Here is a 144,179-nt window from a genome sequence, read left to right as displayed (position 1 = left end):
TATATATGTAAACATTTTCACCTTATTACAATGGATTAAGGTGATGAAATGTATACATGTTTATGAACGCGATTGTATATGTAGCAGCAAGGCTTCTCCTAAGGCACATATGAAAATAATATAGGGGAAATATTCGCTGCCGAAGGATACGTTAGTAGAACGGCGGACTGATTTCCTGGAGTCACCAGTTTAAGTATCGCCTGAAGTAGTGAATTTCCCATTCCCCCTTTATTGCGAACGGTGTGGTATCGTGAGGGACAGAGAATACGCAATGCGACAAAATTAAAAACACGCTTTAATATTCCTGACAACCGAAAACAACCTACAAACCCGCCCCACCTCCGCGCCGCGGCGTTTGAGACCGCCTGTTGTTACTTGTCTATTTTTTTCAACTTTATGGTGCACAATAAAGAATATTTACTTACTTACTTACTACGTAATTTAGTCGGGTTCATTGTTGCTAACCAAGCATTGGTATATATATTTCGTTTTGAATTGGCACTTGACTTTTTAGAAGTACACAGAAATGAAAAGTGAGACTGACAAACAATAACAGCGCTTTCTCTTGCTATCCCTACTGAAAGCTCCATAACATCGCGTTCGGCTATATCCCCCCCTCCCCTTTTTTACCTTTGTTGTTTCTCTGAGATTAAAAATAACTTTTTATCGCCAAATATTCTTCGACTCTTACCTTTCTTCCAGAAATTCACACCTTTCGGATCCGTTTCAACTTTCGAATAAAACTCAACTTATAACGGTAATGTGACAACAAATAGACATTTGGAATATCACAGTCTAACACCAAAAAATACATACACTTTGGTAGAGTCAGACCAAGAAAAGTCTGCAACGATTTTGATAGCACACGCATCAGCAAGTGTTATTTTAAACGTCAAACTTCTATGAAATTATGACGTGTAAATAACACTTGCACTGCGTATGCTATCAAAATCGTTGCAGACTTTTCTTGGTCTGACTCTACGGAATATAAGCGAGTAGGCACCATTTGGCATATTTCCAATACAAATAAGAGGTAAACATTTCGTTGGTAACTCACTCAGTGTACCTATCCATACTTCCATACTAATATTATAAATGCGAAAGTCTCTCTGTCTGTCTGTCTTTCTGTGTGTTCCCTCTTCACGCTTAAACCGCTGAACCGATTTAGATGAAATTGGCATAGAGATAGGTTGAGTCCCTGAGAAGGACATAGGATAGTTTTTATCCCGAAAATCATCCCTTAAGAAAGTAAAAAGCGGGGTGGAATTGAGATAATTAACGAAGTGCCTGCTAATTTGTGTGCATAATATGCTGAAATGTAGATTGCTATAAGAATTTTTCCAGGCGCTATTCTTACTCTAGCTGCGGTTACTAAGTCCACGCAGACGAAGTCGCGGGCAAAAGCTAGTACTAAATAGGTTTAAAATATACAAAATTAGTAAACTGAAGTGAGGCTAAAGGCAGGGCGGACACGCTATACATATTAAAAAATCACTTGCGTTTCTATGTGTGAACGGCACGTCTGTACACGCGTCATGCGTCATTTTGTAAGTTGCAAAATAGTACTGAGTGACCGGCAAACGGCCGTCAATCTGCTGTCGCGGGGCGAGGTAATTCGAGTCGGGGCGGGGCGGTGCGTAGCCGTTCTGCATGATAATACTATTACTTATTCTGTGCTAAAGGTATAAGCCACTGCAGTTATTTCAATGTGTTCACTTTATTAAAGTAAGGACGCTAATCACAAAGAATTTAGCTCAAAGACCTGTGCAAGCGGGGTAGCATATAATATATAACTATGCCCGTGCGATAGAGATAGGAAATGGCGGGTCAATACGAAATTATTTGAGCTTGGTATCACATTCGTCACTAACATGTAGCAAAAAATTTTGCGTTTGTCGATGTACGATTGTTAACTTGGATTGGCTTGGTTAATTAAGGGCCACTTGCACCATCCCACTAACCCGGAGTTTACCGGTTAAACCTGAAGTTACCATGGTTACCAGTACAATTTGACACTGGGTTAACGGTTTAACCGCTTAACTTCGGGTTAGTGGGATGGTGCAAGGGGCGCTAAGAAAGTTATAATCCTGATGAATCGGATGTCATTAATCGTCGGCTGAGAATACGTCTGTCATATAAATTTTTGAGCAAATCGTTTTTTAATGATTCCTAAAATAACAAAAAATATGATATAATTGACACTAATCGGTTTTTGAAACTGTTCATTTTTCGAGTGTTGTGCCATATCCGCATTTTACTATAGGATTTTTCACTATGTTAACAGAAAATTATCAAAAAAAATTGTGGCATATCCATAACTTTGTGTCATGTCATACACTGTACAATAAGTACGGTTATATAAATACTCATCAAAAACGGATATGGCAATAATAAAAATGCTTGTATTTCTGTGATTACTACTATATTCAATATATTTGAATGGTAAACAAGTTGAATATTTCCTAAATATATCTTTACGAAAATATTTTTTTTTGTTTATTTTCGCTCTCCTGCAAACCAATACTGGCGTATGGCACAAACGTAGTCTCATCCGACGAAATGCTAAATGTCAATTACTTCATTAGATTTAATCTGAGTTGAACCTAATTAAACATGAGGTCAATTTCGTTAGTTAACCTACTGATATATATAATTACCTGAGTACAGCAGTATACTTAGGGACTTTCGTTTACTTACCATAATACTTTTTAATTGATATGTAAGTGTTCGCTAAAATAAATGCTTCACAGCAATGTTTCAATCAATTCAATAAACTGTCAAAAAAATTCTACTTGCAAAATACCGCAGTCAGCAAATTAAAGCTTAAAGCTGCCTTGTAGGTTCTGTATTTTATCCATGCGCATCGGTGCCGGCTTACTATCTAGTCGAAGAAAACTGCAGTTGTAACCAAGACCACGGACATAAAAGTGGCACTACGGTAAATTCAAACCGTTCACCGACAGTTCCATTCAATTTTGCAGTCCGTTTTATCACTGGCCGAAAAATCTAGATTATCTCCCTTAGGCTCCGCATAGTCTATATTATGCTTATAGAGGATGGTTTAAGTTAGGCGGAGTATGTCACATTCTTAGGAGGTCAGTTTCGAGTTAGGTCACGTTCTGAGGACGTCACTTTCTGAGTACGTCAGATTCTGAGTTCGTTACTTTCTGAGTTCGACCCATTCACTAAGAACGTCACATTATCAGTTCGTAACTTTTTGAGTAGGTACGTCAGTTTTTAGCATAGTAAGATTTAAGCGTATACCTGCATGAACAATGGATACCAGCAATCTTTAGGAGCGCTTATTCTTGAGCGTGAGTTCGTAGAGATGTTTAACATAGCATTGGTATGTTATCTAGCAGCGAAGTGATCTTGTTAAAAAAGGGACGCAAAATATATCCACTTGATTGAATTGAATGAACGAACGAAGATACCGAGGAAAGTGTTTTAGTAATACGCGTAGCATGGTCGAGATTCTGGCATCATTTTCTTTTTATATCAAAAAGATGTCAGCCAAAGGAAAACTCGGAGGCATTTATACAGTCATATTTATTTACCCTTTACGGAATTTGTTGGGTTGGGCTAAATAGGGATGTAAGAGTTGGGTCACTTTGCGAGATAGGTAGAATTTATTGTAACAATCTTTACTGTATTTAGATAACGAGCGTAAAAAGGAGTAGGGTTGTCTTTACTGCAAGTTTTTCAATGCAAATAAGTATTATTCTAATATTATAAAATAATATTAAAAACACTAATACTGTACGTAGTAATAGATGTTAAGGTATTAATTGAAAGATTTATTTACCCCTGTCTTATTTGCATGTTTTAATGTACGTGTAATTGCAATACCCTTTTAGGGTAACATGTTGTAATGGAACTATTGATCCTAGAGTAAGACCTGTACACCAACATGAGAGCAATAAATATATTCTATTATTTATTAAAGTGTGTGAATTCCATCATAATGGTCAATGCTTAATATTTTTATAATTTAAAAACCAGAAGTAGGGTTGTATGCTTAGAAACATACTTGTCATAGGCAACGCAACGCATTACAAGTATGTTTCTAAGCATACAAATTTCAGGGTCCAGATTTCATAATGCATTGCATACGTTGCATTGCGTGGGCTTAGTTTGTCCCTACCTTTAAGGCCGTTCCATCGGTTTGCCGCTGTCTCTGTCACATTTCGCAAGAAAGAACGGGAAAGATCATGCGCGCCAAGTGTCAATTTTGATCCAATTTTGTTGATTTTTATTTATTTTAAAAACGTTACCCTACAATATCGAAATTCGAAAGCTATGAAAATATTATTTAAGTTAAGATTGTTTTTTCTTCTTTTTTTGTTTATAGTATCACATAATAAATAACCAAGTAAAGTTGGATTAAAAATCCGAGTTAGAGGTTTCTTTGGGAATTAATTGTATCGAGCGAAGTGTCATAATTCGTGTATCGGAAGCTATGATATCAAAGATAATATAGTCAAGAACTACATATATTTTTTCCACGTCTATGAATATCAACGCCACTTAGAAAAACAGGATCATATAAGGAGATTTTTCGCCTTCTGGCTCAGGGAACCGCCTTAAGTTCTATGCTTGCTTATTATTCGGTGACTCTGAATTCCCAAGTATAGTCTCGGCGAGAAATAAATATTGTATCTAATATTTCCGTCAATCTTCCTGCATGGGTATTTTCTCACTGATTTTCCCGCTTTCATTCCAGTTATTCCTCAGGTAAGGTATTTGCTCTTTCATATTCAATGGAAATGTCTTTTATTGAAATGTGAGCATTTTTATTTGACATTTTTCTGATATGGAAACGATATGCTCGTATCATTCGCTTGGCTATGCTATGGCGTCGTGCCAAGCGATGAATTATTTTCCGAAAAGATATTATTGGATGGAGTAAGCAGTTTTCAATATTACTTGTTTTCAAGGAAGATTCTAATGATAAAACTTAGGTACCTAACTTTGTTTAAAAAAACGACGAATTTTCCTTAATAACTTCTTAATATATGGGATATTATATTGTCGCTGACAAATAATAGGAATACTACTTTGTCGTTTCGTCGGTTAGCACATACCCATATTACGAGTACGTATATATATTTAATGTAACGTCAAAACCCATTATTATTTGTAACCAGTAGTAATTACTCAGTTTATTTTGACAAAAAAAATATAAATTCGTTATCTGTCGAAGCTTAATTTAGAACTAGATTAGTATGTTTTTGCGTTTTTTTTTTTGTAAGTAACAGAATTGTTTCAAAGCAATATTTAAAAATAGCTACTTGTACTTAAAATGATGTATCTAGAGAATTATCGATTTTTGTATTTTTTTTAAACTGCTGCTTGCTTAATACCTTTAGCTTATTATAATTAAACCCAATCGCATATACATTATACACATAAATTACCACCTTCCAAATTACGATTTGATTTGCTTAGATCGTAACCTAAATTCTGCATAAAAATTAATCGAGGACACCCACTCAACAACTTACTTTCTAAAGTCCAATTTAAGACTATTGTTACATAAAAGGGCCTCTAATTTTGTCTTAAGGGGCCCACTGACTATCGGCCTGACGCCGGACGATGACTGATAGTCAGTGGGCCCCTTTAGGGAAACGTAAAATCACCAGACCGGTAGGGCAATTGTTATAATATAAAGCGTAGGTGGATTCTTTGTAAGGGCTTTTGCCTTAATAATAGTATATTTTATATCTTTACAGTACATATGGTGCTACTTTACCGCAATAGTGCGATAATTAGCACATTACGTGACTATGTCGAAAATTTAAAGGGCCATATGTACTGTATGATACGATACATTGTGCGAACAGGTAATTCGCAACTCGTGTCGATTTAAAACACCTTCGGTCGCGTATTTATTTATCGCCACTCGTTGCGAATTTCCTAATTTTTCGTACTTGTAGGTATCGTAATGTACTAATATCGACATTACAAGATTTCTTTATAAAAGCACCTATGCAAAGCCAATTTAATCTTAAGTATAGGTACTTATTAACCTAAAAGCTAGTTAACATTTGACTTGCACTTTTCCTGTTCATTAATCGCCAAGCCGGCCTATTCAAGCTTTTTCATGTAACATAAACGTTTAATTACCTTCCCTAAAGTGCCAACCCTAATAATGCCTATTAGACAATCACACCTACATCTTTTCCGTAATAATCAGCATCTCGCTCACGCAGATATGCTGTTGCTTAACAGAAAAAGACGGAAAACTCCTAAACTCAATTAACTGTATTCGTAGTAACAGCTTTTACGACCACCCTACATCGGCCAAGTAATCTGTCCCAGTTGGGACTAGGGTTGTCCGAAGGAAATGAATGAATCAGAGATTTTCGAGACATATTGAAGAAGATTCAAGAGCTGTGATAGTAACTAAAATGTTTATTTATATTGGAAACTTGTGTGAAGTCCAGGGCCAAGAATATAAGTATAATATATATGTATTTGAAAATTTTAAAGATGAATCGGCATTGATTTTTAATTTGGTATCGGTAGGTAAGTACGGTTTTTGTCCCTTTTAGGTTTAAGCTTTAATTTGGCAAAAACATGGAAAGTAGTGAATTCAAGTTTCTTTGGATCTCAATAGTGCTAATGGTTCTCTTTAAAAAAAACCGGCCAAGTGCAAGTCGGACTCAGCCACCGAGGGTTCCGTACAAATTTACCTTTTTTTATTATAATTTTTTTATTGTTTGCAAATTAATAGTTTTCAGATTTTTTCCTGTACTTCGATATTGTATATGTGTAAGACGATATTCCTTGCTAAATTTTATAGTTCTAGGTCAACACGAAGTACCCTATAAGTTTGGTTCCCTTGAGAGTGACGAAATATACGTTTTTTTTGCGGCATATACGGCCGTATCTTTTTTTTAACTTTAACTTAGATTTTTTCACAGCTTCAAGGGGCTGTAGACCTGAGTATGGTTTTAATTTCAACTAGACACCTCCATGCGTTTCTGAGAAAAAGGGTCTTGACAGATAGACGGGTGGACGGACGGACAACAAAGTGATCCTATAAGGGTTCCATTTTTTTTTCTTTTTTAGGTACGGAACCCTGAAAAAAGGAAAAGGACGGTCAAAGGTATTGGTGCTTTTGTGTCCCGTTACCAATGTAATAACTACTTAGATCGGTAATACGGGATGTAATGGGTTATGTGGGTATAGGAGTGGCGGGTTTGTGTGACTTAAGGCCGTAAGTAGTTGTTGTTCTCCATCACCGTTGTATGAAATTGAAGTCAGTAAACAAAGACCGCCCCGATAATCACAGATCTACAATGTAATTTATATTGCCCGTCAAATATCAAGTGCGGCCAAAATCGGATTGATGTCAAGTGTCACTGGAAGTATTGAATTCATCTGCTTTTGTAGGCGCAGTTTTAGACTAGCGTAATTTTCTACGCGTAAATATACGGTCGTTTCGGCGTTACCAGCTTACGCGCGCGTTACTTTTTCCTACATTTGACCTTTACGCGCTTACACGCGCGTACGTGTACGCTCGTGTAAAACTCTAGTCTGATATTCCAATCAGTATATTCCAAGATATAATCGTCCAACGGATCACCTGAATAAGTGAATACAGCTTTTCGTATGTTCCAGTCCGCTAACATTACGTTTGGTCACTTTTGGACTAGTTTTGGTACATTCAAGAGGCTGTTAGTGGCCGCTATGAATCTCAAAAATGGTCACGTTTTTCCTTTGTTGTCTGCCTCTTTCGCACTGTAGTTCATGCAATGAAATGTTCATACACGTGATAGCTTCCCTTGTGCACGCCTCAATTATCTATAGCGTAAGCTTCATTCTGGAACTGTAGAAGTATTTATTTAGATAAATCTAAGGGTCAATGTAACAATAAAATGACAAAAACCAAAAAAGTCCGAATTAAAAACTGAAAGTGTGTGACGTAATAGTGTCGTAACTAAATTGTATTGTAGCTAAATAGGCACATCACTAGATACGAGTTTATTTGATCAAGTGCCTATCTGAGCAGGGACGTATCAATCGTTTTTACAAGCGGGTTAGTAGATTGAATGAGATTCAATTTGCCGTGCTCCAAATTTTATAGTACTTTTTTTGCTTCGGGAAAAACAAGATTTCGGGGAAACCGATGTTTACGATTAGGTAGGCATTGATAATTTAATGGAGAATGAATTCGTAGAAAAATATTAAATAATTCCTTTTGAAATCATTTTGGTTTATTTACCAATTTATTGACGAAATTTTCGATTTTATACCATTGAATATTATAAAAAACCTGAATTGAGTTAAAAAAAAAATGGCACAACAGTAATGCAGCTGCAGTTGCCATCATAACGTCACCTTAAGAGAGTTTTCACATAATGGTCCGTTAGTAGAATACAACATTTCTTTTAATAAACTGTACTATTATGTACTTGTTCCTTAGACAACGCGGCGAAAGAATGAATGAATGAAAATCTTTATTTCAGGCAACTACAGACCCATAAACAGATACCTTAAAACTAGCATACATATTATAAAAATATATAATAAATTGATCCACCCAAAAACATAAAATAAATTCAGCTAACATAATAAAAACGCGACCATTAAATCCATTTAACCATTTTACTGTGCAAATATACCCTGAGAATCGCCGGAACGACAAATAAAATGTGCAAATATTGTTCATGCGTAACCACGATCCGTACGAGTATGTTAGGTTTATTTTATATTTTATTTGTCTCTTTATGGGCACCGTTACGACTAGAGCCCCATTTTGTTTTGATGAGTCATTATTGGCTCTGGTTTAATCTTAAGCGATAAGATTAGTGTCAATTGGTAGATAAATGAAAGCTGTTATTAAAGTCTGCTACTAATCACTACTAATCAGTGCTTGAAAATGTAGTGTCAAAGTAGTGACAGTTTATGAATATAAGCTAGTGTCAAGTTGTAGTAAAATATTTGCTACAAAATGTTATCGCCAACTATACTTTTTATGGAGTAATTTTTTATATTTTTCAAAATATAAGACTGAATTTTTATCTCTGTGTTGTTTGAAAATATCGAAAGAATGACATTATTTCCGAAAAATATTCTTCAATTAAAAAAAAAAGTTTTTTTTTATATATAAAAAATGTTTATTCATCAAATAACGTCAATTATTCTTTTGTACCTTTCGCCTTCGAGACAACGGGGTCTGACGCCATAGCGTTTATTATGGAGGTGGGACATAGGATTTATTTATTATTATTTATTTATTTAATAAAATACAGAGTATTCATACAATAATCATAGCCCCGCAAAACAAAAGGATAGGGCTTCCATTCCATTCCTTGCGTAATTACGTAATAACGTAATTCCGTATAACTATTGAACTTTAAATAATTACGCAATTAAAAGGTAATTACAATATTTTATTTATCTTTGTAGTTTGTTGATTAATTTAGACACTTTTAAGTAATTTTTTCTTATGATTATATATACCATACCATTAACTTTACGTTATTTGCAAAATTTATTAAAATTCGTAATTATTCTAATGATTACCCAAAAGCCTCCGATTTATAGCTTTAATACTTTACATAATCCGATTCATATGCGTAATATAATTATTCCAAATTTTTATCAAATATGTTTATAACGTTTGTATAGCTTTGATATCCAACTGGTATTTTTTTTTTATTTCATGTAAATAACATTCCTATATGCAAAGAAAAATTGTTTAAAAATCAATACATGTTCGAGCCAAAACGGCAGCCGCAATTCGTGTGACTTTGTGACGTCATCATAGCAATGCAGTAACAAAGAAACGTCAAATGTGAATTACAAATTCAACACTTGGTTTTGCTATAGTACGTCAGTAGAAAAAAAAAATTGCGGGCGGCGTTTGCGGTAACGTGACATACCGATAATAAAAATTCGATTTTAATTTTTAAATTAAAAATAAATCTCATATTTTTATACAAAATAGTATTAAACTCGTATTTCTTATGGTTGGAACCATATAAATAACATACTTTCATGATTTAATTTTAATAGATGAAACTACCGTATTGTGTATGTAGGTATGCAAGTTATTATTGCGATTAATTAATTAAGTATTTAAGTATAAATTGTATAATTACCATTGTATAAATCCAATTAGCATAAGTTTTAAATGAATAAATATCACAAGTATACGGCCACCATATAGGGTTCGGCAACCCGGTATACATCAGGATTTCCCCTGTCATGTCAAGATTTTCAGTCCTTTGTCAGGATTGAGAGGGACTAGGCGAGTTTTAGGCTTTATTGAAACCTCACCTAACCACTAGAAGCTCGGTTAAAGTTTACAAATACAAATAATTTATTGAAAAGCATTTTACTGATATTATACTTATTAGTTGTTGCTCTTAAAAACTGAGAATTGTTATTAGAGAAAATTGTTTTACAAATGCCTGTACTAGGATTTTCCTGTATTTCAGACAGCAAACGACAATATTAATTAATATTTAATTATTTACTTAATTATAAATTATAAGTAGTACACAATAAAAGTCTTATCACCTTAACAAAAGTATTCTTAAGTATTATAGTTTGGAGTTGGGCAGAGGAAAGGAAGGTTATGCTGTAGCAATCGCATAATAATATGGCGGCGAGTTAAGGGGCTACGAAAGGTTTGGTATAAGGGATTTAATGGGCGCTTATGAGATGTTGGAGCAATGACCGTCCGACATTTTCTTTTCAGGATTTTAAGGGTGATGTACGGACTATCTTGTACCATATCAACTACATTAATATCCCTAAGTGGATACATTAATGTCCATTTGACATGAATGTACATGTGTCTAGCCTCAAGTCGTTGAAAACTGACTAAGTATTTCCAATAATATATTAGGTATATTTGCAACGTATACATTTATATTTGCTACTTATAGCAAAGTTAGGTCATATTTATTAAAAAGGAACTGCCTGCCGAGAAAAATGTTTCGGAAGTTAGCTTGGCTTGGAGTTCTGTAGAAATATTGCATATCGTGAGGCCGCAACTCCAATACTTTTAACCTTGATTCTAAAATGGCGTATTTGAATACCAAGTTCCAGCCACTCAACTTCTTGCGGGCTAATAACAGAATATCTACGTGTTGAAAATATTTTTTATGGCAGAATCTTGTAACTTTGAAAAGCTCATAAATACTTTTTCAACTACATTGCGATTTATGTTTTAGAGGCTTGGCTTAAGGTTCAATTTTAAATGGCATTGATAATGTAAAGATGTTTCGTATTCTGGAAGGTGTTCGCTTAAATTTACGATTTACTCGCAATTTGAAGTTGTTTGGACTTAGGTGTTTATATCAGTATTTAAATTACAGTAGATCTACATACATATTGCTGTACATCACTTTGATAAATACAACAAAGCCGGCGCACGTAATAATGTTTGAATTAGGATTAGGTATTTAACTAATAACTAAAGCTATCATAATATCTTCCTTTGGTGGTAGGTGGATTAAACGGTGATTAATAAATGGAATGAACTATTCGCCGAAATTTCATTAAGGGACTAGTGTATAAAGTTCTTTCTGAGACTGACATAGGCACTAGTTGTTACGAAAGCCACTGCCATGTGATCATCCAACTCACAGGGAAAACTAGGCCTTATTGAGATTAACCCGGTTTCTTCACGTTGTTTTCCTCCACAAGCGACTGGTAAATATTATATTATATGTAGTACGCCTACGTATTAAATTCCCAAAAACTCGATGGAAAAAGCCGGGGTTTGAACTGGCGGCCTACGGATTGAAAGTCGCAAGCTGTTACCGCTAGGCTACCAAATCATTGTTTTATTCTTCAGATATTAAAATTATTTAAAATGTTTAAGAATTTAGAATGGCATAAAAATAATATGATCTTTTCCGTACCTACCGTAAAACGAACGAATTTGTATTATAGTTAAATACAATGCCCTGCTAAATGCGTGCTGCAATTTATACAGCTGACGCAGTTGGGGTAAAACTTCATCGTTCATACTTGGTGTCTTCTAACTACTTGCAACTGGTTATTGTAGGTCTTTAACTGAGACCGCTGGCTCCTACACTACTCTGCAATTTGTCTTGCGGAGCGGAGTCTACAATATAAATAATATCAATGGGTCTTAATGAATTTGCTGTAAAATTGTTAAATTAAATAATAGTACACGGTACAAAAGTATTTGTACCTATTTTTTTGGTACAAAAACAAAGGTTTATATATAAAAAAGAAAAACTATGGAGATAAAATTTAATAAAAAATAACCTTGTTCGCTAGTTTATCCGAAGAAAACTATTCCTTAACAAGCGCCTAAAATCTCCGCAAAACTTTTGCGAAACAACGTTCAAATGGACCATGAAATTCGTTGGCAGAATACTTGTGATTCTGTACCAAATTTTCATGCAAAATATTCCAAGTTCTACAGTGTTCCAATGTCTTTATTGGACTAAACGCTGAGACCGAAACACAAATAGACGGCTCTTTGTTATAAATTATGCCCATCAAAAGCCTTTTGGGTGTTATGGTTTGTTCGGTATTAAGTAGAAACTCATTTAAATTCAGTTTCGTGTTGCTCTTGCTATCATGGCTTAGTAAACAAAAGATTAGAAATTTCATAAGTTTTTGTATAACGTAGCAACATGAATAGGCTAGAACGAGGCGATTATTCTTTTTTATAAAATTTACTTTACATATAATACGATTTAAGAATTAATTATAATACTAAATAGAACGCAAACGTATCTTTAACTCCTCCTGTTAATTTTTCACAACTACACTACTGTTTTTTTCTTAAGTAAAAGTTTGTACTATAAACTGCAATATATGTCATATATTAAATAAAAAGTCACTGGAAGGTGACGGCCGGATTCGAAATTCGAACCGGCGTCTTTAGCAATCCGGGCTAACGCCTTGAACCCCTAGGCCACCCCGCCACAAATATTTAATAAAATAATTTAATTTGTTCCCAAAGTTGTTTGTCCTATAATTAGATATAAATTACTTTATTTTTGGAAAATCTGTGTTAGAGAATAATTGCTGAGTTAAATTATTTTCAAAAGTGGTTGTTGTTAAGCTTTTAGAATTTGAATATTTATAAAGAATGTTTTGTTTTTGATTAAAACAGGCTTTACATTGCGAAAAACTACTAAGATCATATGAAAAAGATAAAATATACTATGATACTGATATAAAAACATATTTAAGTTACAAACAGACTATACATATATATAACTACATACTTATAATAACAATTACAAACTAACAACTAAAATAGCATGAAATTTGACATGAAAATTCAAGTAACATACTGTACATCTAATGTTGAATTTTACCACAAGACGAATTTTTTGCGCAGTAGCGCTGGAATACTTCCATGGCTTTGGTGGCACTTATTGTCAAAAAACAGGCGAACCCCTAAAAGCTATATAGCGGAGCATGCGATACCCACATTACATTTTATTACACAGGTAAACAACGTTTTATGGCCGCCCATAAATAAAATTGGAAGATATAATACACCTAAAGGATCGGCAGAACTACCTATCTTTATTTGTGTCGCTTTTAGAATCGTGTCATAAACGATATTTAAGACACGATACGATTATAAGTCGCTCGAGAAATTTAGTTTTCGCATTTTAAGAAGAGGCAAATATAATGAATAAATAATATAGCTTTATCATTTTTATCAGACATTGAAGTTGTTTTTCAGGACATTCGAACTTAAAACTCACTCAAGGCTAATCTGAAGAAGCTTTGGCTTTCCAATCAGCGTGATCTGGTTAAGTACTAACCTTTATTTTTATTTTCTTACACTTGTGATATTTATATATATTATAATATATATTTAGTATTGTATGTATGTATGCTAGTATGTATTTTATGTATTTTAATCTTTAGTGTTATTTCTTTTTTTAAATATTAATTTGTACATCCTGTAAGTTTGTCTATCTGACCTGGCTAGAAGAGATCCCTTATAGGGATAAGTTCGCCGTTGTACTTCCATTACTATAATTTATTTTTGTAAACCTGTGTTGTGTACAATAAAGTGATTACTACTACTACTACTAAAACCAAACTTAGCTCAAGTAATTAAGTACATGACTATTGAGTTATGTCGCTGACTCAAAAGAAACGTGTACCTACCGATTTCGTACCACCAAGTGAGGAAGCGGCTTGAAGGATGCAGCCGATGGACTGAATCAGAATCAGAATCAGAATCATCGCATTTATTCGTGATAAACTATGACATACAAAAGTATAAAAGAACAAAGAAATATAAACATAAAAATAAATAGTTTACCACGAAATGGTCCCGCCTCAGCATAATGCTAACCCAAAAGTCAGCGCTGATCTTCCGGCGAAACCATTTTGAGGGCCACGAACGAACGCAGCTGTACGACACGGCCCTATTTTAAAACACAGAACGCGACTTTGCGGCGGCGAATGGGCGGCGATCAGCGCCATCTAATCTGCCGGTGAGATGTCATGATGACATAGAGGGCCATGTCGTCATTTATATAAAAAAATAATATATAACACTAGTATTTGGTACAAGCAAAAGAAAATCAACCTGAAGAGCATGTTTGGGGCATTCCAGTAAAGTGTCGGGTGTGTGCACTATTTTTTTTTAACACTCCCGATAAAGCTAAGACGCCGATATTTGGCACGATAACATTTGATAACAGCTTTAAATTTATCGGTATATACCGCGTGTGGCCTGTAACAGGAGCAAAAAATTAAACTGTAGGCTGTACTTAAACTGACGAACATTTTGTTCAGCGACTTTAAAAAAACCGTGTTTTGATTTTTAGTACACTTTAAAGATTATTCTAAGACGCAATGCATTGCGAATTTTGTTATGTTTAAGGCATGCCAAGACTGACAAGCAATGTCAATTTTAATGATAATGGCGTACATTGAAGATACTTTTTATTTAATTAAGCGTTTGAGGAGTTACAATCTATGTTTTAAATATTTGCTCGTGTTGGCCACACCCGGTATTTACCTAATGCAGATTTCTGCAAGTTATTAAGGTAGCTGCCATACGAGTCACGTCCCCGACAAAGCAGACCTTTTTATGGAATGCCCCCATTTGATACCTAATTATATTTGAAAAGCTTGTTGTTTAAAATGACCTCACTTCCCCACCCTCTACATGACTCAAAAATTCCACTTCAGCCATATTTCTCATAACACATAAAACAGTGAAAATCCAGTACAATTGGGAATACCGCCGGCCCCTAATGAGACCTCGCGGATGAGAAATGATCGCCGAAGCATTTTGGTGTATCCCTTGTTCTTATTACCGTAAATAACAGCGGCGACAGCAGGGGCCCGTAGGGAGGAAATTTAAGGGCCGAGGGCCTAGGGTCCGATAAATGAAGGAAAATTTTGTTACAGGACAACGTTATATGAAGATATGTTTGTTTTTGGCTAAACTACGAAGTACGCGTATGATGTATAAAAACTTATTAAGTATTTTTTTGACTTATTAAGTATAGTTTTATGATGTAAAAAAACTTATTAAGTATCTTTTTATGAAGTAAAAAAATATTGTGAAAGATAAGACTTCTAATATACCTATTGCTAATTCTGGGGTACGAGGTAAACTATTATGGCGTTATTCATAAGCGCCTGTCAAACCCTTGATAATCGTTTGTCCTTATCTGTCATAATGACAATCATGTTTGTTAGAAAGGGACATAGTTTAACAAAGCTATGCAAAGTTTTATGAATGATGAGTTTAAAACGATAGTGGAGGACCCACGCGAAATCGCCTTTTCATACAAACGTAGTCCTCATTTTCCTCTTTGGATATTAACATTATTGAAAATATTTTGAGACAAGTTTTTGCATATCAACCACAGCAATGCCTCTACGTTATCATTATGAGTTAGAAGCATTCAAAAATTTGTATGAAATCTGATTTTCGCTCCTAATTTTTACCATAATGAAGAAATCTTAAAAAGTCAAACGTAGGGGCATAGCTATGGTTAATATACATCCAATTAATGTAAACATAAAATATTTTTTACCAATAAATAAACTGAACTGAACTGAAAAAAAAAGTAAACATATTCCCCATGATGTCAATATCCAGAGAGGAAAATGGGGATTACGTTTGTATGGAGTCACCTTTTTTTCTAAATAAAGTGTAATTAGTTATTACCTACTCGGAACCATGTCAGTCAATTTTCAAGTTTATAAGCGGCTAAATATCGTAAGCAGCAATGGTGAAAGTTTAAGTACATAAACAATCTGTAACTATTAGTTACCAAATAACATGTTACGTCTTCCCATACGATACGAAACCGTTTCCTTTAGTGTTTATTTTATGAGAAAAGTTTTTTAGTCCTTGTCAAGGTCTTATGTATAATAACACTGAAATAACGCCGTTACAACGACAATAAATATGTCTGGAGCAAATACACAGTAGGTACCTAAATAAAATATAGCATGAAATCGCTCGCTATAAAACAAAGTGACTGATGTAAGTGTATCTGGGTATTTATCTGTAATATTTCAGTCGTCACTCTCGACATATTACGTCTGTAACGATGTCTGTCTGTAAAATAAAATATTTACGGTAGCCGCATTCAAACTTTCAAAATCTGAACTTGATTTGACATTACTCGCAACAAAACATACATAAAGTGTACAAACGGAGAGAGTGCACTGCGAGTAATATTAAATGAAGGTGATATTTTTAGGGTTCCGTACCCAAAGGGTAAAAACGGGACCCTATTACTAAGACTCCGCTGTCTGTCTGTCTGTCTGTCCGTCTGTCACCTAAAATACTAAAAACAGAATAAAATAAAATATTTAGGTGGGTCTCCCATACAACAAACGTTTTTTTTTGCTGTTTTTCGCGTAATGGTACGGAACCCTTCGTGCGCGAGTCCGACTCGCATTTGGCTGGTTTTTTAAGTTAAAGGCGGACCCAGGACAGAAAATCTTAATTTGGAAATGTATATAGGTACCGTAACTTTCCTTAAAGTGCTTCATCATCTTCCTCGCGTTGTCCTAGCTGTTTGCCACGGCCCATGGGAGCCTGGGGTCCGCTTGGCGACTAAACCCAAGAATTGGCGTAGGCACTAGTTTTTACGGAGGCGACTGCCATCTGATCTTTCAACCCAGAGGGGAAACTAGACCCGATTGGGATTAGTCCGGTTTCCTCACGATGTTTATTTACCGAAAAGCGAAGCTTAAGTTCCGAAAAACTCATTGAAAAATGTGATTGAAGCGCCAAGCTGTAGTCACCTACCTAATTAATAATAATGAGAGAAAGGCGACTTTTATTGAAAACTTGAATAATACTTCTGTTTTGTCGATACTAAAAATAAATAAATTAAAGGAACAATGGATCACCAACGCACTTACACTTTCGTGGTATAAACAGCCCTGAATCATCATAAATTTTCTATCCAACGCCAAAACAAAACAGTCACAACGTAATCCATTCTGAAAATATGACGAGTGAAAAAAAAAACAAGCTTAGTTTTGATATAAATCGCGAACGGAATGGGCCATTGAGTCGTGCCGTTATATTGTTGTACAAAGTTGGACTAACTCAAGGGCTACTTGCCTCAAACAGACTCCACATTATGTAGGTGCTTGCGTAAAGACGAGATCACTGTGGATGTTTTCATTTGCAGACTACATCAACGCGGATCGCCCCACTGTAAAAAAATTTGAACAATTCGAAAAATTAAAAGTTTTGCTAGGCATATTTATACTAGAATTACTTTACACATTAGTGTGGGAAAATCAATTTTCCACCCGGCTATTAGTCTACGAAAGGTGAACTTTCCGAACTGGAGAGATGAAAAATAATTTATTTTAAATACATTCAAATACCCTATTGAATGTTTTTCTCAGGCGTGATAGGGTGAATTTTATAATTTTATTTGTTCATTGTGAGTAGGTAGAAGGACGAGAAGGTAAGTGATCTGTGGTTAAGGTACATTATTATTCAACAGGATTTGAGTTAAGCCGCAGTGCGTAAGTGAGATAGGAATAATTTTGCACTCGGTAAAGACGTACACTTACAGGGTCCATAAATATAGTTGTTTTTTTTTTCAAAACAACCTTACGAACTAGTTGCTAGGAAATAATATGTGAAATATTATTTTCCCCTCACTAGCTCGGAAAGTTGTCTTTTATCCTTCAATACAAGCGGGGAAAAACGCGTTTTATCCACTAGTGGGGAAAGTAATTTGACCTTGGATGGAGCGTGTTTAAGTAGCTTGACAGATAACAAAACGTAAATCGTTTATGATAAATGATTCGTTCGATATAAATTATCATTAAATAAATGGTTTGAGAATCTAATGAAAAATACCAAATTTAGCTTTATTTAATGATTTTAAGTCATAAACCTTAAAATTCCATAAGAAACGTTTGTTTTTTTATAATGATGTTAAATATAATTCTGAACGCACAAGTTGAGTCGATGCAATTTCAAAACGCATCGTTGACATTTCTTACGTCAGAGATGTCAACATTGTCAACAATTTTTTTACTAAAAAATTTTTCTCACCGACTCGCGTAAAAATACACAACTTCCAGAGTTTTCTGTTATAATATCGTAAAGAAATGAGTGATTCCAGTGATGAAGATGATCTAACGCCTGTGGATGTTGCATTTTCCTCGCTATAGTGAGGTGAAAAGTTTTGTGTTATACACGGGCGCAAATGTATTTTACTTCTCGTGTGTTGAAACACTCGCTACGCTCAGGATTCTATTTTAGAACCACTCGCTTCGCTCGTGGTTCACCTATAGACTCGTGTTTCAATTATACACTCGCGGGTAAAATACAACTTTGCACCCTTGTATAACAAATAACTATTACAGTACATATGGTGCTACATTCTCGCACTAGTGCGTAAAGTGCACTTTTTGTGCATATGTTGAAAGTTTAAAGGGCCATATGTACTGTAAAACGTAGTTCGATACACGTGCGAATAGGTAATTCGCAACTCGTATCGATTTAAAACACTCCCTGCGGTCGTGTTTTAATTTATCGCCACTCGTTTCGAATTTCCTCTTTTCCGCACTTGTATCAAAAATAACTATTAATACATGCCACTTTATGCCCGGGAAAGATACATATCATCGGCAGCGAAAAAATCAATGGAAATAAAATATAGCTAATACCTTCCATTAAGATGAAATTTTCTTATTAGCTTTTAGTAAGATTTTTGCCTGAACTGCTTTGACAAAAAGCCTTTCCACAGGTTAACTCATCAACTGTAATTGTTTCTTTTCTTTATAGTTGCGCGAGCTTTTGTTTTTATCACATTCCCCATCTTCAATGTACATTATATCCATAAGACACAATGTATTAGCTTGTTACGTTATCTTTTACTACTTTATACTTCTTATAAAAAAGAAGTGTTTTATACATCGTAATTCGTATCCGATAACGTTACCTACTCTTTATATTCAAGATGATTATTACGTGATAACTTTTAGCATGTCACAATTCTGCCAAAACGGCCCGCCTACGTTGGTCCCAGCTTAACGAGAGCAGACTCAATTATGAAGTCCATTATTAAAATGACATCTCCTGCTAACCACATAATTTACATGATTGATGTGAGCCAACCCTAAAGCTTCATAAGTATATTACAATATAGTATATAGGGCGTTTACACATTGGCGTTTTTACAGGCGCAGCGATCAATTGGTCCAGTTAAGACCTTACCTTTATAATTTCTTCAATTTAATATAGTACAACCATTTTACCGAATAGAATAAGAAAAGTTTTAGAACGAGATTTTTGATATTGCGCATTTCGGGCTTTGTCTTTAAGCTAAGGTTACAATGTAAGTATAAGGATATTTACTCTACTAATATATTAGTACATTATTGCAGATGAGCGATTTTTAGACTAATTCAGGAATAGCTTTTCCTGCCGAGGAAAATATGGTCCTTTTCTCCAAACGTTCGAGGAAATCAGGTAACATAATTAAGCATCACTCGAATCCTAACATTGAAATGTCAAGAATTATCTCCCCTTCTTAATATTTTTAAAGGAAATAATAAGAGTATAATAAAAGTGGAACTCAAATAAGGCAATGAGGGCTATCGTTTTTTTGCTCACCAGTTGGCGCCTCTGTTGATGGTGGTCCAAAAGACTAAAGAACAGCTGCTGTCAGTCATTGAAGTGACAAGTGACATGTGACATTTCGAACTATGGAAAAGACCACCATCTACACTAGCGCCCCTAGCGGCGAATTCATACGCGTTAGCCCTCATTTTAAGTATAAACGGTGTTTTTGCACACCTGTCAACATAAAAAAAAGTTGTATAGTTTTTGATTAAGAAGTGTTCGCACGATCGTCCACAACGGTCCTTCAAGCTGTAGGATAGACATATATAAGATCACTGATCCGTCTATCTCGCTCTATCTTATAGATTGATATGATGGCAGTGCCGGGCCGTACGGATGAGGCTTTAGCAATTGTTTGTTTGCATTGATCTTTCTTAGTCGAAACACGTTAGGTATTTAAAGGTAAAAACATTTTGGCAAAAAAATAATTTTTGGTGCAAGCTTTTATCGCTGACTGTACATTTTCATAAAAAAATCGTCTACATCGGTTCAGCGGAGTGAAGAGGTAACAGACAGACAGAGTTACTTTTGCATTTCTAATAAGTATTAGCGAAGATTCCGTGTATAACAAGCTTTAGGCCATTCTAGTTTCCGACAGACGGAACAGTGCCCGGAACAGACCGCAACGTTGTTTAGGCCATACAGTTTATGATAATAGGCCTCTTTGGGCGCCAGATCTGATAAGCAGACCATTGGATTTGCATTACTCTGTATATTGTGCAAATGGTGTTGTCGTGTTAATTACTCATGCAAAAACAGGTTCATTTGTCACCAAGCTACTTCGTAGATAATCAAGAAATCCCTTTTATGCTCGTAAATCAATGTTTCCTTTTCTCTTTTGCAAATCAGTTTAAATGCTGTCTAAGTTGGATCTAATAGAAATTGAAAATACATAGGTAGGCTCATATTTTAGATTCACACATTCGTTGTAACTGAATATTTAAATTTTATTTTGACAGTAACAAGTAATTTATTATTTGGATAAGGTTATTACTAGCTTGATTATGTCCACTTGCGTAGACGTATTCTGCGAAATAAATATATTCTACATAATAACTGTATTCGTATTAGGTACTTAGGTACATATCATTTGAACTACCGAAGCAATTTCAGTAGATTTTAGTATTCAGCCACTATCACCCCAATGCCTTTGACAACATACCTATAATGTCTGCGTAACCACAATATAAATTCCGAGCGAACCCGCCCGCCTTAATGGCTTTCCTATACACTTAACTGCGTAATATCTCTGGAATTAAACGAATGCCCACTACGATTAATAAAATGTTAATCTAGTCTGGGAACTTTCAATTATTGGAAGGGTAAAACTATTTATTGACGGTGAATTATATAGCAGGAAATTTACAATGCATTTACAAATAATATAGGCACGTTCAGAATTTCAATGAAGTTTAGAAAAAGGGATGGCGACTGGCGATTTTTGCCCTGGATTGTACCAGGTCCGTCATATCTCCTTGGCAATTCAATGGGGCAACGCTGCCAGTGTCATGGGGACGTTTGGGCCAGCTACGGTCCGGGGTGGCACCATAACCTAGTTTAATTTAGTTGATTGACAAAACCCGTTGCAGATTACATCATTTGTTAGAAGGTGACGAAGCCGAAGGTTTTGCTTCTTGTTCACTTGACCAAGCCTGCGGTGTTGATCACAAACTATGGATTGACGACTTGTTTCTACTTATTTATATTTGATACCTGAATAAAATTCAATAACAATTATGTTGTGGTACTGGTGGAAATATATGAGGGCTGTAGACTCAAGTCAACCGGAGGCTGCCGTCATCAGTTTAGTGATGACCCACAAGGTGAGCGGACGCGTGAAATGTTACGTATGTACGTAACTCACTTACATACATATACATTTTTGTAGGTATTTATTGTGATTATACAAATTTTGAAGAAACAATTTTTTTTAAGTTACAAATTTTTTCTACTAAATTATAGTTATTTTTCTTCAGTCTGAATACCAAAATAAACAATTATGATACACTCAACTGATTTCACTAATTATTGTATTTATGTAGATGTCACGTTATAGGGTGCCTACTCGTATGGGCATATAAGTGTCATTCTAGATCTGTGGGACACATAACATATGCTCTTATAACCGTACGTGAATATGTAGTGTGGTATGTGGATACACTTTCTTATACATATAACCTACTCTTATGGTAAGTATCAGTAGGATCGTTTTTCAAAGTCAAAAATCGACTGAGTGAGTGCATCGTCTATATTATCTTCAAATGAAGTGACTCATATAAATTCGATCAAACTTCACTTCAAGAACTTCGTTTGATCATCAAATATTCCATCGCTGTTTAATACTACAAAAAAGTATATAAAAATGATTTAGTTTCGTTGTCCCAATGTTTCAAGGTAGTTACTTAAAAATTGGCATGCGCTGATTGCGCTCTTCAAACTGAGCAATATTCCCATGAATATAGATAGCCTTGTTATTCGTTCAATACGCAATTTCGATGACAGCGTGCAATGGTATTGTGCAATGAGGGCAATATGGTAAAAATTGTTAACGTGTGTTACTCTCACCGCTCTGTACATATGGATTTTTGCACGTTTCAGATTTAATCGCTCTTATCCTCTGTCCATTAGTGCAATAACTAAGATAAATGTAAAAAGTGAATACTAACTTATGTGCACACCTGATTCAAACGTAATTTAAACTTGTCTAAAATGTGCATAATGTAGTACCAACTGCCCGTAGCAAGAGTTGAGCAAATGTTTAGTCCACAAACACACTAAGCGTTCGTTGAGCTGTATGAGCAGAATAAATTTAAATATTGAGTTGTGCTCAGTGCTCAGCCAAAACATGGAGGAAAAATTTTCGGGCTCTGCAAAAACAAGTGAAGCAAGTGTTTTTACGGAGCCTCAATTTTGAATGTAAAATTTAATGTTGTTACCTAGATCATATATTTAAAAAAAAAACATGGTTTGTTTGGACCCATGTAACATTTAAAATTGCCCGTGACCGTGCCCGCCAAATGAAATATTTACTTTATTTAAAAGTAAATATTTCATTTTAAACTTTATTTAAAAGTAAATTTATGATATTATGGCATGTATACGAATGAATAAATCACAAATATTGGGGATACATATTTTAATCTCTCTCATGGTCTCATGGTTATTTGTCACAGTTTTCTTCATCTGTTTTTCAAAATTTGATACCCTTGTTTGTTTTTTACGTTTTGCATCCAGGGACCGGACAACCCTTTCCGCGATAAAACGCTTTCAATGGGCGACACTTAAACACGGCTAACACATTGAAAGACTTTCCCTTTTGAACTGCAAGCCCATTCATACCCTTACCTTTGACTAACCCTTACCGAAAAACTAACCAAAAATAAGGCTAGCTCTTAATAAGGGTTACCCTTATCTTTAAGCGCTTTTTATAAAGGTTTCCCTTTGCGTGAAAGAGACAGGATTAGTATATATCTACGGTAGTGTATGATAAGGAAAGAAAATACGTGCCTAGTCAAAGAACGCCGCCATCGCCGCCGACGATCGCTCGGATTCGAAGTAATGTGTGCTTTATGAACAAGATAGATGACTTAAATTAGCACGCTTATATGCTAAAAGGGAAGCCCTTTATAAGGCTAACCCTTATAAAGCAATATGCAAGGTGTTGGTGAGCGGATGATAAGGGTTTTGTAAGGGTATTTGGGCTACCGATTACTCAAATGTGGTAGCTTTATATAAGGGTTTTTAAAAGCAAAACAAAGGGTTTCGTCTGGCAAAGGGCATGGTGAGTTAAGCCTTATGCAATACCCTTATAAAACTCCGATAAGGGATAGCGGGCCGGTCCCTGTTTGCATCACGCACATGATGCAAAATCCGAGAGTCCTGGTATTAACAAAGTTAAATTTGTACTTGCCTTATACAAAATAGCACTGCCTTATTTATGCAAGGAAAAATTTAGCATTTAGGTATAAACTGCATTTAAATATCACAGTGACTACACTGTGTTGTGTACACAACATATACCTACTCTTCTTACTCTTCTTCACAAGGACAATCCTGCGTCACATCACACTTTTGGGGGGTATCTCTTCTTCTTCTCTTTTTTTATGGTTTGAAGCCAGGTTCATCACTCTTTTGGTCATATGGTAAGCATGCTTCATCACATTTCCATACCAGCGCATACGTTTTACGGTACCTACCAAGGTATCATAGTGGTACAAATGAGTAGCAAATTGTTAACAAGAACGGAATGCACAAGGCAACGCTTAATGAGCACCACCGGCGGTTTGCAGTTACAGTAAATTCTGCTTGTCTCAGCAAAGCACTTAGAGTAAGTAGTTGTCTACTCGTTTTCAGACACTTAATTGTAATGTAGCGAAAATAAAAATGAATTAAAGTGACGAAGCCTGTTGCGGATATCATCATTGGTATTTTTGGGACGAAGCATGTTGCTGATTTGTATTTGTGGCCACCTGACGAAGCCTGCGTTGCGGATTTTTTACATGTAACTATATTATTTTTTAAGATTTTCTCAAATTCTGTATTTTATTTTTAATGTAGTGTGCAAATTAAATAAATTAAACTGACATTAAAACTCTGGATGAAACTCGTTAATTTTAATGAGGAATAATCAAACAGTATCAAATATCCTAAATATTGACTCTGTTATTATTACAATACCTGGAATTTAGGAATTAGAAATAAATAATAACTTGCCAAACTAAGACGGTAACATGAATATAACATCGTAATGACACAAATGATTAGCAAATAGCATAGCAATGTATCAGTAGAAAAGCCGCTAAATTCTATATTACAAGGCTCTCAAAAATTCGTGCCTACATTGCAAATTGCAAATAAGCTAATTGCTTAAGAGGCCGTAGTCGATTTTGGAGCAAAAATGTAAAATTGATAGATTTAGTCGTTGAAATTATACACGTTTTGTTACGTAATATCTAAATAACAAGTATTGATTTCTATTAGCACGTCTTCTCATCTTGCCTTTTAATAATGAGGTCGCGAGCGTGCGTCACCGGTAATGCATGAAGAGAAGGGGCAGTTTTTAAAAATTCATCAAAAAATCATGGTGGTAAATTATACAAATTGATGTATAAGTATAGTTTCAGCAAATGTTGTAGATTGTTTAAGTATCAAAATTACGTTGAAATTAAGTAGATTTTCAGAGAAATTGTCACTTGTTTTGAAGTAATTTCTGGAGAAAATTGATTTCGTCTAACTTTCATTTACACTACTTCAAAGTCATAATAATAAAAATGTAGTCTGATAAACGTCAAGTACAGGATATGTGTAATACAAAATTACCATGTTTAGCAGTCCAAACTTTACGAAATTTACAAATAAGAGCGACAAAATCAGTGCTTTACGCGCGTTTACCTAAACGTCCATCAGAAAAGCAAACATTACTAATTTAGTGAGTCTGTTTTCTAAAAACTGATCTGATAAAAGGTAAGATAACAAGACGTGCTAATAGAAACCAGTACTTGTTATTTCAATTAGGTAACAAAAGGTGTAAAATTTCACGGACTAAATCTATCAATTTTACATTTTTGCGACTAAAATCGACACCGGCCTCTTAAATACAAGTAAGAGTAGGTACCAAATGCACAACATCATACATTGGATAAGGCAACGATTAATGAGCACCACCGGCAATTTGCAGTCGTTGTAAATTCTGCTTGTCTCAGCAAAGCAGAGACGATTCAACGGAGGCACGCCGTTCTGTTGCCAAAACGTATATTAGTATATTAAGGTATTTGTAAAACGAGCCTTAAAATAAATACCTACATAAAATTGTAAGTTTAAAATTAGCTTACTTATTCTACTGACACATTGTATGCTTATAGGCAGTGTTGGCCGAAACGTAATAAATTGAACCGTAAACTGTAACCGTACGTTACGGTTTACGGTTCAATTTGTAATGCTTTTTTTTATGAAATAGGAGGCAAACGAGCAGACGGATCACCTGATGGTAAGCGATTACCGCCGCCCATGGACACCCACAACACCAGAGGGGTTGTAAGTGCGTTGCCGGCTCTTTTCTTGAAGGTTTGAAGGTCATATCGGTCCGGAAATACCGCAGGCGACAGTTCATTCCACAGTTCAGCAGTGCGAGGCAGGAGGCTGTGTGTGGTTAATGGTTAATTGCAATTAACGTTCGGCCAACACTGCTTATAGGTACAACATGTTACAATTACTAGACCATTGTTGACTAGGTTGTTTATGTTTAGTTTCGTATCTTTGATTATTAATCTTGTAGCAATTTCGTGGCAGTAGTTGAATTGAAGGAATCAGTACATACCATAATTACCATATTAAGGTAGGCCACTTAAACGTAATTAAAGTTTAATAATTTTAAGTCAAATGGCTGTACGATTTACTTAATTCAACATAGCTGGCTCGATTCGATATCGTGAACGTTAGTATACTGATCATTCACTACTGATAGGAAACTGACTTAAGCCTGAAGTTGATTAAAGCGCCGAGACGTTATGTAGGTAGGTACCTAAGTAGATGCAACGCGTATAATTGAATTGGCAAACTTACCATGAAAGTCAATAAACTTGAACCAGTTCTAGTTAAGTAAATAATTGAATTGGCGCCTGTAGTTTTCACCTAAAATAGACTGACCACGCTAACTAAACTACGCTTGCAGTAACTTTGCAGTAAGAATGCATATACTCGTCCTATAGGTAAGCTCCATACTTCACGTAGCATTTGGCATGAAAACTAAGCGTGGTCCGACTAGTGAAATAACGAGCTTTAGCAGTGAACGTCATATTCATTGCCAACCAATATTTTAATATAATAAAACTATAAATAAAAAATTCTAGCCTAACACAAAAACAAAAGTAAAAGTAACAAAAAAATTAGTTTCTAGGGTGATAATCTAATAACAAATAAAATTACTTTCTTATGAAAATATTTTAATTTGTGTTTTTTGTGTTGTTTGAGGGGGCGCCACAAGCCCTTGGAAATTGTCATATACTTGGAACCCATGCCAACGAGCCCGGGTGGCCGAGCGGTTGAGGCATCTGTTTCGTAAACGGAGGACGCTGGTTCGATTCCAGCCCTGGGCGCTGGAGGCCTTGATTATTTTTTTCTTTGTGTATGATATTTATTTCGTTTAGGGTGATACTACAAGATTAATATGAAAGCCGACCCTCAGCCAAACTATAACAACATCTTCCTTCTTTACAGAAGGCAACCTACTATGACGTGAACGCACCACAAAATCAAAATGGCGTGCTCGTTTCGACGAGCGTCCTCGCAGCACCAGTTCGCCAACGGCGGCTCCGGGGGCAAGAAGCCGGAGTTCAGGTCCAGGCAGTCCTCGATACACCATCCAGGGAATGGTGAGGATGAGGAGAGGAACACGCTGACGCTGAAGCATCTCAGTGAGGCGCTGCAATTGCTCACTGCGCCTTCGGTAAGTGTCTTTTTACCTTAGGACGTACCTAAAAGAGTTTTATTTTAACGATAACATTCTTTCTATATATTTATAGTTCATATTTTAATTTCAAAGGATTCTTTGGTAACATTCGATCTCTGTTATAAGATCAGCTTAATGTATTGAAGGATTATTCTGATTTTAAAAACAGGTTGTAATTTGATCTGGATTCCTTATGAATATGATATGTCAGCTGTGAAAAGTAACATTTCCGAATGAAGAAAAGTGACAATTCAAAAAATATAATTGTTGACAACTGACTGATCGTATCCATAACAAATCCAGATCAAATTCATAACCTGTTATTATAATCAGAATACGTCTCCTAGTTTAACGAGCCTAACTTTTCATTGTTACTTAAGGTTTGATTGTACTTAGGTACGTACAATTTTTTGCTCTATATAAATCCAAGAAGTTGATCAAATTCCACTTGCAAGATTTGATTACTTAGACTGACACCGACCAAAAAATCCGTCAAGTCTCGTCAAAAAGACTGGCGAGGTATCTCTCCATTACATCCATGACTGTGTTTTACTCCTTAAGTTAATAAAGTAGCTACCCCACTTGTACAAGTGTAAAAATATGGGTGTACTCTTCATACTCAAAAATATATCCCATCTATGGGACATATTTTTGAGTAAGTTGTATGCACCCATATTTTTACACTTGACTACCTACAATTTTGAACTTGTCTTCTCTTGTCGTCGGGTCGGGCGTAAACATGCTAGAAGGCATACGGCATACCACTGTTGGCGGAAATTTTCTTGGGAACTCGAAATTGAAATACTTCGCGCCGAATATGCGCAATTGTTATAATACCTATATACGCTAAGTAATCTAAATTTTGCGAAATATCAACATTTTTATTTTACTTTTGGGAAAAAGGTTTAACTGACAATACTGACATTCATAACAAATTAATGTCATTATTATATTAAAACTAACGTTTGTAATGTTTAATTTAAAGCACAATTCGGGTCTAAAACGTTTTTCATATGCGTTAAGGTTATGAGACTTTCCTGTGGACATCATACAGTAAATAGAGTTGAAAGGCAAGTTTTCTTGCCGGACCATCAGGCACCAGGCATCTTTCAACAACTTTAAAAGCTGTATGACTAAAACCTCAGTAAAATGTACCCAAAACGTTAACTTTCTTATTGTCCAAGTGTCCGAACGTATTTGACCCATTCACTTTTCATTTCCCGTCGGCTGTATAATTAATCCACAAACTAATAATTTTTGCACTAATCCATTTTATACTTAATCCAGCGAAAATAATTATTTTACAAACCACAACTACAAATTTGCAATCATCAATCACAATCGAGAACATTATAATGATCTTAGACGTCTTTATTACAAACGATCCATTGTTATTCTATTTGGGTGGCCAAAATTAATGAACGAATACTTGAGCGAGTTAAGCGCGTAATAACGATCGTCAAAATTATACGTGACTGGCCCACGAATGTGTAGTTATGTGCTTAGTAACGCAGTAAAACTAGAATCAAATAAAAAAAGAAATCAAATAGTCGTATAATATGGCAGTATAACTTCCAAGAGTAGTGTTGTGCCTCGGGAAAAACAATGTTCTCAGGGATTTTTCCCATGATAATAATTTATTATAGAACAACCTTAACTTCTAACTATGGGTGGAATTCAAATATTTTTATTAGTGAAATGCTTTTTTTATTACTTAATCAAGCAAAGTAGATACATAAGTAAGTAGCAAAATTATAGTGAATATATAATAATTATTGTGATTACTTGTTTGTAGGAATGTGCAACCAACCCAAGACAATTTTACTGTCTAACCAGAAAAATATTTTTGTGATATTACGGCGTAAAGCTTGCACAACCTCTTCACATAGACGCAAAACTAGTAAGGGTGCACAAAGTTCTAATCTTGGGATAGTCGTTGCCTTCAAAGGCGTGACTTTTGTTTTAGCGCACAAGTCGAACCGTACAATTTCTTAACTCATCTACTCACTGATCTTAAATAAATGCATCCTGCATAGTTAAGCCTTTAATGAGGCATCCGAAAATGCATGGATTTGAATTTCAACCCCAGTCCAAAGCCTCAATAAAAACCAGATTAAAAAAACGCATCGAGTAACGAATATTAGGGCAATCTAAATCCAAATTTAATGTTACCTTACAAGTGGTATTAATGGAACAGCTACGATTTCCATACGCAAATTTCACGTTCGTTTCGGCCTTGAGTGTGTGAGTCACCAACGAAGCTCTTTATTTAGAATGAAAACGATGAGTCATTTAAGAAAACTATCTGACGTGACTCACAAGCTCATTGTTTTGGTCCTGTCACCGCCAAGGTCGCTTCTTTCATTAGCGTTTTTTCAGTAGGCTCATTTGAAAATGTGGATCCTTAACTGTTGCCTGGTGAAAAAAAAGAAAGGAAGTTCAAATAGGTTTTGGGAATCGGGCGTCTTTCTAATCGACAAAGTTAACGATTTAGGCATATTTTTAAGTTTTTAAGAAATAGAACGTTTGAATATGCTCTTAAGGGTCCAGCAAGAAAATGAGGCTTAAAACTATTTTTTTAATGACGTTCACAGAAAATACTCATACTAAAAAAAATTGACCCAGGAAAAAAATTAGTTATCTAATACTTTCAAATGAAAGTTTTTTCTGCACATCATATAATCTTGCCGTTTCTAAGAGGCTAAAGTGGTAGGTACGTTATAACTCGTACTATCATTGTCAAGAAGGTGTATACCGCTCGCGATGAATGATGGTTTCTATGACAGTTCCTTGTTGGGATTAATTCAAAAAATAATTGAAGAACTTACTAGTTCACTTACTGGTTAGTTAACTTAGTAGTTTAGTTTTTACTGTATTTTTATTAGGTAATTAAATGTTACGTTTCTAAATAAATGCTAAACTTCCAAAATATTTCTACAAACATTTTACGTCACGGACGTCTCACGGTACTCCATATAAAATGAACTGTCATAGGGATCCTTCTTACGAAAACTCTGTTCTAAAATGGCCTCTTTCCTTTTAAAACTCACATATTTACCATGCGGTTCTAGGTCCGCAATTAAACGATAAAGGGGCCCACTGTCAGTTGTTCAGAACTGTCAAATCTTTGTTTGATATCGTCCGGCGGACTGATAATCAGTGGGCCCCTTAAGTAACAATTGGGTGCGTCGGTGGCCTTTAATTAGGCCTTCATTCAAAGGGTTGCCGCACCCTAACTTTGTTATCGTACCGCAAATTAAGTTGGCCGTCTCTATAGTGTAGAACAAGAGGTGTATTGGGAGCCTATTTTCTACCTGTGAATTAAGTTTAAATTAAGCGTTTTTGAATAAAGCATCTTCTATTCTATTCAGCGTATTACGTAGGCGAACGCGAAGCGAAGCGATGCTGCGCGGGGTGAATCAATACTTTGATACCTATAGAAGACTTCTATAGGTAGACAGTGTCTTACGTGGTCGATATCGTTGCGAATGTGAACGCCGTAGGCCCGCCGCACCGCGCCGCGCCGCGCAGCTCCGCTTCGCATTCGCGAGTTGTTCGCTTACGTAACGCGTGACCACCTTACCACAAACAGTAAAGTGTTACTATGGCTTCCAAAGAAAACTACTCCCCAGGCGTATACCGTCCAGTAAATCAACCATCACACACACGCGATATTGCGTTGCGAACGTTGAGGATCTGCAAAATTTATTATTTACACCAAGGCGCGTGGAGAATAGCAAATGATAAATGCTTGATCGTTTTTTGTCGCAATTTTATGCTAGTTGCGAAATTGAGAATATTATCTGGAAGTACCTGGAACCCTTTCCGGTAGTGAAATGTCAACTCGCTTATATTTCGAGGGAAGTACACTTACAATAGGCAGTGTTGACAACTTTCACTAGATAGTTCCCTCATGGTTATCTTCACCTTTTAATGCGTATTCGCACACCGCTCCGGTCAACGCTCATACACCGGAGCGGCGTGCGAACCGGAATCAATGTGATAAACCTCGTAAGTTTGTGCAATTGATTATGAACAAAGTAAGCCGAGTTTGGACTTCAGGTTGGTTCCAATCATACTGGGTAAAATAGGTAAGTATTTACGTCAGTTTATTACTACAAAATAATCTCACGAATTTGACCTCATGGATATTGCTAAATCAAATTAATCTTAGGACCTATTATTTAACAGATAATTTGAAAGGCAGTCAAGAATCTTACTAAAGACGTCCTGTCCCGCCCTTACGATAAAATCTGATAAAGCAGTAAAATTACCTATTATCTTAACGCTTTTCTTGTGTTATTTAAATTTTATTTAGATGAAGCCAAGTATGATGCTTTGGAATGATAAAGTAAGGTAAGGTAGGTAGAGAAGATACCTAAAAGGCGAAAATAAGGTAACATGAAAAACTACCGAACTTATAAGTATAAAACTGGTTTAAATATTTTTCAAGTACCTATAGTTATAAAATCACTATTGTTTTGAACCCTTAAAGGGTCCTACTGCTGGGCAAAAAGGCCTCCCCTAGACTTTCAATCTTTCCAATTAAGTGCAATAGGTATGTAGAGGTACGTACGTAGGTCTAGCGCCTAGGTCTACGTTTGTGGCACCCACTCCGTGGCTAGTTTAGGCCACCTTTGTGGGTGCAGACGTAGTACTTGGCCTGCTTAGTTCCAATTTAGCATTTTGGTTTTGACCCCAAAATCACTATACTATTTTAGTAATTTATTTGGTATTTAGATGATTCCCTATTAATTCCATCCTGTAATAAACTCGTTTAGCGCTGGTTGTGGCTCTAATCGGCTCGTTAAGATTATATTCATTAACCTTTCACAGCTAATTAAGCTGTTTCGTTGTTCAACCGATTGTTAAATTAAAATTAATCAAAGCTGGAAAGAATGTTTTTTTTACTCAAGTACAAGAAGCGTTATGATATGCATTCTATGTACATATTTATATGTATATCCCACCAAAAACATTTTCATGTAAAATGTTGCCAAGACGAGACCATATGGCTCGCACTGTCAAAAAGTTATCAAATCTCATGTAGAGCCAAGCTTCTAACTCTTCTACACGCCCTATTTAGAAACAAACCCTAACTTCACAAACTACACCTTAGTCACATATATGGCTTGCCCGTTCCGCTATTACAAAAACTATTGAATATCAGAAAAGTAATGAACCAGTGAATACATTTTTCACCTTACGCCCATATGACGGTAGCGAAACGGCCTAGGCACATATTTTGACTAAGGTGTACAGTTTTCAAACATAGTGTGATTGTCATTTAGCAAGGGTATATTTTCACCAAAAAAAACTATTTAATATATAAGCTGCCTTGTCGCATCGTAAGATCAAATTAACAAGAAAAAAAGAAATAAGTACCTAGTACGTAATATCTGTCTATTACTCTTAAGACGTGATAAATCGATGTTTTTTTTACACTTTGTATTCATGATTAAGGTAAGTATTTATTACGTAAAAAGGAAACATTTATCAAAAGCAAATTATCAATATTACGAGACATGATCACCTAATGAAAGTATTCAATGAAATAAAATCTATTTATAGCAAGCACTCGATTAGCCAAAACCACCTTTAGTACATCGATATAAAGTCCACCACGCCAGTACGAAATTGAGTAAACACGCACTGGGGTTTCCGCGAACATTATATACGTACCTACTTGAAACTAAAAGACGTACAATTTTAGGAAATTCAAGACGCTTAGGTCATTTTGTCTCACAAAGACCAGTTAATAATCTTATGAGCTCAAAACTTTGCCTTTGAAGTTACATAATTATTTTGATGTACTGTAATCATTCTGATGTAGTTTAAGCTCATTAATTACACATGGTGAAGCATATAATTAAGTTCCATCAAACTTGTTGGTTATTGTTATAGTGTTAGTTAGTCTGAAGTAATTAGACGGGTAAGTCATGAGCAGAGGTCTTGAATTAATTATGTTTGATCAAGTTAAGGATATGGGGATGTATTCTGTTTTTAATATCGTTAAATATTAGGTTAGGTATAGCAAATGCATGCAAATACTTTACGGGTACTTATTAGAAGACAGACTACATACTGGTATTTTTTGTTCAATTTATGGAACAATCGTTATATATTTACTGTAATTCCAAGAAAATATAATAATATTTTCTCAGTTGAATACAACTGCATGCAAAATAAATGGATACTTAACGTGAATGTTAACAAGCTATCTGCGCATCCCATAAAAACCCTATAAAGATTCCAAAGCACCTTATAGTGTAAGTCTGTCTCGATTTCACTTCAATCTTCAAGCAGGATTATTCGCCGAATGTATGGGGAAATATTCGTAGTAGGTAACGATAGTACTTACACTACTTGAGTTTTTTTTGTATTTTCATGAGGTATATTTAAAGTTTAGAATAGAATAGAATAGAATACATTTATTAACGTCACATGGTAGGTTACATAAGAGCGTGTAAAAAAAAGGAGCGGACGAAAAAAGGACCCCCACTCAGCTTAATGCCACGGCTAGCCGCAGCGTAATGCCACGGCTAGCCGTAGCGTAATGCCACGGCTAGCCGCAGCGTAATGCCACGGCTGCCCGCAGCGCTGATTTTTGATAGGGACCTAAAAGTTTAATTTCTACGCCTTTTGAGCATCAACAGTTTTTCTTTAGGGTTTATAATATGTGGTATTTTCTATAAAAAGGGACCTTATTGTCGATGGCGCTTACGCCATTATTAACGATGCTCCGATATAAATACAATGCCGCGCGACGCTGTGCGGCGTAAGCGCCATCGGCAATAAGGTCCCTTTTCATAGAAAATGTCCCATATTATGTAATCTGTGTAGTTTTTGTCTTGATGGGCCTCACTAAAGCAAAGCATGTCCTGACTTAAGATTATCGTCACGCAAATGGGCAATAACAATACAATATAATGCCCGTTTTGATCGCTCTAATTTGGTTTGGTTTGCTCTAATTTGGTGAAAACGCTCTAACGGTGGAAGATGGGGAAAATGCAGTTCTTTGAATTAGGGTGATTTAATTTGTAAATGACTTGCTTTTAGGATTCCGTGCGAGAAGGGAAAGGGACTAAAACCATCCCGTTTTCGCCCAACAAAAACAGTAAATATTTACTCTTGTTTGGGTCTGTTATATATTTTTTTATTTTATTTTATTCAATTATTCTTTGCTGTATTAATTGTTGGTCTTATTATAATCTACTTACCTATATAATATTCCGTTGGGTCCGATCTCCGTTATTATTTTAGTTGTAATTTCATTGTTTTACGAAGTCCGCCGTTTGAACATTTTTATTTGATTATGCGATAAAGTTAAATAGTTAGATAAATAAAATATTCCAATTCCGTTTTTCAACAAAGGTCCAGTCTCATTGAAAACTGCCGTCCTGCTTCTTTATCGAATAAGTTCTCAATTTCAGACATCATATGACTGCCGCTCCAATGTACATTTTGTAGCCTGTAGAGATGTGCTAGTTATACTATCGATATATTTTTTATTTGCGAGCCTAGAGTGTGCCAACGCTGAGCAAAGGGAGGCCTTTACATTTTTTCACGTATCGCGATCATGAGCAATTTCCAACCGCTTATGCTCCGTAGCGAACGAAACGCAACTGCCCCTGTTGCACTAATATGGAAGATTTGGAAGAGTGATAGATAGACAAAACATTTCGTTGTCGTAGCGCAAGCGATTGTCACCTTGGCTAGGCCAGCAGTATTAGTCAAAGACGTCAAGCTCGACGTCGTATATTTTTAATTTTTATGTAATGTACCTAATCGGCGGGTAAACATGAACTCTGTCACTATTTTGCAACCTAAATAGTTTTTTCATGCATATATGTACTTACTACGTATACCGATTGTTTAATAACAGAATAAATAAATATTTTGAGACTAATATTTTCTTTGGTTACTTATGTTAGTTAATCATGAAATAAAACTATGAAAACGGATTATATAGCGTATATTGAATTTATAATACATCCCGACGTTTCGAACCCTTTACAGCGTTCGTGGTCAACGGATGACTGAGGAAAAACTACAAAGTGCAAAAACAATGTATACGATATAATCCGTTTTCATAGTTTTATATTATTTTGAGACTCAAATAAAATTAGTATTATATAATGGATATGAGACGATATAACAAATAGGTGCTACTAGGCCACCGCATCATCAAATATAATCTTTATCGATAAAAGGGATTTCTCACGAACATACCCCATCGTTTTGGCTGCAGTCGTCATATGGCCGCATGTCACATGAATTTTCTCCCTTTGTGTTGAATTCAATTCAAGCTGCATTTTGAAGGCACGAACATGGATAAATTTCGAATATTACTCTGTCGATATTGCTTCAATGTACCTTTACATTGTATATAATAAAAATAAATGATTTAGAGATATTTAGATGCATGCAAGCATAATCTACTAAAAAGAACCGATGTTATTTCGCAGCTTTTATGCAACAAAGTGCCGTAGGTATATAAAAATGATGTAGGTATCTAATCAAATTAGGTTAATTAAATTAGGCCTTCTTTTAAATCGGCGTAAGTAACTTGTCGCGAAATCAATTTGATTTTTTTAAGTATAAATTATTTACAAAGTTCAAAGTTTAAATATAGTTTATTCATGTAAGCCTAGCAACAAGCACTTATGAATGGTGAATATTTCTTGGTGAAATTAAACATTTACAAAGTCTACAATAATTAGATAAGCTTATACGAGACATCTTCAAAGAATTCAAGTTATAATAAACGTAGTGTAACTAATCCTTATTTTCCTCATTATTTTCTCCTTACAATTGTTTTTCTTTCGCTCTCTTTTCTTTTCAAAGGAAATCTTGAAAGTAATTAAGATTTGACTCGGAAGATAGGTATTCAAACGAACTTGGGCAATTTCCGACAGTTTACCTTCATGTTATGAAATAATTAAATGTAGCTTTTTGTTTTTTATTATCAAAATGGACGTACAATATACTCAAAACTAGAAAAATAACTGTTTTCTACTAACAAAAACTTAAAATACTTATAACCTAACTAACAATGTTACCGAAACAAAGTAAGTAAAAAACAAAAGGAGCTGAAGAGAAAGGAAAAATCTCACAAATTGAATCTATGACTAATTCTGCTAAAACTACATTGTTTACAAGTTTGCGAACCCGTGTAAATATCGCGACGGATGTCAGAAACCGAGCGTTGACAATCTAGAAAATAAACAAAAAATACGAACAAAGCTCTGCCAACAATATCTAACCAAAGACAGAATCTAGACCGGAGATTGAGGGAACGGTTAATGTTGACTTGATTTATTTGCTAACAAAGTACCCTATAAGGAAAATAAATATTTATTTGTTCGTATTTTTATTTTCTCTGTATTCAACTACCGTAGGCTCAAAGGGCTTAAGGGACAACGGTAAGGGAAAATGCGATGTTACAGGAGAGTCATCAAAACCACTTTTATTTTGAGAAAATAAATTGTAACTTTTTAGTTTTTATCAATAAACTGATGCCTGTTGATATGATGGCTTGTTCTTAAATTTCTGAGCTCTTTCTAACTGATTGGTAGAATTTATAATAACAAAGCTTATTTACGAAAATAGAATGTCCGTTACCCCAAAACACGTGTTTTTTAAGAAGGGCGTCACTTGCGCCCCATTTGCAAAATGTCATAATGAACAAAAAATTAAATATTTTCAGTATTTCCTTTAAATATTGGTAACAATGGTAACTTGCATTTAAGAAACACTTTTTTGGGTGCCTAGCTTTTTTTCTGGGAGAAGTAACTGCCAGAAGTTTCTTGTAAATTTGTTTTCTATAGGTACTATAAACTTTTTATACTTTACCAATGGTTAGACATTTGGATGTTAGTTAATTAATTACATATGAAGGGGTTAAACAAATCTGCGTAAATTTTGAATAAATACGAATAGTTCGTATCCTGAACAAATAGAATAATTTCTCGGCGGCAATCATGCCTTCAAGCGGTAAAAGTTAGTTCAGGTTCCTAAAAAGGGGTAAAAGTTAGTTTGGGTTCCCTAAAGGAAGGGAAAATGGAGGGGACTTCTATGCGATTGAAATCAAATGGGCGGTAAAATATATTTAAAACAAATTTAAAATAGACTACACTGCAGTTACTTTGCCTTGAAAAAATACCAGCACTATTGTTCTAATAACAGTTCATCAAGTTGTAATAAAAATATTGAAGTATCAAAAAAACTTTACCCACCCTTAATATAATTAAAACTTTAAACGTACTTACCCTTAATGACTACTGACACGGAGAATCACGCACAGAATATTCCGGTCAAACGTAAAAACCGTATTGTTGTATAGTGCGAGACCATGTCTCGCACTGCGAGACATGGAAGGTCACAAAAGACATCTCGCGCCAGCTACAAGTCTGCATTAATCGTTGCCTCCGCCGCATTCTCGGTATAATACTGGCCCGAGAAAATATCTAATGCAAACCTGTGTAAATTTTGCAATGCGACCCCGATCGACCATCAGATCAATAACACTCCGAAGGGATCCTGACCACATACCGAGGCAAGCCCTAGACTGGAATCCCCAAGGAAAGAGGAAATGTTGCCGTCCAAAGCAGACCTGGCGCCGGCCTATTATTGCAGAGGTGAAGGCTATTAGAACGAACTCAAGCACGAAGCTCAAGACCGATCCAGATGGCGGTTCACTGTGGACAGTGTGGACTGTGGAGCGGACTCCATAGGGAACATCACTACATAGTATAAAACAAAGTCGCTTTCCGCTGTCTGTCTGCCCCTATGTATGCTTAGATCTGCAGTGAGTCGGACTTAATTATTTAGTTTTTGATCCGACCCCTACGGATTTTTTAAAGAGATTTTAATCACGTCTCAAATAAGCAAATACATTGTTAAAATTGTGTAATGTACGGAACCCTTGGAACGCGAGTCCGACTCGCACTTGGCCGGTTTTATTTACAGGAATAAGATAAATTATAATAGCAGAGCAACTGGAGATCTGAGCCCCGGATTGATTGATCCAAATTATCAGTTACTGGTCGAGAATAATATTTCATTTGTTTGCTCAGTTTTGCGAAATTTCCTTGGGTTTAATTAATATAATACGAGGATATTGATGAAGTATAAATTAATTTAGATAGCAGTTCTAATCAACGGTTACTAGGGAAGTAATTTTGGTTCGTATATATGTTACTCGGTGGGAGTTTGGTTTGGTGTATTTAAATTAAAATGGATTAAGGCTTCTGTAAATACTGTGGTGGCGCGAATTATTAAGTAAACGTACAATGTGTGTACATATTGAAATCCGAATTGATTCCGTAATCCGTAGTCAACTAGGAACCCTTATAGTTTCGCCATATCCGTCTGTCAGTCCGAGGCTTAGCTCCGTGATTGTTAGTGCTAGAAAGCTGCAATTTAGCATGGATATCATCGTTTAAATGAAATGAAAAACTTTATTTCAGACACATTAGGTATCCATAACATTGGTTAGTAACAAATAAAAAAACAAAAACAAAACAATAAGTATAATGTTAATATTACTTAAGTTACAATTACTTTACTATAACTTAATATGACACTTAATGTACGCATTTCCTTAATCTGACGATCACAAATTTCGACGCCCGATTTTCACATTGTAACCGTCAGATTGAGGAAATGCGTACAAATAATTGTCAGATTTAGTAATAGCACAATTATTGCACAATCTGCTTAACGATTTGTTGAACACCCCACCAAGCAACGGCTCAATATAGACGGCTAAAAGTGGTAAAGGTAGACTCCACGGGATAGCTAGATATCGCTCATATCTTAATCTGACGCGCTCGAGTAACTACAAAAATCCCCTCTTGGGCTCCCCAAACATTTATTTAGATATAAAAATACATTACAATTTTCTTGTTTCGAATGCATAATTATGGAGAAAAGACGTATTACGCGTATATAAATTCAATGAATTTTGAAACTTTACAACCATTGAAACCATTTTAATTTATTATTGAAGAAAATTGAAATAAATAGAATTCTAAAATATAATTTCACAAATTATATTTGGTCGTGTGAAATATAGTAATTAATGAATAAGTTAAGATTTCTTTTGGCATTTATAATATAAGTATTCTGACAAAAAACACAACAAAGCTTTAAGAAAATTTTATACGAGAATATGTTTCAAGACTCGTTAAATAATCGTAGGTAATCATTACACTTTTCCAATATTGCGAGTCGGAAATAGCCAACATTTGAAATAATTTTACCGGTGCCCCAGAATCGTGAAATCGCAGAATACTAGAAAAAGGTGCTAAGTAACATTTTGAATTAATGGAATTTGATCTCTATTTGGTCATGCACAGTTGGTATTAGTAGTGACCTTTAATATAAAAATTACAATTAATTTTAAATATACAAAGCCCATTTAATTTTAAATTACGGTTGGCTTTCTCATGTTATTTTCATGCTTCTGATTTAACATGTGTTTGTATGTTTTTTCTTACCGCAAATAAATAATGGAGACGCCAGGTGTGAATAATGTATCACTGTAAATATTAATCAGCCACGAATAAATGCTTTTAGTAAATTTATTCGACGCTGGAAGCGTCAACCACCATGTTGCTTCTCAGTTTTCACGTCTGTTTTCATTGGAGGGGTTTTCTTGAGACGAAATCTTAAGAGGAAGCGTTGTTGTCAGACGTCTGTTTATTAAAATGAACTGAGACGAACTGCTGCTTTCAAATGCCGAGGTCATGGACTCGAATCCGTCGTATAATGACGTGGCTTAACTGCAATCGTTTGTGTAATCTTTTTAAGGTTTGAATTGTAATATTTGTATCCATCTATCTTAGCCCTTTTTGATCTTAGAGAAGTGGGCCTCCTTCAATTCTTGCCATTCTGTTCTAGTTTGCGCTCTTTGTACCCATTTCGATCCTGCGGGCTTAGCACGGTGGCATTTTTATCGCCTGTCCCATGCCTGTCACGTTCTAACAAGTATGCAAGTGCGAAAGTGACAGGCATAGTGACAGGTGATAAAAATTCGACCGTGCTAAGCCCGCAGCTGTTTTTTTGATATCGTCATACATTTTTCGTCGTTTCATTTATCGTCGGCATTTTTGGCTTTCCTGCTTAGCGTGACTCCTCCCAAGGTTTCCACTCTACCAGCCTCTTGCACCATGAGCCGTCTTTACATTAATTATGGTCTCGTATTAATAAGTTATTATATTTCCCGAATTCCTTCTTCGCAATAAGGTTTACTATTTGTAGCTGATATCCCACGCTATAACCTTACACGAATATTTAAGAGGGTAATTTAAAACCTTGAAATGGCAACACTACTATTATTCAACAACGACGGGACTTAATCGCGTAAAATAAGTTTTAAATTTACCTCCGACGTTTCGAGGACGGCGTTGTCCCCGTGGTCTCGGAGAAAACTGGCTAAAGTTGACATCAACATCTTCTAGGCGCGCGAGTTTTTCGAACTACCCGAGCTTGGCTCGAAACGTCGGAGGTAAATTTAAAACTTATTTTACGCGATTAAGTCCCGTCGTTGTTGAATAATAATGAGTAAAAATCGTGAAAGTTTAAATCAGTGTTTGGCAACACTACCTTCACCACCATCCTCCGGCGGTCCGCCGCCCTCATACAATTTTTCCGTGTATATAGCCTTAACACGTATCGAATATTCAAAGGTACTCAGGATGGCGCATATTAGGAAGAGAAAAAGTAATTTGGATTAATCGGAAGAAGAAATACGAGGAAAAATCAGAAACAAACTAGAATGGTTAATACATTATACGAGGTTATATTATCATCTGCCCATATTTTAAATTTCTTGAACCCGCTACTATAAAACTAGGTACAATCGGTAAAAATTTATCCCACAGTCAAAACAAAACATGGAATGTAGTTAAAACCTACTAGAAATCTGCAAAATAAATGGAAAAGTTCGTAAATAAGTATGTAAATAAGTAAATAAAAATTCAAAGCCCACCTGCTGCCGCGAGCAGCACACATTCCAACTATTCCAATAGAACATTCCTGTGGGAACTTTACAAACTCGTGCCTTCAACCCATATATCATTCGTTTCCACTAGATACAGCATATAAAAATATACATACATGTTCGAATTTAATCGAATTTAAACTGTTGTGAGACATACTAACATTAAATCATTTTACGGTTTAGACTCACTTGTTTTAGTCACTCGCGCGACATGTTTCGGAGAGCCTAGGTCTCCTTTCTCAAGCACTAATAGTGCGAGCAGCGTTCACGACGACCGTGTATTGCGTACTGCCGCTACACACACATGTTACATACATGTTGTAAATACATTTGACTGATAAAATTATGATCTCTCGTTACCCGTCGCTTTAAAGGGCTCGGAACGTCGTCGTACGTCGTGGATGAATTTTATATGCATATGTAGTCAATGAATTTAATCTCCGACCCATTTCGTACCTTGTCACAGTTACAATCAATATGAAAATCGCTAGAGACCTCATACTCTATTGTCACTGTGAGTTGTGACAAAGTAATTTTACTTACAAAGGAAATTAAATTTTGACTGTATATTATACGCGATGTAACCTGTTTATTTTTGTTCATGCATATAAGTATTGCGATAATCAAAGACAATGTCATAATTAAGTATGTTGTTCGGCAGAAGCAGGACAATTGATGGAAGAATAAGGAAAGGCAACCGAATAAAAAAAATATCGCTCAATAATTTTATAAATATACTTGTCCCACTATTTAATCAACTCAAAGATCTTTCATCTGTTGATTAAATTGCTTAAAGAAAGAATATTTTTTTGCTTTGATGATAAGAAATCATTGACATAAGTAACCTATTTAATGTCTACCTTAAGCTAGGTTTAGACGAAGCCAGTGCTGGCTGCCAGTTCCAAGTAACACAGTTACTGTGCTAATACAGCTACTGTAGCTGTATAGCAGCCGAATAATGTCTGGGGTAACTGATTATCTCTTAGCCAGTCATTATTCGGCTGCTATACAGCTATCTGTGCTACTTGGTAGTTTGTCTGGCAGCCAGCGCTGGCTAGTTATTGGCCTCGTATAAACAGTTTTTCAAGGCAAGCCAGCGGCTGGCTGCCAGTACTGGCGGGAATAGAGCGCTTGTCTATTCGCGCCAGTGCTGGCTTCTCTGAGGACTGGCGCCAGCATTACTGGCTTCGTCTAAACCTAGTTTAACGCCGTTAACAAGAAGAAAATGATGGAAATATTTGTCGGACACCAGTAAAATTCAGTAGCTTTGTTACACGATTTGTAGGTGTGATCGGAGCTGTTCAAGTGTTAAAATGTTTTAATAATAATATTTTGTTAAGTACTAGTAGTTAAATAGCTCTTTTTGTTATCGCATCGTTCATTTGCATCATATTTAACACATTTTTACGCACGCGCACGCATGGATCGTAATTGTAAACATATGTTACTGGAAGGCAAGCTTCAAAGCGCTTTGTAAGTAAAAATACGAGATCTTGTAGGATGTAATCTTAGTTTTAAGTGCGAAACATTTTAGGGCCGCGTGTGTAGGGAAAATGCATGTCAGTTCTAAAAGTTTTGCAGTTAATTTGAGTGTTGTTTAGTTCATAAATAAGTGGAATTACTCATAGTCGTAAAAACTTACAGTTATGTATGTAAGGATAAAAATAAAGATTTTAAATTAGTACTTAACAAGATAATGATACATAACATTAATAGAACCAATGTATTTTCAGCTACCGAAAACCTTGAGCCCTAGCATTATTTTTGTGTGCCTTAGTTTTGAGATAGATTTTTTTTTGTAGAAACCAAACAGTCATTTAAACATATTAAATATGCAATGTACAACAGATGTACGGCAGTGAAATGAAAGCATTTATTTCAGATACAAATAATCCACATTATGTTGGTAGTAACTTATATTAGGTGTTTTAATAACAAAACTTCCGTGAGACACAGACATATTAAATATATTAATAACGGGTCACTCACGTCTGATGACGCTCCTCGGTACGGAGTGAAACATGTCGAGCGTTTTCGACTTAAAACACGTGAGTGACCCGTTATTAATATATATATATATATATATATATATAATATATTGGGTGTGTTAGTAGAAAGTATAATAATTATAATTACAATTGACATGCACGGACATCCAGTGAGCGAGGATAGGGCTGTCCATCCTCTCAGCGATCACCTTCAGGAGAGTGTTGGTACTGCCCCGCACGCGTTCGCCCAGGGACGCCACCCGCCTGCGCAGCACGGCTTGAAAACCGTCGGTTCTCCACGCGGCGAACATTCCTGGCGCGCTGCAGCGCCAGGGCAGCCCCAACAACCCCCTGAAGGCGTTATTGTACTGGACGCGCAGAGCACTGTAGGCTTTTTTGGTGTAGTCACTCCACAGGTTGCACGTGTATAGGTTTTGACAATATACGTTTTGAACAGGGTTATTTTCACCTCAGTAGAACAACGCAAGTAATAAAAGAAAAATACAACAAAAAGCGGAGGTTCATAATTATAAATTATGTTAACTGAAGTAAATATATAAATAGGTGGCTAATGCATAAATGTATCAGAAAGGAAAAATAAACTGCTTTATTTTTGTTTATGTGTTAACACAATGTATTAAAGATGATCATATGTAAGTATGGTGGTTTCGCTTCGGCCTGTTGTTCTAACGAGATTACGCTACGCTGCTCTGAAAATGTATTTGAAAAAGATAAATCGATTTGTGTGCATCACGAAATGGACCCAACTCAGCATAATGCTAGCTAGCATTATGCGGAGCAGCGCTGGCTTTATAGCTCCATGCTCTTCCGTAGGGCCCATTCGATGATGCCACGACAGTTTAACACATAAATATACATATAACATATAAAAACAATACAAAAATACAAAAAAGGAATAATTAAGAAAATAAACAAAAAAAATATACAAAAAAAATTGACAACAAACAACCGAAAACAAATTTTGTTAAGTGTTCAACCCCTTTGTAGTAATTTAATTAAAACCGCAGCCACTAGCTATTTACTTTTTTTCGTCCGTTATTATAAACAAACAAATCGTCCCCTGCCTGCTATAAGGCCACATCTTAAAATTTATGATCATTGGAGATTCAATCTTAATTAAAAATAATAAAATTTCCAATAATTATAAATTCTGAGATGTGGCCGTGTAAATAGCAGGCAGGGGACGAAATAGGTATTATTTTATTGGTGCTGGGTACCTAGCTATTTTATACGATGATTGGCTTATAATTGAGTCACTAGCGAAGGTTCTTTCTGTGCTTTCGGCTAAAAGTGACGTTCGGATGGAAAGTACATTTGCATTACTGTGGCGACATTATTTCTACGGCCTTGACGCTTGTACTGTCAATGTCAAATTCCGTGATCGAGAATGAGTGACGGATTGAGCGTTCTAATCGCGGCAGTAATGCAGCTACGAAAGTCACTCATATTTTCAAGGAAATTGACAGTCACAGCGCAGCAATAATGCAGCAGCAGTAACCATCCAAACGTCAACTTAATAAGGACTTCGGATCTAGTAAATAAAATAAATAAATAAATATTAGGAGACCTTACATGGATCAACGTAGCCCCAAACTAAGCAAAACTTGTACTATGGGTGGTAGTGTATATAACTTGAGAAATTTTCATTGATTCAGATGTCACCTTTCAAGTAGAACTAAATGTTCCATGTTCATTTCGTCGTGTTCGTGTCGTAGAATTAATTAAATGTTTTAAAACCCCTTTAACCCGCTTGGACGTTGAATGAAAAAAAATGTGTTTTGCAACGTTTAGTAAATGTAGGTACCTATCTTTCAAACGTTTGGGCTGTGCAATGTCTGTCAGCACCTAAGTACTTAGGCTCCGTCACAGTGACGCGGTAGCGGAACCGACGCGGATTGCGCGCGAGCGCAACTAGGAATGCACAAAACGTTATGCGCTATGCCACATTACCGAAACGCGGCATCGCATTCAATCCGCCCTCGATACGCCAACCGAATGCGAAACCGACGCGGGGCAGAGGAGGCGCGGTCGCGGTCACTCGCCCGTCACATTGAACGCGGATCGGAGGCGGAGCGGTAACTGTTGTGTGAAACGAAGTAAATAACAATATTGTTTGCAAAGGAGGATGTTACTGAGAAACTGATTGAATGTGTTAGACAATATTCATGTCTATATGATTTAGACACAAATATTACAGAACGCCCGCCTAGGCATAGGTAACTTACAACGCGGTTGCAACGCGGGTCCGCGATCAAAACGCTTTGAATCCGCCGACCGCGCTCAATGTGACATCTCCACCTTGCTACCGCCCCGCTCCGCAACCGCTCTGGAACAGATCTGCGTCAATGTGACGGAGCCTTAACAGATAAAGATAGGTCTGACGACAATTTCTTGGTCACGTCTCACCTAAATTGCGATTCAGAACAGCAACCACAGCCTTACAGGGGAATCAGGAATATTACGGATTTTTCAGCTTTTTTGCCTTTAACAAGGCTTAATGAGATCTCATTTGAATATTCGACAAAGCTTTTGGCGATTTGGCCTCTCCTGTGGGGATTAACTACAAAAGAACTTTGTTTTTCTTGGAAGTTTCTTTTTCGTAAAACAATTGCTGATTTTAAATTGTTCATTCAATTGTTTAGTAACCAGGTGTTTTTAGAATGTTAACTTTTTGTTTTTCTACTTAACTAACCTCCTAATAAATAATCCAAAACCTAATAATTAATATATGTATGAAATATGGAACATACACACATGAAAATTGCACGCCTAGCCTACCCTAAGGCTTCATTTTTCTCGGTAATAAGCTAGTAGTATTTAACTCGCGCCACATTTATTAACTTATTATATGTACTGTATGTATATGTTATTGACCATTAAAAAACAACACATTTCATTCAAATGAAATGTAATTATTATTTTTTATTCAATAATTAAGCTGAAAATCAATGTGTTGCTCTTGTATGAATAAATTAGTGTCGATAGGCAGGTAAGTACGAGTAAACGGGCACTTATCAGAACTATTTAACTCGTTGAGCACGTTCAATAACGTTTCAGAAATTGTCTCAAACGTTTTTTTTTTCCTTTCAACGTACAAGTATTTCACCAAGAAATGTTCTATTGCGATACATTGTTAAGAAATAAGCAACTGTTTTTCGTTAAATTGTTAAGAAATATGCCCCTTAGGCCCACTTGCGCCATTCCATTAACCCGGGTTAACCGGTTAAACCTGGAGTTACCATGGTTACCAGTACAATTTGACACTGGGTTAACGTTTTAAACGCTTAACCCCGGGTTGGTGAAATGGTGCTAGTGGGCCATAATAATCCCGCCATCTTAAAGCGATTACTGAGAAAGTGTCTGTCATCAAATTGAAGTGTCACTGGCCAATTCGAACGTCCACTGACATCAAATCGATATTAGACTGATATTGGAATCTTATCAGTTAACTGTCATTCGCGCGGGCGTCTCGCTCGCACTAATACTTGTGTGGACAAGTCTGAGCGAAATGAACTCGCGGATGACATCTAACTGATGAATCCAATATCATTCTAATATCGGTTTGATGTCAGTGCACGTTCTAATGTGCATGTCAGTCTCGGACGAACTATCGCCTAATAGAGCCCCTCAAACAGAAATGTTCGAGTCTAGAATAATATGAAGGTGAAATAAATTGAATCTATTGAATAAGTCTTCAGTAAAATAATTAATAAAAGTACACAGTTCGAAAGGCTTAAGTGGGATTAAATCGGGTAGGTCTAAAGTTGCGTTAAATTCGATTTTCTATGGGCGTACTCTACATAATTGTGTTATTAAGTTATTATGTTAACCTTTTAATAACAAAACTTCCGTGTGAGATACAGACATATTAAATATATTAATAACGGGTCACTCACGTATCAGCCGTGGTCAGTGTGAACGAACCATTAGCGAATGACGTAGTGAGTGTTGTGTGCAACCCATCATTTGACAATAATGCCGTAAACGAGGATAGTTTGCCCTTATATAGTTTTGTTTCTTTAAAAAAATAAAACAATGTTTCTTTTAAGTGAAATTTGCTTACTTAAGGTTGTAGGGTACTTTCCCTGCAGGGCCCATTAATTTTTCCACACTATAGTTCGCATAGAAAATAGAGTCAAATATTTAACTTATCAGCATCGGGCCACCTCACTTTATCCTACATATACATATTTAAACAAAATTTTGGAGTAGTGCTTAATACTATATAGAAGGTAATAATATGGAGTAATAATTAGGCGTAATTTAAGAGCTTCAACCCAAAGGGCTCCAACGCTATTATTTAACTTTCACCCGACCCGTCAGTTTATCTGTCAGATATTTAAAGGGTCGCATCTTTTGAAGATCAAAAGGAAATGCCCTTTTGAACCATAAAAAATAACTCCGTAAATTTTTGTAGAATGTGCTTTTGAATTTTTAAAGCATTCATCATCATCAGCCTTTTATCGCCCACTGTTGAGCGCAGGCCTCTCTTCGAGTACGCCTTACAAATAACAAATTTACAGTATTGTACGAATCACAAAGAATTAATTAAAGGAAAATGCTTACATATTAGTAAGTATGACACTGATGTATCCTCATCATCAATATTAAGAGGGCCCGACCCACTGTCGCTGCAGCATTTTCCATTCCAGCCTATTCTGGGCTTTTTGTTTTCACTTCCTGATATGAAGGGATATGTATCCTGTAACAGCCTAAAGGCCCACTTATTACCAGTCCGCGTGCAGTCTCTGGTCCTATCCTATCGGACGGCCTGCCGTCTCAGCCCAATAACGTCAACAGCCTCAACACACATAAACGATTATTGCCTACCGGCAATAGCCTACTGCAATCTTTGCAGCTACACACTAGCAGTAGAGAATCGTCAGTTTTCGCCCCAAGACCACGGATTGTCCGGACGATATCTGTCTACGCTCAAAAGGTCACACATTCTCTCAGTTCGTAGTTCGTATTAGTCGTCAGGCCGAAGTCTGAAATGAAACTGTTAGTGCGTGACCTTTTGCGATTAACTGACAGACTAATATCATCAGGCAAACTGGTAATATGTGGGCCCCTACACTTAGTACTTAATTCAAAGCATCACCAAGGGCAAAAATATCCTGATAAGTACTTAGTACGTATGCGAAAATAATTAGTGAATGTTTCCACTCAACTGTTTTAAAACAAGCTACAATTAAATCATTTGCTATCTGACCTAATTAAGTCTATTATAATTGCTAAATTGCAACCGCCAAGCTTTATCTCATTAGTTTGTTATCCAGCCGTTTTCATTTTCTGCTATTCTGACTTGATAGTAAACTTTTAGTAAATTAAGTTAAATGCACCTCGGGGAGATGTAGAGATAACAGTCAGTGGCTCCTGGATTGGTGAGCTAATGTTGTTACCAATTGGAGTTTATACGGTTAAGTTATGAGTTGCATTTCTGACAGAGTTAGGCATTCATTGTTTGAATCTTTGTTACTATGTCAGGTTTCTTTGCCTGTGTGCCTCATTATTACCATACGTTTCTATGTTAGAGCCACAGACCTGTCAGTTTTACGCTTACAGTGGTTAGAGCGCAAGCTTGATTGACATAACGTCGGGTGATAATACGTTTGTGCCATACGCCACTTACATTAGTTTGCAGGAGTAAGTTTTATATTTAGGAAATATTCAACTTATTTATCATTTAGGCACATATTATGTTTTACGCTACTGTTTGACGATCTGTCTAGCGACGTTTAGGTATACTTATCTATTAAAAAGGGGATGAAAAATTTTACCATATTTACTAAACATATAACAAGTAATACAAATCTCTCAAAATGTGAATGAGTCAAAAGAAACAAATCAAAACGTAATAAAATTGTGTGCGCGATCCCAGCTTAAATCCTAAAGAGAAACAAGATTCTGAACTGGAACATACGATTATCATAATACGAGGAAAAATATATCATCGTGCATACCTATAATAAATGTTGTTCGATATCTTTAACACCTCATGATATAATATCTCCCATGCAGTAAACACAATTCCTATCCTAGATTCGTATTATACGGGGAATCATACCTTTTAAATAAATGCCTTAAAATAAAATGAAATAAAAATAAAGAATATTATAATATCTAATTATTAATATGACTGACTATCATAATCTAGTGTGGCAAGGCCACCATCCGTGACTTTGCCCAAACTTAGATAGCAATTTTTTGGAAGTATTTTTAAGGTAACTTATTTATGCACTATGGAATGTTGTTTTTTAGTATTTTTAAGTGTTCTTAATAAACATTAATTAAAGGTTGGTAAAGATGTTCTTGTTTTCGTCAATCGTCTACGATAACGATATACGTTATTTTAGTCCAATCCACAAACTCGTACGTACCATGTAAATTGTTTATTATTAATTATCAAGGTCAGAGTATCGCAGCTGTCCGGGCCGTCTGCAGTGCAAAGCCTCGCAAATTGCTCTGAGCCGGACTGATTAAGCATAGCTCAGCTGGAGAGGATTAATTTATTACGGATAGCACTAGTGATTAAAATAGCAACGATTCTAGTTTTATTTACCAGATCAATACTGCAATTACCTTATCACTTCTCATGCTGGACATAAACTTGCTTATTATGTTCAAGAGCATAAAATAAATTATCTATTACGACCCTTAGGTATATACTTAGCAAAAAAGTTCAAAATCTGCTAAATATAGGTACAAACTTACAGCCCAGCCGGCGCGCCCCGACCGGCCCGAGTACAATTTTCTTTAGTCTTCAATAAACACGGTAAAATAACCTATAATATTGAAATTTTTTGTAAATTTTACAATCAAATGAAAATTTGAGTGTATACAGTCATGTCCATTTTTGAGTGTATACAAAACTCAGGCATAAATGTCCATTTTTACCCTCGACCATATAATGTTACATTATATTACATTTTTTTTATAATTTATGCGTGTTTTCGGTTTAAATAAAAATTCCATATTATGATATATTATCTTTTTAACTGTCGGAAAGACTGTTTAACCGTTGCGAGAGCTGAACCATCTTTTAAATTAAATTTTTGACCTAATAAAACGATAACCATATAAAGCTATCCGATGGATATCCATTTTTAGTGTTCCGTGCAAAACTTTGTTTTGACAAACGGAACACTTATTTGACTTGTTGTGTTATTTCACTTATTTATCATTATCTTATTATTAATTTAATAATTGTTTTGTTCTTCCAATTGTAAATAATTTTTGAATATGACGTTGTAAGTACAATTATTACAAATAAAATATATTCTATTCTATTCTATTTGCCATAAGTAAGGGATTAGTCCTGTCCTGTTTGCCTACAAAATTAGCAGATAGTCCGTACGTCGCAAACGGGATTCGGATTCACGGTAATTATTACACACGTTATTGGCCAGATGTTACCTCAATGTTTGTATTGGATTGCCACAGACCGTCTAAGTTAGGTAACAGCTGCTGCTTATATCTAATTTGGGATATGATGGATAACGATAAATATGTGTTTGATTTGTTTCTTATATAGCGTGGGCATTCTGTACCTACAAAATCTTGGTAAGTATCAAAAATATTAATGTGTGTACCTGTGGAGTCAGCCCAAGAAAATTTAGAACACGTTTCTGTCCACCATTCAGTGACATTCATCGAATCTGAATTTGCATTCTTGCAATTTTTCTTGAGGTCATGTGATTCTATTTTTTTGCAATTAAATATCTCTACTGTTTTGCATACGGTTCATACCTACCCCTTTGAGCGCTAAAAACGTCAACTGACGCGCGCGGCTCAGTACAATATCAATAATCTTCGTGCATTTCGACAAGGTGATGATAGCTAACGCGCCGCAGCGCGACAAGGGTTCAATATGCTGTTGTATAATATTGAAACTGCGTTAAACTACATACTATTCGTTTTATTATCGGCTGAGAATACGTTTGTGTCATATCCATTTTCGAGCAAAATCGTTTAATAGTGATTCCTAAAATAACAAAAAATATGCTATAATTAACACTACTTAATCGGTAAAAAAAAAACATATTTTCCAATAATGTGCCATATCCGCATTTGACTAAGATAATTTACACTGTTAACAACAAAATATCACAAAAATTGTGACATATCCACAGCTTTGTGTCATGTCATACATTTGACGTTTAACATTTACTCATCAAAAATGGATATGGTAATAATAAAATGCTTTTATTTCATGATTACCACTATTACTATATTAAAAATATGGTACTATTAAGGTTTAACGATATGGAGGGTGGTTATTGGCCAAATCATGATATATCTAGGAATTTCATGATTTTGCGGAATTTACGATCGGTCGCCGACACATATGGGGCTGTAAAGTCAGCTAAGTGCACATATGGGGGGGGGGGGGGGCACCTATGGCAAATAAGAGGTTAAAGGCACTTTCACTGTTTTTTTTATACTGGAAATTGCGAACTCTACCTTACCTGTAACGATGTTATTAATAAATAATTTCTTTTCTTTTCTGTGTTAAATTTAATTTATTTAAATACTTACTTATTCTTCGTCTAGTCTCTGCATTTTCCTATCTTTATTCAGCTGCTCTCAGTCCTATTTGCACGACTTTGAGATGTTAATATCCTGCCTGGACATACTTGGTAATTATACGAGATAGGGAAACTACTACGCTAATACCACAGTGAATACCAAGTACCTACCCTACCCAGTATGAATTTCTATATAAGTAGTTATATCGAAATAAATATATAACTACTGTTGATCTTTACTAAACGAATTTATATAATAAAACAACATTAAACACAAAATTACCTATTTTATATTAATGGGTACCTAAACGGATTACTTTGACTTGACATAGCTTTGTCTCCGAAGGAATGCAAAATATAGGTAACAGAATAAATACCTACAAACATTTTTATACAGTATATAGGTAGATATACATAACACTATGCTGTATAAAAATTATGATGTGCGTGGGTTTTTGTTTTTAGTTGGCGCTAATACCAATTGCCTTTAGCTCCGGTAAGGTTAAAGATGGCTACAAATCAGATATATTTTTTTAAACTTATAATTTTTACTTAACACAAATTCACATATTTTATAGTGTATTTTCTAATCAATTTTCAATCTGTTAAAGACCCATCTTGTAAACATTTCTATTGACGGCTAACAAAACAATAACGGCTCGTCCATTAGACACCCGACACTCGCGAAATCGTTCCATTTACCGAACTTCGTCATTTCACTTAAGGTGTCCGTTACCCTCCGGATATTTAACGTTTCGTTTTGGGCGTGATAAGGTAAAAAAACTGTAATAGATGTCATATATTAAAGAAAAAGTGACGAAGCCCTCCAGTGGTGAAGGCCGGATTCGAACCGGCGTCTTTAGCTATCGCGGCTAACGCCATGAACCCCTAGGCCACCCCGCCACGGCGGTGCCCGTCCGAATTTCTCGACTATATGTCATCTTAGTAAGACTAGGCGTCTTTGACCAGCTCTAAGGGCAAGCAGTGCGCGCTTGCACCTCCTAAACGAACTCCTTACGGATTTACGTTGTAGCGAGAGAGACTGGTGCTGCCATCTATGAACAAGTTTGGGAACAAATCAAATTATTTTATTAAATATTTTGATTTGTGTTTTTTTAAGTAGTCACACTACTATATATAAATTAAAAACTGTAATAGATGTCATATATTAAAGAAAAAGTGACGAAGCCCTCCAGTGGTGAAGGCCGGATTCGAACCGGCGTCTTTAGCTATCGCGGCTAACGCCATGAACCCCTAGGCCACCCCGCCACGGCGGTGCCCGTCCGAATTTCTCGACTATATGTCATCTTAGTAAGACTAGGCGTCTTTGACCAGCTCTAAGGGCAAGCAGTGCGCGCTTGCACCTCCTAAACGAACTCCTTACGGATTTACGTTGTAGCGAGAGAGACTGGTGCTGCCATCTATGAACAAGTTTGGGAACAAATCAAATTATTTTATTAAATATTTTGATTTGTGTTTTTTAAGTAGTCACACTACTATATATAAATTAAAAACTGTAATAGATGTCATATATTAAAGAAAAAGTGACGAAGCCCTCCAGTGGTGAAGGCCGGATTCGAACCGGCGTCTTTAGCTATCGCGGCTAACGCCATGAACCCCTAGGCCACCCCGCCACGGCGGTGCCCGTCCGAATTTCTCGACTATATGTCATCTTAGTAAGACTAGGCGTCTTTGACCAGCTCTAAGGGCAAGCAGTGCGCGCTTGCACCTCCTAAACGAACTCCTTACGGATTTACGTTGTAGCGAGAGAGACTGGTGCTGCCATCTATGAACAAGTTTGGGAACAAATCAAATTATTTTATTAAATATTTTGATTTGTGTTTTTTAAGTAGTCACACTACTATATATAAATTAAAAACTGTAATAGATGTCATATATTAAAGAAAAAGTGACGAAGCCCTCCAGTGGTGAAGGCCGGATTCGAACCGGCGTCTTTAGCTGTCGCGGCTAACGCCATGAACCCCTAGGCCACCCCGCCACGGCGGTGCCCGTCCGAATTTCTCGACTATATGTCATCTTAGTAAGACTAGGCGTCTTTGACCAGCTCTAAGGGCAAGCAGTGCGCGCTTGCACCTCCTAAACGAACTCCTTACGGATTTACGTTGTAGCGAGAGAGACTGGTGCTGCCATCTATGAACAAGTTTGGGAACAAATCAAATTATTTTATTAAATATTTTGATTTGTGTTTTTTAAGTAGTCACACTACTATATATAAATTAAAAACTGTAATAGATGTCATATATTAAAGAAAAAGTGACGAAGCCCTCCAGTGGTGAAGGCCGGATTCGAACCGGCGTCTTTAGTTATCGCGGCTAACGCCATGAACCCCTAGGCCACCCCGCCACGGCGGTGCCCGTCCGAATTTCTCGACTATATGTCATCTTAGTAAGACTAGGCGTCTTTGACCAGCTCTAAGGGCAAGCAGTGCGCGCTTGCACCTCCTAAACGAACTCCTTACGGATTTACGTTGTAGCGAGAGAGACTGGTGCTGCCATCTATGAACAAGTTTGGGAACAAATCAAATTATTTTATTAAATATTTTGATTTGTGTTTTTTAAGTAGTCACACTACTATATATAAATTAAAAACTGTAATAGATGTCATATATTAAAGAAAAAGTGACGAAGCCCTCCAGTGGTGAAGGCCGGATTCGAACCGGCGTCTTTAGCTATCGCGGCTAACGCCATGAACCCCTAGGCCACCCCGCCACGGCGGTGCCCGTCCGAATTTCTCGACTATATGTCATCTTAGTAAGACTAGGCGTCTTTGACCAGCTCTAAGGGCAAGCAGTGCGCGCTTGCACCTCCTAAACGAACTCCTTACGGATTTACGTTGTAGCGAGAGAGACTGGTGCTGCCATCTATGAACAAGTTTGGGAACAAATCAAATTATTTTATTAAATGTTTTGATTTGTGTTTTTTAAGTAGTCACACTACTATATATAAATTAAAAACTGTAATAGATGTCATATATTAAAGAAAAAGTGACGAAGCCCTCCAGTGGTGAAGGCCGGATTCGAACCGGCGTCTTTAGCTATCGCGGCTAACGCCATGAACCCCTAGGCCACCCCGCCACGGCGGTGCCCGTCCGAATTTCTCGACTATATGTCATCTTAGTAAGACTAGGCGTCTTTGACCAGCTCTAAGGGCAAGCAGTGCGCGCTTGCACCTCCTAAACGAACTCCTTACGGATTTACGTTGTAGCGAGAGAGACTGGTGCTGCCATCTATGAACAAGTTTGGGAACAAATCAAATTATTTTATTAAATATTTTGATTTGTGTTTTTTAAGTAGTCACACTACTATATATAAATTAAAAACTGTAATAGATGTCATATATTAAAGAAAAAGTGACGAAGCCCTCCAGTGGTGAAGGCCGGATTCGAACCGGCGTCTTTAGCTGTCGCGGCTAACGCCATGAACCCCTAGGCCACCCCGCCACGGCGGTGCCCGTCCGAATTTCTCGACTATATGTCATCTTAGTAAGACTAGGCGTCTTTGACCAGCTCTAAGGGCAAGCAGTGCGCGCTTGCACCTCCTAAACGAACTCCTTACGGATTTACGTTGTAGCGAGAGAGACTGGTGCTGCCATCTATGAACAAGTTTGGGAACAAATCAAATTATTTTATTAAATATTTTGATTTGTGTTTTTTAAGTAGTCACACTACTATATATAAATTAAAAACTGTAATAGATGTCATATATTAAAGAAAAAGTGACGAAGCCCTCCAGTGGTGAAGGCCGGATTCGAACCGGCGTCTTTAGTTATCGCGGCTAACGCCATGAACCCCTAGGCCACCCCGCCACGGCGGTGCCCGTCCGAATTTCTCGACTATATGTCATCTTAGTAAGACTAGGCGTCTTTGACCAGCTCTAAGGGCAAGCAGTGCGCGCTTGCACCTCCTAAACGAACTCCTTACGGATTTACGTTGTAGCGAGAGAGACTGGTGCTGCCATCTATGAACAAGTTTGGGAACAAATCAAATTATTTTATTAAATATTTTGATTTGTGTTTTTTAAGTAGTCACACTACTATATATAAATTAAAAACTGTAATAGATGTCATATATTAAAGAAAAAGTGACGAAGCCCTCCAGTGGTGAAGGCCGGATTCGAACCGGCGTCTTTAGCTATCGCGGCTAACGCCATGAACCCCTAGGCCACCCCGCCACGGCGGTGCCCGTCCGAATTTCTCGACTATATGTCATCTTAGTAAGACTAGGCGTCTTTGACCAGCTCTAAGGGCAAGCAGTGCGCGCTTGCACCTCCTAAACGAACTCCTTACGGATTTACGTTGTAGCGAGAGAGACTGGTGCTGCCATCTATGAACAAGTTTGGGAACAAATCAAATTATTTTATTAAATGTTTTGATTTGTGTTTTTTAAGTAGTCACACTACTATATATAAATTAAAAACTGTAATAGATGTCATATATTAAAGAAAAAGTGACGAAGCCCTCCAGTGGTGAAGGCCGGATTCGAACCGGCGTCTTTAGCTATCGCGGCTAACGCCATGAACCCCTAGGCCACCCCGCCACGGCGGTGCCCGTCCGAATTTCTCGACTATATGTCATCTTAGTAAGACTAGGCGTCTTTGACCAGCTCTAAGGGCAAGCAGTGCGCGCTTGCACCTCCTAAACGAACTCCTTACGGATTTACGTTGTAGCGAGAGAGACTGGTGCTGCCATCTATGAACAAGTTTGGGAACAAATCAAATTATTTTATTAAATATTTTGATTTGTGTTTTTTAAGTAGTCACACTACTATATATAAATTAAAAACTGTAATAGATGTCATATATTAAAGAAAAAGTGACGAAGCCCTCCAGTGGTGAAGGCCGGATTCGAACCGGCGTCTTTAGCTATCGCGGCTAACGCCATGAACCCCTAGGCCACCCCGCCACGGCGGTGCCCGTCCGAATTTCTCGACTATATGTCATCTTAGTAAGACTAGGCGTCTTTGACCAGCTCTAAGGGCAAGCAGTGCGCGCTTGCACCTCCTAAACGAACTCCTTACGGATTTACGTTGTAGCGAGAGAGACTGGTGCTGCCATCTATGAACAAGTTTGGGAACAAATCAAATTATTTTATTAAATATTTTGATTTGTGTTTTTTAAGTAGTCACACTACTATATATAAATTAAAAACTGTAATAGATGTCATATATTAAAGAAAAAGTGACGAAGCCCTCCAGTGGTGAAGGCCGGATTCGAACCGGCGTCTTTAGCTATCGCGGCTAACGCCATGAACCCCTAGGCCACCCCGCCACGGCGGTGCCCGTCCGAATTTCTCGACTATATGTCATCTTAGTAAGACTAGGCGTCTTTGACCAGCTCTAAGGGCAAGCAGTGCGCGCTTGCACCTCCTAAACGAACTCCTTACGGATTTACGTTGTAGCGAGAGAGACTGGTGCTGCCATCTATGAACAAGTTTGGGAACAAATCAAATTATTTTATTAAATATTTTGATTTGTGTTTTTTAAGTAGTCACACTACTATATATAAATTAAAAACTGTAATAGATGTCATATATTAAAGAAAAAGTGACGAAGCCCTCCAGTGGTGAAGGCCGGATTCGAACCGGCGTCTTTAGCTATCGTGGCTAACGCCATGAACCCCTAGGCCACCCCGCCACGGCGGTGCCCGTCCGAATTTCTCGACTATATGTCATCTTAGTAAGACTAGGCGTCTTTGACCAGCTCTAAGGGCAAGCAGTGCGCGCTTGCACCTCCTAAACGAACTCCTTACGGATTTACGTTGTAGCGAGAGAGACTGGTGCTGCCATCTATGAACAAGTTTGGGAACAAATCAAATTATTTTATTAAATATTTTGATTTGTGTTTTTTAAGTAGTCACACTACTATATATAAATTAAAAACTGTAATAGATGTCATATATTAAAGAAAAAGTGACGAAGCCCTCCAGTGGTGAAGGCCGGATTCGAACCGGCGTCTTTAGCTATCGCGGCTAACGCCATGAACCCCTAGGCCACCCCGCCACGGCGGTGCCCGTCCGAATTTCTCGACTATATGTCATCTTAGTAAGACTAGGCGTCTTTGACCAGCTCTAAGGGCAAGCAGTGCGCGCTTGCACCTCCTAAACGAACTCCTTACGGATTTACGTTGTAGCGAGAGAGACTGGTGCTGCCATCTATGAACAAGTTTGGGAACAAATCAAATTATTTTATTAAATATTTTGATTTGTGTTTTTTAAGTAGTCACACTACTATATATAAATTAAAAACTGTAATAGATGTCATATATTAAAGAAAAAGTGACGAAGCCCTCCAGTGGTGAAGGCCGGATTCGAACCGGCGTCTTTAGCTATCGCGGCTAACGCCATGAACCCCTAGGCCACCCCGCCACGGCGGTGCCCGTCCGAATTTCTCGACTATATGTCATCTTAGTAAGACTAGGCGTCTTTGACCAGCTCTAAGGGCAAGCAGTGCGCGCTTGCACCTCCTAAACGAACTCCTTACGGATTTACGTTGTAGCGAGAGAGACTGGTGCTGCCATCTATGAACAAGTTTGGGAACAAATCAAATTATTTTATTAAATATTTTGATTTGTGTTTTTTAAGTAGTCACACTACTATATATAAATTAAAAACTGTAATAGATGTCATATATTAAAGAAAAAGTGACGAAGCCCTCCAGTGGTGAAGGCCGGATTCGAACCGGCGTCTTTAGCTATCGCGGCTAACGCCATGAACCCCTAGGCCACCCCGCCACGGCGGTGCCCGTCCGAATTTCTCGACTATATGTCATCTTAGTAAGACTAGGCGTCTTTGACCAGCTCTAAGGGCAAGCAGTGCGCGCTTGCACCTCCTAAACGAACTCCTTACGGATTTACGTTGTAGCGAGAGAGACTGGTGCTGCCATCTATGAACAAGTTTGGGAACAAATCAAATTATTTTATTAAATATTTTGATTTGTGTTTTTTAAGTAGTCACACTACTATATATAAATTAAAAACTGTAATAGATGTCATATATTAAAGAAAAAGTGACGAAGCCCTCCAGTGGTGAAGGCCGGATTCGAACCGGCGTCTTTAGCTATCGCGGCTAACGCCATGAACCCCTAGGCCACCCCGCCACGGCGGTGCCCGTCCGAATTTCTCGACTATATGTCATCTTAGTAAGACTAGGCGTCTTTGACCAGCTCTAAGGGCAAGCAGTGCGCGCTTGCACCTCCTAAACGAACTCCTTACGGATTTACGTTGTAGCGAGAGAGACTGGTGCTGCCATCTATGAACAAGTTTGGGAACAAATCAAATTATTTTATTAAATATTTTGATTTGTGTTTTTTAAGTAGTCACACTACTATATATAAATTAAAAACTGTAATAGATGTCATATATTAAAGAAAAAGTGACGAAGCCCTCCAGTGGTGAAGGCCGGATTCGAACCGGCGTCTTTAGCTATCGCGGCTAACGCCATGAACCCCTAGGCCACCCCGCCACGGCGGTGCCCGTCCGAATTTCTCGACTATATGTCATCTTAGTAAGACTAGGCGTCTTTGACCAGCTCTAAGGGCAAGCAGTGCGCGCTTGCACCTCCTAAACGAACTCCTTACGGATTTACGTTGTAGCGAGAGAGACTGGTGCTGCCATCTATGAACAAGTTTGGGAACAAATCAAATTATTTTATTAAATATTTTGATTTGTGTTTTTTAAGTAGTCACACTACTATATATAAATTAAAAACTGTAATAGATGTCATATATTAAAGAAAAAGTGACGAAGCCCTCCAGTGGTGAAGGCCGGATTCGAACCGGCGTCTTTAGCTATCGCGGCTAACGCCATGAACCCCTAGGCCACCCCGCCACGGCGGTGCCCGTCCGAATTTCTCGACTATATGTCATCTTAGTAAGACTAGGCGTCTTTGACCAGCTCTAAGGGCAAGCAGTGCGCGCTTGCACCTCCTAAACGAACTCCTTACGGATTTACGTTGTAGCGAGAGAGACTGGTGCTGCCATCTATGAACAAGTTTGGGAACAAATCAAATTATTTTATTAAATATTTTGATTTGTGTTTTTTAAGTAGTCACACTACTATATATAAATTAAAAACTGTAATAGATGTCATATATTAAAGAAAAAGTGACGAAGCCCTCCAGTGGTGAAGGCCGGATTCGAACCGGCGTCTTTAGCTATCGCGGCTAACGCCATGAACCCCTAGGCCACCCCGCCACGGCGGTGCCCGTCCGAATTTCTCGACTATATGTCATCTTAGTAAGACTAGGCGTCTTTGACCAGCTCTAAGGGCAAGCAGTGCGCGCTTGCACCTCCTAAACGAACTCCTTACGGATTTACGTTGTAGCGAGAGAGACTGGTGCTGCCATCTATGAACAAGTTTGGGAACAAATCAAATTATTTTATTAAATATTTTGATTTGTGTTTTTTAAGTAGTCACACTACTATATATAAATTAAAAACTGTAATAGATGTCATATATTAAAGAAAAAAAGTTTTTAATTTATTAATTTATATATAGTAGTAGTTATATATAGTAGTGTGACTACTTAAAAAACACAAATCAAAATATTTAATAAAATAATTTGATTTGTTCCCAAACTTGTTCATAGATGGCAGCACCAGTCTCTCTCGCTACAACGTAAATCCGTAAGGAGTTCGTTTAGGAGGTGCAAGCGCGCACTGCTTGCCCTTAGAGCTGGTCAAAGACGCCTAGTCTTACTAAGATGACATATAGTCGAGAAATTCGGACGGGCACCGCCGTGGCGGGGTGGCCTAGGGGTTCATGGCGTTAGCCGCGATAGCTAAAGACGCCGGTTCGAATCCGGCCTTCACCACTGGAGGGCTTCGTCACTTTTTCTTTAATATATGACATCTATTACAGTTTTTAATTTATATATAGTAGTGTGACTACTTAAAAAACACAAATCAAAATATTTAATAAAATAATTTGATTTGTTCCCAAACTTGTTCATAGATGGCAGCACCAGTCTCTCTCGCTACAACGTAAATCCGTAAGGAGTTCGTTTAGGAGGTGCAAGCGCGCACTGCTTGCCCTTAGAGCTGGTCAAAGACGCCTAGTCTTACTAAGATGACATATAGTCGAGAAATTCGGACGGGCACCGCCGTGGCGGGGTGGCCTAGGGGTTCATGGCGTTAGCCGCGATAGCTAAAGACGCCGGTTCGAATCCGGCCTTCACCACTGGAGGGCTTCGTCACTTTTTCTTTAATATATGACATCTATTACAGTTTTTAATTTATATATAGTAGTGTGACTACTTAAAAAACACAAATCAAAATATTTAATAAAATAATTTGATTTGTTCCCAAACTTGTTCATAGATGGCAGCACCAGTCTCTCTCGCTACAACGTAAATCCGTAAGGAGTTCGTTTAGGAGGTGCAAGCGCGCACTGCTTGCCCTTAGAGCTGGTCAAAGACGCCTAGTCTTACTAAGATGACATATAGTCGAGAAATTCGGACGGGCACCGCCGTGGCGGGGTGGCCTAGGGGTTCATGGCGTTAGCCGCGATAGCTAAAGACGCCGGTTCGAATCCGGCCTTCACCACTGGAGGGCTTCGTCACTTTTTCTTTAATATATGACATCTATTACAGTTTTTAATTTATATATAGTAGTGTGACTACTTAAAAAACACAAATCAAAATATTTAATAAAATAATTTGATTTGTTCCCAAACTTGTTCATAGATGGCAGCACCAGTCTCTCTCGCTACAACGTAAATCCGTAAGGAGTTCGTTTAGGAGGTGCAAGCGCGCACTGCTTGCCCTTAGAGCTGGTCAAAGACGCCTAGTCTTACTAAGATGACATATAGTCGAGAAATTCGGACGGGCACCGCCGTGGCGGGGTGGCCTAGGGGTTCATGGCGTTAGCCGCGATAGCTAAAGACGCCGGTTCGAATCCGGCCTTCACCACTGGAGGGCTTCGTCACTTTTTCTTTAATATATGACATCTATTACAGTTTTTAATTTATATATAGTAGTGTGACTACTTAAAAAACACAAATCAAAATATTTAATAAAATAATTTGATTTGTTCCCAAACTTGTTCATAGATGGCAGCACCAGTCTCTCTCGCTACAACGTAAATCCGTAAGGAGTTCGTTTAGGAGGTGCAAGCGCGCACTGCTTGCCCTTAGAGCTGGTCAAAGACGCCTAGTCTTACTAAGATGACATATAGTCGAGAAATTCGGACGGGCACCGCCGTGGCGGGGTGGCCTAGGGGTTCATGGCGTTAGCCGCGATAGCTAAAGACGCCGGTTCGAATCCGGCCTTCACCACTGGAGGGCTTCGTCACTTTTTCTTTAATATATGACATCTATTACAGTTTTTAATTTATATATAGTAGTGTGACTACTTAAAAAACACAAATCAAAATATTTAATAAAATAATTTGATTTGTTCCCAAACTTGTTCATAGATGGCAGCACCAGTCTCTCTCGCTACAACGTAAATCCGTAAGGAGTTCGTTTAGGAGGTGCAAGCGCGCACTGCTTGCCCTTAGAGCTGGTCAAAGACGCCTAGTCTTACTAAGATGACATATAGTCGAGAAATTCGGACGGGCACCGCCGTGGCGGGGTGGCCTAGGGGTTCATGGCGTTAGCCGCGATAGCTAAAGACGCCGGTTCGAATCCGGCCTTCACCACTGGAGGGCTTCGTCACTTTTTCTTTAATATATGACATCTATTACAGTTTTTAATTTATATATAGTAGTGTGACTACTTAAAAAACACAAATCAAAATATTTAATAAAATAATTTGATTTGTTCCCAAACTTGTTCGTGATAAGGTAAATTAAAACTTATTTAATCACATATTGTTTGAAAAAACTGGCCAAATGCGTGTCGGATCCTGCATAATGAAGGGTTTCGTACCTTCTATACTACAAAAAACAATTCAATCAAAAGGGCATATATTTACATACATATTATTGTATATCGATGCCTCCCCTAAAAATATATTTTTATAAAATTTAACTTTCAAACTAAGTAATGGCTCACAAAACACATCTATATATTTCCGAGTAAAATGGTTGTGATATACAGACGGACAGACACGAAACTTTAAGTTCCGTTTATGTCATTTTGCCTACGGAACCCTAAAAAGCGCGGGCGATTGAGAGGTAATTTTCAGGATAGTCACACCGAAAACTGGATCTACATCCAGGAGAGCTGATGCTAACATCATCCGGAGACCATTTCTCCGATACTCACCCGTGTTTATTGTGTGTGAAATCATGTCAAAATGTTCGAAGGATTCAGAGGGCTCACCGCGAACACCGAATCTTTCTGTCACTGCAATTACGCCTAAATTGGAGTAAAAGAGAAAAATGCCCGCGATTTGCGGAGTTCGGTGTTCGCGGTAAACCCTCAGATGCCATGCCCAGCGCGACGGCTCTTGTAGCCTTGAGGCGGTGTTTTCAAAGATTTGCTATATTATTCAATGTCGGATAGAAAACACTGAAACCTAAGCTTCCGAAATGTATGAAATAGCAAAATGTTTACACAATTTTGGGATAGTTCTTAAAAGGCTGTTTAGTATTGACTTAATAATTATTCACTTTTGGAGCAATTTCCAGAAGTGGGAAAAACTTGATGTATTGACGAAACTAAAATATGTAACTATATAGGGATCAAATCAAATTATTTTTTATTTTTTTTATTTGTGTTTTTAAGTAGTCACCCTACTATATATAAATTATAAACTGAATTAGTCTTTCAAATTTTTCACCACTAGACCAAAGATAGCATACTTTTTCATATAGCTTTTCAAAGATAGCATACACCAGAGAATTTGGGACGGGTAACGGCGAGTGGTCAGGACGTTAGCCGCGTACCTAAGCTGAAAATGCGCGTTCGATTCCCGCCTCGGCCACCGGTGGACTTGGTCACTTTTTATTTAGTGTAAGTATGTTATCTATTTCAGTTTATAAAAGTATGTACTTAGGTAGTTACAAAAGTAGGGCAGACAGTGTCATGTTTCAAGTTACTTTAATTTCCACGTCGGTAAGCGTGATCAATATTGAGGATGACAGTGCAAAGTGTCGTGTGTAAGGCTTCTCTGATCTGACCTTCGCCTAAGCTTATGTAACGTAAGGCTCTGGTCTTTACGATATATGGCTTGGGGCATTTTACCTAGACAGCGGAGTTTATAGCAAAAAAAAGAGCAGCATTTTCATAAAAATAAAAATAATAAACGGAAGGACCTTAAATCTCCTAAACGGATAACAATACGAATATCACTTTGAGCATAGATGGATATATATACCTTAATACAAAAAAAAAAACAGTCAACATAAAAGCACAATAACAAGTAATCAAATAACCCACCCCGGGTCATTCCAGGCGCAAAAGTTCCTTAATACAATATTAAAATTATATTATTACATTATATACTTGTATGTAAACATACCTTTTAGTTAAGTCCGTTTATTTTAAGTATGTTTTAGTGAGAGCGTTTAAGGAAGTAAGTGTCATCTCAATCATATATGTACCTAACAATGTAACCTATTATCCTGTCCCATACCTCTGTTGTTTCTCCAATAAATAAAAATAAAAAATATATATAAGAAAATATACCAATTTCGTAAAATAATCGAGACAAATTAAAGTTGACATACCTGTTACTAACTCCAGATTCCTGCCTTTAACCACTTGTCTCTACGAAACTACCACACTGGTCATGATGGTTCCCTACGGTGGTTAGCTTGATACTTACCTAATATTTTGCCCCAGTTATGATCTAAATATAATTTTCTGTGTGTGAGTGAGACGCAATACCGCGGATGTACAGGTTACAGAGAAAATATCCTTGGACAAACTTCGTGCGTGAATATTGCCGTACAAAATTTATATATGATACATGCAACGTACATCTTAAAAGGTTTTGTTTATGTTATTATATAGCATGATATTTTGTTAACATAAATTGGTGCAAAATATAAAGAACCAAAACTAGGAGAGCGATGCATTTGGACAAGACAGGTTACAGAAAAAGTGGTACTCTTTATATTTTTTATATATGTATTGAATTTTAATAAAACAATACAGCATCGATAAACATGAAAAAGAGAAAATAAGCATACATTCAATTCAAAAAATCGATGACAGGTATCGGATATTGCCACGTTATTGAGAATTACACTCTAAACTAATTAAGTTTTAAAGTTTTGGAGCAAGAACAGATCATCGTAAGGAAGTCGATCAAAAACCGTCGACGATTCGTAAATCAATAACGTGATAAATTACTCCGGCATCAATTAATCAATCTGCCCGTTGTTCACACGCTATGTAATCAATCACATTTCATAAATTATAAATCAATTTTTTTTTTTTTTTACGTAGTAAGAACACATTTATTTACATACAAGATATATACAGTGGTACTACGTAAACGAAATTAATAACTAGCTTAAATCTAAAATAGGCCCTTGAGGCATTGTACCAAGGATGCTGGCGGCATTTCCCCGCTGTATCGCAATGCTGATACGTTGTGCGAGAAAGCCGCCAGCTCTTCGGTCACCAGTTACGTCAACCAGACGCTTCGCGATTTCTGCAAACAACTTATGCGCGCTGGGACCCCATGGACCTAGAGTTTCAACTCCAAATGGAACGAAATGATACTCTCTACCGAGGCTCTTATATTTATTACGTTTTAAAATTTCGGCGCTTTCCGCCGCTCCGCCCGCTTTTACATTAGTCCGTTGGAGGTGGGACGGTGCCAGTGTGTCTACGCAGGTAGCATCCCACACCAACATCCGTCCCAAGCTCCAAGGAACCAAGGACATCCCATCGGGCCTCTTGCCATCATCTCTGATAATGCCAGTCGGCTCAAGAAGAGCGGGTACATTGATGGTGGCAAGAGACCGACGGATTATGTCATTAAGCGACGCATGTCTTGAAAAACGGCCGGCACTTTTTTGACAAGATAATCCATGGTGTCCCAGTCGGTCCACGTCCGTGCCACAAGAGCATATGTGTGGCGTACACACCGAAACCCCGAGTCGCAAACCAGTCGCCAGTCTAAGGGAGGCCGGATCCAAGAAAGTACCAGTATTAGGCGAAGGATGGGCATGTAGCCAGTAACCCGCTTCCCGGGCTCCGACCGCCAAAAGCCTCGCGCGGTCTGGACCTGTACAGTTGTTTAGGAGAATATTGTAAGTTAAATCACAGTAAACATTATCCCAACTCCTTTGTGAATTTGGGTTGTCTGGAAATTGTTTTCCCGGGCAAGCAATTTTAAAAGCATTTTTGGCGTCCTCAAAGCCCGCAATCTCACAGTTTGTGGGCAAAGCCCTTAAAATATTTCCTATGAGACCAGACGTGCTATGAGTGGACGCCAAAAAGGCTGGGGAAGCCACACTGGAAATTTTGCGAATTCCTAAACCTCCAAACCGAATAGGGAGGGACGCTTGAGACCAGGAAGGCTCACTTAGCTGAATGTTTAGAATAGTCTCTAAACTAATTTTGATCAAATCATCTAAAGGCGACAATAAATTTTGATGTTTCCAAAAAGGACAGCAGCGGAGCACATATGTAAATTTAGGGACAAAAAGACAAAATTTAAGAATCACAAGAGCATAATGAGGGCTAATTTCGAGTAAGCGATTCGTGTGACTTTTGAATTTAGTTATAAATTAATTGAGATAAATCCACCCAAAACATAAGTGTAGTGTCGTTTAAAATAGGTGGATTATGGTAAAAAAAAATTATACCACGTCGGTGGCAATCAATTAATCAATCTGCCCGTTGTTCACACGCTATGTAATCAATCACATTTCATAAATTATAAATTAATTGAGATAAATCCACCCAAAACATAAGTGTAGTGTCGTTTAAAATAGGTGGATTATGGTAAAAAAAAATTATACCACGTCGGTGGCAATCAAGCAAACGGCCCGCCTGATGGTAATCAGTTACCGTAGCCTATGGACGCCTGCAACACCGGAGGTATTACACGCGCGTTGCCGACCCTTTAAAAACCTGTACACTCCTTTTTTGAAGAACCCCATACTGTAGCCCCTCGGGAAAACCTCGGCAGGGAGCTCATTCCACAGCCGAAGCGTACGCGGGAGGAAATTTTGATATTTTTGGTATAATAACATTAATAACGCACGCCGTGACATACGAGCGTACGATTTACATGATGGGCGCTTGTAAATCCAGATTTAAAACATATTTTAAGCTGGTAATTATTATACCAAAATTCTAATATTGTTATTGTTTATTATTAAGTTGTCTTCCACATTTAAGTGGTTGTTCCTTTCGCATTTCCTCAAAGGTTAGCTGGAAGAGATCCCTTTTAGGGATAAGTTCGCCTTTGTACTTTTGATATCTTATTCTTTGTTTTGTGTTTTCTGTGTATACTTGTGTATGTGCAATAAAGTATATAACATACATGCATAATGCTCACCAAAACCCTGTAAATTTAGAAATCCTCTTTTGTTGGACTGCGTTTTATACAGAACGAAACTAAATCCAAACTGGTTCATCAAAATTAAGAGTACGGTATGCGGAGTAACGACTACCTATTTCAGATGACTAACACAGTACTGACATGGAATTCAAATATGGGATGTCAACTTGTGTATAGGTACAGTCGCCATCAGATATATCGGAGCGGCCGAGATGCTCAGAAATATCTGAACATGCACTCTAGCGCCTTGACAATAGTGGCGTGTTCAGATATTTGTGAGCACCTCGGCCGCTCCGATATATGTGATGGCGACTGTACTTACTTTATCGTCGACTAGGGAAGTGTTTTTTTTTTATGTTTCTAAGCTACAAAGTTGCCAGCTGTTTTAACTTCCACTTATCTTTAACTTTCATTGCCGACTTTGGAACTGAGAAAGTGTCAAACTATCGACAAAGAATAGAGATTATTCAAAGATTAGGTCATTCGGAAATATAATAGTCCAAAGTCCATTTGGTTCTTATTTACATGGACGTGATCTTACAATTGTTATGAATATTGATATGAATGATGATAATCTAGGGTTTAGTAAACAATGGATTCTGTGATTGATGAACGTAATGGTAGTAAGAAATGAATATTAATCGTTGAATTTAATGGTGCCACAAACTAATGAAATACGGCCAGCATTGCCTAGTAACAAAGTGACCGTGGCTTAGGAATAATACCACCTAATTTCGCATTAATCAACAAGGATTGAGAGACAATCAGGGTCCCAGGAATATAAGATAAATCTGGCTATTCGAGTCCTTACCTACTGTTACTGCTACATTTAACTTACACAATTTTGATACTTTTCAGTAGAAAAAACTTAGCTTGTGAATCGCTAAGTGTAAGACTCCAGCCTAACATATTTGTGCTACACGTTCAACGTAACGACATTTTCTGAAAACACATTGTCTATCTTTCTTTAGGTTTTCCGTGCGTGTCACGTAGCAAAGACGCGTAAATGACCTTGGTTTTTTATGCAAAACTTCAACACTATTTCTATCTCTGTCTCATCAAAGCGATATTCCCAGTTGTATCCACAGCTACTCCCACAAGTAAAAGTTTTAGGATACTTTTGTCATAACTATTCTCCGCGCCGGTATAAGGCGAGGAAAATGCTTCAATTTCGTATTGAGAAATCTTCATATACGTCACGCGACACTGACAGAAATTGCCCTCGTGATAAAATTATGTAATTAAGACCTCTATATACCTATAGATTCGAATAGCGCAAAAAATAGAAGCACAGGACAAGATCCTCTAATGTTTATACTTTTAAATAATAAGCAAATACAATCGACAAATTTAGTCAATTACCATCTACGTAACAGGTCTAAATTGTTTATTTTACGAATAATTTCTTAATCAAAGCATCCATCCCAGTAGAAATCTCAATTTCACAATATTGTATTTCAATTCTTCCATTAAGGAATTAGCAATTTCAGAAGGAAAAAAAAGAAACCTTTGAACGTCTTTAAAATTGTCGACAGGCATTCATTTCTTTATCAAAACATATATATTTCAGTAGAAAGCTCATTCGAATGATACCGTATTTTAATTCTCTTTGCTATGTCATAATTTTATTATCGATATTATTTAAAAGGTAAAAAGCGACTACTATAGTTTGTTACTAGTGACGTCCAACGTTATATATTAATTAAGAGCACTTATTTTATTTTATTGATTAAAAAAATTACACAGCATTACAGTAGGTACTAACGCACTACAAATTTAGGACAGAAAGTAATACATACAAACAAGGTACAGTATACAATCTGGGACTAGGTATGACATATTTTTTTTACACAAATTCAAAGAAACGAGTTACGTTACTGGAATTAAAATATACGAGTAACAATCACATTCCCGGAAGTATTAAGTCGATGGATGGGGTTCAACTTATGTAGATATTATAACAAAAGATTGGCTGCTTTGTAAAAGTTATTAGGTACGATTTAATTTAATTTGGCTATTTGATCATATTATATTATTTAGTTCAGTGAAATGCTTATCGCAGTGACAACGGTAAGATAGAGGAATAGTTACTTTTTAACACCCCCATATAGGCCATCGCTGTATGAGACACACACAGATGACACAGCTTTGTCACTATCTCCCGATATAGCCTAACTGCCATGTTATTTTTTATAACCAAATTAGGCAAAATCGCGGTTGGCTCCAAGGAAAAATTCACGTCACAGGTGAAATTAACATCCCACAGAAAAGCTACAAAAAGCCCGTATATACTAAAAGCATACTTACTCTTCAGTATATAGGTCAAATAAGTAAGATTATTTTTCTGGTGTCTGTAATTTTGGCTTAAACGCGATGTGACAGCAACGTCAGAAGAATATTACGTTACATATTATATGTTATTCACATAAATAATAATAGAATTTTCTTTTTTGCGACATTTTATCCATTAGCTTATTAATGTTTTTCACGAAGTACAAATAAATATTATTATTAAGTAATATATTTCTAAGAGTACCTAAATCCACATAACTATGTCGCTATTAGGAGTAATTTGAAAAATACCTGTTTACTGTAAATAAAAGTAGGTACAACTATTTATCTGTAGGTATTTAATGTTAGAGAGTGATTAACTATAACGACGTATATCTATGATGAATCTAGCTCTTACACCTTTCTAAACAAAGTCCCATAACGAGGCGCCTACCTAACCTAAGGGTCTTGCTTAATTTGTTTACACTATTGCAAAACGAGGTCAACACCTGCGAACGAATCTGTGCCGAGTAATTATGAGGCTAAAGTCGTAACTTCTTTGTCCACAGAACGAGTCCCTCCACGCAGCTGTGACGTCATTAACGAAGAATCAAGCGGAGCACTATGACAGATATAACTGTCTGTAAGTATACAAAATTACTACTTGGAAAGACAAAGACGTAAAATCGGGTCATTATACTTTTCAAGTTATAAAACAGCAGTAAAATAATATTATCAAGAAACATATTGTGTAAAAGAAAACTATGGTCAAGAGCCCTTTATCAGTCTCCAAACTTCCCGTATAAAATAGCACTACGTTATTATTGTGTCCATTTAAATGTTATAGATTATAAGTTGACGATTTGGAGAAGATTGCGTTAGATAAGGGTCGTCGTGGAGACCCTCAAGGGAGGCCTTTACCGACAATGAAACGCAGCCTCACAAATTAGACATCAATTGATATGGAAATCGTGTTACATTAAATAGTACTTAATGAATTTACGATTCTGAATGCGGCCCCGATTTGCCACTGCAGTGAATTTTATCCGACAAATCAGCGAAATTTAACCAATTCAGCGGACAGTTAGGCTATTCACTAAATGTTGATGGTTATCTACTCGTACACGCTCGCCTCAGTATTATTTTATTTGACTGCCATTTTCAATACATTTTTTCAGACCAGATTGTATGTGCCGATTTTGATAGGTGGCCAAAGAACTTGACTCTAAGGTGTACGACCAACGTGGGCGTCCAGCGTATGTTAGTGTACTCGATCTGAGAAAACGCTTGAGCGGAGCGTGCAGCGAAACGTGATGTCAAGCGTTCTTGTTAGTATAGGACCTAAGGAAACGCACGAGCGGGGCGTGCAGCGAGGCGGGGTATGGAGCATTAATGTTAATTGATTGTAAATCCGTGCAGCCTATCGGCAGGGTATTCATCCTCACACCCTAGCACCTAAATGGTCGCGTACTGTGCGGTTTAAGAGGAATTTCTACCGCGGACGCTTCGGCTGTGGAATGAGCTCCCTGCCGAGGTTTTCCCGAGGGGCTACAGTATGGGGTTCTTCAAAAAAGGAGTGTACAGGTTTTTAAAGGGTCGGCAACGCGCGTGTAATATCTCTGGTGTTGCAGGCGTCCATAATATAATAATAATAATAATAATATAGCCTTTTATTCAGATCCACTTAACCTAGTAACATTAGACTGATTTTAACAAAAGATAAACATAAAAACTTATTCTAGTATTTGCTGCTTGCTTATTTTTTGTAGATCTGTTTGCCAATCGGCAAAGGCCTCCTCCAACCTTTTCCATTCCGATCTTTCCCGAGCGACTCTGTTCCACGTCGCTCCTGCCACCTGTCTAATATCATCATCCCATCTTTTTCGTGGTGTACCACTCTTCCTTTTGCTGTTCCTGGGGTACCATCCTGTCACTTTCTTACTCCATTTATCATGACCTCTAATCATGTGCCCTGCCCATTTCCATTTGAGTCTCCTCATTTTCCGTGTTACATCTATGGTTTTTGTTTTATTTCTGATGACATGGTTTCTCAGTCTGTCTGATTTCTTGACATTTATCATACTCCTTTCCATAGCGTATTGACAGGATGCGAGTTTTCTGGTCATTTTCTGATTTAAATTCCATGATTGGCAGCCATATATAAGGACGGGTAGTACACACGTGTTAAATAGGCGTCCATAGGCTACGGTAACTGCTTACCATCAGGCAGGCCGTATGCTTGATTGCCACCGACGTGGTATATTAAAAAAAAAGCCTGTACGTGCATGCTGTAAAGAACATTTTTCCGCTTGTTGCCACGCTACTCGCCTCGCTGAACGATCCGCTGATAGTGAATGCATTACTAAGTGATGTCATTCTTATTGATAGTGTCTAGACAGCATTACGTTACAGTTGTTGGAACGCTCGCTAAACGTTTGGAATACAGGACCTGAAACTATTAACGTTTCAGTTCAATACGAACTAACGATCATTCGATGTCAGTGATACATGTAGGTAGATTGTACAATCAGGGACATTCCCGGTGAACCACTTCAGAAAAAAATTACTTCGATCCTTACGAGCGAGCTAAACTCCGCCTCCCATAGAGATAACCAATTACGATGCATTTAGGATTCTTTACCTTAACAATGAAAAAGGTAAAAACAGGTCATGAGACAAACAATAGGTAGTAAGGACAGCTTATAGTTGTTATTGTTTAGGCTAAGCTTCGCCTCCACATAAAGATAACCAATAAGAATGCATTTTGGATTCCTTATCTTAGTTTGCAAATGCTGGCCATCACAAAGACAATGGACGGCAATAAACTTTACCTGATCTAACCTTTTTTTTCAAGACTTACATTTTTAAGTGTCATCACTTTTATGATATCGTCTGCAAGACGTTTAAACGATTTTTGCCCTTAACACAAAATGAATGCGCCAGTTTAATGGTAAGTAATCACAAGGAACTCGATAGCCTTAACGTTAAATGAATTGAATGATTAACATTTTAGATGGACAAAAGGAATAAGATACCTACTTAAATACGTAATGAACTTTGTGAACCATCGTTTTATTACTGATGAAATTTAAAAAAATGTTTCCTAATCAGCAGCTAAAAATTCCTTAAATGTTTGTAATTTTTTTAAGGGTCGATGTGAATGGACAACGATCACCGGGGTCATTGGCCTCTATGGGTGTACCGCAGGGATCAATATTGGGGCCGTTCCTGTTCCTTATCTACATTAATGACCTGCCATACCTTGTAAAGACCCACCATGATATAGTATTGTTTGCAGACGATACCTCACTTATTTTCAAAGTCAAATGACAGCAACAAGCTTACAGTAATGTAAACGATGCTATTTCAGAAGTAGTAAATTGGTTCAATGTTAATAACTTATTGTTAAATGAGAAAAAGACTAAATGCATTAAGTTTGTCACTAGTAGTAACGTAAGGCATGTGCAAACAAGTGTCACTGTGAAGGACGAGGAATTGGAATTGGTTGATAGTACAGTTTTTCTTGGTATAACTTTAGATTCTAAACTCCAATGGGGTCCCCATATTGATACTCTTTAGAATAGACTGAGTTCTGCAGCTTTCCAAGTGAGCAAAATCCGTCAGTTAACTGATGTGAAAACAGCTCGATTAGTATATTTTAGTTACTTCCATAGCGTTATGTCATACGGTATTTTACTGTGGGGTGGTGCTTCAGAGATAAATACCAGTTTTGTTCTGCAGAAGAGGGCTATTCCAGCAATATATAAAATGAACCATAGAGACTCACTTAGAGATAAATTTAAGGAAATTGACATAATGACAGTGCACTGTCAATATATTTATGAGAATATTCTTATTATTAAGTTTGACATATCTATAATAATTCAATGTTTTTAAGAATAATAATAACTGCATCAATAAATTGCTCTGATATTTAGATTAAGGTAATATTTAAAACTTGACAATTTAAAAGTGCTTGTTGCTAGGCCTATTTGAATAAAGAATATATTGACTATTGAGTATTAAACAGTAGGAAAAGGGCTTAGGGACAGTGATATAATTATTATGAAGCCGTCGTCGGCCGCGACTGTCCGCCTGCGATAAACTCGAGTAGTCGAGAAGCACAGAATGTGGTTTTCACGAGCGTGTAGCTTTACTCTAGAAGGTAATTTATAGGTATGATTTATGCAAGTATTTTGTAAAGATGTGTGTTATTAATAGATTAATGAATTTTGCACAATAAACCTATGATGATGGATGGTGATGGAGCATATTGTATAGGTACAAAATATTTTCTTTGTAATGCTTTAAAATAATTTAATACAAATATAGTATAAGATTGATTTTAATGCATTTTCTTGCATCGAAGTTCTAAATTCCGTCTAAATGATGTTTGCATCCACTTGACCGGGGACAATGTACGGGAGTGGGAATGTACCTAGGTACTCATATTTTAATTATATGCGAACGATTCGCGGGCAAAAGCAAGTTCACTGTAAACTTTACACGTTATTTTTGTTTACAGAAGAAGATTACCAGACGACATCAGGACATGCAGAAATTATGCGTATTTACAAGAAATATATGATGCGGTACGAGCGACTGATAGTAAGTGTACTTTCCACACAAAATAAGCTAATAAAACCATAATTAGTATTCAGATTTTGAAATCCACCAAGTTTTGTTATTTATACGACACAATCGGTCGTGTTCATTGGCGTGAGAGATGTCTAGTCGTGTCCAGGAACCCAACTAACAATTTGTTATGGTGGTGTTCAGAACTAACAATTTGTTATGGTTTTGATACGACCGTGATGATCATCTTGGTGATTAACGCGCATCTTACGCACGACTATTGAGCATGAAACAATCAGCGTGAACGATCTTCAAACTCGTGTCAAAACCAGTTAAAATGTTAAATCTGAATAGGGCTCTTTGTCGATAAACTAAAAAAATAGGTATTAGCTTCTAGTGATTTACGGATGATTCCAGTACCCGTACCGTGAGTCACTGACAGCGTCAAAAATGACATAGGTAGGTATACGTTAACGTCTATACTATACGTAATTTACTTTGTACCTATACACCTAGCTCGCACTAATATGCGAGTATGAGCGAGATGCATGGAAAGTAAGTTACGTTCTCGATAGCGTTTATGTCAGTGCCAAACTAGTGGTAGCCCCACTAAGGCTTAAGTAGCCCCAGTAAGTACTATTAGGCTCAACCAAAAGGTCCTAAACATGGAATCTAATCAGAATCAGTACAATTAAACTTTGCCAATTCACGTAGGAGTTAAATCCAGAGTTCGACTGAAAAAGGGATTAGATCCTGGTGTTCTACTGCCTTATAAGCCCTTTGTTGTTTCAGTCTAGCGTTGTTTATCCAGATTAATATTAGCATGAGTAACATTTACACAATGTCCTAAATTTTGATTAATGTTTTTTGTTTTAAAGCCAAATCAGTAAGTATCCGCCTTGTAATACTAAATAAAGTATTACTTACATGATGGAAATCAGGTGAACTGTAATCTTGCGAAAAGTCTTCCATAAAGCGAGCTTTAGAGGCTGATAATTACCGAGAACCTTGAGATATTGGACTTATCTGGTGTCTTTTCGGTAGCTAGCTGCTTTTCATTCTACGAAAATATCGTGACAAAACCGGACTAATTCCAAACTGGCCCCGTATCCAATCCAAAGGTAGACGGTCAGATGACAGTCATTTTCGTAAAACTATCGCATTATTAAGTTCGCATTATAGAGAAAATCCGCAAAGTAACATCTGGTACTGTAAGTTATAGCAGTCACCAGTTTTTGTGATTAGATTGCCAAATCAGAGGGTCTATTGCAAACACCGAAATTCGTAAATTGCGAGCATCTCACTTTTACTCCAATTATGTAAGGCGTAATTGGGGTGACAGAGAAAGATGCTCGCTATTTGTTCGCGGTAGGCCCTCAGACCCCGGGCTCCTTCAGGATGCAAACAGGAAACAGCAAAGGAAAACGGAAAGATAAGGACGAATTACGTGTCTTCAGATGTTTTTGAGGTCTGAATTATTTAAGAAGCAGAGTGGATCTGACGTCCAACTTTCACTTTTCAAATCCTGGGTCTTAATACCTTACCATATCTCGAGATCGTGGGGTCCCGGATCTTTGGAAGGCGTGCGTGGGTCTGAAGCCAACAGCGCAGAGGGCCTGTGAGGCCCAGTGCAACACACGGCTGTGATGGGAAGTAAGGATATAGGCTATAGATTTTTTATATTCAATAATTTCAATGCCGTCAGTACTTACTATGTTTAAGCAGTGAGCTATCCAATTATTATTTTATTTGACCGACAAAGCCGTCATGTGAAAATCATGAATCGAAACCAATTAAAGCTTTAGTAAAATCCTATTTAAAATCTGTGCAACCGATCACGGCTCGCCACATTCCAATTATGCCGAGGGGGATTAACGCCATTTCATCAGATTACATGACATATCAATAGAAAGTGGACGACCACTTCTCCTCCTTTTCCTCTTTGATTATCTGACATAGCTGTGGTTATTCTCTTTTATTAGGTAGGTAATAGGTAAATTAATACACAGACGAAAATGGGTACTGGATAAGTGGTCATCAACTTTCCTCTTATTGTAGGAAAATAGCGATGACAATAGCGCACCCGAATAGCGATAGCGATCCCCGTTTTAGAGAAAGATTTTATCATCATACGATATCGTCGTCGACTGTTGCCCATATACCCATTACGAGCACAGTGTATGCATTAGAAGATATTTCGAGTGTCTGCAGCTATGTATTAAGATATTATTATTTTTAGTCTGGTTTTTATTGAGGCTTTGGACACTAGGTGAACATGTCAGCCTCATGAAGTACCTGATATATATTTACAATTTTAGATACTTACCTACACCTGCCCTATACAAATTATACAATGCATTCGCTTGTTAACATCACTAGTACGTAGGTGCGGTGCCGGTGTCCCCTCAATGTTTACGTGTACTGCGAGCTGCCAAATTGCATGGACATATTATGAATGAATTTATTCATAAAGTAGCCATGCGATTTTACGGCTGGGTGTACTTATCTTTATCTTTATTAAAAATATGTCCTTAACTTTCTTGCAAAATACTTGTCCTTCTCTGAACACAGCTCGCTGAGCACTGAGCGGACGGCCGTGCGTGTCAGGGACCGCGGTTATCAGTTATTGAATTGTTATTTTTCAACAAAAAAAGTAATAGATCAGTTCGATCAAAAATAAATTAACGATTTTGTGTTACAATAGTTACTAAATTTAACAATGGTGTGTTTTAGACCTATGTCCGTGATTCTTTTCTATCGAGCGAAAGTTGTTAAATAACGTTTTCAAAAACTGTGCTGGCTGAAGGCACTGCAACTTAAGGCCAAAGCATACCGCTTGCGTACATATTGATGATGTGCGTTATGGTTCGTCACATTTTCAATATGTTTATACTTACCTACCAGCATAATATTGCAGTAATTTAGTAGATTTCTTTCGTTATAACCAAAGAGGATATAATAGGATAGAGCGGTACTGTCATAGAAAATTTTGTAACCACAGTAAATTCACTGCCATCTCTCGACACACTTTAAAACTAAAAATGAAGATTTATAAAAATACGATAAAATGTAATATTGTCTTCGGTTACCGCGATAGTTACTCATGAAATAAAACTATGAAAACGGATTATATCGCGTATATTGAATTTATAATACATCCCGACGTTTCGAACTCTTTACAGCGTTCGTGGTCAACGGGTGAAACGTTGGGATGTATTATAAATTCAATATACGCGATATAATCCGTTTTCATAGTTTTATTTCACGATAAAATGTATTTAAATATGGATAAATTATTTTTTTATTTGCATTAATTATTTTTATATGGTTTTGACCCATGTTCTTTCACTGATATGCGTTAAAATTGTTAAATAACAAACGAAATCGTCAACGCCCTCTATACGAGAGCAGGCCAAAGGTAGTGGCCCCATCTAATCGAGAATCAAATTTTCGTGATTTTCGAGGCACGTTTTTTCCTTAGACTGTATCCATCCATTACGGAGTTATATCTATCTTTGGTTACAACACACTAGGTCAGTTCGAAACCACTGGGTTTTATTTGCAAAGAACTGAACTTAAACTTTTGCTCAAGAGCAGCGACCTTTTACTTAATACAAATTAACTTAAATACTCGTGTTCTTCCTTATTAAGTCAATTTACAGTTTACTTGGCAGGAAGTTTCCTAATGGATAAGGATGGCTTAGGACCGTAACTCAATAGCATATAAGATGTTTTCCATTTAAGGCTTCGCGATGAAACGAAAAGTTTTCCGTAACTTACATTTTAGGGTATTTTTAGAACGATAAAGTCAAATTTGAAGACAATAACAACAATTAACTTCAAAAAGTTTCCGTTATATTTTTACTTGATTTAATTTCGTGGATAGTGCGATGTGAAATGGGTTCTATATCAGGTTCTAGGTCAGTGTTTTCTATTATATAACGGAGATGGATCAAATCTATCGTGGCGGTTATTTGCGATGGAACAAGTACAAATATCAAAGACTATTAAAATAGCAAATAACTAGGTACTATGAAGCGGCCGTTCGTATAACAATTAACAAGATTTTGATACATATCACTACCCCAACTGGTACTAATGGTACTAATTATTTATTGCTTGTTACAGGTGTAAGCACGGAAGACTTCATGGCGAAACTAGGGGAATATCTAATACTAACAGCGTTCTCCCATAATTGTCGAATAGAGCGCGCGTATAAATGTCTAGGCACCAACCTCATCGAATTTCTGCACACACTCGACAGTGTACATGACGTTCTACATGACCAGGTGAGATAGGTTTACTTACTTAACCTTTTGGACGCCAATGACCGATATATACGCACCGTAGGTTTAACGTCAAAGACCGATTAATCGAGAGCACGATATACCTACATGCATATGCATAAAGATTAATTTCAGTTTTGACACTTCGGTGACGTGGCGTCTGGATGAAAGCTTTTATGTTTGACACGGCGTCGAAAAGGTTAAGATCATTAACAGACATCGGATTTCAGAGGGGAACATTTAATGATAGACAGGGTTCCTATAAAGATAAACTCAACGATTGATACTTTTCCTATGTACCTAAAGTAAGTGCCCCAGTGCTAAAGTACCCATGTTGCTGTATAGAAAAGTGGATACTTAAGTTGGGGCACCGACTGTACGCAGTTCACGCTCAGCGATTGTTGAGCCATTTAGGGTTAAGTTTAATTGGTTGTTCAATACTTAAGTTATGGAATGTTTAAATAAGCTAAAACCGTAAATAATGAACTAGTGATCGCGAAGTTTTGCTTGTTACATTATAATTCTATTAATAGTATGATAATTAAACTAAATAAAAAAAATGTTTTCTTCTATATTTATGCGGCTACACAATAACAAATTTGAACGTCATCGACCTATCAAAACATTTGAGAGAACTGGAATGCGACATCAATCAGACGATACCGAGAACAAAGGCACAAGGAAACTTTCCAGTTCTTATACATATTTTTCCTTTATTGCCTGCACAGACAAAAACATAATAAACTCGGAAAACACGAAGAAAAGTGGCGCCTTATGGCAAGATTTAGAGGCGATAGAGCTTTTAGTTCTTAACACCAAAGTTTGAAAGCGTTTAATAAAATATGAGACATAAATCTTATTCCGTATTTTTCTTCTTGAACTTTTGTAACAGCTCGGCTAATATAAAGTAGCATAATTATCTTTCCTGTCATACAAAGTGAAACTGAATAAAAGCTGTGCTCGTAGTTTCATCCTACGCTTTTAAAGTTTTAATACGACTTAACTTTGTGGACGTTATACGTTAATAATAAGCTAAAAACATTTCTAAACTGCTCGCGTTTTCTATGATGTATTCGTGTTGATTGCATTGAAACAATGATAATTAAAATGGTAACAAAAAATTTATATATAAGCCTCTTGTGAGCACATACTACTTGTAGCAAGTTACCTACAATTTGCCCACAGAGGACATGATTTTTAGTATATTAAATTATCCAAAATATAATTATTATGATAGTTCATGTTATGATCAAAATTCAATGTCAAATGTAACAGTTGGTCAGCAGCGCCCCAACATAGTGGCAAGACAAGTAAAGGTAGCAGGTTTAATGGCATTCGAAAATTGATCGTTGTATTATATCCTGGTGAAAGCCTATGTCCAGTAGTGGACGTAAATATTATGACGTATTTCTAAGTTTTATACAATGATGATTATTGATTACTATAGTTCAAAATTTTGTTATACGCTATACTATCTATACAATAAACGCTATAATTAAACGCTTAGAGAATTGGAGATAGGGAGGGAAATTTACACGGAGCGCAGGCATAATAAAAAGTAACATTCATTAATAAGTAGGTACATGTTTTTGATCGTCATTTGTAGCAGTGTTTACGACGCTGACTCCACTTAATAATGACGTAAAATTTAAATTTTAATTTCCGTCTCTTTTACGATGCACCAGCAAAAAGCTTCGTGGCTCAAAGTAACAGTATTATGCATTAAATTTGGAACGCTATTAAAACTACACAGTAACTGAAATATGCATACCAATTCCTAAAATGTTTAAGCTTTTTGGTGATCTGAGCATTTTTATATTTAGTTATTTTTTAACCAGGTACTCTGTTAACTTGTTTTTGCTTGAACTCTAAGGCAAAATTCGTCTAGTTATGTTTACGAATAAGTTGTTCTTACCTAGAAAAAATATTTGACAGTGCGGCAAGGTTGCTTTATATTATCGCAACGTTTCTTGTCAGCAGGGAAAAGTATCAACAATGGGCCATTTTGTATGGAAATATATTGTATATTTTTACAACTCCTTTTCATTGCCCACTACACAGTCGCATATGATACTGCGAGGTTTCAGAGAAATTAACTTCTGCAAATATAGCTGAGAAAATACTTTAACTAGCTCGAGACTAAACTAGATCTATGCTATATTTCAAGAAAACTTGTATAAGGTTAGCATGTTTATCGTAGTAAAAAAAAATGCAATATGGCCGTGCGCGACGTGCAGTGTTGGTTTCTTTTGTTTTATCGGCGGTTGGAGCAGAGCATAATCTAACATAATACGGACTCTTGCGTTTGAACTCCAAGTTTTTTACTTTTTTGTGATTGTTCTTTATTACATATTCTATTTATTTTTCAGGACGACGCGCAAAAAGACGATTCTCAAGATTACGAGGCCGCCTTCGTCTGCACAACATCGAAAGAAGACAAGATCGAGCTACACCTGACGACGGAAAGCGAACCGGTGGCGTACCTCCTCGTGGGGAGTCTGAGGACAATTGCCAGGAGGCTATATGATACACAGACCGATATAAGACTGACCAGTTATACTAATGATCCTAGAAGATTTAGGTGAGACTTTTCTCGATTTATTTGTTGATCAGTTTTATAGAAATTCAACATTAGTCATCGCTGCCACACTTTGCCATTGCAAATGGCATACAAAATTAGCTTGGTCCGACTCTCACGAAATTAAGAGGGCATCGTCTATCCAGCCGCGCCTTCATTAGGGAGATTGTGTATTCTAATAAATCAATCCGTTTCTGTATAATCCAGTAAGTATATTGATGTTGTAGTCCTACTGGTTCCTCAACTTTTGTTTTTTTGTTACATAGTTTTATTTCGCTTTTTTTTTGCTTTATCCCCTTAACGGCAAATGGTGGCCACTTTTTTCTGTTTAGGTGATGAAGTCAAAAGCAAGTAGGAATACAAAACTATATCACATAGGTCAAAAATTGGGGAATAAGTAGGACAATAACTTTAATATTATTCTTACTGAATTATACAGAAATGAATTGGTTTATTAGAAAACACAATAACGGTTGATAGTCTTAACATTAACCAAAAATAAATACATGTTCCTTTCCCAATCAAAAATAACCTTCCAGATATGAAATTAACGCCGTACCCGTGTGTCAGAAGTCAAAAGTGGACAGCTCCGAAGCGTTGAACGAGGCTGGAGCTGTGGCTAATTCAAGCAAAGTGACAGATCTAAGGATCGGCGTGGCAAGTTTCTGCAAAGCATTTCCATGGCATTTCGTGACTGACAGACGTTTGGAGCTTGTGCAGCTTGGTAAGTGCTCTAATTGTACTAGTTTATTGGAGCCACGCGGTTGTTGTTGTTGTCCTAAGGCACCTCAGCGACCCTTGCCTCGCTCCAGTTCAATCTGACTGCTCGTAGCTCACTCTCAAAGGATCGTAACGTTGCCAAGACTAATAGGACGCCCGGAGCCCACGTGACTGTAATTTAGCGAAGGTTCCTGGCGCAGTAGCTTGCTTTAACAACATGATATTTCGCTGGACTTGCTCCGTAAGTTTCTGCAAAGTTTTAGTTGCCAATGCACTTAGCTTCGTCCTTAACAGACATCTCGAGATCGTGCATTTTTCCAAGTGCACTAGATGTACCTACTATTTTCCAAGCCCACAGTTACAGACATGTAACCAGTACGGACATGATGGTGCTCGTATAAAGACTGTACACGATGAAACCCGGCCATGCATAATCTGTTATATATTTTTACCGAATGCACATATTCAAGCAGTTCTTTTATTTTAATAATCTGTAATTATTGTAATTTATAATAAAAGCACAATCACGAGTTTTCGCCGAATATATTCCAACATACCTTAAATTATTGTCCAGTGTTTTTTGATACTTTTCACTCGCTTCGTAGGCACTACAATGCCACAACTGTATATATGTTCATAAGCTGTTTTATGCTCAATAGAATATTATCTTACCAAAAACATAGTTTTTGAAACTTTTCTACTTGAGGTAGTCAGGAAAACTTGCTACTCCAAGCACTGAAAGCTGTTTTTATATGGGAGGCATTTTTATTGTCAAAAAGTCAAATTCACAGTTAAAATACCTCAGAACTATCTCAATCTGGACACAATCAGAAAAAAATTGGTTACTATGAAAAGAGAATGTAATAAAGTATAATTTTGTTGTTTTATATTAAAAAATAACAAAATATTTTTACTGGAAAAATTTGGAAAAGACTGTCAGAAGACCGTGGACAAAAAATATAGGTACTGTGGAATATATAACGCTCAAAGTCACAGGCAACCTAACTTTATATTATGTTTCTAATTTTATTATATAGTTCGATAACCACAATTTATTAATTGAAAAATGCTGCTTGGAAATGTACATTCATTAAAACGATTTACCATATCATGCGTGGCCGGGTTTCATCGTGAACTTTCTTTACGAGAATGCGTGATAATGACGTATATTTTTTAAACGCGCGGTTCTAAAAAGTGATTGTTATTTTATTACGTTGATAACGTCTGCTATCAGACGCCACTGGTGAATGTTGCTGGCATAGTTGCTCCAACAAAGTGACAGATCTGGGTATCAGTGTCCGGTCATTTTCCACAAAGCGTTCAACTGGCACTTCGTGGTTGAACGACGTATGGAGCTCGTGCAACAATACACGTGGCACACGTAAAATTGGCTTAAACCGATCACATTTCACCGTTTCACCGTTCGGATATCTCAGTGTTCGTTGACATACGGACGCTAAGCCGTTTAGGTTCCATCGAATTGCGGGCTTAATGCCGTGACGTGATTTCGGAATAAAATACATTCATTATTCCATCATAAATCACTTAACTACAAAGGTCAATTATTACTAACTGACAATTTATTTAATTGTATGAAGCGCAAAATAAATTTTATAAATAATTAATTTACAAGAATGTTTCTTAAATCAGCCGTTACATTCATAAATTTATTATTAGCCCATAAGCACGTTATGAATGGTATGTGAGTGTGTCTAAATTTAATTTCTGAAAATAAGTTTCAACTTGGTAGATATAGGTTTGATATATATTGGGGTTCTTCAAAAAAGGAGTGTACAGGTTTTTAAAGGGTCGGCAACGCGCGTGCAATATCTCTGGTGTTGCAGGCGTTCATAGGCTACGGTAACTGCTTACCATCAGGCGGGCCGTATGCTTGATTGCCACCGACGTGGTATAAAAAAAAAAAATATATATATAGGTTTAAAACAATGTTGGCATTTATTTTCAACAATATTGAGGTACCTACGTTATAATTTTTGAGCTGTAAGTAATAATTGCCTCAGTTGACCGAGCAAGCGCAAAGCATCTCTGTTTCAGCCGGGGCAAAAATGCATTATGTCCGACTGTTCTCCTCTGCAGGTCACATCCAACCGATTCTTGTAAAATTTAGTGAGCAGGTTCGATATTTATATACATTTTATTTGTCAATTCAGTTTTTTCATCATAGCGAAGTATACCACGACTTAAGAAAAAAAGAAAAGAAAAGAAAATAACTTTATTTTGCATGAAATATGGTACAAAAGGTGGTAAAACACCACGGTTTGTCTGCAGGTTTAGTACTTCCATTGTACCACGCTATTTAATATAAATAACATTGAAATAGTAATAAAACTATGAAAACGGATTATATCGCGTATATTGAATTTATAATTCATCCCGACGTTTCGAACTCTTTACAGCGTTCGTGGTCAACTAACTATGAGTAACTATCGCGGTAATTGAAATAGTAATTAAAGCTACAACCATTTCATTAAAATATTTTCTGACGCATCATTGAACCTCAGTCGTATTTAGACTGAATTAGTTGGAGGTTTTTGTATTTTGTAAACTGAAAGTTCAAAGTTACGTAAAACAACAAATAAGATCGAATGCTATTTTTCCCCTCAAGGTCCATCGATAATGGCTCGGGTAAAATTGACATCATTTCTCCAAAGCCACTGTTAAAACTTCAATCCATCAAGATTATCTAAATTTGCAGCTCTCGCTATCTCAGCATTGCAGTCAGACTGACCTAGATCAGGTCTTTATATAGATCTGTTTGTTATATGAATGTACTAGACGGCACCTAAAACGAAAATTGGGCTTTTTGAACATCTGCAATAGTTCAATAAAAATATTGAACGAATCGAATTGTATTATACTATTTTTTATAGTGTTTTTAATTTTAATTTAAGGAGTAATACTAACATAGGTATACAAAACGATTCTGTAAGTTAGACATTAGAGACAACGCACCGCCTAGCGCTTAAACCTTATAATTTCAAACACATTAATATTCTTCATATACTCGTATGATGTAGAGCTCACACAAACCTATGCGCCGCCGTACTATCGAAGTTACACTCTCATTTTGAAACGACCTGCTGAAATGAGATGAAACTTCGCATGAACATTCCAGTAACATATGTATATAGATGTCTTTTACTAGTTTTAATTGCTAGGATTTGTAAAACAAAGAAAATAGAGGCAGACTCTTGAGTTTGCTTTAAGGATATGAGAATATATCTGAAATTTTAACGACTTCTACGCGGTACACAAGACACAAACTACATAGATTGCTCAAGATTTATACTTACCTACTCGAAAAATTGGGATTAATGTCACCGTGACGGGGTGGCCTAGGAGTTATGGCGCCAGTCTAGAATACTGAATACTCCAGTACTAATTTGACCTTGAGCCCGATTCAGATCTCACAACTTGTTACGGTTTTGATCTAATTTTGATACGACCTTGAAGATCTTTTACGCTGATTAGTGCATGCGAAATGAAGCGACAGTGGTGCGTGAGTGATGCGCGCCAATCACAAAGACGGTGGTCAAGGTCATATCAGTTCAAAACCATAACAAATTATTAAATGAGAATCGACCTTCTTTAGGGTTCTTGGTCACTTTTTTAGGGTTCCGTACCCAAAGGGTAAAAACGGGACCCTATTGCTAAGACTCCTCTGTCCGTCTGTCTGTCGGTCTGTCTGTCTGTCTGTCTGTCCGTATGTCTGTCTGTCTGTCTGTCCGTCTGTCTGTCTGTCTGTCACAAAGCCGTATCTCATAAACCGTGAAAGCTAGACAGTTGAAATTTTCACAGATGATGTATTTCTGTTGCCGCTATAGCAATAAATACTAAAAACAGAATAAAATAAATATTTAAGTAGGGCTCCCATACAACAAACGTGATATTTTTGCCGTTTTTGCGTAATGGTACGGAACCCTTCATGCGCGAGTCCGACTCTCACTTGGCCGGTTTTTTATACATATATCAACAACAATATTTACATTTTTGTCCAATTGAGTTTCTTTGTGATAATAATTTATTGATGCTGTTTGTTATTAGGGTTGTTATTTATTTGAACTTGGGAGTTTCTGCCGAGGTTGGTCGAAGAAAATAATATGGAGGTCAAAGTAGGCAAACATCGTAAACCATTCGGAAAAAGTATCCCTAGTTCCCAATATAAAACTGTGCTTAATTTTACGAGGGTAGTAAATGAGAAACGTGATGAATAAAATAGTGATGAAGGTTGGAGATGAAATAATTTATTTGAAGATTACAGGTTTCTTTCTTTAGGTATGTATTGCGTAATGCAGTGAATACTGAAAAACTCAATTTTGTTTGGTTTTACAAAATATTTTCTACAAATTCAACGAGTAAAGTGCGAACAAGATATTTAACAACTCTTTCACGTTGTGGGTTGTCTATACATCGTCTCAGTGAACAACTTCATACCTACTTTTAACATATATCGTATCTCGGATTTTCTCACTAGGGCTGCAATGGTACGATATTATAAAAAATAAAATATACCGTAAAATGGTCCTACTCCTCCTAAATTAAGGAAATTATAAATAGTTTAAGTATATCCCTAAGTAAACTATTCATAACGACTACATATACATAAAATAGAAATGTAAACAAGCTTAGAATAAATTTAAAAGTGGAAAAATTACTGCCTTGGGTGAGACTTGAACTCACGGCCTCTGGATCGATACTCCAGCGCTGCCAACTGAGCCACCAAGACCAAGCTCCAGAGCCGTGAGTTCAAGTCTCACCCAAGGCAATAATATTTCCACTTGAATTTATTCTAAGCTTGATAGCATCGTTCGCAGACGTTTCTGCTTATTAAGAATTAATTTAGAAATATATATAACACAGGTTTATATTTGAATATATTAAACACAGAATTGGAGCATAATTCCCCACAGGGGAGCAAATCCCGTATGACCATTTTGCGGTATAGGAAAACGTAACGCATTACGCACTTAATATTTTTTAGTCAGGTCCTAGATCTAACTACATCATAATTTCTCCATGCAATTTCGAACTTCACTGTACCTACTGAATCCCAGAAGCAATTGTTTTGTTTTTGAATTTGGATTATTGTCTTGTGTAAGAAACAGTTTAGTGCCGGACCAAGCTAACTCTGCATGCCATTTGCAAGGACAAAGTGTGGCAATATCATTATTTAATAATGACGCTTTTCACTTTGCTCCGTTCAAGTCGAGACAAAATTTGCTAAATGGACTCTATTGTTGTTTATTTCCCAAACTATTCGTTTTAATACATAAAGATAAATTGGTAGGTACAGATAAATCCGATGAGAACGATCCAAACGAAACGATACTACATTTATTGCCGCATCCTGGTTTTGCGCAATTAATTTTATGTATTCCCTATCCGTTTTGGGTTATTTATGTCTCATCTATTTTACGCTGCATTATCTAGTCTTATTTTTTAAAGCTCACGTAACAGTTATGTTGTATATTTGAATTTGAGCGTTTAGTTATTAGGATGTGAGATTGATTTTGAAACATTACATTAAACAAGAGTGAATAGGCTGTTGCTACTGAACCGGTGAGCTCCATCTTAGGCCCTGTCTTCACTTTCCATCAGGTGTCCACTTCACTAGGGCCAATCGCCGATCAGTTAATAATAAATAAAAAAAATACACAGCGCGAGATACGAGGTTGGAAAAGGCTAAAGGTACGTGAGTACGTACATCATCTGTGAAATGGCCCCCTTAACGGCGTGTTTAGGTAAACTATAATTATTACTCTAACATATTATTGTTCGTAAAAAAGAGGCTAAATAGGTGCGTATTTCGCCTAACCAATTTTGCCTACCACAAACGTGAAAAACGCAATAAAAATTGCTTACATTTTTAATTTAACGACCAATGGGATACGAATGACCCAGCGATGAAATTTAGGCTAACTCATGTTATTAAGACCTTTAGCTTTATTTTTGTAACACACCCTTACGTGTTACAAAAATAAAGGGCAGGGCAATCCATCATGTAGCTTCCGATAAAAAAGAGGTTAAAAGGGTTATTTTTAAATTAGCCTAGTTAATTAGGTGAATTAAAAACAGAGGGGAGCGAATAATAACTTTTATATTCTCCAGCATTTTTCAGAAAAGGTTTACTAAAAAGTGTTCTTTATCCAGTTGCTGGTAAAGTTATTTTGTAAATGGATTTGCTTTCGTTTCACTTAGATTTATGGTATAATCTAGCCAATGTCTGTTAAATGCAAGTGACCACATAAATTAAAACTAAAAACTGTATAATTATATCAACGTATCAGTTGAACAATCTAGCGAGAAAATGATGCCAGCGTCTTCGGTACTATGCCGCAGGGGCTATTTTTAGATTGATTTTAGTTTTGTTTAAGATTTAAATGAGTCATGTTTTAGTTTTAGTTTACTTATAATTTTTATTATTAATTTTAATCATATTTTTGTTAAATGAATAAAGTTAATAGGTACACCTACACTGTCAATGTAACCATAATAAAAGTAGGTAGATGGACTAACAATTGAACATCGGACAAGACGAGGGTGAATATTTGCTGTGTTATACAGATTTTCAAACGTAAAATTAATTCTGTTTAACTTGTTATTAGTGTTGTCAATATAAGTTATATTAGTAAAAAACACCTATATATTTGTTTAGATTCTCAGAAGAGTACGGAAGGTACCTTGGATGTTGACTAGCTGCTGTAACCCTTGCACACAACTTTCACTTTATTGACTTTATGACTCCCAAAACATTTTTCACTTTTTTATTTGGTTACAGTATTAAATTTAAACTTGCCTAGAACTGAATTCAAAATTTACAATTTGTTAAAGTTTACAGCGAGATAATTATAGTTACCTATAGTTAAGTTCCTACCAAATAGTTCCTGTTCAGTTCGATGAAATTTAAATCCTATTGAATTGGAACAGTCACTTTTGCTTTGTTTCGTTCAATTTTCCAACAACGCAAAATCAACTCTATTTCCTACATTATAGGTTCAAATTTCAGTGGCAAATTATAAAAAAAATTCATTTCTATAGCTGGGCCTTAGGAGGCTATAATTTCGCGCGCACCAATCAGCGAGAGCGAGAGCAATCATGTCAAAAGATTTAAAAAACCGGCCAAGTGCGAGTCCGTACCATAACGAAAAAAAAACAGCAAAATAATAACGTTTGTTGTATGGGAGCCCCATTTAAATATTTATATTATTCTGTTTTTAGTATTTGTTGTTATAGCGGCAACAGAAATACATCATCTGTGAAAATTTCAACTGTCTAGCTATCACAGTTCATGAGATACAGCCTGGTGACAGACAGACAGACGGACAGACGGACAGCGAAGTCTTATTAATAGGGTCCCGTTTTTACCCTTTCGGTACGGAACCCTAAAATATTTGAATTCCGCTACTGCTTAATTTATTTCAAAGCTACGTTATTAAAAACTATATTGTAACGTTAAACTAGACAACTAGAGGTACATTTCAGACAACATTCAGTCGTTGCATTCATTTTGCGCCAATGAGGAACACAAAATAGCAGTATATGTATCACTTTAGTCAGATGTCCTATTTCATTGTTAGAGACATTCGACCTTTAGGTTCTGGGAAAGTTATAGGCAAGTACTAATGAGACCTCTTTGTGCAGGGTCATGGAAATGTTTTGATATTAGCCACGACTGAATGGAGATACAGTTGTACAAACTAGCAAATAAAATAGAAGCAGAAAAATAATGATATGCAGTGTTCAGTTTTAATCACGTTATAGGTTTTTAATAAAATGTGTTTGTATTATAAAAAGAGCTAATATTATAATCAGATTGAAGAATAAATAAGATACTATAGTATTAAGTGGCTCAGAAATGACAGCATCTCAGCTGAGGCTGATTAGATGAGCTTAATAGGGACAATTGAAAATTCTGTTTTATTTATTTACAACACCGGATAACCATAGCTTATTTTCGTCACTTCATATTCTGTATAACAATCTAAGTCTTTAATCTTTATACGTCACTTACGTCCACATACGTACTTACTTTTAACCAATTATCAAATTTTATTCAAAAGGTATTAGTTTTTTCTGCTCTATACAATACAACCGAGGTTTGAAACCATGATGTTTGACCCCCACCACACACATATATTTTTTTGCGTATGGCTTTTTGTGTTACTCTACTACAGATTTACAATTTTTAAGTACTGTATCGCTTCTTTGGTTAAGGACACATATTTATGAAAGGTCCATTATTAACTGCTCGCTTTCATCCACAGGCTCAGGATTCATGCGTCTATTTGGCACGGAGCTCGCGTCGCGTGGATCCAGTCTAAACACATACTTCAGGCTGCTGCGGCCCCGTGGAGTTCCCCTAGACTTCCGCGAGATTCTGAAGCGAGTGAATACTCCGTTCATGTTCGCGATCAACATTCCTGGCGCGGTGACTGCTGCTGAGGTAAGTGCTATCCTGACTTCATTTTACTGCCGGTTGCCTGAATACTGTAAGCTTGTGGAGCTCATCTTCCTTCACATCCTTCAAGTTCGAGATTAACTTCTTAATGTCGTCTCTGCTACTGCAGCTTTAGTATACGTTCCTTCTACAAGACAGGTTACCTAATTTCTAAGGTTAGCATATTTTATCGTGTCGCGCTTCAGATATCAAATCGCGACAGTCTATCTTTCTTGCCCGCAAAATGTGTCGTACTGTTACTGTTAACGCGTATTCTGAAGTACAGTAATACGCCTTTCATATGCGCGATTACAACTTCTAGTGCATTGTCTGATGCGTCCTATCACAGTCTTACGGGAGACTAATTTAATGATGGCGTGGCGTTTAATGATTTTATGTCGTTTATTTAAAATATTGTACTATACGATTTAGTGGTGTAAATCGCGGATTATACTTGAAGTTTAAGGAGTTTCGTGGGTAGTCGCAACTTTTTGTTAACGCATCAAACATAGCTGTAACGCACCTAAATGAGGCTTCGTTTTTAAGTGTGTTAATCTATGTTTTAATCAACATTTCCTTCCCACCGCACTGTTTATACACCACAACCTATAGCCTGAATAGCTATCGCTGCCTCGACTTCAAAACAGGAAAACAACTTCGTGCTCTACTAGTTATTAAACGTTTATTGGATTTAACTTTGACTAAAACAGAACAATATTCAAGCGAAAGTAATTTGACTAACAGTGAACCGAATTATTTTTTTAATTAATTTCGCAGTAGGTAAACAAAAATTATGTTAGAAAAAAAAAACCTAAAAAAACATAAGTGATAAATAAAAACTTCAGTTTATTATTTATCAAAAAAATATGAACATATTTATGAGGTACTTACTACTTAGCTAGTCGCATTTTATTAGGCAGCGTTCGAGAAGCTAACGTAATAATATCTTCTCTTCCAAAATACGAAGGATTGTAACAAGTAAAAGTGACAAGCGTCGTGGTTCTCACAATAGGCATCAAAACTATTAACTTTTGCTTGAATGGTAATTGGTAACTCTTAAGGTACTCTGTCATTGGCATTCGTTAGACCAGACCCATAATACTTAAAGCTACTATTTCCTCGATCCAATTAAGAGAAGTGGTTACAACTTAAACGACATTAAGCTACACATAGCCTTTGCGGCTGAATGTTGAAGTGGCTGGATTACACTGAATCTCCTTAAGGGTCTATAATAAGGAGAGCTGCAGACTACGAGTATTTGTATCTTTGGGTTTACCTACAAATAATGATTGCAAATAGTTATATATTATACATCCTCTCCCGCATGAGGGCTATACGGCCACGAACGAACGAATGTAAATGTCGTTACCAGGATGCTGCCTATGAAAAGGCCTATTACTGCTACATACCATTATGCTATGTATTCTAAGGAAAATAATCATTGTCTAAGTCTGGTGAGAAAGAGGGGAGCTGTTTCCACTTGCAGTGGGTCACTTTGAGGCGAATAAAAGAAAGCCTGTGTTGGACCACGCTCTGGGGGGTATCGCACCATCAAACCATATAATATTGTCTTCGGTTACCGCGATAGTTACTTATGAAATAAAACTATAAAAACGGATTATATCGCCTATATTGAATTTATAATACATCCCGACGTTTCGAACCCTTTACAGCGTTCGTGGTCAACGGGTGACTGACCCGGATGGGTCACCCGTTGACCACGAATCCTGTAAACGGTTCGAAACGTCGGGATGTATTAAAATTCAATATACGCGATATAATCCGTTTTCATCGTTTTATTTCATCAAACCATATATTAAAAGTAAGAAAAAGTACACAGAATAGAGTGCTTCATGCTTACATTCTTTCATTGAAGAGTTTTTGCTTCAAAACTGTCCTACAATTGATGAACTTTAAATTTTTTTTTTTTTAATAAAATCCCAGATAGTTTAACCTACTTTAGTACATTGAATTGATTAATAATGAGGGTCCTTAAAACAACTTCGACACAACATTGAATATGGACGGAATAATTTGATGCAAATAGTTCATTTAGACATTTTCCAAAATATTTAAAAGCTAGATTCAATTGTCATACCATTTACGAATAAAATATCAAATCAACCGTTTCGGCTTTACACAGTTTACACACCACCCTTTCGGCGAATATCTAATAAATAAGATTTCCATAAAATTAACGTCGAATCAGACCAACAGAAATTATCGCATAACAGGATTCACGACATGTTCTTCGTGACAAATAGATAATACCGTTGACAAAGATTGCATTTATAATAAGTATTAGGGCAGATTTACCACATTTAAAGAAACACGAAAATTTTTCAACACGGAGCGGTGAGACGCGTTAACGCAGTCTGTCACAATGTGATTGTCGAGTATTTTAAAACTGTGTGAAAGGTTCTTATAAAATTTTCGTGACCTCTGGCACTGGGAAATTATACCTTATTTAAATAATTAAATTTGTATTATATGACACGGAATTTTAAAAGAAAATATGAACGAAAATAGGTGTAGGGATGTATATAAGGTACAACATTCTGTTTGCACCTTAAAGGTTAGTATTTTCTTCAAAACTTGCTAAGCAAGATTTTGTTTTCTGTGCGCTAACGATAATGAGGCAAAAATAAACGTTAAGGTGAAACACGCTCGGGTGGTTTTGGTGGTTGGTGATAACTAGCCACGTTCGTTTAAGAAGATCAAATCAAATAATGCCACTTCGTCCTAGGCATACCTTAACTTTAAATGTAAAAAAAATAAACCACGTGCTTAACGCGCGAACTGTGGCACTAGTCTTTACGTATGCTATAAGTTCGGAACGCGTGTTTTTCGTGGTGTATCTTCTTGTGTAATCTGTGGAAAGGGTCCGAATCGAGATGAGCTCGTTACACGAGATTTGTTGGGGAATGTAAATAAATAGTGAGCCGGTAATATTTGCCAGTCTCTTAACTATGTTTGGGCAAGGCATTGAGGTTCAGGCCAAAAGGTTGGATCAGGTTTAAGCAGAATTTAGTTACGAGTGGGTAAATAGCGTTAGGTAACGTTGGCTTTTATAGACAGTTGCTTATACATGTGGATGGTAAATATGTGGGCACTTGAGGTGTATAATGTGTTGTGGAATACCTACTTATTCCTTCTCTAGAGCTTAAGGGTCTTGTATTGTATTCCTTAAAGAGGCTTGGCCCTCGCTATCGAAGGTACACGTATCTACACAAATTAAATTTTCACATTACCTATTCGATAAAGGGCTTTTTCTTCCCCGCTAGGAGGGATCAAAGTGGCACTTTTCTGTTCTAGGACATGTTTTTTTTTTCTTGCATATATTTTTTTTAGGTTAAATAATATTTTGGAACATAACAATTTCCTCATAGGTGACATGAAAAACAGTATGTGTCACATGGTAGCAAAATTATTTCCACCTTGGGCGTTAACACTTGAACCCCTCACTACGCTCAGGATTCTATTTTAGAATCCCTCGCTACGCTCAGGATTCAATTATAGAATCCTTCGCTTCGTTCAAGATTCAATAGACGCCCTCGCCGTTAATATGTCATTTTGCTCCCTTGTGACACAATCTACCTATCTATCTATCTATTTCTATCTTTTCTCGAGAGGAGTGAAACAATAGTTATTTGTGCAACAAGAGAGGAAAGTTGGTTTTTCTTGCGAGTGTTGATTTTAAGTCCCGAAAAAGCGAAAGATTCTATAATTGAATCACGAGCGAAGCGAGTTAAAGCTAAGTTAGAACCTTGAGCGTAGCGAGGGACTCAAAAACACGAGATGTAAAATAAGTTTTCCCCTCACTAGCTCGGAAAGTTGTCTTATATCCTTTAAAACAAGCGGGGAAAAACGCATTTTATCCACTAGTGGGGAAAGTAATTTGACCTTGGATGGAGCGTGTTTAAGTAGCTTGACAGATAACAAAACGTAAAACGCTCATAACAATGGTTCGTTTGATACTAATTATCATTAAACAAATGGTTTGAGAATCTAATAAAAAACACCAAATTTAGCTTTATTTAATGATTTTATGTCATAAACCTTAAAGTTACATAAGAAACGTTTGTTTTTAATAATGATGTTAAATATAATTCTGAACGCACAAGTTACTTAAAAACTTCTCACGTAAAAATACAGAATTTTCAGAGTTTTTTTGTTATAATATCGTAAAGAGTGATTCCAGTGATGAAGATGTCCTAACGCCTGTGGATGTTGCACTTTCCTCGCTATAGTGAGGTAAAAAGTTTTGTGTTACACACGGGTGCAAATGTATTTTACTTCTCGTGTGTTGAACACTCGCGGGCAAAATACAACTTTGCACCCTTGTATAACAAATAACTATTGCTCTCGTGTGACACATATAATTTTTCACCTCAGTAGTGCGAACATATTAAAGATTAAAATGTATTTCGAATTTGTAATAGACTCCGAAGTATTAAGTGGCAGTTCATGGCCTTGACTTAATTAAAAAGCTACGTTGTTTCACTCCCTGTCGCACTTTCGTCACTCCCTGGTGTGAGAAAAGTCGCACTTTCTTGACTCCAGAGAGTGACGAAAGTAGGCTTTATCGAGCTGCTGAGGTGAAAATGAAATTGACACTAGGGGTACCTACAGACAATTATTGTTTTTCTATCTATGATCACCCTTTGAAAATTGACCAAACGACCTAAGAAAACCTATAATAGGGTCAATTTTATTAATCCCTAGTATACCTGTAGATATTTCTTCCATTGGAACCCTAGAATGTTCATTAACGTGTTGTTATTGTTACTTGTTATGAAAACAGTGCAAAGCCTAAACAAAAGGCCTCGCGAGCCCTCAGCGTCACAGACTACAAAGAAAGGGAAGGAAGGGGTAGAAAATGCCGTTATAAAAGAAACTGTCCATGTCCCATTTGTGAGAGGAGATATGAGCGGTTTTTCTGGCTATACTATTGGGGTAAAGGGTTCTTAAGTTGGCTTTGATTAATATTTGATTGGTGTTCCTAGCTATAGGTTTTAAAAAAGCGGTTAATAACAGAACATGAAGAAGGATTGAAATTAACTTAGGTACTAGAATCATCCAAAAAAAGGGTAAATGTTAGAATTATTAAAACCGTCATAAAAAATTAGGTACACTTCAATGTTTAAGGTACATTACATTGCAGCAGTATGTAGCGATCACGTTTCATGTAAATTATTTGACAGATGCAACTTATAAATTTAATAGCCATCTCTGTCCAAATCCCTCCTAATTATTTACAAAACTTGCCCTTTTTACATTACTCCAGAGTCCAGACCCATTTAAAATTTTAAGCCAAACAAAAGGATCCTGGTAAGTGACACGCCTTATTCAGGCTCCGTGAAACTTTCTTGAGGCAGGTGTCCGACCTGGAGGCGTACTCTTATTGTAATAACAGGTTATGGATTGATAGTGTTCAACCAGCAACAACCGGATCAAATTCATAACCTGAAATTACAATCAGAATACGACTGGCATTCGGCGAAAAGTGATCAGCGAGTTTTTTTGCGAGCGAGAGCTTTTTTCATTGAGAAATTCCTCACTGATATATTTACGGCCAGTATTTACGATTAAATAAGTACAAACCTTTTAATAATCGCAGGAAGTTTCAATAAGAGATAAGTACCTAGTACTTATCTCTTATCGAAACTTATCTCTCTCTGTGGTCGCTCCCTCATGACTGAGGATCGTGATCATCGGTGGATATGGATGCTTCAAACCTGGTTTTTGTAATCTGCCTCCATCGGTGCCTGTTCATCGCGTCTCTGACGACCGAGCAGAAGTTGGTTGAGGATGGGGCCAAAACTTATCTATCGTTTCTATATGATTGAAGTGGATAAACGTGTTAAGTTTTCTTTGTTACCGAATCATAAGCTTTAAGTATCTGAGCTATACCTTGAAAGCGGGATGATTAAAATCACTAATGCCTACTAAACTTCAAGCACTTCATACTTTGGCAACACTTATACCTAGGGGAGACCGAGGTGAGTCGTGACAGAGGAGAGTTGTGGCATTGACGTTTTTTTGGAACCTATTATTTGTTAGCGAGCTCGCAAAAGTGCGCGTTTGTTAGCTAATAACTTGAACTAACAAACGCGCGCTATTGTGAGTTCGTTAATTATTAGTTAATAGATTCCAAAAAAATCGACGATGTCACAACTCTCTTCTGTCACAACTCACCTCGGTCTCCCCTACAACTGCAACGTTTACCATGGCAACTTTGCTTACTGTTGCCAAAGTAGAAAGTACTTCTAGTCTCGTAGATGTTTGCAATTTTCAAAATTAACCCGCATTCGAAGTTATCCCATAACTACTCACTTATTTATTTTCGTGACGCCTCAAGTTTTAATCTTGCTAACTTACAAATTTTGATACATACTATACATATATAGGTAGTATGTTTTAGTTTTACTAGCTTGTACGCTTACTTCATATGGCCTTAAATCTTTTTACAAAATTCATTACTTATTTCACTTGAGTGCAAGGACTAGCGAATTGGCGAAGAAACGTGACCGAAATTTATAAAATAAAAGTTGATACAATAATGCCGAAATGTAAGAGGATTCGTAATAAGAATGTAACACATACAAGTTTGATGAGTTGAAATATACATGTATTAACTGTACCCCTAAAATATACGTTTAGGATGAATTGATTATAGTTAAATATGGCGACGGCAGTTGTCATCTGAGACTGGTAAGCTTTTCATACCTACAAAGAAATTGGTAATCGGCCAAGTTTCACAAAAAATATGTGTTTTGTTAAAATTAAAAAGTTTATAAATCTGAAGCCCTTCCTTTTTGACTTTGCCGTAGTTGGGTAAAAAAGAAACAATAAAGCAACGCGAGCGACGTGGCCCACAAGTGTGTAATTGTGTACAAATCAATCTTAGTGACTAGGTATATATTCGGTACTCTGTCTGTCTGTTTGTCAGGTGTGTAAGCCGTGTAACAAGATAAATCTAATTATCTTCACGACAGTAAGTTCATACACAGTATTTACACATAAAGTAGCAATTATTATTGTTTGTTTCGTTTGCGTTATAATATTGCATTTACTATACATTACATAATAGTATATTTTATTAGATACAAAAATAATCCGCAAAGTAACAAATTTTCGAGTATCGTGATTCATTTTAAATATATCTTTCGATCTTTAATATGACTTCAATATTGAAGTGACTGTAGGTTAATATTTAACCCAACGTGAAATTTTTCAGCAGCAGATTTTATTAAATGACTGAAGTTTTTTTACCTAAAATTTCCACGTATGGTCACATAATATCCATTTCCATAAGTAGTCAAGCATCGTCTAAATTGACAATCAACATACGTATGAAAAATTATATTATACCTACTTCGTCGATTTTTGCGATTTTTGACTTTCTTATTTGCATATCTATGCATTAATATCTATCTGTTTAAATATTATTCAAAGTTAGATTCTGATAAAACAATTAGGTACTGTGTCTAACAGTGCATTCATATGTAGATATGATATTGATCTATGTGCTCAACACTTAAGGTCCATTGTTAGTGCCGGTTCAAGAATATTGTCTGAAATAACAGATGGCGTAATACCTAGTGTGTTATTGCAGTGAAAAGTATGCATAGAATATAGAGAGAAAGGAAATCAGGTCATAGCGCTACTATTAAATCAGCCGAGAATGATGTTAACTGGCATTAGAAAAATGCTCCGCTTACTATAAGACACGCCGTTAGCTTATTTGCCACCAGTTTGGTACAAGAAATTGTTTTCAGGTCATCACGTTATGGCATTACTAAAAATATTGTTTTTTTTATTTTTGTACAATTATTTTGTGTTTTTTGCACTTTGTAGCTTTTCCTCATTCACCCGTTGACCATGAACACTGTAAAGGGTTCGAAACATCGGAGTGTATTATAAATTCAATATACGCGATATAATCCGTTTTCATAGTTTTATTTCATGAGTAACTATCGCGGTAACCGAAAACTATTTAAGTAATTTATGGTTTTAAAATCTTTTACTGATATCTTAACAGAATGTTAAATATTTGGAAAGCTGACTCTAGGCATAGAGAAATACGAGTAAGTATTCAGTAATTAAGCCTACTTATTTCTTCATGCTCTAATAAGATTATAAATATACGCAGTACGAGTTCGTGCCAACGCTTTCCCGACTCGACTTAATACAAGGTGCACCGAGTACCTACTAAAGTTGTTGACTGACCTGTCAGGCAGCTAACCTACTAATTCTCCATTCAACTCAATTCATGCGTGAAATTCAATATCCCGGTGTGTGGCACACCAAGAAGACAATTCTGTTTTAACATTTTGATATTGTTTTCATCTTGTTTTGATACGACCTTGACCGTGAGCACCAATCAGGGTTAGCGGCTCACGATGATGGTTGCTGACGAAATGTACTCCAATGCAATGAAGGCTTCCTAGCCTAGTCGGTAGTGAATTTGCCTACGAATCAGGTCCTGGGTTCAAATCTTGGTAAGAGCATTTATTTATTTGTTTATCACAAATATTTGTTCCTGCGTTATGTATGTTTTTTTATGTATATATAAGTATAGGGCGGGCCGTATGCTTGATTGCCACCGACATGGTATAAAAAAAGTATTTATATATAATTATATATTATATATATCGTCATTAAGTATCCAAAACACAAGCCTTATTGGGCTTACCGTGGGACTAGGTCTTAGGTATTTTATTATTTATGCCATTAGAAGTCGCCTCATTAAGTATTTCGCTTGAACTTATTGGTGCGCATGAGATATCTGATGATACGACCCAAGGTGTTATCAAAATTAAATGAAAACCATATCAAATTGTCAAAACTTAATCGGCCTGAAACATGCAATATCGGTGCAATAACGCTGGACTTCGTTAGTTGCCGGCACTTTACTATGCCAATAGTGGCAAGTTGGTCGTGTTGCTATTTTGGTTTAACGTTTATTCGCCACCGAAAAGTGTCACCGAAAAAGTGAAGTAACTTAATGTTAATAGCTATGGCTACAGAGGTTGAATATTACTTTTGTACTGGAGTGTCGTTAACATAAAACTTAGGAGGCAAAATAAAATTTGTTAGGTGCATATATTTTACTTACTTATAGAAAAAAAATATGAAGATATGAGTATTAATGGGTTACCTAATTCATTCATGTTTGGAGAAAAGATTTACGTTTAAATTTTTGAGACTTATAATAATTGGCCATATAAAATTATATTCGTATTGGTTTTCTTCTAAATTGTAATAAATAAATGTACGTGAAAGTCGAATTTAAAAAAATATGTCACGATTAACTTCTAAATACTTGTGTAAGCCCATAAGGGTAATGTTTGAAATGAAAAATATTCCTTATGTAGAATATGTGTAAAATTACAAAAATAGAGGGAATTGCTCCCCTATGCACATAAGTCGCTTCAAAATTTGATAGCGAAACACGCACGATGTTCCTAAAAGCATTCTGTTGGCTCGGAACAAATAATCCCGGAATAGCAGAGAAAGATGTTAAACTTCGAGGTTCTCTCAGAACAACAGTGATAAAGCAAAAGTCGTATGTGTGCGAATTTTGTTCGCATATACGTCGTTTGGAAGAAAAGAGGAAGCAAACTGAAGATTTACTTAGATAAAAGCGTCAGAACTTGGGACAGAAAGCGAACGGAGAGCGTATTCGAAAAGTTGATTGCTCGAATTTTGAAATGTTGAGTTCTGGAGATGAGAGACCATCTGGTATTGGTTCGTGTGCTGTTGGTCCATTCTTTCCATTCGAAAGAATATTGATGGTGGATGTTGGCGCGAAAAATCGAAAAACTTTGTCTGCCTCTCTGATGCCGCTCGAATATGCAATGAGCGAAAGATGGTGGCGATATGCCCTTAGATCTAGGGTGTCTTTTTGTTGTATTACTTAGATGCGTATTTAGTGAAAGTGATAGATCTCTTAAAAACGTTTTAAAATTCATGCTGGCTTTTTGCCTCTGCTTCGCTTCGTCCGATGTAAAATATTACCGCTCTCATCCCCCATATTTATACCATTAGCTTGATTATATTTACTTTAATAAATTATAAGCTATTTGTATTGTATAATTTAAATTAGCAGGAATATTCATTTAATATTACGTAACCAGGTACAGTAACTACCTTAATCATCAGAATTAGTAAATCAAGGTAGTTGGGGAATGCTCATAATATTAATACTGACATTATTGAGCTATGTTATATTCAATATCGAAAATTCGAACATAATCACACTGACTAAAAGCAAATTCCTCTAATTAGTTGGTAATTTATCAAAGTGGTTTGGAACCGCCAAATTTTGCATTAATTACCTAAACATGCAATATCAGTTAGTTACCAACTATCAAAATATTTAATGCGACTGATAAGTGAATTATGATTAAAGCAGAAAATCATCCTACAGATACAGATTCATTTATTGGCAGCATAAGGAAGTTACCTTGCTTTCCAGTCAGCTTTCAAAGTTTGCTTTAACTCGAGAATCTTGGACGGGTACCGCCGTGACCGGGTGGCCTAGTGGTGAGCCGCATAAGGTGAAGACGCCGGTTCGATTTTAGCCTTGGCTTGGCTACTTTTCTCTTTAGTACCTGTATGATATTTCGGTTTATTAATTTACTAGCGGCCCGCCCGGCTTCGTACAGGGAGACGAATTTACGCAAAACCTTAACAATTTATACACCTAAACCTTCCTCAAGAATAGATAGATGTAAACCGCATGAAAATCCGTTCAGTAGTTTTTGAGTTTCTCATGAACATACAGACAGACACTTGGCGGGGGATTAACAAGGGGGTTTATAAGGTGTAGTGATATAATATAGTAGTTGTGACTACTTAAAAATACAAATCAAAAATATTTAACTAGTGGCTTTGTGTGTGAACATCCGGACATACGAAAGCATTTTTACCCAAGCTGAAACGGAGACATAACATCTAATAACATAATTCGTAACATCTTGGAAGGGAAAATCGACGGCAAAAGGAGCAGAGGAAGGAGAAAGCTAACCTGGATAGACAACATTAAAAGCTGGTCCAATATTAATGACACTGCCAGTTTGTCTAGACTGGCACAGGATAGAACCAAGTTCCGTAAGATGGTCGCCGACATCCGCTGAGGATATGGCACAGCAAGAAGAAGAAGAAGAAACGGAGACCTTCACTAACGCTCGATCAATAATTTTATTTGTTTCCAATAATTTTCTATACTGAACTTTAAAGGGTCACTAAAGTAAAAAATTGAAATAGCCAGAAACACCTTTCAGAAAATGAGGAAACTTTTAACAAACAGAAAAATAAACTTAAAACTGAGGTGGCGAATGGTTAAATGTTACATCATCTCAATTCTTATGTATGGTTCCGAAAGCTGGACCCTGAAAAAGAAGTTGGTCAACAAACTAAGGGCTTTTGAAATGTGGATTTATCGAAGGATGCTCAAAATTAAATGGACAGATAGAATAACAAATGTTAGAGTTTTGGAAATCATGAAAAAAGGTTTAGAAGTAGTATCAACAATTAAGAAAAGGAAAACAGCATATTTTGGACATATATATATATATATAGAAACAATAAAAACAATTTACTGAAATTAATAATTGAAGGAAAAATTGAAGGGAAGCGTGGTAGCGGTAAAAGGCGCACATCATGGACTGGAAATATAAGAGACTGGTTAAAAGTGAAGAGCATAGATAGACTAATTCGCATGACTGAACATAGAGAGACATATAGACATATGGTCGCCGACCTCCTGGACGGAGATGGCACGTGAAGAAGAAGAAGAAAGTAAAAAAATAAAGCATAAGACAAGTAAGGCTGTTTAAAATAATGTACATTAATCACCTCTACTAACATAATACATATTATATTCTCTTACAAAGTGCTGCCATTAACACCTTCTGAGAAAGTTCATTGTAACCAAACTAAAGTTAGTTCTTAAAGCTAACTAGTTAACGAAGTGTTTGTGCTAAGCAGTTTTGGTAACGGGCGCGAACTCGCTATTCAACTATAACTTAAACTCCTAAGTAAGTACTTTCCACGCTAGATGGAACTCGTAAGCAAAAGACAACTTTCTGCGGCATTACTTGACTATGTGCTAGCAGTTCCTATACAGGGTGATTTCTGGGTCGTGATCCAAAACCACTTTTTCTTACTGTAAATGATCCTCTGTGATCATGATGGTAGTATTTGATTAAAAGATAATTAAGTCAATTTTTCTTGTTTTTCAGGTAGACTTAATCTTATACTAAGTAATATTGTCTTCGGTTACCGCGATAGTTACTCATGAAATAAAACTATGGAAACGGACTTATACTAAGTAATCATTGTCACCCTATGACTTTTGACATACGCTGTATAGAAAGCGTCAAGACGTCACATTGAATAGGGTGACCAAATTGAATGCAAAAATGTTGTTTTATTTTACTTGCCATCTGAAAAATAATAATCTTAATTGGTAATAAATAAACAATAATTAACAACAAGTTTGAGAACAAATCAAGTTATTTTATTAAATATTTTGATGTGTTTTTTTAGCAGTCACACTACTATATATAAATTAAAAACTGTAATAGATGTCATATATTAAAGAAAAAGTGACGAAGCCCTCCAGTGGTAAAGCCCGGATTTGAACCGACGTCTTTAGCTATCGCGGTTAACGCCATGAACCCCTAGGCCACCCCGCCACGGCGGTAACCGTTCCAATTTCTCGACTATATGCCAACTTAGTAAGACTAGGCGTCTTTGACCAGCTCTAATGGCAAGCAGTGCGCGCTTGCACCTCCTAACCGAATTGCTTACGGAATTACGTTATAGCAAATAAAACTTCCGTGAAACACGTATATATTTATAATATATGAAAACGGGTCACTCACGTATTATTAAGTCGAAAATTGCTCGACATGTTTCGCTCCATAACGAGGAGCTTCAATGAGAGCACGCGACGCAGGCACGTATAATATATTTCATAAATACAAACAAAGTCACTTATCATTAAACAATTTTAATTATTACCTACGACCATCAAACTCCTCTGGAGTTGCAGGCGTACATAGGCTATGGAGACTGCTTAACATCAGGCGGGCCGTATGCTTGTTTGCCACCGACGTAGTATAAAAAAAGTGTATTTATTAACGTTGTAACGGTAATATTTTTAATAAATTTCAAAACATTTCTATTTTTTTATATAAATATTATAGGACATTCTTACACAGATTGACTAAGTCCCACGGTAAGCCCAAGGAGGCTTGTGTTATTGGTACTAAGACAACGATATATATTATATAATATGTAAATAAAACACCCATGACTCAGGAACAAATATCTGTGCTCCTCACACAAATAAATGCCCTTACCGGGATTCGAACCCAGGACCATCGGCTTCGCAGGCAGGGTCACTACCTACTAGGCCAGACCGGCCGTCAAAATTTAATTCACTTTTGTGCATTACATTGTATAAAAACGTTAATATATGAAAACGGGTCACTCACGTAATATTAAGTCGAAAATGTCTCAACATGTTTCGCTCCATAACGAGGAGCTTCAATGAGAGCACGCGACGCAGGCACGTATAATATATTTCATAAGTACATACAAAGTCACTTATCATTAAACAATTTTAATTATTACCTTCGACCACCAAGCTTATTTATTAACGTTGTAACGGTAATATTTTTAATTAATTTCAAAACATTTCTATTTTTTTTATATAAATATTATAGGACATTCTTACACAGATTGACTAAGTCCCACGGTAAACCCACGGAGGCTTGTGTTATGGGTACTCAGACAACGATATATATAATATATAAATAAAACACCCATGACTCAGAAACAAATATCTGTGCTCCTCACACAAATAAATGCCCTTACCGGGATTCGAACCCAGGACCATCGGCTTCGCAGGCAGGGTCACTACCTACTAGGACAGACCGGTCGTCAAAATTTAATTCACTTTTGTGCATTACATTGAACTCTTAGTCTCGGAATGCAAAATAGTGAGCAGGTTATAGGTTATAGGTTTTCGCGGAGTTGGTTTCCGCAACTCGACGTCATATTAAAATAGTGCGCATTTTTACTTTTTTACCAAGCGTTAAGGATTTAACATTTTTCGTCCCTCACAAACCAAAGACTTGTACAAGATCTTGTACCTACATGATCAATTAAGGGAAGAATAGCAGAAAACAAATTCGACTAAGTATACTTTTTTTAAATTTTTAATGACTGTTTTTTTCCACAGGGCTTGGAAATAAAGGGTCAGATGGTGTTCTGCCCAGAATCCGACTCGCTCCTGTTCGTCGGCTCCCCCTTCCTAGATGGCCTGGAAGGCCTCACTGGACGCGGTCTCTTCATCTCTGACATTCCACTGCATGATGCCACGAGAGACGTGATACTAGTTGGAGAACAGGCTAGAGCTCAGGTATTGTACAAATTTGTCTGGAACTGGTGTAACAGATACGGTGGACAGAAACTTATGGAGGCAAATCGTACACTCAAGAACTTGTGAAATAATAACCCAGTGTCCCAAAAAGTATTATTTTAAGTTTTTCGGCCCTGTTCTCACTTTGTACAAAAAAGTTGACCTTGATTGCCGTTAAGACTACCTAAATACTTTGTGTCATCCTAAACATTGAACAGCGAGGCTATAAATCTATAATAATTATATTATGATGATCACAATCCTCAGTTAGAGTTTATATGATTTATAAGCACTTACGTGTTTGAGTGACTTATTATCACTTTTGTTCTAATAGATATAATTCATAGTGACTCAAACAAAAACATTTTTCTAAAAATAATTAATAAGCTGTTAAAAGTTGTAAATATTGAGATAGATAAATTCATTGTTCAACAAGACGTGAAAAAGCGGACTGCTCACTTAGAAGTTTTTAATGGCTGAAGGCCGAGAGGGACTCAGGGAGAAAATTATCAGTTTTAACGATGTACGATTTGAAAAATACAAAACTGTAAGTGTTTTTTTTACCTTAAGACTACGGTACATATTTAGTCAGTATTCTGTGATGTGCACTGTGTGCACCCGGAAAGATGGGCCAAAATGGTTACTGAGTGGGACCCACGGAGCACCATAGACGGTGCAGGCCGGGGTTCAGGCAGACCAAAAAGGAGATGGCGGGACGACTTGGACGCATTCTACCCCAAATGGTGGGAAAATGGCGATGACAGGGTCGAGTGGAGAAAACGAGGGGAGGCCTTTGCCCAGCAGTGGGACACCAAAATTGGCTAATAAAAAAAAAAAAAAAAAAAAAAAAAAAAAAAAAAAAAAAAAAAAACTGTGATAGGTGGGTATAGTTGAAGTTTAAAGGGGTCCACCGACTATCAGTCCGCCGCACGATATCGGCCTGTCAGTTGTTCGGAACTGTCAAATATTTGTTCTAACTGACAGGCCGATATCGTCCGGCGGACTGATAGTCCGTGGACCCCTTTGGAATTGCAATGTCTCGGACAGACTAAAAACTATTGTGAGATAGCGGTTTTCTCAAAAAAATATTAATATTTACAAAATAAAATACGGCTTCCTCGCACAACGTATCAGCATTGCGATACAGCGAGGAAATGCCGCCAGCATCCTTGGTACAATGCCTCAAGGGCCTATTTTAGATTTAAGCTAGTTATTAATTTCTTTTACGTAGTACCACTGTATATATCTTGTATGTAAATAAATAGTACTTAAATACGTCTTAGATCATGAGATTGAGATGAGATGATGAGATATTTTGAAGTAAAATGACACCTGTCAGATAAATAAACAGCTAAAAGTGATTATTCTGACTCAAAATAAATTAAATATATAATAAAATAATAAATTTTATTAGACAGTTATCAATAATGACTAATGTTAACGCGGTGGGCAGTATACGCAATAAAAGAATCTTAAATTATTTTTTGCTTTATTTCAAAACATTGTCAATCCGACATCCGGCTTATAACTTAAAAAATTTAGCGAATTTCAGTTAATCGAATTTATACCTCTATCTGGAGCGTCCGCTCCAGTGAATACCGGTTAAACCCGCTCTCGGCCAGTTAAGTTGTCAAAGCTTTTTCTAGAGTCCACTTGTTGATCTGTTCCGGAGTACGCTTGATGCTCATGCCATACTAAAAACTCTTTGGCTCAATTGATTTAAATGAATGAAATAAAAAGAATTAAATAAATTGGTAAAAATCTTTTACCTTTTACTGAAGTTTTTAGATTTGAGTATTTCGATTTGTATCAAACTCGTCCATATCCTAAATTTTTCATGTTATATTTTATGTAGGTGTGTTCTGGTCTGCTGTAAAGGGGCCCACTGATCATCAGCCTGTGCCGGGCAATATCAGCCTGTCAGTTAGAACAAAAATTTGACAGTTCCGAACTTCCGAACAACTGACAGGCCGATATCGTCCGGCGGACTGGTAATCAGTAGGCCCCTTAAAAATTCGGAGGGCCGAGCCAAAAAGAGATATTCTTGTATGATTTTATTAGCACGCCATTACCATTTTGAATAAATATAGGTACCATCCCGTTTAAAAAAAAATCTGAATTTAAATTACGTTCTCTGCTTATAGTCAGATTCAAATTTTTCCAAATTTTTGTGCATATTATAAGTAAAACAAATTCATCCAGTCAATTCTCAACCTAATCTCTTACCTATTTGTTAATAACTTTATAGCTGTTTATGAGTATAGTAAGCATACTGTAAAATAGTAAGCATACTGATTTGATCCTAATGAGAAATGTGTCACAGGATGGTCTTCGAAGAAGAATGGACAAGTTAAAGAACAGAATAGAAGAAGCAAGTAAAGCTGTAGACAAGGAGAGAGAGAAGAACGTCAGTCTTCTGCATTTGATATTTCCACCTCACATTGCAAAAAGACTATGGTTAGGTAAGTATCGAAAACACAACCCAAACACAATCATATTTTTTAGAATTTCATTTAAACAAATATTTCATCTTATGAGATTTTGTATTGCTTAGTTTATATTTACATGTCTTTGAAACAAATATATCTTCTAAATTGTTACTTGCTAAATTTACCGACGCGCGATGACGAAGTGTACAAAAATCATAAATTAAAAAGAAGTGGCCAGTAACATGAACATTTTAAACTTAAAAATAATAAAATTTAATCATAATTTTTTTTTATGAATGCCTATTGTATCCAAGCGAGAGAACTTTGTCGCCGCCTATGCCGTATGGCTGACACTAGAAATTTCACTTCAAAACAATTAGTCGGAAAGTTAACTTATTGGCATTAAGTACTGCTATTATTCACAGATTAAAGACATTGTGGTTAGTTAAAAGTCACACACATAAACAGTCACTATGTTTACACCTCGTATCCTTGCCTTAGTTTTGTTATACCGAGCACAATACATTTTAGATTTGTATTTGGAAATGTATATTCAGAGAAATCCGCCTCCCGGCCTCCGTTAATGTGTTTTCAAGAGTGACATGCTCCTTGTGTATGTCTTTGGCAACCCTATTGACTTATTATTTCGAGTGACATAACAGTTAACTCAAGTAATGTCAGTGACCTTATTTCCTCGAACACAAAAGGGTTGTGTATATTCCTTTATAAAGAGGTACAGTCGAGTTCACAAACATCTACACCAGATACTTACTATGCTATGGTATTAAGTTACCTAGTTTAGGTATTGATATACAAATAATAGAGCCTGTTACAATTTTTGCTTAGATCTTATATTTATTTTTATGTTTACTTTTCTAAACCATGTTTGTAGTATTTAAGTACTATTTAAGCGTATTATGATTGTTTAATTTTTTTTATATTATTCAATGAAATAAATATTTCTTATCTTATGTTATCTTTATTAATTTTATCTTATCTTTACAAGCCAACGTTCCAAAAATATATTTACATACCTCTCAAATACTGTCAATAAAGTAGTATTTTTGGAATGCTGGCTTGTTTGAAAGATGTTTGTGAACTCGACCGTACATACCTACTGTCTGGTTCTTAAAAAACAATTTTTTTTCATAACTAAATCTGACAAACTGTTTCGTTATGAATTTCATTACGGATTTTTACGAGAATGAATTCAGTAAGTAGCGTTTTAGGTTTCGTAGACAAAATGACAAAAAAATCCTTAGAATGCTTCATAAGTAAAAAATGTCGAATAAACTTTTCTCTGAAAATCTCAGATCTCAATCCCTATACATTTCAAGTCCCCTTTAACTCCGCTTAGTCCCTGTTTTGTGCAATTTTTCAATGTATAGGTAAGTATAGTAGGCAATGTATAGTCTACCTATAATATTCGTCCGATTCAAATAACAGACGAGGGTTTTGGCGTAACCATGGCAACCTGGTACAAGAAAAGTTTGTTGGCATATGAGATTTAGCCAATCTTGTGTGAATTTGCCGCCTCGGGGTAAGGTTATTCCGTTTGGGGCTTGGTGAAGCGTGTCCATTCCTTATTTGTGAAGCTGGGTATCTGCTTACCACTAAACATGGTACCCATATTATGATAAGCTTTCAATGATGTGTTCTGAAACCGCATGTTGCGACAGGCATTGTGGCATCATTGGTCTGTCCCCGAAATATCTTGATCGCTCATTTTACACAAAATTATTACAGTTAGTTTAAAAACAACGAATTAACTAAGCCTAACATACCTAACATGTGCGTATTAAAATATATTAACAACATACGTACATAAAATGTAAAATTATTCTAACATAAATAAATGCATGCTTTCTTTTCCTTCTCTTCTACTAACAATATAGGTAGAATAAGTCACAAATGTAAACTTTAATTAAGTAAGAATTGAGCGCGGCGCGCCAATAAACTGGTTACTCCAGTTTGGCGCATTTATAGTATATGTGTAACTGTGTAACTGTATTATATGAATAAATTCATTAAAAAAAAAAAGGTTATATGTCTGCACCATAGTGTAGCGTAGGTAATCGCGGTACCTGCCTACTGTATACCATTAAAAATAGGTTATATCACTTACACGTGTAATGACGTCACGTGCTAGGTACCCTGTAATAGCTGTTTACAAAAGAATCAAGTGTACGTGCCTTCTTAAATACAAGGTTATTATTGTAATCAGGCGTCAGGCGAACCAGTATAAAAATACTCTCAGATGATTTTAAGGCATTTTTAAGGCCTGTGCAAACTCCGCTACTGGAGGGCTTGGTCACTTTTTCGTTAACATATTATATGACATGTCGGATTTATGAGTAGATATTATAGGTGAACACGAGCCGTCGTCATCGGGCTCGCCCTGGCCCTCCATGTTGTAGCCGGATTAATTCCACAACAACTTACTTGTACGGTATATTTATTTATATGGTAATCACACAATTATTTAACCAATACACGTAAACACAAATAAACACAATCAGAACAATAAACAAAGTGATTCAGGTGTGATACAGCTCACCCTTAGGACGCGTAGACAGGCCGGCGGCTCGAGCGAAAGTGAGTTCTCCTCCGTTCAAAAACAAGCCAACCGGTCCGCCAACGGTCACCTGATTCACGGAATGATTAATAAAGTAGCCAACAGATGGCGCGCAAACGTCGGTAAAAGTAAATCATCTACCATAATTTCACAGTCTGCCACTAGATGGCACAGACAAACATGAAATAAAACAATTACAGATGGCGCTAATATCAATAACGCCGACACGACCATCCTGCTGCAGGTCGCGCTCGACATGCTCTACAGAAACTATCATACAAAACCAATCATCAGCCACTCGGCCAATTCGACATTTGTAAGCTTATGGTGTTCATAGAAGGAGGCCCCTGTCCTCAACGACTATGCAACAACAATAAATCTCATAGAAGGAGGCCCCTGTCCTCAACGGCTATGCAACAAAAAGAGATCTCATAGAAGGAGGCCCCTGTCCTCAACAACTATGCATCAGCAAAAATCTCATAGAAGGAGGCCCCTGTCCTCAACAACTATGCATCAGCAAAAATCTCATAGAAGGAGGCCCCTGTCCTCAACGACTATGCAACAAAAAGAGATCTCATAGAAGGAGGCCCCTGTCCTCAACAACTATGCATCAGCAAAAATCTCATAGAAGGAGGCCCCTGTCCTCAACAACTATGCATCAGCAAAAATCTCATAGAAGGAGGCCCCTGTCCTCAACAACTATGCGATAGCATCAAATCTCAAAGATGGAGGCCCCTGTCCTCTACAACTTCAAGCATTCGAGCTCATAGATGGAGGCCCCTGTCCTCAACAACTATGTTCCACTGACAACTATCATAGATGGAGGCCCCTGTCCTCGACAACTATGTAACAATGTTTACACAGTATCAGTTAAACATTTACTTGAGATTCCAGTGAATATGTTAATATAAAATGTTTCATCAAAAAGAAATCTTGCTAGGTACAACAACTCGACAAATACATACAAGCAACAACTCGCTTACAGATGATTTTAAGTACATTTACCTAGCGTACATAGTGATTTGTACAATATACTTATTGCTATGTAATCACTACACAGTGACTTAACGTTGAAGGGTTATCAATGATTACACATACAGTTAACTTGAAAGTAATTAATTACTTAACACACACTTAACACATTCACTTAACGTTAAATAAGGTATTAATGATTACATCTCCACTTAACGTTGAATTCAATTCAATTAATGTTTTTCTTTTAAGTGTTACTATTGGTTTTTTTTTTTATAAAATCGAAAATAATCTCAGGCTATGAATCCGATTTTCTTTTGTTGTTAGTTTTTTTTTTAAATGGGTTCTTGATTTATCGCCGACATGGGTTCCTGACAGCTGTTCCTATTTCCGTGTTTTCCTTTGTCAAACTGTGTTTGTCCCTAAGAACACTTTATATTATTTTACGTACAGGTTGGTCGCGAAAACCGATACATTCAGCGTCATTAATTAAGCACACTAGTTTAGCGGGTACAGCATATGACATATCTGTTAGGGCTATTACGTAAAGAAGTAAAAGTAGTCTTATTTTTTAGTGCAGTTTATATTAAGAGTATCATGAGGCCTTTCTTCCAATTATTAGACTCATAATTAGGGATTGCCATTTAAAAACTGCCATCAATATTCTCTTCACTTGACCGTTGCGTTGGATCGACTTTGTTGAAAACCGTTCTCCTTACAGTATGCCTCAAATTCAGTCGTGAAAACAGTGCCGTAATCACTTATTAATTTAATGAGGTGTTCGAGACAGGCATACTAGAGTTTTGAGAGCATCAAGCTTAAATATCGAAGTCTTACTTGTTGTATTGTAATTGGCGTGAATTTCGTATATGCGCGAATAATTAGGTACCACAACATATCCATGTGTATAAGGATTGTTTGGAATGGCGTTGATTTAGGTACCTATATTTGTACGTGTTTTGCACATGAAGATACTTGATTTCCAGATGACACAGTTATCCAAAAGTTTCTTAACAGTACTGGACATCGCGGCAAACCAGTAAACCTCACATCATTTTTCAAGTGTCTTCCTTCTCCCATCCAAAATGCTTCAAGGCCGTAAGCAGCTAGGGTGTGGTGGCATGTTTGTATATAAGTTGTATTTGTTCACTTCTTTACCGTGTTCTGACTTCTTTATTATTGCGGCTAAGTCAGGGTCACGTCTCAGCTCTACAACACCACAATAAATAAACTCGCGACTGAAGAAGCTCGTGCGCTTCATTGACGATATTCGAATAACGAGAATGACGAGATGCTTCGATAATGACTTTCCGGTTCTTTCGTTCACATGCTCATGTATGCTAATGCGTGTTGCCGGCCGTATTTTATTTGACCCATATTGCTCCTAAGCCAGAACTGCTAGAACTACTTAGAACTGTCGCAGGGAGCCAGCCTCATGAAAAACAGTTAGAACTTTTGTTCCAATATTTAGAGTACCTTTTTAAAAGTTTTTGATGTTATAAGGACATAATCCGTGTAAATTAGTATTTAGTTGAGAAATAGGCGCAGTGTCGCTATTATTTCACGTTGAAACACCGCTTGTGTATTCATAAGCCCAAATTGCATCAAATATACTCATATAATATAAATCGTCTCGGATAACATACCTAAAGTGTTTTTTGATACACTCTTCTTTGATAGGGATCTGATCAAAACCTTGAGTCATATCATGATAGGTGAAACAAGAGGCATGAGCTAATCTATCTATCTGATCTTTTGTTACGGAATAGTTTCTATGCAATATAATCAACGGGACAATACCGTCTTGGGATCTTCGAGTTGAATAATTTGGTAAATATTCTAGAAGCAAAGACAATCCTAATCATGTCCAAAACCGCTTTTAATTGCTGAAATTCATTTACGTTAGTCAAATTTGTATCAGTGTTTTGTATAAAGTCTTCATTCGTCGTCCCTACTACTTGAGCAGTTCCCATTAACGTCCATTTCACCAGATCGGATCCAATTACAAGCTCGCATAAAAACATATTTCAATGAATACACTGATAACATAGAGACTGTTGTACATTGGCTAGACAAAATAGGTTCGCTTCACAATGGCATTAAAAAGTATATCCTTTCTTTTTCAGGTAACTTTTGGTCTAATGGTCTTCTTACTAAGCAGCGATCTGGTCCGCTGTCAAATAGTACTATAAGACGCTCATTGACTTTAATTTGCATTGGAATGGAATGGATACGTTAGACTTAACTGTAATCTAAGCTATTTTTTTCACCATTGTCCTTGAGTTTTTTGAAGCAGACGGTTTCGGTGTGACCTAATTTCCCACAATAATTACACTTTGATGGTTGCCTTTCTAAGGGTTTTGTGCTCACTGTTGAGTCATCAATGGTTAACAGAGGCTTAGGTCCAGTAACTTTACTATTGAGACAATTTGATTGCACATGGCCAACCTTGCCACATTTGAAACAAGACAGGAGCGATTCGTCTCGACTATTGCGAAGCCTAGGTCGTTTTGCTGGTGGTTCAATACTCTTGGATTCGCGGGGTTTTGTAGTTGACACAACAGAGATCAATTCAGGTACGGTCGTGCATTTACTAGATATCAGACGTAATCGCAAGTATTCATTATCAATACAACCTATAATTGCTTCGACAGCATCTTTTTCCCTATCACCGCTCATAATTCTCTTCCAAATAGTCCACGCCCGTGTAATAGATTCTGATGGATTTGACGCATCGAATTTGAAGTTACGTAATTTCACTATATCATTTGAATACCGTGCTTCAGGTTCAAACGTCTGCACTAAAGCATTTCGCATGTCGCTCCAAAGTGGGGATTTTACAAGCCACGTATCTCCGAGGGTCTTCGCTCGACCTTGTAATAAGCCAGCAATCTTAGTGCAAATCTCGTAATCCGTTAGATTCCAATGTTGTTTAGCCCTGTCTACATGCTCGCACCAATCCCTAACTGGAACCTCACCGTCCGGGTTAAATGGCGCAATATAAATATCACTTAGTCTTGGGCGCTGTGATGAAGTGACAGCTTTTGTTAAAATACCGGCTAACATTTCATTATTTGTATTCATGTTTGTTTGTTGTTGGTTTGTTAATCTTTGTAATATATCCGCTAACGACGATAATATTCGATTAGATTCATTATTAGAAGCGTTGGTCGCGGTGGAAGTTTGCACGTCATTATCGTTTATCACGGCAGAAACCGGTACACGATTATTTATCGCGGCATAAGACGACACTATATTTTCATTTCTAGCGACCGGATTCGTCACGTTATTGTTATCTGTTGTGAAAGGAATTTGCACAGTATTTTGCACGGTCACAGAAGAAATCGGCAAGTCACTTTTGTTTACGTCAGGGTTTTGCTGAGTCGCGGACACGTTAAGCAATCTTTTTCCACTTCCGATGTCGGATTTATGAGTAGATATTATAGGTGAACACGAGCCGTCGTCATCGGGCTCGCCCTGGCCCTCCATGTTGTAGCCGGATTAATTCCACAACAACTTACTTGTACGGTATATTTATTTATATGGTAATCACACAATTATTTAACCAATACACGTAAACACAAATAAACACAATCAGAACAATAAACAAAGTGATTCAGGTGTGATACAGCTCACCCTTAGGACGCGTAGACAGGCCGGCGGCTCGAGCGAAAGTGAGTTCTCCTCCGTTCAAAAACAAGCCAACCGGTCCGCCAACGGTCACCTGATTCACGGAATGATTAATAAAGTAGCCAACAGATGGCGCGCAAACGTCGGTAAAAGTAAATCATCTACCATAATTTCACAGTCTGCCACTAGATGGCACAGACAAACATGAAATAAAACAATTACAGATGGCGCTAATATCAATAACGCCGACAGACATCTATTTCAGTTTATCACTAATTTATTTATATAACTACTGATACAAACGCACAGCATTACGTACTGTATGTAACCGTACAGTGACATTAATTGCAGTTAAAATATATCATGGATTTAGATTTAGATATTTATTCTCATAATATAAAATTATTATATATTATTATATAAATTATCTTAGACTAATCTACACGAATTTATATTATGATCGTCAGTACATTCAATTTACATTATTTGATAAATTCATAGTTTGGAATAATCTAAGTAGTAGGTACATATACTGGTTTACTTGAGGCAAAAGTTTGGTAAGCGGCGGGTATAATCTCAGGTGTGGTGTAAAGTACAGATTGTATCATAAAAGTTACAGCCGCAGGCGCGACCGTGGGTAGATAACTCAGTTGACGCCCTTTTATGACGGCTCGCTAATTAATTAAAATTATGTAATGCGGCATAACATATAAGCTTCCCTGTTTTAGAGGCGTTTTGAGAAGAGAATTTTCTTGTTATTCATGTCAATATTCATATGGAATGTTGATAACTACCGCTGATTAACCCTTATTATCACAACGTATAAAATACTTGACATAACCTTACCACACTTATATTAACTTTACTTGCAATTCTCTAATAACAAAAAGGAATAAGTATGTCTTTAAGAACAATGATACTTAATGTTGAATTAAGAGTTAAGAGAAATATCTGAAGTCTGTTTCTTTTTGTTAAAGAGACTGATAGTCGGTTTTTGGAATGAATAAACATTATCTACATGTTTAGAGCGAATAAAGCCTTTGATAGTACAGTCGCCATCAGATATATCGGAGCGGCCGAGGTGCTCACAAATATCTGAACACTCCTCTATTGTCAAGGCGTTAGAGTGCGTGTTCAGATATTTGTGAGCACCTTGGCTGCTCCGATATATCTGATGGCGACTGTACACCAAGATATTTTTGAGAGCAAAATTAAATTAGTCCACGTTGAAAGCATGCACTTTGACCTTTTATAATATGTCGCCTTTATAATATCATATTATATTATGTTTATTAGGTTCTCTTTTATGTAAAAGAAGACACAAGGAGACAAATAATTTAACAATGATTAATGCATCATATGCATTAAGTAGTTAGAGAAATGTCAGATTTAACTGGTAGGTTTTAGGCGGTGCACAAAGCAACTAGAACCGATTGCTGCTGGTGAGATAGGTTTTGGACCACATACTGAATGAATGAGTGCCATCAAAAAGGTGGGCAGTAAAAGTCAAGTTCGCAGGAAACGTTCACAACTATTTAATAATTGCAAAGAAAACATTTTTTTATCAATGATTACTACTTGTCTCGCCAACATCACTTGTAATCTAAACTAGTTTTTACAAAGGCATTTTGTAAAAACTAGTTTTGATTGAAAAATCCTAGTTGATACTACTTTTCACCGAGGCGAAACGGAAAACCAGATTTACTAAAGAAAACGCGTTTACTCTAAAAACTGGTTTACACGGTAACATATACACCAGTTATCATGTACTATTTTTATTCAATTTAATCGTTATGTTACTTATGGGAGTAAGTGGCGAGGTCTAAGTTTCGTGTAAACTGGCCCAATACTGCAGCAACACGTGCGTCCCTTGGCACCAATTTAGGCTACTTCCGGGCTCAATTTAATAACGCTAACTAATATAAATAGGTTCCGTAAGTTTTCTCGTGTTTATAGGCAATTAGGCTGCGGTATAACACTAAAACATTTATCTTGTAGATCTAGCTGTCGGTATTTGAATATTGTATGAAACAAGTAATTCATATTTTGAAATAAGTATTTACCGTTTGCTTACAATGTTTACAAGTTACTAACGTAAAACAAAATTGTGTCTGTCATTAATTTTGTAAAAATTTTTTGTAAAAGAATTATGAATAAAAATCAAGTTACCAAGATTTTCTCAAGGACAAGAAAAATATCTCTGACAGTGAAAAAAATACGTAACCGAGAAACAGCACGCCGAAGAACGTTACCCAAAAAATAAATATTTTTAGCAAAAAGTATCTCATGAATTCATGATACATGAATTTATTATTTGCACTAACTTTGTGTGTATCTAGAAAGATAAGCCAAATGTTTTTCCCAGCCAAACTTTTGTTTAATAAATGTTATGTCAGAAAAGCTGTATTGCTGCATCAATTAATAAAGTTTGGTTTGTATAACCTAACCTCCCATCTTACTTAGCGTTAATTCTACTACGTGTTTAGAAGCTACTTTGCGTGATATCCCACGTCGAAGAACAAGCTTTGTATTTCGATTTTGGAGTAACTATTTCTTGTGTTGTGTATTAGGTTTCATTATCAACCAGGCCGGGCGACGCCGGGCCGCAGCGCACTTTACTAGATGCCAAAGGAAATTAAAGTAATTAAACGTACGAGTATAATATGTATACGAGTAGTATAGCTACAATAGTTTTGTATCCGGTCAACTTGTCGCGGTCGCGGGCTGACTTTGGGTTTTTGGTTTACGCCCGCCCGAGGATTTAATGAAGTTGGATAAACTGACTATAGGCATCTGTATACCTACTTTTATATCCCACTGCTAGATAAATGCCTCTCTTGTCTTCCACCACGGCTTACGGCTTTGTGCATGCTCCCGTCAGTCGCTACAAAATGAGTCCAGGTCGTCTCGTTATCTTCTTTTGGCCCGTCTCTGCCACGGTCGATCTGTGGTGCCCATTCGGTCGCTAATTTAGCACACTTGCTACCCGGTTCTACGAATTCCAAGTATGCTGCGCACCATTGTTCGTATATTAATGGCATTAACTTTATTCTTCCCTAGGCGAAAAGATCGAAGCCAAGAGTCACGATGACGTAACAATGCTGTTCAGCGACATCGTCGGCTTCACCTCAATCTGCGCCACGGCCACGCCGATGATGGTCATCGATATGCTAGAAGACCTGTACACCGTGTTTGACGTCTTCTGTGAGGAGCTCGACGTTTACAAGGTCAGTTTAAAATTTTAACTACTGCAAATACGTTTTATAATAATTATTTTATCTACACTCGTATCATAATGTGTTTTATGGTCCGTTCAGAAACCGTAAATTACGGCATAACGATAAACTGCTTTGTTAAAACTATGTGAAAATGTTATTTTTACGAAATAATAAAGTCGATATTTTATTATATAGATTTAATAATGATATTCAAATTTTGAAAATGTTCATTAGACCTTATTTCTAGTATTAGTCGAGATGATGTTTCATTGAGTGTGTGATCAAATGCTGCAATGGCGGTTATGGCGGTCGTAACGTGCAGTTCCCAAACATTTTATAGAGAGCTTATGATATATGTGTAGATAGAGCAGTGAGTGTAACTGTACTTAATTAGGCGTTATGTAGCAGTATCATAAACTAATTATACAATTACTGGCACCAGATGCTCCAGGGATGAATCTGTTTTGACGCAAATACGAAAGCAAGATACTGTTAGGCAGTATGATGTGGGTTAGAAAGCGTTGGAGTATGTGTTTGTTAATAATTGATTGCCAAAACTCAGTCTTTTGAAAAAGGTGTTTGAGCAATCTTCGCTCAGCTATAAGTTTCACAATAAACGCTCAAGCATGATAATGGCTCTAGCTGTTCTACTGATAATGTAAACAAAACAGTATCCATGCCAATAGTTACTGTACGAGTATGGTGAATCGTGCCATGCGTCTTACTTTACGTACCTGTTAGAAAGTGACGGTCACGATGACAGAAGATAAAAGTATTGAAAATCTTTGTATTGGACCATTTTTTAATTTCAAGAAAATAAGCACTACATGTGTCTTCCGCGATAAAACGCCGGCATCTTATCTAAAATTAGAACAAGTCGCTTTACAAAAGATTTTATTTTTATTTCGTAAATTAAGACCGATGTTCTCTTTCGTGTTCTCGACTTCTGTACTTCTTGTCTGTACAACCCGAACAAGCGGAGCTAAGACAAGTCGCTGATATTTCAGCCGGCTTTGGCATGTTTCGACGAGGCGGAAAATTGCTTGGATATGCACTACACGCTCCGCCGAGTTCCGCAGTGCTAAGGCTGGCTTTTATCGCACAATTTTATAGGAGCCCAGATAAACATAGGATTTCAATACTCAATTGTCCACTGAATATGTCTCAGAAAACTACTGTACTAAAACTGTCACTATATTTACAGTAATATACACATTAAGTTCTAAGTAGTTCAAAATACCGTACCTTTCGTACAGTGAAAACAATTAACATTAAGGAGCGGTATTTTTATGTCAAAAATCTGTTTGATATTGATATGATACGATGGTTCGAGCGGTAACGTGCGAAATTCAGAGCCCCCCACCCTGGCGTCTCCCAAGCGTCGGCGAGTCAACTCTATGGCTGCTGCTGGACGCAACGTTGGCGTAACTGCGCAACGACGCCATTTTCCATAGCGCTGACTAGATGCCGACTCTCAAAAGACGCGTGGGATGGCCCTCACTGCAAGTGGTGTCACAAAACATCACACTCGTTATTCATTCACTTATTAGTGCCCGCGAAGTGCACTACGAGTCATGTCAAGGTCATATCATAACAAGATCAAAACTTTAACAAATTATAAAATCTGGATACCACTTTAGAAACACATCTAGTTTAAAGAAGTACTAAAAAACTTTTTTCGCTCGCGTTTTACTCACACCGGCTAATCTACAACAGATGCAAGAACAGAAGAAGTTTGTCGCCGTAGCGAACGAAATGGTAATGTCTGTATCTCTTCTATATAAGTGTGACAGAGAGACATTTTATAGATAAAATTTATCTGAAATAAACGATTAATAATAATAATTAGGCAATCGTTTAGAAAACGCCAATCGAAACTTAAATAATGTATAGAAATAATCACGTGACTGTTCGTATCATCTGTCATCCAGATATATTTATGTTGATTTTGTCCAGGTGGAGACGATCGGCGACGCGTACTGCGTGGCGAGCGGATTGCACAGGAAGATCGACACGCACGCGCCGCAAATCGCGTGGATGGCCATGCGCATGGTCGAGACGTGCGCGCTGCACTTCACCCACGAAGGGCATCCTATTAAGGTTTGCGAGAATAATTTCCCATGTCATTTCAATACTTTATTTTGAGGTTTTTGTTGAAAGTAGCATCTGATTAACAATCACTACGAGGTATACGAGACAATGTGGATCGCTTTAATATCACGTGGCGAGATAATTTATGTAAGACAACAAATTGCAGTTCTTTTTTTTTGATAATATTATTTAACAATTAGTAAAATTTTAGACTCCTGAAATTACTTTTTGCTAATAGATTTGCACAATTATAAAGACCGAGCTGCTACATGTGCTTTATTAGCAGTCAGATTTTTATAATAATAACAATCTTTCTTTTAGATTACTACGCCTCCCAAGGGTTCGGGACCCCATAGTCCCGAAACATGGGACCATATACACAAATAATAATAATAATTCTTTATTTAAGAATTGTTAGTTTGTACTTATACCACGGTAGGTCATAGACAATCAATCTTCGGTTGGATACATAACTAATACATATTTTTGAATGTTTTTTGACATTAATATTCTTTTTGTCGATAGATGCGCATAGGCCTCCACACCGGGACTGTATTAGCCGGAGTAGTGGGACGCACTATGCTCAAATATTGCCTCTTCGGACACAACGTCACGCTGGCCAATAAGTTCGAGTCCGGTTCTGAACCTTTGAAGATTAACGTCAGTCCGACCACGTACGAGTAAGTATTGTGGATTAGGCTGATTTTAGTATTCCTTTTGAGTGCTGGCTCCGGTTGACTATACGAGTTTCCAGCTGAGCCAGTGAAATTATACAGTCTTTCATACATTTAATATGGTTGCGTTCACATTTGTCTGATGCACGCTGCGTCAGACACATTGCGTATCTAAATACGTTCACGTTATGTATCTCAGTTATCACGAAGCTTCGTGCGAATGCTGGAAAGGCAACGAAATGAACAGCCCAGTCCGACACGAGAGAAGCCCACCGCAAATACTCTGAGTGCACTCTGGATACCTCAAACAGAGTGTCTCTTGATTCTGATGGTTTAATTTAATTGCTCTTGCCGTTTGGATGTATGTTCGTGTGCGGGACGAGTGCATTTATTTAACCTATTATAGGGAACACTTAGATATTATACGGCAAAAACCGGCCAAGTGCGGGTTGGAGTCGCGCACAAAGGGTTCCGTACCAATACGTAAAAAACGGAAAAAAATCACGTTTGTTGTATGTGAGCCCCACTTAAATACTATTTATTTTATTCAGATTTTAGTATTTGTTGTTATAGCGGCAACAGAAATACATCGTCTGAGAAAATTTCAACTATCTAGCTATCACGGTTCATGAGATACAGGCTGGTGACAGACAGACGGACAGACAGATGGACAATGGAGTCGTTGTAATAGGCTCCCGTTTTTATCCGTTGGGTACGGAACCCTAAAAATTACCAACTATAAAATCCCCTTCTTTAAAGAGGCGATAAGGCTTGAATCGGGTATTATTTTAAAATCTGGGAAGGGCTGATTTAATAAAGGGGTAGTTGTAGTAGTAGTAAAACACTTTATTGTACATAAACGTAAAACAGGAAAAAACGCACATCATTAGTACAAAGGCGAACATATCCCTTTCAGGGATCTCTTCCAGTTAACCTTTAAGCAATTATTTTGAGGGGTATAGTAAATAAGTAAACAAATATTTTGATGTGTTTGAACGGCTTGTTAAGTTGAAAGCCTCTTTGAAATGAATGGTAGCATATTTGAAAGAGCCCTCTACGTATTTGCTAGTTGAATTAACGTGTTGGTTGTAGATAAATGCCCTCATTCATAAAAGTTTACATTCATGAAGCTTCAATTACATATTTATAACTTTTTGGGAACAAATCAAATTATTTTATCAAATATTCTGATTTATGTCTTTTAAAGTAGAATCTATCAAACGCAAAATTAAATAATGATAGATAAAAGCAGACAGTTTTACAGACTCCGATGAGGTTTTTTTAAGTAAGTATAACGTCATAAAGAATTTTAAAAAGTTGTTGAATTAAACTGAAATCTGGGCAAAATGAATTGATTTTTCACTAGACTTATATTGACCGAGATATAGACCGTGATTACCTTTTGTATTATTTGTGAGCTCCCGATATTTGGACGCAGTTACATGCATCATGTTCACGGGTGACTGAAGATAGCGGGTGGGTGTCAAAGTTGTGTAGACAGCGCTCTGTCTACCCTCATTCTACACAACTTTGACACCCACCCGCTATCTTCAGTCACCCGTGAACATGATGCATGTAACTGCGTCGAAATATCGGGAGCTCACAAATAATACAAAAGGTAATCACGGTCTATATCCCGGTCAATATAAGTAGTGAAACTAACCGTGAATCATTCAAAAAACTCGAATTGATTTTTATCATATAAAACCCCAAATTCTAAGACCCTTTGATATTAAAGGTTACAATTAAAGTATATCCAGATGACACAAATTCCCAACACAACACTCCCAAAGCAATAATAAAGACGATCCACGACAGCAAAGAGAACCCACGCATTTAACTAAATTGCGTATCACTGCCGAACAAAAAGTTCAATCTAACTTCAACATACCTGGCTTCGTTATTAGTTCTTACTAACCAAACATTCTGTGACTGTGATCATTCCTACTTTAAATAGACCTCCAGATTTATGATAACTAGAGGTAGTCGAAGATCAGACCTACTGGATCACTTGAGGCGATATGATCAAAGCGATGTAGCCCAGATTCCATTACAATCGCATACAGAGCATAGGCGACTTCAAGACTATAAAAACCATAACCAGCATAAGTGTACTCTCTGATTGTGTATATACTTACGAAACTCAGGTTACCTGTTACTCTGGTTGGCAAGCATTCGGTCTTACGAATATAGAACCAGTTGAAAGCGAAACGATAAACCATAAGAGCGAATCAATTCCAAGGAAACTTTTCGCAGGTGGCTGATAAAATTTCCGGGCTTTGAGATGGAGCCTCGGGAGCGCTCGTGTCTCCCCAATTCTTTCCCTAAGGACACACCGGGAACTTGTTATTTTCTACACAAGTACAACCATCCTGGAACAGACCCGACCGCGCCGCAGGTAACTTGCTTTTTCGCTTTTAGATTGCCTCCCTTTTTATACTCTCGCTACATGTTTGTTAACATGCTCTTGTTTCGGCAATATGTTTGTTAAAATGTTAAACTTAGTGTCAGTTGAAGCAATAAAGGCTATAAAGAGCTAGGTGTTATATAATATTATGTTTACAAGATTGTAATTTTTTTATTATCGTCTGTATCAGATGATTTTACTAAGATATTAATTACTTAATGAGTAAAGAAACCGATGTCTAAGTCTAGTAAGTATTTAAATTATTGTAAGGTAAAATTTATGGGTAATTTAATGTATTTTCAGAAGATTAATTTCATAATTGCTGTGGAAAACTGTGAACACAGAAAACTACCTACCCTGTTTTGCCTTTGATCTCAAATTATGTTATAAATTAAGCTTATTCAATTAGGTTTTCCCCTAAAAGGTTGAAAATTATTTATTCATACAAAGTAATTGAGCGTTTATTAACCATTTACGGAGTTTAGTTACGTACAAAACTTTGTAAAGTTGCCCTGCGTGAATTGTTCATTTAATATATTTTTACTTTCCTTAGATATATTGTAACTTTTTATGGGCTAATTTTCGCTCCTAAAATATTTAATCTGTGGCTTAACAAAGTTGATGTCAAACATTAAGACCGCCATTGAAATTATCTATAGTCTGACAAGAAATTGTAGAAAATTATTGAGGGCGCCACCTCCTACGTAACTATAACATTTTTGACGTAAAATTCTTAAACATGGAAACAACTTAGCATAGATTTTTTTTAGTTCCAGTTTATTTAATTTCACCTATTTTATGTCGCACTATAAGTTTCCTTACCCATTGTTATGTTAATGTCCCGAACCTAAATCACCTCAGAAATTCTCCCTAAAACCTCGGGGGTCGTTCCTAAGAGCTGCATCATTGTTTGTAACTTTGGAAATTGAGTAATTTGTTTTCTTTGACAGGTCAAACATATAGAAGATGCGTTGAAAGATTTCGGGATTGGGCAAGTGAAAGCAGATGTCACTGAAGAACCTACTTAGTCGAGGTAAAGTGAAATAACACAAGCATAAGATTTAGGAGGGAATGTCTTTTGCTGTACCTTCTCCTTCATTTTTATGAATAAGACACGTGAATTCAGTGAATATTGTTAGCCAGACAAATAAGTATTAAAAATAAAAATTCAAGAACTAATAAAATCCAGTGCAAATACCTCACAAACAGGTATCGAGATAAAAACAAATAAAAAACTAAGTAATTAATTTAGTATGTTTCGAGCTTCGTTGCCTGTAACAAAAATAAAATGACAAAAATTGTTTAATAAAGAGGAACAAGCGCTAAATTGTTACTGACATTGGCTAAATTCTTTCAAGTTAAATTTATGCAATAGGTATCAAAAAATCAAGAGAAGATATCTAAAGAATATTTAATTTCAGTATTCAGAGAACCTACATCAAAAGAAATTTGCATGAAATGGCATCACAGATTAAATAATATTGTAGCTCATACGCGACGCTTAACCAGAAAGGAACCAGTTTTTTACTCGTCGGTTACTTAGGAGAAAAAAAATTGCGAAAACCTTTATTATTTTTTTTACTAGAGATAAATCACAAATTTTACATGGTAATTAATAAAAAGTATCGTTAAACCAGAATGGTTTGTCTCGATACTCCATTCCGCAGTACTTACATAATCAAATATACAATACGATACTTAGGCACACATCCAGTTCGTAAACAACACAATAATTGCAAAGAAACACAAGTGGGCGCATCTCATCACACCGGCCGCGGCCGGCCGAGCAAAACTAGAACCGGTCGGCGCCTACTCGATACAGGCTGCTCCCTTTATGCTATACGAAATAACATAATTATTCAATTTAGTTAAAATAATTTAATTGTTTAAGCATTTCTTTTTTAAGAATATTTCCTATATTATTTGGCGTTATCTTATCTTTCCATTCTTTAGGTAACTTATTTATTAGGTCTGGTATGATGTAATCTGATGTTCTTCTACCATAAAATTTATAGGAATCTAGATTTTAGATTTGGCAGTTGTTTTAGGAAATGGTTTAGAATTATTGAATTGGGGCTTTCGAAGCATTTGATTTGTTACTTGCCTTGTATTTATTGGATGAGAGATTAAGTGCTGAATTTCACTTCTAAAGTATTGCTCTTTTAACATATGGTATTTAAACTTTGTGTGAACCGGTAGGACATTACATAAAGTGAACAGGTCGCTATCACACACAAGATTCTCTTTAATTTTATGGGGTACTATTAACTTTAGCAGCCTAACCTGTAGTTTACATATTTTGTCAAGGTATGACTTAAATGTACGGCCATAACTACTTAATCCATATGAAATGATGCTTTCCACGAGTGCATTATAAACATCCAATCTGATATTATATGGAATTCTATTTCGTAGAATATATATCTTTGCCATTATAGCTCGTAATTTAGTGCACACTGAGTCAATGTGGTCACCCCAGTTGAATCGGTTGTCAATTATGACACCTAAATATTTTTGTTTACAAACTTGTTCCAACGGCGCACACTTACAATTTTGGCCAACATTCGGTAGAGAGTGGAGACACTGGTGGTCATGCCCTATAATCCTAACTGGTCTTACAGATCTTGATTGGCTAGAGTGTATATGAAGCAATTTGGTTTTATTTGCATTTAGGACCAGCCCTGCGTCGTGGGACCATTTACATATGTTGTCAAAATCTAATTGCAATTTCCTCTCTGCTACATTTACGTTTTTATCTGCAGCAATGAGGCAAGTATCATCCGCAAATTGGTACACACTACAGTCTTCGACACAATTGTCCATATTATTTACGTAAGCTAAGTAGTGGAGTGGGCCGAGCACGGAGCCTTGTGCTGTGCCCTCTGTCACCAGTACTTTGTTACTGAGAGCATCCCCTATCCTGACATGATAAATTCTGTTACGCAAGTAGCTCCCACACCAATCTAACAATTGTCCCCTTAGGAAAATTAAGCCCCCAGCGCTGCAGCTGCTTAATTATTATAAGCCATGCTTTTTTGGTCTTAAAAGCGTACGTATCTTCTGCAGAATTATATAATCTGTAGTACAGCACCGTCTGTACTAAGTAGGCAAGATTTCTCGAATATTCTCTTCAGTGTAAATATCTATAGTAATTGTGTAAATGTTTAAATTTGTGGATCAAACGTTTCACGTTGAGATCTCCCAAAGTTTGATATAGGTAAGTACTTTCCTTTGGTCCGTTTGGTGAAGTTTCTGCTTGTTACATTGCCAGACGATATTTTTGGTCTAGCCTTGGCAAGTCTGTGTATTAGACAGTAGACTGCACATATAATTACGATTGTAGGTCAACAAACATAGAAATTAAAGTACCATATAGAGTAGGTACGGTGAATTTATACAAAATCTGAAGACTTAGCTTAGTATAAAACAAGATTTTTGTTAAAACTTACTTATGGTTTGTGCAATTGACAGACGCAGAAAAAAAAAACTTGTTACTGCGCAGGAAAGGTTTTAATCTGTACAACTACCACCAGTTTGGCACTGACATAAACGCTCGCGTGAACGTAACTTACTTTCTAATTTTTCTATGCATCTCTCTCGTACTGGCATATTAGTGCGAGCGAGATGTATAGAAAGTAAATTACGTTGACGTTAGCGTATAACAATATGTCAGTGTTGACATTGACACTGTCAGTGACTTGTGGTACGGGTACTAATTCTCGAATATCCAATGACAGAGTACATAACCCTGTGAAAAATTGCAGGGAGTAAAAGCCAGATAAGAAAAAAAAATACCTAACGGGTTTTAAAGAAAATTACATTCGCAGTTTAGGATACGAATCTATAAATTTTAGTTTACAGGGCGCAAACATAATTTCATATTTTAAGTAGACTACAGTTGAACTATTCAAAATTAATCATATTCCACTAATTAAGTTGCGAAAAAATTATTCACTACTCTTTGAATGAACAAAAAATGTAAACGTATTCGCTAAGTTGTACCTGTTATATAAAAAACTGGTATTTAACGATGCCGTAAGATTGTATTAGTGTAAATGTTAAATGTAATTTTATAAAATACACAATAGCATGAAGTTTTTCATAAGACTTCTAGCTAATTTAATAAAATACTCTTTTAGACTCTCTTTTTATAATTAATAGCTATTAGCCTGTAACCGAGAAAAAATCTACATGTATTTATAAAAGTACCAAAATGTAAAAATATAATTGTATTTCAGGATATAGTGATCTATGTGAAAGCTTTACAATCTCGTATATTTATAATTGTACATAAAATTGAACCTGGGATAATACGACTTACATAGTGTTAATGCAATTCGTCGTAGGCATAATTATTGCATAGGATTACAATAATTTTGACATTTATCTTGTGAAGTAAACTCAGTTATGTAACATATTTTAGACTCGGGGGAGTCGGGGGTAAACATGGGTGTTGGGGGCTTAAATAAAAATATACTATATATAAACTCGATTCTTGTTACATAACATACATGTATGACTAAAAACAATTAGTATATTTCTTTAAGTATTAATATTGGGTGATGATGGCAAATCAAATCCAATTCATAAAGAAATATCACAAATAGTTTATTAATAGTTTGCTTAGCATTAAATTCATAAATAAGAATTAAGATCGCAAAAAAGTGACGTTAAGTAAAATGACGATTTTTTAAAACTTGAATATAAGGTGAATGTCAAAATTATTGTATTGAAGTTATTAAGTTAGTGCTACATTATAAATATTTCGAAAGCTTACACCTATTCCATGATAAACATAAATTTAATATTAATTAACTCTTTTGTTGAATATTATATTTAGAATGTGTTTAATTACGTGTATTTATTTACGCGAAGGTATAGTTAATGATACTATTTGTGAATAACTCAGTTATCGAAGACATTCCTTTGTTTCATAAATATTTGATAGAGTGATTAGCAATAAGATCTATGTAGGTTTGTATGAAAAAGCGTACGTTCTAAAGTAGTTAATATGCTTTTAGCAAACTTTGATACAACTAGGTTAAATAAAAAACCGAGTGCTTCTACAAATCTTTTTGTATCCTAATGGTATGGAAATATGTTTTCATAATACATTACCTTATAGAAAATACTGAATACAATACTCACATAAAAAAAACATACGAACAAACAAACTATTTTTTAATGATCTGGAACAGGTTTCCAGTGAAAAATGAAAAATATATTTCTGCTTTTGACATCGCTCATTTATTGCAAAAATATAGGCCAATATGTTTTTCTTAACGTGTAACTAACTTTACGTTTATTTAATATTTTCTTGATTATTAAAAAAAAGTTTTAATCACAGACATAGCTGCAAATATATTTGATAAATCAATCAATCAGTCAATCAATAAAATTAAAAAATAAATTAAAACAAAAAAGTTACCATTCTTTATTATCTTTACTGATATTTTATATGCTTATTTCGTTTTTGTTCATTAAAAAACCAGGCCTGTCATAATAAAACTTTTAAATACATTAACTTTGCAATGGTAATATGCTAATGAAGAAATTTACTCTTGTAAACTCCATCAAAGTTACCAGAGGCAAAGTTTCAAAAGTAATCGGGTCCTCTCATTCTCTTAAGTAATTTTACATTCCTGCTTAAGGGTGTAAATGTATTTTTAATATTATATGAAAACTCGTGAACACGAGAGAGTTGTATGTTGGGTTATTGTGACAAGAAATTTGTTGAGTATATAATTATTTCTTGGTTCTAATAAAGGACTTTATATAAGGCATTTCATTCTGTTTCGTTTCTCTTTAAAAACAGCTTGACTATTAACTGTTACTTACTGATATTACGGTAGTCAGACGGTATCGGTAAAGGACAGATAATAAATCTTACATTCCGATAAAACTGTTTAAAATTTTGCAGTGTTGTGATTTAGCATTACAAGGCCTATTATTATTAGAATAAGTTTCAATATGCTATGTCTAAAGCGTTTACAGCACATATCGCTTAGGTTAGGTTCCATCTAGTCATTATATATAGGTAAGCATAGAGGGTCTTAGAAATATTGCTGTCTCCAATTATTTTTAAGCCTCAGTATTTATTGCAAAATAAGTAATAAGTTTTTTTTCTCATTATTTTATGTTCTTTTTACGGCCAGATTCTAGTCGTCGAAATAGTCACTAAGAAAAAGTCAAACACATGAATAACTTATAAACTGAAATAAATGTCATATGTATACTAAGAAAAAGTAACCAAGGCCAGGCTGGAACCTTAGAAGCAGGCAGGCTAGAAGTGCATATACTTGGAAAAATTCGACCTATGCCGCTGTGGCCCGGTGGCCGAATGGCACAGGAACCTGTCGCGATAGCAGAGGCCGCTGGTTCGTTTGTAGCCTGGGGCACTGGAGGCCTTGGTCACATTTTCTTAGTATATGACATTTGTTTCAGTTTATAATGTATATAGTAGTGTTTCTTCTTGAAATAAAAACAAATTAAAATATTTTCAAAAATAATTTAATTTGTTCTATTACTCCTAATAATACATAAATATCTTTTATAATAGACAATAAAATGTATCATATATGGGCTAATTGCTTAAATATTTAGCCGAAAAAGGTTGAAAACTAAAAAAAAAATATTGAATGAAGTATATATACGTTACGAATCTTTGTAAATATTTTGGACTATAATAAGTTTTCGTGGTGATTTAAACAAGATTTTTCCATTATTTGGTCGAGTTCTGCATAAAGCGATCAATCTTTCCTTGTTGGTGAAATTTTATACTTTAGAGCGATGATTTAGATCACTTTCTGTATTGATAATTTTCATTTAAGTAATATGCAGGTCGGTCCAAAAATAAGTTGACAATTTTTTTGCTGCGGCATATTGTTGATAATTTTAACAAATGTTTGCGTTTGTGTACCAATGCTAAAGGAGAGTACGTTTTGTTTTAGTTAAATGATTGTAGTTTTAATTTTTAATGCCATTTTGTAAAATACGTCTAAGGAAGAAAAATATATTCACAACGTATTCTTGAGCCACCCTGTTTTGAGTGCAAAATTATTATCTGTGAAGGTATCTTAAGATACACGGTCCGCAATTTAGTTTTAGGTATCTAGACTCTCTAGTGACATAACACTTGGGTTTATTGTCAGTTTAATGTAGTGCACAACATTGTTTTTTTTAGTCTTATTTACTTCAAATTGTATTTTACTTGATACAAAATACGACAATTTTAAATTGTTGCCATTGCTATGAAATTTAAAATATGTGCACAACATCAAATACAAATAGGGTTGCCTTTCAAGTGAGGAAATGTAATATCGTCACTCTTCTTAAGTTTTTTCTATATAAGTTTGTTATATTAAAATATATATAAACTAAATGTTACTTTGAAATGTAATTTAAGTATGTCGTAGGTAACATGAATAGAAAACCTAATTAGGATAAAACTGTCTAAGATTGCTGTCACATAGGTATTGCTTGCTGCTATGAAAATATATTTGTTTTCCACACATAACTAGTATGATGTGTTCGTGCGAAATAAAACTATGCAAACGGATTATGTCGCATATAATGAATTTAAAATACATCCCGACATTTACCCCACACACACACAATATCTACCTATTGTCTACGGTAATCGAATATTGTGTGTGTGTGCTTTAGACATTCCGGGGACAAGGAATACACGGTTATCACACCGATGCGGATCGTGTGACCACTGTGTAGCGAAAATGATAGATCAAATTCATAACCTATTATTTCAATCAGAATACACCTCCCTTTATGTGGCGCACTTCGCAGCGGCAAGGGGGATCCACACCCAATGTGAAACCATAAAGGTCCGTGGGGTAGTAAAATTACAATTATAGTTATAATATTAATGTCTTAAAAGAGATTACTTCTGGGTACATTTAAAAAAGATAGAGGTTGTCATTCTATTGCACTACTTTACCTTCAATCAATAAATAATAAAATAAAAAGCTTTTATTTCAGGCATTTACCTTACCTACTCATATTTAGATGTAACGTTTGACATATGTACATCTTTATGTGAGCAATTAAGCTATTTCTCATTGTACCACAAAAGAAATTAAATGCAAAAATAGTTAATATGACACATAGCACTATGCTTACCAAAGAATTTATATAGATACTTTAACTACATTCAAAAAATCTAAATTTGTGTATTACATTTATCAATGCTTGGGTAACCTTTAGATACCAAACGAAAAACCAAATGTTACGTACATATTGTGTCGTTAGGGGTTTTTTTCCGCCCCAAGCTGTGAATGTCATATTTTATTGTTGTCTTTTAATAATGCCTAAAACCACGGCCTTCTATTAATTATTGAATGTATGTGATAGTCACGACTCTTAGTATAGGGGTGTATTGAGCCTGTCACTTGGATGTAAGCTCTTTGTATCACGCTTGTAATGGTGTACTTTGTTTATATGTTCCTCGCCGTCGAAACGATGCACTGTTAGTGACAAAACTATAAAAATAAAATGTTTCTTTCGTACAATGTTGTTTGATTCGCATCCTTGAGGTATTCTCTCCGCATTTGCCATCTTCAATAAAACAGGTAGAATATTTTTTTAATTCTCGAGAACGATTCGGCTAATACCGAATTGTTTTACGAAAAATAATAAATTGGCTACAATAACAGCATTAAGTAAAGTAAAATACTTGGGTGTTTTTTATTAAAAAAAGAGACTGATTAATTTAGTAAAATCAATAAATAATGATTTTCTTCATTGAATAATATTACTTCTATTCCTGTAAAAGTATGAACTTTTTAATGATTTTACTAAAAGATGCAAATATTATTTGCGAAATTCGTCTTTTTTAATATTCTTTCAAATAATATAAGTTCTCATTGTATCAGGTAAGTGTTTTATTGTACATTGTTACCTAATATAAATAATTATCTAGGTAATTAATGCAACAATATTTGTAAACAATGAAAAAATAAGACTAATAGCTAAAGTTTAATAAAAATATTTATTTATTTGTCCATAATATTAAAACGTACCTGCATTTTATATAGTTTCTTCTTGGTAAGTAAAGTACATATATGTTTCTTACTTTTACTTACTACTTGGCTGGCGCGATGACCCAAAATGAGTCTTGGCCTCCAACACAAGAGCACGCCACCTTAATCGATCCAGAGCGATATCACGCCAGCTTTCAACATATGTTACTATGATAAATACTGAAATATACCATCAATTAAGACAGTTCCATCGGTTTGCCGCTGTCACTGTCACATTTCGCAAGATAGAACGGGAAAGATCATGCGCGCCAAGTGTCAATTTTGATCGAATTTTGTCGATTTTTATTTATTTTAAAAACGTTACCTTACAATATCGAAATTCGAAAGCTATCAAATTACTATTTAGGTTAAGATTGTTTTTCTTCCTTTTACTTTTACATAATAAATAACCGAGTAAAGTTGGATTAAAAGTCCGAGTTAGAGGTTACTTTGGGAATTAATTGTATCGAGCGAAGTGTCATAATTCGTGTATCGCAGGCTATGTTATTAAAGATAATATAGTTAAGAACTACGTATATTTTTTCCACGTCTACGAATATCAACGCCTCTTAGAAAAACATGATCATATAAGGAAATTTTTCGCCTTCTGGCTCAGGGAACATTTGAAAAAAAATTGACTCACATACAAAATATCAACATCAGACCAGCCAAACTGCATGAAACAGCCATTTTTTTTGCGATTTCAGGGTTGATCCCATAGTAAAAGTTGCTTAGTGTGACCTATATATTCATTCCGTAAATCCAACCCTCCAATATCAAGACTAATCAAGATGTAACAGTCAAGTGTAAAAATATGGATGCATATAACTTACTGAAAAATATGTGACATATTTTTGAGTATTATGTGTGCACCCATATTTTAACACTCGTCTGTACATGCCGTATAATTAAGCCTATATTCAGCAAATTCAATAAGCTACAAGCAATAAACTTGCTCCACCATAAATTCAAAGTGCTTATACGCTTTTACGATATAATATGTCCTTTAGAGAGTTATTAAATGTGTGAATGCGAATACGTTTATGTATACCCAATGAGGCGAAAAGTAAAATGTCGTGAACGGGTCAATTATCGTGTTTTGCTACAAGTTTAGAATGGTTCTGTCTGTGGGACTTTCAGTGTAATGGGTGATTTTAATTTCAGTTTACGCAAAGTTAAAGTTATATTATTATGTATTAAACACGTAGGTATGTATTTTCTTGAGAATTTACTCGTAAAGGGTACGCAGGTGTATTCGGTTTTTAACAATATATCTCCAAGTTATGCAAACCAAGAAGGTTGAAAGTCAAATATTTTTATTGTGAATCAAGGAGTAAATAAAATTTAATCGAGTTTGTTTGCATTTGTTAGAAAACTAATTTATGTGAATTTCTTAAAACTCTATTTTAGTCCTCGTAATTTCAAGTTGCTGATGCTGTTTGCAAGGTCAGGGTCAGCGTGTAGGTACTTACGTGTAACTCCAGTGGAGTAGCAAGCGCCCATAGGCTACGGTGGCTGCTTCACATCAGGCGACGGTTGCCACCGTCATGGTATAAAAAACTCTTAAGGGTTCCGTACCCAAAGGGTAAAAACGGGACCCTGTTTCTAAGACTCCACTGTTCGTCTGTCTGTTTATCACCAGGCTGTATCTCATGAACCGTGATAGCTATATAGACAGTTGAAATTTTCACAGATGATGTATTTCTGTTGCCGCTATAACAAAAAATACTAAAAACAGTATAAAATAAATATTTGGTGGGGCTCCCATACAACAAACGTGATTAGTTTGCCGTTTTTTGCGTAATTAATTTTATTTTAAAATTTAATTCAGGCAACAAGGCCCACATATTACATATACCTTATAGACTAACATACATATTTTCATAAACTTAAAAACTAAACACTATTTAAGTACGTGTAATTTGCGTGTAATGGTACGGAACCCTTCGTGAGCGAGTCCGATTCGCACTTTGCCGATTTTTTTATATATTTTTTTTTTTTCCAATCCATTTGCATCAATATAAGAAACATAATAATAATGACATTAAAGCTCTCCAAGGGGCCTCTACGTGTTGGATCTATATCCCCACGCAAGCAAGCCTGGTACGGAACCCTTCGTGAGCGAGTCCGATTCGCACTTTGCCGATTTTTTTATATTTCTTTTCTTTTCCAATCCATTTGCATCAATATAAGAAACATAATAATAACAAAGATAGATATAACTCCGTAATAGATGGATACAGTCTAAGGAAAAAACGTGCCTCGAAAATCAAGAAAATTTGATTCTCGTTCAGAGGGTGCTACTAGCTTTGGCTTACTGTCGTATAGATGGCGTTGACGGTTTCGTTTGTTATTTAACAATTTTAACGCATATCAGTGAAAGAACATGGGTCAAAATCATAAAAATAATTAATGCAAATAAATAAATCATTTATCCATATTTAAATACATTTTATCGTATTTTTATAAATATGTATTTTTAGTTTTAATGTGTGTCGACAGATGGCAGTGAATTTACTGGGGTTACAAAATTTACTATGACAGTACCGCTCTAATATAAGTTACTCTATGATAATAATGACATTAAAGCTCTCCAAGGGGGCCTCTACGTGTTGGATCTATATCCCGACGCAAGCAAGCCTATCAAAAGACCCGTGATATCCAAGGAGATACAAATAATAATACTTCTACTAATTAAACATGGCATTATCTAATAAATATAAACATATATTTATTTACATACAAGATATATACAGTGGTACTACGTAAACGAAATTAATAACTAGCTTAAATCTAAAACAGGCCCTTGAGGCATTGTACCAAGGATGCTGGCGGCATTTCCTCGCTGTATCGCAATGCTGATACGTAAATAAATTGGTTTATAACAAGTTTGAATTGAATTTGAATTCTACTGGATGTAGCTGGAAGCAGGCCTCCGGTCGTTTCATTTACTGGCGCAATAATGGGTTCACATTGAGCATTAGACGTTAAGTGGAATTGAGTAATAATACTTGAAGTGTGTCGGGAATCGCTAAGCTGTTTTGGATGACTCGCTATTTGGGCTGTCTGAAGACACTTTAATTTGTACAGGGTGAGACTTCCAGATGAGTCAGATTGGGATAGTACTTAATTTAGGTGTCGTAAAGTGGGGTGAGTAGATGCAAAGCTGACATTCTAACCTCGATAACATTTTATTTTTACATATGCAAACTGAATGGTGTAATGTTCCGGACGTTTGTATTTTAGTTTTTATTTTATTTTGGGTAGTTCCAGTTCATAACTTTGACGATAAACAGGAAATTCCACTACACCCCGTAGTCCCTCGTAATTGGGGTGAGATGGGATTTCATACAAAGGTGATTTTGGAAGATTGTTGGATCGTTTTTTTTTTATTATGAGTATTACTATAGCTCCATTTTAAATTGGAAACATTATTTTTGTAGCAGTAGCCTTAAAAACCCATCTCACCCCCCTTTCATCCCTTCTCTCCCCATTCATAACTCAACTCTCCCCGCGAACCCAACTCACCCCATTTTACGGTATACATACATGATAAGGTAAGTACAGTTGTGTTAAAGCCTGTGCGACGACTTACGTGAAATTGTGTGGTATTTGTGGCAGTGGCAGTACAGTCGGTAACATATGTATTTTTTTCATTTCTCTTGCTCTAAAAGGGGGTCATTGTTGTTCTGTGTGCAGAAAGTGATACGTTTCTGCAATAGAGCATTTTACTTTCCAAGTACGATTTTTTTTCTTTTTTTAAGATTAACAATTTGAATTTGATTTTAAATATATGTATAAAGGAAACTCCGTTCTGATATTTAACTCCCCATTCCATAAATAACGATAGTTTTTCCTAAATTGTTAATTGAAAGTGGGTACTTAAAGAAATACTTTGTCATGTTTTTTTTTAAAACACAGGCATTTTTTTTCCTCGTATTCAAAATGAAAAGTAGAATGTTTAACTCTGGTGAAAGGCACCATTTCAGCCTCGGAATATTGGCGCTCTCACTGCGTTCGAGCGCCAAACTACCTCCGCATACATCGCTGCTTTTCATCCCTTGGTTAACAATCTACTATTCTAATACAGATAGTATGATGGCCTGGTACTTAAGTTGGGGTATTTTAAAGAAAGCAGACTGTACACTGGCACTGGGAACTGGCACTGGCAGTATTAGTACCGAGATGTCATAATATTACCGGTACGCACCAAGTTTATTTAATGTATTAATTGGTAACGGAATCATGTCCATGTTCTTCAGTACAATCCGTTTACTTCACTATAACCTCTCCACTTCTTAACCCTTAAACAAAACTTAAAAGACGTGTTACGACTTGTTTCAAAAGAAAAACTAAATAGATTAATCTTAAGCAAACCGAGCTATTTACGAGACTGTGGGGAGTAAACAAGTTTCACTTATTTTAGCGCACTCTTTCCGAATAGGGCCCTTGGGTAGACGAATGAACGACTCGTTGGAAATTTAAGAAATACATAAAAGAATACATGTTACAACTCTTACGGATAGTACTTATATTACATAAATATAAGTTTCATTATGTCAGGTGTGGTTGTGCTGTTTAGAGCAGAAAAAATCATTTGGTCAGGATGCTTTTCATACACATAGGTATAGGAGGTTAATTAAGGAACTGAGAACTTCGGTAGTTCGGTAACGCTGGACACTTTGAAGACAATATTAGAATATTTTACCGTTTAGTAGTATTAAACTCTTTATCGTACAAAGATACATTAAAAATAACATACAACTAGTAAGAATGTACAAAGGCGAACTTTGAGGGATCTCTTCAAGTTAACTTTTGAGTAGATGAGAGGAGAGAGTGGAAAGAGGGTGAAAAATGCAGCAAAATGTACAACAAGATACCAGAAAGACGAAATAATGTTAAGGTGTTATCCGATCTTGTCTTTTTCCCAATTACAGGAAGGCTCAATAGTAGCAGATGAAACAACGCACCAAAAATATATGGAATATCTCACCAAATACAGATCTCTATAATTCAGGTTTTAGAGTATGTACTTATCAGCTATTAGATAATATTTTATGCTTATCTAATCCGCTATTGATGCTGACCGTATTCGTATGTACGACGTGTCGTGTGTACCAAGCCAACCTTGGTTAATGCCTTAATCGATTCATTTTTATTTTATGATTCGGTTAACATAGGCTACATTTTTAAGAGCTCTGACAAAAGGATGTCCTTTTACAAAAAAACCAGCCGAGTGCGAGTCGGACTCGCGTTCCAAGGATTCCGTACATTACACAATTTAAACAATGTATTTTTTATGTGAAACAGAAGATGTCTTTAAAAAACCCGTAGGGGTCAGATCAAAAAACTAAGTAATTAAGCCCGACTCACGCTTGACTGCACGTTTCTAATAGGTTTTCCTGTAATATATAGGTAAAGATCTATTTTGTGTATTTTATTTTTAAATTTTAGACCCAGTAATTTGGGAGATAAAGGGGGGGAATGGTCATTTTTTGCCTATTTTCTTAAATAATTTCCAAATTGTTTATTCTAAAATTATAAAAATATACATTTGAGATTCTCACAACGAGCTCTTTCATTTGATATGTAACACGATATAGTTTGAAAAACTTTATTTTTTAATTTTCACATTTACCCCCCAAAAGTGGCCCCCATGTTTAAAATTCATTTGTTTACGTTACATGTTCGTCTTTGGGTCACAAACTTACGTATGTATACCAAATTTCAACATAATTGGTCTAGTAGTTTCGGAGAAAATAGGCTGTGACAGACGGACAGACAGACAGAAAGACGCACGAGTGATCCTATAAGGGTTCCGTTTTTTCCTTTTGAGGTACGGAACCCTAAAAATACTAGCAGATCACTAATCTAAACTGCAAGAAACCTTGACCCGCGCTCCTTCGTGGTTCTTCAAATGCTGTTGATCGCAATTTAAAGTGAAACGCAGCGAGTGTGATGGCTACCTTTGCGCCGGGAGTTGCGCGGGGAGGCCTCTTTCTGTAGCTGTTTATTGCGTGTTTAGTTTTAGATTTCTTTAGGGTTCTGAGATTTTATTTAGTTTTATTCATAGATATATTTAATCTACTCTTGTCTTTTACTGTGCTATTAACTAAATAAATTTATCGTTTCCTGAAAACTGTGATTAAATAAGCGCTATGTTCCGTTCACTGCACGCTGTCACTCCATCGCTCCCATCAATTTTAAGGCCTTATTCTGAATATAAATGTTTGCATGAAACGAAATCAAAAACGAATTAATTATTTACGCTCGCTCGTAAAAGCTCCATCCAAATGTGTGCGCGATACAAATGATATAATCCCTATAGAATTGGTATTATATTGGTATTGAAATTTTGTTTCATAAGCCCACGGTACCGTTTTTCACGCTTGACTGCGTTCTTCGGAGTGACGCGTTTTATGGATCACCTCTTTTGCTATAAGTTATCAACATGTTTTATCTTACTCATGAGGAAGTGATAGCGCCAGCGCAGTCAATCATAAGCTTATGGTGCGTTGCGTTTTGCCATACATTTTGGTGCGTAAACATTTTAAAGATTATAGGTATAGGTACCTCCACAGTGGGTATTTTGGGTAGGTTAGTAATCATTTTAAATTAAGAGGGGATGTAGAACATTACAATATAACTCAAGTAGGTCTTCTCAATGTCTGGAACGAGTGAATCTACTGTGTCTACTTTTATTTGATATTTTGTAATGATATTGGTTGAATATCTGTGATTGTGAATTGAGGACCCAAAATTAAGCCGTGGTTTTTGATTAATATATAAATAAATAAATAAATAAATAAATATTATAGCAACATTCTTACACAGATTGACTAAGTCCCACGGTAAGCCTAAGGAGGCTTGTGTTATGGGTACTCAGGCAACGATATATATAATATATAAATACTTAAATACATAGAAAACACCCATGACTCAGGAACAAATATCTGTGCTCATCACACAAATAAATGCCCTTACCGGGATTCGAACCCAGGACCATCGGCTTCACAGGCAGGGTCACTACCCACTAGGCCAAACCGGTCGTCTTATATTGACCCTATACTTACTTAAATGAACCTTAATATTGCGTCAACATGCTCCGTTTCCTTTTTAAAATTATTGTAATAAAAATACTTACGTTACAAAATCGGGTCATTAATCATTACTTAATAATAAAATTTAAAAACTAAACACCGGATGTCGAACTAAAACATGAAATATACGATCATTAAAAAGCAAGAATGTTATAGCGATAAAACACTGCCAATGAAAAAGAAGCAAAACTGCCGAGGAAACTCATATATCATTAGAGGTACCGTTCATAAAATATGTGTAACATTAACGTAGCGTATGAAAAAAGATATATATTCAGTGCAAACTCGGCGAATGTTAAGCCATTTAGGTAAAGGAAAAAGAAATGAACGAAAATTGCCGATAACGATTACCAAATCAACTTGCCGTGATTAATTTAGTACAATGTTTGTTTATATTCGCTTTTAGCAGCAAATATTATGAGCTCGATACGAGTACATGTGGTTAACGTCATGAGCTATCAAATGTTCTGGGTTTTTTACTAACTTTTCGTGCTGAGTGACAGCTATGCTATGCGAGCTAAAATTAATTGGAATAACTCACAGTTTCTAAATTGTTACTTTTGGCGTGAACATAATAACTTTTATCCTGGCGGGCAACATAACAAGGCAATAGAGTCAGACAAAGATAACACTGTAGGTATGGCTTCAGTGGCAATGTCATCATGAATGTCAAAATTATATGAAAACATCACGTTTGTAATCACACTCCCTCGCTTCTATTCAAATCGGTGCAAAGTTAGCTTAGTAGGACTATTATAACGAATTTGTATTACACATGGATGGACTAAATACTAGACTGGCGTATAAAACCGGACGCCTGCTGATAAATTTGTATACCTACAATTTTATTTCCGGCAGGCGGTGACTCGCAAGATGGGCCCCACAAAAAGCGACATCTAAGATGGCTCACGGGCAACACCGACCGGTGTGAGGGTAGAGATGTGTCACTGGATTTTAAACATATGTGATGTTTTCAACCAAAAGGTACCACATTGTCGGTTGTCGATAAGGTTGATTTCAAATTGAAAAGATATATGGAAATAGCGCCTTATTGACAACCGACATTAAGTACCTTCTTGGTTGAGAATGGCACATATATTCAACTCGACACCTACGTTTCCACATCTACCATCAAGATCGCAGCTCATGCGACTCCACTCTGGGTGGCCGGCTAAGGCGAGCCAGAGGCAGAGAGTCCTGTCCACTCGCTTACCTTTCAGGTGACAGAACTCGACAGGAGCACTCGGGTACGTGGGGTTGCTACTCCCCAGCAGCTCGCCACAAGCTGCCCTGGCTCGATTAATCATTATTATTATAAACCATCCATTAAATATTCTCGTATATCAATTTTCAACCTAAAATTTTGGCGAAATCATAAACTCACTATATACCCGGCTTCATAAATATGCAATATGTTTAAAGTGCCTTAATAAAAGCATGGGGTTATTTATTTATACCTTACCCCATTTTATGGGTTGCCCCGCTATCTGAATTGATAATGGTTACTTTATCACTGTCCACGAATTCCTAATAAGGTCGGTTTATCAACGCCTGAACGTTATTGCTTTACTAGTGATATTTTGTAAATTCTAGTCATTTATCAACATTGTTTTTGCTAGGAAGTTACTCCAGTTACAAATGGAGCAAACATTAACTAGTCTGATAACGGGGCTTAATCCTTTTGTTAGATCATTAAAACTAATTTGTGAATGTTTGAGAAGTTGTCTTGTCCAGGTCGTTATCTCGACTAATAATTGGTACTTTTTGATTCTAATTTTTTTTTTCTACACCAGTAGTCTTATTTGTAGATTAAATGACTGCCAGTGAGATTGAAATCAACTTCGTAAGAAGCGCGGCGCGCGGGGCCCCGGCGCAGTGTTATAAGGATCCTAACAGCAGTGTTCTTAGGGATATTCATACAATATTATGCAACTATTTTTTTTATTCTGACTTTTAGGCAAAGATCTACAAACAAATATTTACTTTGATTTTATTTCTAATTTTAGGTGTTTGCCGCTGTCTGAGAAAAAATGTGTCGTTTTTAAGCAAACGGTACCACATTGTCGCTTGCCATAAGGATGCACTGACAGGTTTTTCGTATAAAGATTTTTCAGAAGCAATTTTCGTCCTTACGGTAAGCGACAATGTGGTACCTTTTGATTGAAAACGTCACAAATATTGTGTGCAACGGTACATAATAAGGTCTTAAAATTCTCGGGCCCGTCTTTACAAAACTCAACTTCGTTTCGTTTTGTAACTTCGGCCCTTGAATTTTAAGAACCCTTATTATGTAATGGGTGTGTAATGATCGCTATAATAATAAATAATCTATTTTCAAACACAAATTTTTCAAAGCAAATTTAAATAATAAAATAATAAACATGAGTTCGTAGTGTAAGTGTGTTGATACAAATTATGCGTGCCTTTGTGAAATATATTTAGAAATTTTAGAATATTTAAATATATATCTGTGGACTTACCTTTCGCCCGCTACTGAAACCACAGCTGCACTAATTACATTACATTACAGGTATTTCCTATTTTCTCATTAATTAAGGTAATCAGAGGCTTATCATGTTATTTGGGGTCGTGTTGTCATCCCTACGCCCGCGGCTCATTGAGGAAATATATAATTTATTAGAGAAGTTACGTTTTAGCTTGTAAGGAACCATCCACTTTTTACGTAATATAAAACTTAAATAAAGTGTATTATTATGTTTAATTAAAATAGGTACGTATATCCTCGTAAGGCCTCATGGTCTTACGCATTTACTACAATGTAATTAAAATCATTTTCAATTGGAACAGAGCCGCATTTCTTTTGTTTCGTTTGATTTCAAAACAAAAGAAATTCAACCATACGTCCTAGGTACTCTATTGATTTCATTTCAAATTTAACTAACTAACATTTTTTGGTTGTATGATGAGCCTCAGGAGGATATTATCAGTCACTTTAAGAAAATTTTAATAACATAAAAAAGGATAATATGAAATCAGTTTTCAATTTAAAAGAAAAGCTTTAAATTCTGAAAGAATCCCTTAAAAAATATGCGCAACATTTTAAGGGTCATTCTCTGAGAATATGTCTGCGGTTGCGTCTAATTGCCACGACCCGTTTCATACATTCTGTATGGCTCGCGGCAATTAGACCGCAGACATATTTTTTGAGAATGAACCTGAATTCTGTCCTTCTGTGACACTTAAAGGATTCCTAAACGTGTGACATAATTCGTGGATGAGCCCTAGCAATTGTGAAGGCTCTAAGGAAGTTATCAGTACGACCTAACTACCGAACATGGAATGTTTTTGCAGTAAGAAAGCTGTCAGTTTATAGAACTACCGAACATGGAAGGTTTTTGCAGTAACAAAGCTGTCAGTTTATGGAAGTAGCGAAGATGGAAGGTTTTTGCAGTAACAAAGCTGTCAGTTTATAACTAGAACTACTGCAGCAGATTAAATAAATAATGGAAGAATACCTTATAACGCACGGAAAGTACTTAAAATATGTTAGAAAATCAATGTTTTTGATTGCCAAATATCGCGAATAATGCAAGAGCATTGCCAACCTTCCGTATTTAATTCGCAGGTACTTTTTGACTCATTTTTTTTCTGTATTTATACGAAAGTATTACACAAAAATTATTCAATCGTAAAAAAGGGCTCATTGTGACGATTGTAAAGTTGACGTTAATGCTAAAACAAAGACATTATATATTTCATTAATAAGCCTTGTTGAGTTTAAGACTGAATAGCGAAATATGAGAAATTTATAGGCTTGAATCTTAAGCCGTCAACTTGGAGATAAGACTTAAGCCGTTCTATGATGAGGATTAGGGAGTTAGATTATTGAAGCTTTTGACTTTATTGGCTCATAAACAATGAAAATTTTGAAATCAAGAATGTTTTAATGCAATTTGAATGTCATCTTTATTATTGTTAAATGGGTCTGTTTTACAGAAAGTGCTAATAGCCGTAAAGTATAACTTAAGGCCAATGTGGAGGAGACCGTCTAGAAGGGAAAACCGTCTACAAGCTCTTTCGTCGCTTGTAATTTTTGCGTTTATACACAACAAGCGACCCGCCCCAGCTTCGCACGGTTAGTTTAACTAATTTACACAAAACCTTTACATATGAACCTTCCTCTTGAATCAATCTATCTATTAAAAAAACCGCATCAAAATCCGTTGCGTTGCCTAGTTTTAAAGATCTAAGCATACATAGGGACAGACGGACAGACAGCGGAAAGCGACTTTGTTTTATACTATGTTGTGATATATACTCCACTTACAGAAGGTCGGTAGAGTAGAACTTATTTTTTCAACTTTTATTTGCATAGCAAAATATCAGTATAACTTTTCGTTGGTGACGCGTTTCGTGTGTTAAAATACCTATGTGTGTTACACATATGAGGTAATTTTTTTTATTTTCTAATGATGGGCTCGCAGCCTGTCATTTGTGAACTAATTACCCATTATAACAAAAAACCAAATATCAAAATAATTATAATAGATAAAAATCAATGCCTAATATGTACAATTTACTGTATAGCACTGCGAATTATTTTCGTGTCACTGCAAAATAAATAAATTCACAGTAAACAGATATTCAAGTTAATCTGATTAGGGGACTCCAGATTCCCGAGTTTCACTCTGGAATGAAAGTTACAAAGCGCGGCTTAATTTTACTTGGCACGGAAAAATATTTCCTTGTGACATTAATTCGACCCTTCTTGGCGCGATGAATTTCAGTAGCAAATGGCACGTTATCCTTATACAGATTGGACATTTTGGACAACATGTTTTATCTTTTTAGAATAGTACTATATTTCTGCGTGGAAAATTGGGCACCAAGCAGCGGTACGAGTAGGTATCGAATTGAATAAGTTACAGCTGTCTGTAAAAGATGTAGGACACATTATAAATGAAATGTATTTATAAAGTGGCCATGCAATTTTGCGGCTCGGTGCTCATGGGTAAGTTTTAGAATATTATTTGCAATATAATTTTATGTTTTTCCATGAAGTATATAAAATATAATATTACGTAAGATTAATATTACTCGTAGTTGATACGTTAAATAATTTTGGGCAACAGAAAAACATCGCACTTTTATCAATTAAATGCCTCGCACATAGAATAGTTAGTAAAAACTATAAATAAGCAGTGTTACTTAATTCTTCATCTTCTTTTGACTATAAACCTCT

General features: G+C 36.3%; 2 protein-coding genes and 2 non-coding genes across 4 annotated transcripts; 1 reads left to right on the top strand and 3 right to left on the bottom strand.

The window, feature by feature from the left end:
- Window positions 1-27,338: 27,338 nt before the first annotated feature.
- On the top strand, window positions 27,339-123,917 carry LOC134747179 (head-specific guanylate cyclase). Its single transcript, XM_063681764.1, has 14 exons — window positions 27,339-27,551; window positions 70,358-70,431; window positions 74,314-74,396; window positions 78,492-78,652; window positions 81,019-81,230; window positions 81,767-81,951; window positions 90,233-90,411; window positions 104,666-104,845; window positions 107,169-107,307; window positions 117,512-117,678; window positions 119,626-119,769; window positions 120,286-120,440; window positions 122,691-122,832; window positions 123,792-123,917. Exons 1-14 carry the CDS (start codon window positions 27,363-27,365, stop codon window positions 123,867-123,869), a joined length of 2,088 nt encoding a protein of 695 aa, XP_063537834.1. The 5' UTR covers window positions 27,339-27,362; the 3' UTR covers window positions 123,870-123,917.
- On the bottom strand, window positions 54,026-54,098 carry Trnas-cga (transfer RNA serine (anticodon CGA)). Its single transcript has one exon. It is a non-coding gene; the product is annotated as a tRNA-Ser (tRNA).
- Window positions 55,486-55,558, bottom strand: Trnas-cga (transfer RNA serine (anticodon CGA)). The gene has a single exon. It is a non-coding gene; the product is annotated as a tRNA-Ser (tRNA).
- Window positions 113,044-114,310, bottom strand: LOC134747395 (uncharacterized). Its single transcript, XM_063682019.1, has one exon. It carries the CDS (start codon window positions 114,308-114,310, stop codon window positions 113,063-113,065), a length of 1,248 nt encoding a protein of 415 aa, XP_063538089.1. The 3' UTR covers window positions 113,044-113,062.
- Window positions 123,918-144,179: the final 20,262 nt, after the last annotated feature.

Source organism: Cydia strobilella, chromosome 14 (genome assembly GCF_947568885.1).
Source record: "Cydia strobilella chromosome 14, ilCydStro3.1, whole genome shotgun sequence".
Classification (NCBI taxonomy): domain Eukaryota; kingdom Metazoa; phylum Arthropoda; class Insecta; order Lepidoptera; family Tortricidae; genus Cydia; species Cydia strobilella.
This window is presented reverse-complemented; position numbering and strand designations above follow the sequence as displayed.

Excerpts from the sequence above, each read along its gene's own strand:
- LOC134747179 (XM_063681764.1), top strand. The coding sequence starts at position 27,363 with ATGGCGTGCTCGTTTCGACGAGCGTCCTCGCAGCACCAGTTCGCCAAC. Across the intron at positions 104,846-107,168 it reads GAGAACAGGCTAGAGCTCAG|GATGGTCTTCGAAGAAGAAT; the intron begins GTATTGTACAAA and ends AATGTGTCACAG. Across the intron at positions 120,441-122,690 it reads GTCAGTCCGACCACGTACGA|GTGGCTGATAAAATTTCCGG; the intron begins GTAAGTATTGTG and ends AACTTTTCGCAG.
- LOC134747395 (XM_063682019.1), bottom strand. The coding sequence starts at position 114,310 with ATGGAGGGCCAGGGCGAGCCCGATGACGACGGCTCGTGTTCACCTATA.